Here is a 144,179-nt window from a genome sequence, read left to right as displayed (position 1 = left end):
TCAAAACATGCAGGGCTCTGTCATAATGACACATATATCCCTCTACCAATTAAAGGTGTCAAACACAAACACACATCTAATACATTGTGATTTGTATTTTATTTAATCATACAGGGTGGGTCACCATTGAGACCAAGGTCTCATTTGCAAGGAAGCCTTGTGAGCATGAACATAAAATAAATACAAGATTAATCAAAACTAACTCTCAAAATCCGGTGCCAGGTAGCCAAGCTGTTTAAATGTTGGGCCAATAAGAGAAAAGCTGCTGGTTTGAATCCCAGAGCCGACGAGGTGAAAAATATGTTGATGTGCCCTTGAGCAAGACACTTAACCTTAATTGTTCTTGTAAGTCGCTCTGGATAAGAGCTTCTGCTAAATGACAGATAAAAAAATACGTCTTTCACCTCTGAATGATTCTTAGAGACCATATTACATCAGCAAAAGTCAACCTGTGCTCTGGGACTATATTGTCTCTACTGTGTAACTCTTTAACTTAATGATGTTAGTTCAACATTTTTACGTTTCTGACACCAGAGGGTCCTGTTACCACCTGTATGTAAGGCTCTGGAACAATGAGGTCCAAAACTCTAAGGAATTCTACCAATTAAAGGTGTTGGAGACACACAAATGCTTTACTCCAGGGCCCTAATAAGGCATAAACATTCAAAGTGAACCTAAGTACAGCTCTATTGTCATAAGTTTGAGTACAACTTCCATCAGGCCTTAGCCTCAGCACAACCCTCACCTCTAAACTAGTCTTCCCAGCACAGGTCAAGAATCCAACTTCTTTCACTGAAGGTGACACTGATTTAGAAGTACCAGGCAGGGCTACCTCATCATGAGACCATGATTCTTACTCACCTCTGCTACACATTTTCTATTTTAGTCATTTAGCAGATAGGGGGGTGGCATTAATAAAGATACTCATGAAGAGGTAGGTTTCAGATTAAACCTCCCCCTAAACTCACTCAAGTCTCAATCCTACATCCTCTCTATAGTGTATTTGACAAATAACAAGACATTTTCACAAGTACAGAACTGAAATTAAAAAAAATTAAACGGCCTCTCTGAGTTGGGACATGATCCAGAATCAACATATATACTTAATATGATCCAGGGTCAATATAGACATATCTAACATGCCAAAAGACTCTAATGGGACCCCTGACCTGGCAGCAGTGATGTAGTGAAAGCAGTGGTAGTGAGAGTAGTAGTAGTGAGAGTACTGATAGTGAGAGTAGTGGTAGTGAGAGTGGTGGTAGTGTTCATAACCAGTATGTTGAGGTTGAAGTGTCTGCTGCGGTCTCCTGCTCTGTTGTGTTTCCATCGTTCAGCCAGGTGATAGCAGGAAGAGGGATGTCACAGGTTAGAGACACAGGGTTGTTCACCACCACACTCACATGTTCTGGACCTGGTTCTGACCACAGATAATGGGGGAGACCGGAGGGACAAAACACACATACTGTGTATTAACACACACACACACACACATACTGTACACCTACATTTTGTAGCATTCTGAGGTTGTTGTTTACGTACCATATACCTGCAGGCTGTACTCCTTGGCTGCGTTGCTGATGGCTGTGTAGATGGATGTCTTAACTTATTTAGAGCATGTACGTGAGTTTTGCAGCGATGTGTCAAATTGATTAGAGCCCGGGTTGGCCGTGTGGTACTGCATCACTGACCCAGGGTTGTGGCTAATAGTGTGGAGCGGCCTAGAGGTTAGCGATTATGCCCTTAATTAAAGGCAAACTACACTCAAAAACTTTATTTTGTTATTTTTTTTACTAGTCCACTGTTGATACAGCCCCAAAATTATGTGCATGTCTGATGTCAACTTTTGAAGATATTGACTTTCAAGTATCAATGTGTCACCGGCCACATCATCATACAGTATGATGATGCCTTTTGCATCATACAATATTTTGCCGATTAGGCCTGGCTCGCACTCGGCGTTCCAATTCATTTCAAAGTTCTTCGATGGGGTCGAGGTCAGGGCTCTGTGCAGGCCAGTCAGGTTCCTCCACACAGATCTCGACAAACCCATTTTCATGCTGGAACAGGAAATGGCTTTCTCCAAACTGTTGTCACAAAGTCTAGAATGTCATTGTATGCCGTAGTGTTAAGATTTCCCTTCACTGGAACTAAGTGCTCTAGCTCAAACCATGAAAAACAGCCCCAGACCATTATTCTTCATCCACCAAACTTTACAGTTGCCACTATGCATTGGGACAGGAAGCGTTCTCATGGCATCCGCCAAATCAAGATTTGTCACTCCAGAGAATAAATGTTTCACTGCTCCAGAGTGCAATGGTGGCGTGCTTTACACCACACGAGCCAACACTAGGCATTGTGCATGGTGATTTTAGGCCTGTGTGCAGCTGCACGGCAATGGAAACCCATTTCATGAAGCTCACAGTTCTTGTGCTGACGTTGCTTCCAGAGGCAGTTTGGAACTCGGTAGTGAGTGTTGCAACCGAGGACAGAGGATTCCTGCCTTCCCGTTCTGTGAGCTTGTGTGGCCTAGAACTTTGTGGCGGAGACATTGTTGCTCCTAGATGTTTCCATTGAACAATAACAGCACTTACAGTTGAACGGGGCAGCTCTAGCAGAGCAGATATTTGATGAACTGACTTGTTGGAAAGGTGGCATCCTATGGCGGTGCCACGTTGAAAGTCACTGAGCTCTTCAGTAAGCCCATTCTACTGCCAATGTTTGTCTATGGAGATTGCATGGCTGTGTGACCGAGTTTATAAAACTGCCAGCAACGGGTGTGGCTGAAATAGCCAGATCCACAAATTTGAAGTGGTGTCCCCATACTTTTGTATGTCTTTGACCAACATATATATATTTGTATTCCCAATCATGTGAAATCCATAGGCCTAATTAAATAATTTAAATTGACTGATTTCCATATGACTGTAACTCTGTAACCTTGCGTTTATATTTTTGTTCAGTATAGAATAAGTCAAGTTATCCCTCTGTCACAGATTGTGAATTATACTGACTTCCTCTGGCCACTGTACATACTGAAAGTAATCCCTGTCCTCTGTTTCACTCTGCAGGAAAACATTTAAAAAAATGTAACTCTTTACTCCAGCACTTTGGATATGAGTAAGACATTTATGTGTGTTAACCCTCGCAAGGCTGCCAGCCCAGATGGCATCCCCTAGCCGTGTCCTCAGAGCACGTGCAGACCAGCTGGCTTGAGTGTTTAGGAAATATTCAATCTCTCCCTATCCCAGTCTGCTGTCCCCACTGTCTTCAAGATGTCCACCAAGAAAGTAAAGGTAAGTGAACTAAATGACTATCGCTCTGTAGCACTCACTTCTGTCATCATGAAGTGATTTAAGAGGCTAGTTAAGGATCATATCACCTCCACCTTACCTGACATCCTAGACCCACTTCTATTTGCATTCCACCCGAATAGATCCACAGATGATGCAATCGCCATCACACTGCACACTGCCCTATCCCATCTGGACAAGAGGAATACCGATGTAAGAATGCTGTTCATTGACAATATTTCAGCCTTCAACGCCAAAGTACAATCCAAGTTCATCACTAAGCTTGGGGCCCTGGGTCTGAACCCTGCCCTGTGAAACTGTATCCTGAACTTCTTGGCAGGCCGCCCCCAGGTGGTGAAAGTAGGAAATAACACCTCTTCTACGCTGATCCTCAAAACAGGGGCCCCACAAGGGTGCATGCTCAGCCCCCCTCCTGTGTACTCCCTGTTTACCCATGACTGTGTGGACATGCACACCTCCAACTCAATCATCAAGTTTGCAGACGACATAACAGTAGTAGTCCTCATTACCAACAATGAGGAGACAGCATACATAGAGGAGATGAGGGACCTGGCGGAGTGGTGCCAGAAAAATATCCTCTCCCTCAACGTCAGCAAAACAAAGTTGTTGATTGTGTAGTTCAGGAGACAAAGGAGAGAGCACGCCCCTATTCACATCAATGGGACCACAGTGGAGAAGGTGAAAAGCTTCAAGTTCCTCGGCATACAAATTTGTATTTTTGATTTTATTTAACATAGGCAAGTCAGTAAAAGAACAAATTCTTAATTACAACGACGGGCCAAACAAAAGGCAAATGTCTTCCTGCGGGTACGGAGGCTGAAAAAAAAATACACTACTGTTCAAAGGTTTGGGGTCATTTAGTAATGTCCTTCTTTATAAAAGAAAATCAAATTCAGCAACCATCACTCCTGTGTTCCAACGTCACGTTGTGTTATCTAATCCAAGTTTATCATTCTAAAAGTCTAATTGATCATTAGAAAGCTTTTTTGCAATTATTTTAGCACAGCTGAAAACTGTTGTTCTGAATATAGAAGCAATAAATCTGGCCTTCCTTAGACTAGTTGAGTATCTGGAGCATCAACATTTGTGTGTTCGATTACAGGCTCAAAATGGCCAGAAATAAAATCTTTCTTCTGAAACTCGTCAGTTTCTTCTTGTTCTGAGAAATGAAGGCTATTCCATGCGAGAAATTGCCAAGAAACTGAAGATCTCGTATAACACTTACTTCCTTCACAGAACGGCGCAAACTGGCTCTAACCAGAATCAACAAGGGAGTGGGAGGCCCCGGTGCACAACTGAGCAAGAGGACAAGTGGATTAGAATGTCTAGTTTGAGAAACAGATGCCTCACAAATCCTCAACAGGCATCTTCATTAATAAAATCATATCAAATCAATTAAAATGTATTTATAAAGCCCTTCTTACATCAGCAGATGTCACAAAGTGCTGTACAGTAACCCAGCCTAAAACCCCAAACAGCAAGCACTGCAAGTGTAGAAGCATGGTGGCTAGGAAAAACTCCCTAGAATGGCCAGAACCTAGGAAGAAACCTAGAGAGGAACCAGGCTATGAGGGGTGGCCAGTCCTATTCTGGCAGTGCCGGGTGGAGATTATAACAGAACATGGCCAAGATGTTCAAATGTTCATAGATGACCAGCAGAGTCAAATATTTGTTTGTCGATGGTGGAACCCGTCAGCACCTCAGGAGTCAATGTCAGTTGGCTTTTCATAGCCGATCATTCAGAGTATCTCTACCACTCCTGCTGTCTCTAGAGAGTTGAAAACAGCAGGTCTGGGACAGGTAGCACGTCCGGTGAACAGGTCAGGGTTCCATAGCCGCAGGTAGAACAGTTGAAACTGGAGCAGCAGCATGGCCAGGTGGACTGGGGACAGCAAAGAGTCATCATGCCAGGTAGTCCTGAGGCATGGTCCTAGGGCTCAGGTCCTCCGAGAGACAGAAAGAAAGAAAGAAAGAAAGAGAGAATTAGAGAGAGCATATTTAAATTCACACAGGACACCGGATAAGACAAGAAAAATACTCCAGATGTAACAGACTGACCCTAGCCCCCCGACACATAAACTACTGCAGCATAAATACTGGAGGCTGAGACAGGAGGGGTCAGGAGACACTGTGGCCCCATCCGATGAAACCCCCGGACAGGGCCAAACAGGCAGGATATAACCCCACCCACTTTGCCAAAGCACAGCCCCCACCCCACTGGAGGGATATCTCCAACCATCAATTTATCATCCTGAGACAAGGCCGAGTATAGCCCACAAAGATCTCCGCCACGGCACAACCCAAGGGGCGGGTGCCAACCCAGACACGAAGACCACGTCAGTGACTCAACCAACTCAAGTGACCCCAGGGATGGCATGGAAAAACACCAGTAAGCCATTGACTCAGCACCTGTAATAGGGTTAGAGGGCAGGTGGTTTGGCAGGGAGAACGACTCCGGACCTGACAGGGAGAACGACTCTGGACTTACCAGGGATACTGATGCTGGACTTGGAGAATAGCAGACTAGAGCAACTACTAGAGCAACTGGTAGCCCTACTAGAGCAACTGGTACCTTTTAACCTAGCGGGGCAAGAGCCTGATGACCCACCTGGGCTAGGGACTGAAGGATTACAAACGCTTGAGACAACAGACCTAGTGCAGCTGGATACCAATGACTTAGTGCAGCTGGAGACCAATGACCTAGTGCAGCTGGAGACAACAGACCTAGTGCAGCTGGAGACAACAGACCTAGTGCAGCTGGATACCAATGACTTAGTGCAGCTGGATACCAATGACCTAGTGCAGCTGGAAACCAATGACCTAGTGCAGCTGGATACCAATGACCTAGTGCAGCTGGAAACCAATGACCTAGTGCAGCTGGATACCAATGACTTAGTGCAGCTGGATACCAATGACCTAGTGCAGCTGGACACCAATGACCTAGTGCAGCTGGACACCAATGACCTAGTGCAGCTGGAGACCAATGACCTAGTGCAGCTGGAGACCAATGACCTAGTGCAGCTGGAGACCAATGACTTAGTGCAGCTGGAGACCAATGACCTAGTTTAGCTGGAGACCAATGACTTAGTGCAGCTGGACACCAATGACTTAGTGCAGCTGGAGACCAATGACCTAGTTTAGCTGGAGACCAATGACTTAGTGCAGCTGGAGACCAATGACCTAGTGCTAGGGACTGAGGGCTGATGAGGGTTGAGGACTAAGAACCTAGCACAGGTAACTTGTGGCTTAGCAGGGCAGAAGGCTCTAAGCATAGTGGGATAAGTGGCTGTTGGATGACTATGTCTGGAGACTGCCAGCCTAATACAACAAACTCGGGTCCTATTAAGGCAAGAGGCTCTAACGCTGGTGGGATAGGTAACTGCCTAACAACTAATGTAGAGGTCTGCAATCTGGGCAGGAGACTGCAGACCTGCAGATGGAGAAGCTAACTTATGGCCTAGCATGGCAGAGGAATCAAAGCCTGGTGGGATAGGGATCTGCCTAACAACTAACGTAAGGGGCTGCGATCTGAGCTGGGCAGGAGACTGCAGACCTGCAGACGGGGCAGCTAATTTATGACCTATCATGGCAGGAAGGGAACTCTGACCCTACAGGGAAGGAAGGGAACTGTAAACCTACCCGGAAGGGAGGGAACTCTAAACCTACCATGGATGCAGGATACACTGGACCTACATGAGGGGCAGGACACTCAAAGCCTGGTCACTTTACACCAGCCAGGAAGGCCCGAAACTGTAACTCTAACCCTACCAGGTGTGGCGGTAACTCTTGCCCTACTGGGAAGGAAAGGAACTGGACAACTAGGTCAGGGGAGACATCAGGGGTGACTTGTGGTGGGTCACCCTAAGTGATGTCTGGCAAGTCCCTTGAGGAGAGGTGTGGAGGTAGCAGAACCCTCAGACGCCGGAACTATCACAGTCCTAGCAGGTGGGGCCAGCCAGACTCCAGGCCTGGGACTGGCAGGTCCCACCAGGCTGTGACTGGAGAGATCCCTGTACTTGACCTCTGCTGTAGCTGCAGGCTGTGGCTCCATTCAAGGTGACGACTTCAGTGCGGGCTTGGACTCTGGGCCAGGAGCAGTGAGGGGCTCCTGAGGGAGAGCAGGTGGAGTCTTTGTGGCTGAAGTTACCAGGGTAGCAGACAGTCGAACCTCAGGCACCCGAGTGTCAGCCACACAGGGAGGAAAAGACGACTCTGCAATGGCAACCAGAACAGGCCCTTGACAGAGGCTGGCTGTGGTTCCACAACTGGAGCGGGAGTCTCCTTAACTGTGGCTAGTCAAGAAGCTGGCTGAGGAGGGTGCAGACCTTGGTGTTGTGGACTGTGCACTCTGGATTTCATATACTTGGGAGCTGAGATGCTCTGGGGAACAGAAGTGATCCCGACGCTCCTGTGCCTCTGGCTGGTGGGGGGCCTAGAGGGACGTCAGTCGGGAGAGCGGCTGGATCACCTCCCATAGTCTGTTCTGGACTTGGGGGCTGTGAAGAGACCTCTTGTGGCATGTCTTGTGGGGTATGTATGGGTGTTAGAGCTGTGTGCCAGTAGTTCAAACGGACAGCTCGGTGCATTCAACATGTCAACACCTCTCATAAATACAAGTACTGTAGTGATGAAGTCAATCTCTCCTCCACTTGGAACCAGGAGAGATTGACATGCATATTGTTATTAATATTAGCTCTCGGTGTACATCCAAGGGCTGACCATGCTGCCATGTTCTGAACCAATTGCAAAATGTCATAAGTCCTTTTTTGTGGCACCTGACCACACGACTGAAAAGTAGTGCAGGTGCGACAAAACTAGGTTCTGCTGTTAAGAAGGTAGAACAGCGCTTTATTGTGGACATACAGTTGAAGTCGGAAGTTTACATACACCTTAGCCAAATACATTTAAACTCAGTTTTTCACAATTCCTGACTTTTAATCCGAGTAAAAATTCCCTGTTTTAGGTCAGTTAGGATTACCACTTTATTTTAAGAATGTGAAATGTCAGAATAATAGTAGAGAGAATGATTTATTTAAGATTTTATTTCTTTCATCACATTCCAAGTGGGTCAGAAGTTTACATACACTCAATTTGTATTTGGTAGCATTGCCTTCAAGTCATTTTGCCACAACTTTGAAAGTATGCTTGGGGTCACTATCCATTTGGAAGACCATTTTGCGACCAAGCTTTAACTTCCTGACTGATGTCTTGAGATGCTGCTTCAATATTTCCACATAATTTTCCTCCCTCATGATGCCATCTATTTTGTGAAGTGCACCAGTCCCTCCTGCAGCAAAGCACCCCCACAACATGATGCTGCCACCCCCGTGATTCACGGTTGGGATGGTGTTCTTCGGCTTGCAAGCCTCCCCTTTTTCCTCCAATCATAACAATGGTCATTATGGCCAAACAGTTCTATTTTAGTTTCATCAGACCAGAGGACATTTCTCCAAAAAGTATGATATTTTTCCCCATGTGCAGTTGCAAACTGTAGTCTGTCTTTTTTATGGCTGTTTTGGAGCAGTGGCTTCTTCCCTGCTGAGTGGCCTTTCAGGTTATGTCTCTGGATATAGAAGTACTTTTGTACCTGTTTCATCCAGCATCTTCACAAGGACTTTTGCTCTTGTTCTGAGATGAATTTGCACTTTTTGCAGGAAGGAGACATCATGCGTCTCCTTCCTGAGCTGTATGACGGCTGCGTGGTCCCATGGTGTTTATGCTTGCGTACTATAGTTTGTACAGATGAACATGGTACCTTCAGGCATTTGGAAATTGCTCCCAAGGATGAACCAGACTTGTGGAGGTCTACAATTTTGTTTCTGAGGTCTTGGCTGATTTCTTTTGATTTTCCCATGATGTCAAGCAAAGAGGCACTGAGTTTGAAGGTAGGCTTTGAAATACATGCACAGGTACCCCTCCAATTGACTCAAATGATGTCAATTAGCCTATCAGAAGCTTCTAAAGCCATGACATAATATTCTGGAATTTTCCAAGCTGTTTAAAGGGACAGTCAACTTAGTGTATGCAAACTTCTGACCCCCTGGAATTGTGATAAAGTGAATTATAAGTGGAATAATCTGTCTGTAAACAATTGTTGGAAAAATTATTTGTGAGGCGCGGAGAGGGACGGAAGATATACTGTTACATCATGCACAAAGCAGATGTCCTAAACGACTTGCCAAAACTGTAGTTTGTTAACAAGAAGTTTGTGGAGTGGATGAAAAATGAGTTTTAATGACTCCAACCTAAGTGTATGTAAACTTCAACTGTACTTCTTCCCATTTTAGCTACTGTTGTATCAATATGTTTTGACCATGAGAGTTTACAATCCGAGGTAACTCCAAGCAGTTTAGTCACCTCAACTTTCTCAATTTTCACATTATTTTGCCAGCAGCAGACTATGATTGATAATGTCAAAAGCCACTCTGAAGTCTAACAAGACAGCCCCCACAATCTTTTTATCATCAATTTCTCTCAGCCAATCATGAGTCATTTGAGTAGGTGCTGTTCTTGTTGAATGTCCTTCTCTATAAGAATGCTGAAAGTACCTTGTCAATTTCTTGTCAATTTCTTTACAGTAAAATAGCATTGTATCTGGTCAAACACCATTTTTTCCAAAAGTTTTCTAAGGGTTGGTAACAGGCTGATTGGTCGGCTATTTGAGCCAGTAAAGGTGGCTTTACTATTCTTAGGTAGCGGAATGACTTTTGCTTCCCTCCAAGCCTGGGGGCACACACATTCTAGTAGGCTAAAATTGAAAATATTGCAAATAGGACTGGCAATATCACCCGCTATTATCCTCAGTATTTTTCCATCCAGTAGTGACGCCTCTAGTACTGAGATGCAGTGCCTTAGACCACTGCGCCACTCAGGAGAATAGTTACATTTCTTCTAGTTTCTTCATAGTGCCAACTTTACTGTTTTTCCTTTTGGGTGTTGTGCGCACCCTGTGCCTTTTTGACCACCGATTGTTTTGGTGTGAATAAAACTTCGGCATTACTGGACCTCAGTATCCTGCTCTTGACTCTGCCCCATCCTCCTGCCGTTAACCTCTTACATCTAGACGTTCCGCTAGCGGAACACCTGCTCCAATATCCAATGATAGGCGTGGCGCGAAATACAAATTCCTCAAAAATACAAAAACAGCTTTTTACATTAGCATGTGACTTTCAGAACTAGCATACCCATCGCAAACTTCCGGGGAATTTGCTAACAATTTACTAAATTACTCACGATAAACGTTCACAAAAAGCATAACAATTATTTTAAGAATTATAGATACAGAACTCCTCTATGCACTCGATATGTCCGATTTTAAAATAGCGTTTTGGTGAAAGCACATTTTGCAATATTCTAAGTACATAGCCCAGCCATCACGGGCTAGCTATTTAGACACCCGGCAAGTTTAGCCTTCACCAAAATCAGATTTACTATTATAAAAGTTTGATTACCTTTTGTTGTCTTCGTCAGAATGCACTCCCAGGACTGCTACTTCAATAACAAATGTTGGTTTGGTCCAAAATAATCCATCGTTATATCCGAATAGCGGCGTTTTGATCGTGCGTCCCAGACACTATCCGAAATGGTAAATCAGGGTCGCGCGCATGGCGCAATTCGTGACAAAACATTTTCTAAATATTCCATTACCGTACTTCGAAGCATGTCAACCGCTGTTTAAAATCAATTTTTATGCAATTTATCTCGTAAAAAAGCGATAATATTCCGACCGGGAATCTCCTTTTCGGCAAACAGAGGAAAAATCACAAAGACGGGGGCGGCCAGGGCACGCGCCTAAGCCCACAGTCCCTTGATCGGCCACTTGAGAAAGGCGATAATGTGTTTCAGCCTGGGGCTGGGATGACGACATTCAGGTTTTTCCCGGGCTCTGAGCGCCCATGGAAGACGTAGGAAGTGTCACGTTAGAGCAGAGATCCTTTGTAAAAGATAGAGATGGCAAAGAAGTTCAAGAAATGGTCAGACAGGCCACTTCCTGTAAAGGAATCTCTCAGGTTTTGACCTGCCATTTGAGTTCTGTTATACTCAGACACCATTCAAACAGTTTTAGAAACTTTGGAGTGTTTTCTATCCAAAGCCAATAATTATATGCATATTCTAGTTACTGGGCAGGAGTAGTAACCAGATTAAATCGGGTACGTTTTTTATCCAGCCGTGAAAATACTGCCCCCTAGCCATAACAGGTTAAGGAAACGTGACACCCACAGTTGACAGTTCATGTCAGAGCCTGAAGCAAGACAGGAAGGAATTGTCCGTGAGCTCCTAGACAGGATTGTGTTGAGGCACCGATCTGGGGAAGGGTAACAAAACATTTCTGCAGCATTGGAGGACCCCAAGAACACAGTGGCGTCCATCATTCTTAAATCGAAGAAGTTTGGAACCACAAAGACTCTTCCTAAGAGCTGGCCGCCCGGCCAAACTGAGCAATCGGGTAGAAGGGCCTTGGTCATGGAGGTGGCCAAGAACCCGATGGTCACTCTGAGAGAGCTCCAGAGTTCCTCTGTGGAGATGGGAGAACCTTCCAGAATTTAAATATCTCTGCAGCACTCCAACAATCAGGCCTTTATTGTAGAGTGGCCAGACTGAAGCCACGCCACAGTAGAAGGCACATAACAGCCTTGGAGATTGCCAAAAGGCACCTAATGGACTCAGACCATGAGAAACAAGATTCTCTGGTCTGATGAAACCAACATTGAACTCGTTGGCCTGAATGCCAAGCGTCGCATTTGGAGGAAACCTGGCACCATCCCGATGGTGAAGCATGGTGGTGGCAGCATCATGATGTCAGGATGTTTTTCAGTGGAAGGGACTGAGAGACTAGTCAGGATATAGGGAAAGATGAACAGAGCAAAGTACAGAGAGATCCTTGATCTCAATCACGGACTACAAAAGAAAAACCAGCCCCGTCGCGGACCACGATGTCTTGCTCCCAGACAGACTAAACAACTTCTTTGCTCGCTTTGAGGACAATACAGTGCCACTGACACGGCCCGCTACCAAAACCTGCGGGCTCTCCTTCACTGCAGCCAACGTGAGTAAAACATTTAAACGTGTTAACACTCGCAAGGCTGCAGGCCCAGACGGCATCCCAACCGCATCCTCAAAGCATGCGCAGACCAGCTGGCTGCGCAGACCAGCTGGCTGGTGTGTTTACGGACATATTCAATCAATCCTAATCCCAGTTTGCTGTTCCCACATGCTTTAAGAGGGCCACCATTGTTCCTGTTCCCAAGAAAGCTAAGGTAACTGAGCTAAGTGACTACCGCCCCGTAGCACTCACTTCCGTCATCATGAAGTGCTTTGAGAGACTAGTCAAGGACCATATCACCTCCACCCTACCTGACATCCTAGTCTCACTCCAATTTGCTTACCGCCCCAATAGGTCCACAGACGATGCAATCACAATCACAATGCACACTGCCCTAACCCATCTGGACAAGATGAATACCTATGTAAGAATGCTGTTCATCGACTACAGCTCATTAATAACATAGTACCCTCCAAACTTGTCATTAAGCTCGAGACCCTAGGTCTCAACCCCGCCCTGTGCAACTGGGTCCTGGACTTCCTGACAGGCCGCACACAGGTGGTGAGGGTAGGTAACAACATCTCCACCCCGCTGATCCTCAACACTGGGGCCCCACAGGGGTGCGTTCTTAGCCCTCTCCTGTACTTCCTGTTCACCCACGACTGCGTGGCCATGCATGCCTCCAACTCAATCATCAAGTTTGCAGACGACACTACAGTGGTAGGCTTGATTACCAACAACAACAAGACGGCCTACAGGGAGGAGGTGAGGGCCCACGGAGTGTGGTGTCAGGAAAATAAACTCACACTCAATGTCAACAAATCAAAGGAGATGATCGTGGACTTCAGGAAACAACAGAGCGAGCAGCCCCTTATCCACATTGAAGGGACAGTAGTGGAGAGGGTGGAAAGTTTTAACCTGTTGGGGCTAGGGGGGCAGTATTTGCACGGCCGGATAAAAAACGTACCCGATTTAATATGGTTACTACTCCTGCCCAGTAACTAGAATATGCATGTAATTATTGGCTTTGGATAGAAAACACCCTAAAGTTTCTAAAACTGTTTGAATGGTGTCTGTGAGTATAACAGCACTCATTTGGCAGGCCAAAACCTGAGAAGATTCCTTACAGGAAGTGGCCTGTCTGACCATTTCTTGCACTCCTTGATAATCTCTAACAAAAACAGGGGATCTCTGGCATGACGTGACACTTCCTACGGCTTCCATAGGCTCTCAGAACCCGGGAAAAAGCTGAATGACGTAATTCAAGGCCCAGGCTGAAACACACTAGCGGGTTTGGCAAGTGCTCTATCAGAGGGCCATTAGACTGAGGCTCGTGCATGAGGGGATAGCATGCTTTTACTTTCACTCTCTTTGTAATAAAAAACGATTTCCCGGTCGGAATATTATCGCTTTTTAACGAGAAAAATGGCATAAAAATTGATTTTAAACAGCGGTTGACATGCTTCGAAGTACGGTAATGGAATATTTAGAATTTCTTTGTCACGAAATGCGTCGTGCTCGTAACCCTTATTTACCCTTTCGGATAGTGTCTTGAACTCACGAACAAAACGGCGCTATTTGGATATTACAATGGATTATTTGCGACCAAACCAACATTTGTTATTGAAGTAGAAGTCCTGGGAGTGCATTCTGACGAAGACAGCAAAGGTAATAACATTTTTCTTATAGTAAATCTGACTTTGGTCAGGGCTAAACTTGCTGGGTGTCTAAATAGCTAGCCCTGTGATGCCGGGCTATCTACTTAGAATATTGCAAAATGTGCTTTCACCGAAAAGCTATTTTAAAATCGGACATATCGAGTGCATAGAGAAGTTCTGTATCTATAATTCTTAAAATAATTGTTATGTTTTTTGTGAACGTTTATCGTGAGTAATTTAGTAAATTCACCGGAAGTGTTCGGTGGGAATGCTAGTCACATGCTAGTCACCTGCTAATGTAAAAAGCTGTTTTTTGATATAAATATGAACTTGATTGAACAGACATGCATGTATTGTATAACATAATGTCCTAAGATTGTCATCTGATGAAGATCATCAAAGGTTAGTGCTGCATTAGCTGTGGTTTGGGTTTATGTGACATTATTTGCTAGCTTGAAAAATGGGTGTCTGATTTTTTCTGGCTGGGTACTCTGCTGACATAATCTAATGTTTTTCTTTCGTTGTAAAGCCTTTTTGAAATCGGACAGTGTGGTTAGATTAACGAGAGTCTTGTCTTTAAAATGCTGTAAAATAGTCATATGTTTGAGAAATTGAAGTAATAGCATTTCTAAGGTATTTGAATAACGCGCCACGGGATTCAACTGGCTGTTGAGTAGAGGTTAAGAGAGGTTATGTTCCTCGGCGTACACATCACGGACAAACTGAAATGGTCCACCCACACAGACAGCGTGGTGAAGAAGGCGCAGCAGCGCCTCTTCAATCTCAGCAGGCTGAAGGAATTCGACTTGTCACCAAAAACACTCACAAACTTTTACAGATGCACAATCGAGAGCATCCTGTTGGGCTGTTTCACCGCCTGGTATGGCAACTGCTCCGCCCATAACTGGAAGGCTCTCCATAGGGTAGTGAGGTCTGCACAACGCATCACCGGGGGCAAACTACCTGCCCTCCAGGAAACCTACACCACCCGACGTCACAGGAAGGCCAGAAAGATCATCAAGGACAACAACCACCCGAGCCACCTGCCTGTTCACCCCGCTATCATCCAGAAGGCGAGGTCAGTACAGGGGCATCAAAGCGGGGACCGAGAGACTGAAAAACAGCTTCTATCTCAAGGCCATCAGACTGTTAAACAGCCATCACTAACATTGAGTGGCTGCTGCCAACATACTGACTCAACTCTAACCACTTTAATAATGGAAAAATGTATGTAATAAATGTATCACTAGCCACGTTAAACAATGCCATTTTATATAATGTTTACATACCAGTGTATATCTGTACTCTATACCATCTACTGATCGATATAACCTTTTTTCCTACATTACTCATCTCATGTGTATATACTGTACTCTATACCATCTACTGCATCTTGCCATCTTGATGTAATAAATGTATCACTAGCCACTTTAAGCAATGCCACTTTATATAATGTTTACATACCCTACATTACTCATCTCATATGTAAATACTGTACTCTATACCATCTACTGCATCTTGCCTATGCCGTTCGGCCATCACTCATTAATACATTTTTATGTACATATTCTTACTCATTCCTTTACACTTGTGTGTATAAGGTAGTTGTTGTGAAATTGTTAGGTTAGATTACTTGTTAGATATTACTGCATGGTCGGAAATAGAAGCACAAGCATTTCGCTACACTCGCATTAACATCTGCTAACCATGTGTATGTGGCAAATACATTTGATTTGATTTGATTTGAAATAGACAGAAGCGTGCTATATGGCAGACCAATCCAAACACATCTCTCGGCATGTCCAGCCCACTCATTATCTCAGCCAATCATGGCTAGCAGGAAGGTTGTGGACTTTTCTGTGGCTAAACCAACTAGGCTCCTAATTGAACAATATTATTAGTATTTACAGATGACATACAGGTCTGTTAATAAGCCACATGAAAGTTCACATGTTTGAGAACGCATTTGGTAGAAAAAAAAGTTTACGTTCAAACGGCTCTCCTGTGTAGTACTGACCCGCGACATACGCCTAGTTTCCTGAAACATGTCACATATATTAACTCCAAATGTAGTCTGAACATTGTAATATGGCATAGCTGGTATGACTCTCTTGACATTAGTTAACTGCCTGGTAGAGTTCGGTTATTTCCAAAATATAAAGTGGAATAAAAAAAAAAATACTTTTGGAAATTCATTTTTGAGTTGTAAGTAATAGGAATTTAAGATGAAATCATTTTTTCAACATGTTTTTCAAGAAGAGACAGTTAAAGGTGTAAAGAACCATGATCGTAAGGTTCTAATTGAAACCTTTCATGGTGCCATAAAGAACCCTTTCATAAGGTTCTATAAAGGTTCTGGGAACTGGTGACAGGTTGCCGCTTATCAAACCAATCAACTTTTTTGCATAGGTGGAGCTCCAAACAGAGGTTTTGTTTCTGAAAAATGTTCAGCATCAAGCTAGGTATCACAAGATAAGAAACTAATGGTGAGTCTTATATGCAAGCCCTGCCACTCAAACACAAACTCTCCTACTGAAGTTCTTTAGACTTCCAATAGTCAAGACAACGAAATGACATTTGGAAGGATGGCCTTGTGAAACTACATCACGGCATATGTCCTTTTGCCAGTGCATATGAAAATTGACAGTTGGGCAGTTGATAAGATGGTATATCTTCATGCAGTATGCGCTAATGGCATACCATAGGAACATTCCATAGACTTGTACAAATGTCCATCTGAACTGAATTATGAAATAATTATTCAAGTTGAGGGAGACAGTTACATCATTGGGACACATAATATTTGCCAGACATCACCTTGCATTATTCTGACCCAATCATATTGTTTGTATAGTTTGTTATTGTCTCAGATTCCAGAGAGACCTGTTAGCACTAACATGCAAGGCTCTGTAATAATGACACGTCACTCTAACAATTAAAGGTATCAAACAAGATCACACACACACACACACACACACACGCACACACACACACACGCACACACGCACACACGCACACGCGCACACACACACACACACACACACACACACACACACACACACACACACACACACACACACACACACACACACACACACATCTAGTATACTGTGATTTCATATTACATCAGCAAAACTCAACCTGTGCTCTGTGAATGACGTTCAAAACTCTAAGGAATTCTACCAATTTAAGGTGTTGGAGACACACAAATGCTTTACTCCAGGGACCTAATAAGGCCCTAAAACAGCATAAACATTCAAAGTGAACCTGAGTACAGCTCTATTGTTATTTGTGTGAGTACAACTTCCATTAGGCCTCAGCCACAGTACAACCCTCACCCCTAAACTAGTCTTCCCTGCACAGGTCAAGAATCATGACTCTGTCACAGGTGGGATCTGAACCGTGGTTTCCTGAGTGGAAAACCAACATCTTAACCAATAGTCCTAGAGGAAAGTCCCTCTTGGACTGAGGGTGACACTGATTTAGAAGTACCTCTGCTACACATTTTAGAAGTACCTCTGACTCACCTCTGCTACACATTTTCCATTTAAGTCATTTAGCAGATGGGCGGGTGGCATTAATTATTAAAAGTCTCAGCCTTTGGGGGGTTGGGGGGGGTTGTTTTAAGATAAACAATTTGAAGTCAGTTCCAAAAGATATTTGATTTGGCCTTTACTACTATAGCCCATAGAAACACATTGAATAACACATTCATAAATGGCAAAAAAGACAGTCAAATAAAAATCATAAGGAATAGGTTTTTGAAGTGTCTGTCCTATATAAGAAAGCTCAGGAAATATATATAGATAATTTATTTACACTTTTATTGGGGTAGGCACAAAACCTCCATACTTTCATCCATTTTTTAAACCGGTTACCTTTAGATGAGTCCCGTGACACTTGTGGGGGTTGTAGAGTAAAACGGAGAACGCCATGGTGTTCATGAGAATCCTCCCTTTTCACAACAGTTTGTAGCCAACTGGTTTTCACTGTCATTTTACAGTTTTTTTTATTTTGTATTTCCTTATCTGTTGTTTCCCTAATAACTATTTTTTTTACTTAAAAAGTGCACTGTCGGTGGCCTGTAAGTAAGCATTTCACTGTAAGGTCTACACCTTTTGTATTCGGCGCACGTGACAAATGTGACCCGATTTCAGGAAACTAGGCGTATGTTGCAAGTCACGACTTCACAGGAGAGCCTTATGAACGTACATTTTTGTAGCTTATGAAAATGCAATTTTTTTTTTTTTTTTGCTGAAATTCCTTCTCGAACATGTGAACTTTCATGTGCCTTTATATCAAACTTGTACGTCATCTGTAAATACGAATAAAATTGTTAAATTACAAGCCTAGTTGGTTTAGCCACAAAGAAAGTCAGCAACCTTCCCGCAAGCCATGATTGGCTGAGATAATGAGTGGGCTGGACATGCCGAGAGACGAGTTTGGATTGGTCTGCAGTCTATAAAATGAGCTGCTTGTAATGCAGTCTTTTATATATATAACTTTAGCCATGGAGAACTGCAAATATGTTGCCTCCCCCTCATATATTGCTGCCCTGAATTTATCAGGTGCTATTGACAAAGGTCAGTGGGAAAAAGTTGTGATGGACTACTTTCTCGATGACTATCGTGCCATACAATGCTGACTCTCTCACTCTGAAAATAACACGTTTTGAAATCAGTGAAACACTACCGTACATTCAAGCTATGCAAACTAAACGGAAACAACACAGGAGGTCTTATAAAAGGGGTTGCAGTCTCTCATGAAGCTTCCATGTATACAGGTAAGAATCTAGCTACAGATTCAGATATTAAACATTTCTATTTTTGTCAAAGTTGTTTTCATTGCAAGCTAAAGCTTGCTGTAAGCTAACCAGCTGGAGTTCGATGGCTGGCTTGCTAACTATCAATGAACCTAACATTATTTGGTTGACTTTAGCTTGCTATGACAATTGGTTTGTATTGCTAGTAACATTACTGTCACGACTTCTGCCGAAGTCGGGTCCTCTCCTTGTTCGGGCGGCGCTCGGCGGTCGGCGTCGCCGGTCTTCTAGCCATCGTCGATCCACTTTTCATTTTCCATTTGTTTTGTCTCGTTTTTCCACACACCTGGTTTCAATTCCCTCATTTACTTGTTGTGTATTTAACCCTCTGTTCCCCCCATGTCTTTGTGTGGGATTGTTTGTTGTAAGTGCTTGTGCACATGTTTACTGGTGCGCATGAGGTTTTGTACCCATGTTGATTATTTTCTTGATGCCGTTGGTTTTGATATTAACCTGTTAGTGCTAGGGGGCAGTATTGACACGGCTGGATAAAAAACATACCCGATTTAATCTGATTACTACTCCTGCCCAGTAACTAGAATATGCATATAATTATTGGCTTTGGATAGAAAACACTCCAAAGTTTCTAAAACTGCTTGAATGGTGTCTGTGAGTATAACAGAACTCAAATGGCAGGTCAAAACCTGAGAAGATTCTGTACAGGATGTACCCTGTCTGACCATTTCTTGGCCTTCTTTGCCATCTCTATCCATTACAAAGGATCTCTGCTGTTACGTGACACTTCCTACGGCTGCCATAGGCTCTCAGAAGGTGGCAAAAAGCTGAATCGTGGCTTTGCAGGCTCTGGCTGAAAAAAAGTAGCGCGTTTGGGTAGTTGCTGGTTACAGTACTGTGAGACTCAGGCTCGTGCCCGTGTCGACCGAATGCTTTGTTTTCTTTCTTCTGTTTACCTAAACGGAGATTCCCGGTCGGAATATTATCGCTTTTTTACGAGAAAAATGGCATAAAAATGGATTTTAAACAGCGGTTGAAATGCTTCGAAGTACGGTAATGGAATATTTCGAATTTTTTTGTCACGAATTGCGCCATGCTCATAACCCTGATTTACCATTTCGGATAGTGTCTGGAACGCATCGAACAAAACGCCGCTATTCGGATATAACGATGGATTATTTTGGACCAAACCAACATTTGTTATTGAAGTAGCAGTCCTGGGAGTGCATTCTGACAAAGACAACAAAGGTAATCAAACTTTTGTAATAGTAAATCTGACTTTGGTCAGGGCTAAACTTGGTGGGTGTCTAAATGGCTAGCCGTGATGGCTGGGCTATCTACTGAGAATATTGCAAAATGTGCTTTCACCGAAAAGCTATTTTAAAATCGGACACCTCGATTGCACAAAGGAGTTCTGTATCTATAATTCTTAAAATAATTGTTATGCTTTTTGTGAACGTTTATCGTGAGTAATTTAGTAAATTTTTTGTAAATTCCCCGGAAGTTTGCGGGGGGTATGCTAGTTCTGAACGTCACATGCTAATGTAAAAAGCTGTTTTTTGATATAAATATGAACTTGATTGAACAAAACATGCATGTATTGTATAACATAATGTCCTAGGTGTGTCATCTGATGAAGATCATCAAAGGTTAGTGCTGCATTTAGCTGTCTTCTGGGTTTTTGTGACATTATATGCTAGCTTGAAAAATGGGTGTCTGATTATTTCTGGCTGGGTACTCTGCTGACATAATCTAATGTTTTGCTTTCGTTGTAAAGCCTTTTTGAAATCGGACAGTGTGGTTAGATTAACGAGAGTCTTGTCTTTAAAATCCTGTAAAATAGTCATATGTTTGAGAAATTGAAGTAATAGCATTTCTAAGGTATTTGAAAATCGTGCCACGGGATTCAACTGGCTGTTGCGTAGGTGGGACAAATTCGTCCCGCCTAGCCCAGAGAGGCTAGCTAACATTCACTTATGTGTATGAAGTGTGTGTAATGTTAGTGTAGTTTTCTCAGAATGGCATTTTGCATTGCTAGTTATAGCCTAATGTTAGCTAGCTAACATTGAACCATTGAACCTTCATTTAGTTAGCTATGACAATCGGTTTGTATTGCTAGTTAAAGCTTGCTGTTAGCTAGCCATCTGTTAGATGGCTGGTTAGCTACAGTAGCTAACATTCCCTGTATGAACTGTGTGTAGTGATATCTCAGAACTAATTAATTTGATTATACCTTTATTTAACTTGGCAAGTCAGTTAAGGATAAATTCTTATTTTCAATGACGACCTAGGAACAGTGCCTGTTCAGGGGCAAAACGACAGATTTGTAACTTGTCATCTCGGGATTCGAACTTGCAATCTTTCGGTTACTAGTACAACGCTCTAACCACTAGGCTACCCTGCCTTTTCGCAACTATTGTATAATAATGCTAAAATATTTGTATCTGGAATTTGTCTTGTAAATTATGTCTGAGTGTTGGAGTGTAGTCCTGGCTATCGTCAATAAAAAAATAATTGTGTCGTCTGGTTTAATATAAGGAATTTGAAATTATTTATACTTTTACTCTATGACAATTTAGTACTTTTTCCAACACTGGATGTTATAGCATTTATTTAACATGACCCATCAATTTAAAGAAGTGTGTCTGTGTAAGTGTGTAATATTTATTTAAAAAATATCTGGACACTATGTTTACCTGGAATTGTTCCTTATTGTAGGCTACTACCACTTTTAGTCTTAATCTTTACTATACTACTCACTGTTTAGCACATGACCTCACACGTGAATCCTTGAAGAGATGGGTGGGGCTGGCTTAAGAGGTTGTGAACAATGCTGAATGGGTATAGACAAAGGAGAGCACCCCAGTAGGTACCAAAACTTTCAAAGGCCCTTTTCTCAAAAATGAGTATACAAGTTGATCAACTTTCAAGGCAGAATTACTTTCCTATTCTTCCTCAATTGCGATGTATGATATACCATTTTCTAGAGTCGCTCCTTTTATCCAATGTAAAAAAATATATTTCAAATGTTGCAACTTAAGACCGATTTGAGCTGGTCAGTCACAAATAAACGTTGATTTGATGTCATTTTAGGCGGAAATTTAAGGGTCTGATCCTTAAGAGGTAAATAAATATGTGAATGACCACCTTACTAGTTATAACTTATTAATACATGTGTGAATAACTAGCTTACTAACAGTTACAGATGTGGGAGTAATGATACATTTATGATGAATAAACAACTTACTAATCCATTACAAATGCTTTATTACATGGTGTTATTTTAAAGTGCTACTACTGACTCTCTATATGTGACTCATTTCAGGAAACTAGGCATATGTCGCACGTCATTACTTCCCAGAAGAGGCATTTGACCGTAAACATTTACTTTAATCAATATGCGTTTTTTGGGGTTGGCAGAAATGCGTTCTGGAACATATGTGCAACTTTCATGTGCAACTTTCATGTAACAAAAGTGTATGCTATCTGTAAATACGAAAGACAAAAAATTACGAGCTTAGTTGCTTTAGTCACGGAGAAAGACAGGAACCTTGCCGCTAGCCATGATTGGCTGAGATAATGGATTGGCTGGACATGTCGAGAGATGAGTTTGGATTGGTTTTCCATGTAGCATGCTTCTGACTATAACATGAGCTGCTCAGTATGTGTAGATAATCCTTTCTACCTCTGCTTTTTTGAAAGATATCATGAAGAATTGCAAGTGTTACTACTGCTGCCCAGTTTCTGGAGGACGATCATGCCACGTTGACTCTCTCTGATTCTGAAAATTAATCAGACTATGAGGAAATCCATGATTTATGTAAAAACATTTTCATTGAACCAGACATTGTAGAGTCTTCTGATGACAATGATGGGGAAGAAACGACAATCAACAGTGTTGTTGTCATGGAAGAAATTGACCGAGATGCCCGGTGGAAGCAGAGTATGATAGCTGAGGAGATGGAGAAAAATTATGGCTTTGATTGCAAATATGTAGAGGGATTCAAAAAGAGAGCAGAGAAGGATGTTGTATAAAACACCTATCTCCGGATTACAACCATGGTTTCCATGACAGTGTATGCTATCTGCACTCATCCATGTACTATAAATGGGTAAGAGTCTAGCAAGTAAAATTTACAGATAGTATACATCTCTAATTTTGTCAAAAGGTAGTTTTCATTGCTGGCTTGCTAGATAACATTACATCCATGATCTTTGTAGTTATATTACTCGTATCTCAGAAAGCCATTTGCATTGCTAGTTATAGCCTAATATTAGCTAACTAATATTTTTAGCAACTCGGAAATCTCTGCCTTACAACTTCAGTGCATTGATAGGCCCAGGACTAGATAAAGAAAACTAAAGCACGAAGTACCAGTGACTCGCTCAATAAGGAAGTGGTCAGATGGCGCAGATGCTACGCTACAGGACTGTTTTGCTAACACAGACTGGAATATGTACCGGCATTCATCCAAAGGCATTGAGGAGTATGTCACCTCAGTCATCGGCTTCATCAATAAGTGCATCGAAGACGTCGTCCCCACAATGACCGTACGTACATATCCCAACCAGAAGCCATGGATTACAGGCAATATCCGCATCAAGCTAAAGGCTAGAGCTGCCGCTTTTGTAAGGGGGCTGCGATCTGAGCTGGACAGGAGACTTCAGACATGGCAGCTAACTTATGGCCTAGCATGGCAGGATACACTAGACCTACTTGAGGGTCAGAACATACTTGGCCTTCTGGGAAGGCAGGGGACTATAAACCTGACCCTACCAGGAAGGAAGGAACCTCTCACCCTACAAGAAAGGAAGGGAACTCTGACCTTACCAGGAAGGAGGGGAACTCTGACCCAACAGGGAAGGAGGGGAACTTTCACCCTACAAGGAAGGAAGGGAACTCTGACCTTACCAGGACGGAGGGGAATGACAAAGATCTGTTAAATAGCTGTTGTCCCATTCAGGACAGGAGGTATCTCTAGTGTCTGTCAGGGGAGTAGACTGGCGACTTGGGGAGTCCCGGCTGTGATGACGCTCCAGTGGCGGAGACGATGGCTCCAGCCGGGGAGGCCTGGAGCTGTGGTGGTCATTATCTCTGGTTAGAAGGACAACGTAAAAAGGTTGGCTGGTATGCCCTCACCCATCTGAGCGGTCGGCTGTGAATTCCCTCACACGCTATATACTTATAACTGATTGGTCTGGTTCTGTCCTCTATGGTGCTGTCCTGTTAGAACATGATGTTTAGGCCCATCACTGTACTCTTGGTGGTCACCACCACACAGACAGACACAGATGTTTCCATTTGAGGATGTTTGTATGATTTTGGTCATCCGAATGACTTAGAATCATATTGTTGTGGTTCTGTAAGGCACAAATATACACACATGTAAACAGTATTAGTTCAATCAAATATGCCGAATACTGTCAAACACTTACTTCCAAGCCCTTAACCTGTTGGGTCTAGGGGGCAGCATTTGCACGTCTGGATAAAAAAAATGTACCCGATTTAATCTGGTTACTAATCCTACCCAGTAACTAGAATATGCATATACTTATTATATATGGATAGAAAACACTCTAAAGTTTCTAAAACTGTTTGAATGGTGTCTGTGAGTATAACAGAACTCATTTGGCAGGCAAAACCCTGAGACATTTTCTGACAGGAAGTGGATACCTGATGTGTTGTATTGACTTTAAACCTATCCCATTGAAAAACACAGGGGCTTAGGAATATTTTGGCACTTCCTATTGCTTCCACTAGATGTCACCAGCCTTTACAAAGTGTTTTGAGTCTTCTGGAGGGAGATCTGACCGAACAAGAGCCATGGAACGATGATGTCCCATTAGACACCTGGCGCGCAGTTCATGTTGGGTACCCTCGTTCCAATACGTTATAAAAGAGTATGCATTCGTCCACCTTGAATATTATTCATGTTCTGGTTAAAAAAGGCCCTAATGATTTATGCTGTACAACGTTTGACATGTTTGAACGAACGGAAATATATTTTTTCCTCTCGTTCATGACGAAAGTCCGGCTGGCTTACATCATGTGCTAACGAGACGGAGATTTTTGGACATAAATGATGAGCTTTTTTGAACAAAACTACATTCGTTATGGACCTGTGATACCTGGAAGTGACATCTGATGAAGAGAATCAAAGGTAATGGATTATTTACATAGTATTTTCGATTTTAGATCTCCCCAACATGACGTCTAGTCTGTATCGCAACGCGTATTTTTCTGGGCGCAGTGCTCAGATTATTGCAAAGTGTGATTTCCCAGTAAGGTTATTTTTAAATCTGGCAAGTTGATTGCGTTCAAGAGATGTAAATCTATAATTCTTTAAATGACAATATAATATTTTACCAATGTTTTCTAATTTTAATTATTTAATTTGTGACGCTGACTTGACTGCCGGTTATTGGAGGGAAACGATTTACCCCAACCACAATGCCATAAAAAAACGCTGTTTTTGGATATAAATATGAACTTGATAGAACTAAAAATGCATGCATTGTCTAACATAATGTCCTAGGAGTGTCATCTGATGGAGATTGTAAAAGGTTAGTGCATCATTTTAGCTGGTTTTATGGTTTTGGTGACCCTGTCTTTGACTTGACAAAACATTACACACAACTCTTGTAAATGTACTGTCCTAACATACTCTAAATTTATGCTTTCGCCGTAAAACCTTTTTGAAATCGTAAAACGTGGTTAGATTAAGGAGATGTTTATCTTTCAAATGGTGTAAAATAGTTGTATTTTTGAAAAATTTGAATTTTGACATTTATTTGGATTCAAATTTGCCGCTCTTGAAATGCACCTGCTGTTGATGGAGTGCACCACGGGTGGCACGCTAGCGTCCCACCTAGCCCCAAGAGGTTAACCAACAATGCGGTTCAAGAAATAGATTTAAGCAGTTGCAGTTGCCTTACCAGGTGGTGATGATAAGGGTTATGACTATGCAATATACATATATGTACATGAATAATTGGGAAATAGAATTACACTTACAACATGACTATGAAGGGCTATAAACACAGCATCAATATAAACATAAACTTAAAAATTCACCTCTTAGAGAGAGAAAAACGAATTACTTGGATTGACAAAGGGTCAAGATTCATGGCACCCTCTCTCTCCAGCCTTGTGTCAGAATCTGCCAGGCTGAGTTCTTATCAGATCTGCCCTGGCACCACGGGGTCATAAATTACTCTGCACATGCGCAAGCTCCAAGAACCGTCTGGGGTGACTCTGTGATGACTCTAGAAGCTCGCCCATGGCAGCGAAATAAAACACCTTAATAAAGGCCACTATGGAAAACGCTGTGGTAGTTTGTGCATGCAAAATACTATGTTGACCATTACAACAAGAGTGAAGGAAAAGCAGCCAACAAGTTCTCAGCATATGTGGGAATTAAGAGAACTTTGGCAGTATGTCGGTTGGACGTACTGCCAAATTCTCTAAAATGACATGGGGAGGCAGCTTATGGTAGAGAAATTAACATTACATTCTCCAACAACAGCTCTGGGGTACATGTAACAGTTTTGCTTCCGTCCCTCTCCTCGCCCATACCTGGGCTCAATCCAGGGACCCTCTGCACACATCAACAATTGTCACCCACGAAGCACCGTTACCCATCGCTCCACAAAAGCCGGGTCTCAGAGAGAGTGACATCACCGATTTAAATGCTGTTAGCGCCCACCCCGCTAACTATCTAGGCATTCCTCACCGGTTTAATACATACTTGCGGAAAGCATGCCAGCATTCCAATTCTCATGCTCCCTTAAAACTTGAGACATCTGTTGTGTTGTGTTGTGTGACAACACTGCATATTTTAGAGCGGCCAGATGGAAGCCACACCACAGTAAAAGGCACATAATAGCCTTGGAGTTTGTCAGAAGGCACCTAAAGGACACTCAGACCATGAGAAACAAGATTCTCTGGTCTGATGAAACCAAGATTGAACTCTTTGGCCAGAATGCCAACCGTCATTTCTGGAGGAAACCTGGCACCATCCCTACAGTGAAGTATGGTGGTGGCAGCATCATGCTAAGGGGATGTTTTTCAGTGGCAGGGACTGAGAGACAAGTCACGATTAAGGGAAAGATGAACGGAGCAAAGTACAGAGAGACACTTGATGAAAACCTGTTCCAGAGAGCTCAGGATCTCAAACTGGGTCGAAGGTTCACCACCCAAGAGAACAACGACCCTAAGCACACAGCCAAGACAATGCATGATTGGCTTCAGGACCAGTCTCTGAATGTGCTTGAGTGGCCCAGCCAGAGCCTGGACTAGAACCTAATCGAACATCTGTGGAGAGACCTGAAAATAGCTGCAGCAACACTTCCCATCCAACCTGACAGAGCTTGAGAGGATCTGCAGAGAAGAATGGGAGAAACTCCCCAAATACAGGTCTGCCAAGCTTGTAGCGTCATACCCTGCAATCGCTGGCAAAGATTCTTCAACAAGGTACAGAGTAAAGGGTCAAAATACTTAGGGCTCTCCAGAGGGTGGTGCGGTCTGCCCAACGCATCTCCGGGGGCACATTTCCTGCCTTCCAGGACACCTACAGTACCCAATGTTACAGGAAGGACAAAAACATCATCAAGGACATCAACCACCCGAGCCACGGTCTGTTCACCCCGCTACCATCCATAAGGCGAGGTCAGTACAGGTGCATCAAAGCAGTGACCGAGAGACTGAAAAACAGCTTCTATCTCAAAGCCATCAGACTGTTAAATAGCCATCGCAGGCCGACTACCACCCGGTTACTCAACCCTGCACCTTAGAGGATGCTGCCCTATGTACATATACACGGAATTACTGGTGACTTTAAATTGAACACTAATCACTCTAATAATGTTTACATACTATTTTACCCATTTCATGTGTATATACTGTATTCTACTGAATATTTTGTCAATACCACTCAGACATTGCTTGTCCTAATATTTATATATTTCTTAATTGTGTGTATTATTGTGAATTGTTAGATACTACTGCACTATTGGAGATACTGTAGGAACCAAAGCATCTCGCTTCACCCGCAATAACATCTGACAAATATGTGTATGTGACCAATAACATTTGATTTTAATTTGATTTTGTAGTGTATTAATAAAACAGTTCAGTTGGACATTTTAATGTCTATGGAATGTTCCTATGAAATGTCACAATTTTGATAGCATTTGCTATACGTTTGTACACCATAAACTTATGGCTTATCAACTTCCCTACTGTCAACTTTCCTACACACTGGCCAGCTGACATGTGACGTGTCGTCATGTGTCCTGAGGTTGTGGATTTTGGTCCAAACTGAGCTTTGACATCCCATGTAAAATAGCCTTTGAGTGACAAAAACATCACCCATGTTGTATTTTCCCCATTAAAATGCTCAATTGGGTAAATGTACCTTTTCTCTCAGCTCTATCAGTAAGGCTGAAGGACAGGCTAGGTGGGCACAGCAACATCCAATCCTGTCATACATTACATCATGCTTTCACAAAAAATGTGTTTAACAAACCGTTTGTTCAATTCTGTGCTCACTTGTGTATGTTTTGTTGGTGGTGGTGTGTGTGTGTGTGTGTGTGTGTGTGTGTGTGTGTGTGTGTGTGTGTGTGTGTTGTGTGTGTGTGTGTGTGTGTGTGTGTGTGTGTGCGTGTGTGTGTGTGTGTGTGCATGTGTGCGTGCGTGCGTGCGTGCGTGCGTGCGTGCGTGTGTGTGTGTGTGTGTGTGCAGAGAGATCCTGGGGAGGGGAGTTTCTGTCAGTAACTCAGGGATAAATAGAGAGGCAGAGCTCAGAGTTTGTCAGACGGTGGAACTGACAGGGTCACACACAGGACCAAGCAGGAGAAGGACCTCTCCATTTTTACCTTTTATTACAAATGGAGGAAAACAAAGATGATCAGTACTGTTTTCAAGACGGAAACTCTTCTTGCAGAAAGGCTTTGCTAAAGATATCTACCTACATAACACTGTACATCTTCTTCTCATTGATTTCAGCAGTTACAGTATTTTTGAACCTACTGGTGATCATCTCCATCTCTCACTTCAAGCAGCTCCACACTCCAACCAACCTGCTCATCCTTTCTCTGGCTGCGTCAGATCTCCTGGTGGGACTGATTGTGATGCCAGTAGTGACTGTAGCAGTAATGGAATCATGCTGGGGTTTTGGGGAATATTTCTGTGTGTTTCAGATCTACAGTACTTTCTTATGTACTTCTTTATCTCTGGGTAATTTGGTCTTGATATCTATTGACCGCTATGTTGCTGTGTGTGACCCCTTAATGTACCACTCTAAAATAACAACAACAAGAATGATGTGTTGTATATCCGTTACCTGGTGTTGTTCTATCATATACGATGCTGCAATTATAAAAAACTTAGTAAATGTACAGGTACCAAGTAGGTGTTTGACAGAATGTTTAATTGTTGAAGGGTCAATCTGGGGTAATATCATTGACCTGGTAATTACAATGGTTGTCCCGTGCTCTATTATTATAACACTCTATGTGAAAATCTTTGTGGTGGCCAGATCACAGGCCAGAAAGGTGTTTTCTAAAGAGGCTGCCAGTGTGTCTGGTGTTAAAACTGTACAGGCTAATAAGTCTGAGACAAAAGCAGCAAAAAACTCTTTCTATTGTTGTTTTCAACTATTTAATTTGTTGGATTCCAACTCTATTTATGAACTTTTTATTTTATTTTTTAATTGACCATTTTTTATCATATTTCATCATTTTTCTGCCACTTGTTAATTCCTTAATGAATCCAATAATTTATGCTTTCTTTTATCCATGGTTCAAAGTGACAGCTAAACTTTTATTAACTTTGAAGATAAGACGTTCATAGTTCCTAAAATTTTATTCCCTCGGTTGGAATGGAATGACTTAGAGAAGGCCCTTGTTTTATAAAGGATACTGTAGTCATTATGGATTGTGTACTCCAAATACCTAAGGCTGTGGTTGTTCCGTGTTACTTAATGACAAATAGTAAGCCTTCTAATAGTACATTTTGAGGACGTCATGAGTCATTCTATATGTTGTTTAACATCTCCCTCTAGTGGCTCAATTGTGACACAACGTCTTCATCAAGTTTATTAAAGTTGAAATGTGCAACACTGCATGATATCAGATGACGTCCAGATCTAACTAAATTGTGTATTGTGTAAGTAGTTGATGGTAAAATGTAAGAATATGCAATTATGGGTAACACTTTATAATAACATTCAGTAATAAACCATCTGTAAGGCATTTACAGTTTGCTCACCATTTAATATTAAGGCCACATTTGTGAAATGTTACTCAGCTAGGTATTCTGACATTTATGAGTAACTACTACAGTATATACATTAATTATTCAACACAACAGTGTAGGAGACCACTGTAGACACTTCAACCTCAACATACTGGTTATGAACACTAGCACTACTCTCACTGCATCAATGCTGCCAGGTCAGGGGTCACACCAGAGCAGCTCTCTCAGAAGCTGTTTAGTGTGAATGAATATGGAGATTGGGCAACACACTAAATAGTTTATAATGGATTAGTAAATAGTTAATTCATCATTTATTTATAGTTACTCTCATATTTATTTTTGTAAGCAAGTTATTCACACATTTATACATTTTTTTTGTAGTATGTGATAATGATTCAGAAGATCATTCATCAGATGTTTGAATAAATATCCTTATAAACCATTTACTGATCATTAGTGAAGTAGTTTTGAAGTCCCTAATATAAAGTGAGGACTATTCATACTTTCTTAATACTTTATAAATGTTTTGAACAGTGACCAGTGTAATTCATCACAAAAAGATGGACATGCTATTGGTAGACATTCCAGCAGTACCTGATGCTCCTTAAGGTCTCAAAATGACCTAGAACATATCAATGGTTAAACAATAAGCAACACAACTTGAATATGAAAAAAGATATATTGAACATTTATTTGAAAACAGTCACACTGTTGTAATAGTGTGCTGAAGGAAGTAACGTGTTTGTCTGCAAAATATAGCATTCTTGTTTCTAGGAAGTGACTGATTGCGCTCATTAGTATCAAATCAAATCACATTTTATTGGTCAAAAACATGTGTTTAGGAGATGTTATTGCGGGTGTTGCTAAGTGCTATGCATCTAGTTCTGACAGTGCAGCAAATCTAACAAGTAATATCTAACAATTTCGCAACAAATACCTAATACACACAAATCTAAGTAAAGGAATGGAATTAAGAATATATGAATATATGGATGAGCAATGTCAGAGTGGCATAGACTAAGAGCAGTTCATAGACTGCTTACAGGGAAAAGGAACCAATATATAAATACATACATTAACTGAACATTACCTTTAAAGGGATTCAACCTTTAATGCACAACAAAATCAAATCAAAATCACATTTTATAGTTCACACAAACATATTTAGCAGATGTTATTGCGGGTGTAGTGAAATGCTTTTCTTCCTAGCTCCAACAGTGCAGTAGTGTCTTACAATTCACAAGAATACACACAAATCTAAAAGTAAAATAATGGAATTAGGAAATATATAAATATTAGGACAAGTATTGTCTAAGTGGTATTGACAAAAAAAACAGTAGAATACAGTATATACATATGGGATGAGTAAAGCAGTATGTAAACAATATAAAAGTGACCAGTGGTCCATTATTAAAATGACCAGGGATTCCATGTCTATGTACATACTGCAGTAGCCTTTAAGGTGCAGAGTTGAGTAACTGGGAAGGAGTCGGCTAGTGATGGGTATTTAACAGTCTGATGGCTTTGAGATAGAAGCTGTTTTACAGTCTCTCGGTCCCAGCTTTGATGCATCTGTACTGATCTCTCCTTCCGGATGATAGCGGGGTAAACAGGCCGTGGCTCGGGTTGTTGATGTCCTTGATGATCTTTTTGGCCTTCCTGTGACATCGGGTACTGTAGATGTCCTGGAGGGCAGGCAGAGTGCCCCCGGTGATGTGTTGGTCAGAGCGCACTACCTTCTGGACATCCCTAAGTTTTCTGACTCTTTACTCAGTACCTTGTTGAAGCATCTTTGCCAGCGAATACAGGGTATGACGCTACAAGCTTGGCAGACCTGTATTTGGGGAGTTTCTCCCATTCTTCTCTGCAGATCCTCTCAAGCTCTGTCAGGTTGGATGGGGAGCGTCGCTGCACAGCTATTTTCAGGTCTCTCCACAGACGTTCGGTCAGGTTCTAGTCCAGTCTCTGGCTGATCCATTCAAGCACATTCAGAGACTTTTCCCGAAGCCACTCCTGCATTGCCTTGAATATGTGCTTAGGGTCGTTGTTCTGTTGGAAGGTGAACCTTTGACCCCGTCTGAGATCCTGAGAGCACTGGAGCAGGTTTTCATCAAATCATCAAATCAAATCAAATTTTATTTGCCACATACACATGGTTAGCAGATGTTAATGCGAGTGTAGCGAAATGCTTGTGCTTCTATTTCCGACCGTGCAGTAATATCTAACAAGTAATCTAACCTAACAATTTCACAACAACTACCTTATACACACAAGTGTAAAGGAATGAGTAAGAATATGTACATAAAAATGTATGAATGAGTGATGGCCGAACGGCATAGGCAAGATGCAGTAGATGGTATAGAGTACAGTATTTACACATGAGATGAGTATTGTAGGATATGTAAACATTATATAATGTGGCATTGTTTAAAGTGGCTAGTGATACATTTATACCATCTCCTGCATCTTGCCATCTTGATGTAATAAATGTATCACTAGCCACGTTAAACAATGCCATTTTATATAATGTTTACATACCCTACATTACTCATCTCATGTGTATATACTGTACTCTATACCATCTACTGCATCTTGCCATCTTGATGTAATAGAGTACAGTATATACACATGAGATGAGTAATGTAGGGTATGTAAACATGATATAAAATGGCATTGTTTAAAGTGGCTAGTGAATCATTTATTACATACATTTTTCCATTATTAAAGTGGTTAGAGTTGAGTCAGTATGTTGGCAGCAGCCACTCAATGTTAGTGATGGCTGTTTAACAGTCTGATGGCCTTGAGATAGAAGCTGTTTTTCAGTCTCTCGGTCCCAGCATTGATGCCCCTGTACTGACCTCGCCTTCTGGATGATAGCGGGGTGAACAGGCAGGTGGCTCGGGTGGTTGTTGTCCTTGATGATCTTTCTGGCCTTCCTGTGACGTCGGGTGGTGTAGGTTTCCTGGAGGGCAGGTAGTTTGCCCCCGGTGATGCGTTGTGCAGACCTCACTACCCTATGGAGAGCCTTCCAGTTATGGGCGGAGCAGTTGCCATACCAGGCGGTGAAACAGCTCAACAGGATGCTCTCGATTGTGCATCTGTAAAAGTTTGTGAGTGTTTTTGGTGACAAGTCGAATTCCTTCAGCCTGCTGAGATTGAAGAGGCGCTGCTGCGCCTTCTTCACCACGCTGTCTGTGTGGGTGGACCATTTCAGTTTGTCCGTGATGTGTACGCCGAGGAACTTAACCTCTCTTAACCTCTACTCAACAGCCAGTTGAATCCCGTGGCGCGTTATTCAAATACCTTAGAAATGCTATTACTTCAATTTCTCAAACATATGACTATTTTACAGCATTTTAAAGACAAGACTCTCGTTAATCTAACCACACTGTCCGATTTCAAAAAGGCTTTACAACGAAAGAAAAACATTAGATTATGTCAACAGAGTAACCAGCCAGAAATAATCAGACACCCATTTTTCAAGCTAGCATATAATGTCACATAAACCCAAACCACAGCTAAATGCAGCACTAACCTTTGATGATCTTCATCAGATGACAATCTTAGGACATTATGTTATACAATACATGCATGTCTGTTCAATCAAGTTCATATTTATATCAAAAAACAGCTTTTTACATTAGCAGGTGACTAGCATGTGACTAGCATTCCCACCCGAACACTTCCGGTGAATTTACTAAATTACTCACGATAAACGTTCACAAAAAACATAACAATTATTTTAAGAATTATAGATACAGAACTTCTCTAAGCACTCGATATGTCCGATTTTATAATAGCTTTTCGGTGAAAGCACATTTTGCAATATTCTAAGTAGATAGCGCGGCATCACAGGGCTAGCTATTTAGACACCCAGCAAGTTTAGCCCTGACCAAAGTCAGATTTACTATAAGAAAAATGTTATTACCTTTGCTGTCTTCGTCAGAATGCACTCCCAGGACTTCTACTTCAATAACAAATGTTGGTTTGGTCGCAAATAATCCATTGTAATATCCAAATAGCGCCGTTTTGTTTGTGCGTTCAAGACACTATCCGAAAGGGTAAATAAGGGTTACGAGCACGACGCATTTCGTGACAAAGAAATTCTAAATATTCCATTACCGTACTTCGAAGCATGTCAACCGCTGTTTAAAATAAATTTTTATGCCATTTTTCTCGTTAAAAAGCGATAATATTCCGACCGGGAAATCGTTTTTTTATTACAAAGAGAGTGAAAGTAAAAGCATGCTATCCCCCCATGCACGAGCCTCAGTCTAATGGCCCTCTGATAGAGCACTTGCCAAACGCGCTAGTGTGTTTCAGTCTGGGCCTTGAATTACGTCATTCAGCTTTTTCCCGGGTTCTGAGAGCCTATGGGAGCCGTAGGAAGTGTCACGTCATGCCAGAGATCCCCTGTTTTTGTTAGAGATTATCAAGGAGGGAAAGAAATGGTCAGACAGGCCACTTCCTGTAAGGAATCTTCTCAGCTTTTGGCCTGCCAAATGAGTTCTGTTATACTCACAGACACCATTCAAACAGTTTTAGAAACTTTAGGGTGTTTTCTATCCAAAGCCAATAATTATATGCATATTCTAGTTACTGGGCAGGAGTAGTAACCAGATTAAATCGGGTACGTTTTTTATCCGGCAGTGCCCTCTCCACTACTGTCCCGTCAATGTGGATAGGAGGCTGCTCCCTGTGCTGTTTCCTGAAGTCCACGATCATCTCCTTTGTTTTGTTGACATTGAGTGTGAGGTTATTTTCCTGACACCACACTCCGTGGGCCCTCACCTCCTCCCTGTAGGCCGTCTCGTCATTGTTGGTTATCAAGCCTACCACTGTAGTGTCGTCTGCAAACTTGATGATTCAGTTGGAGGCGTGCATGGCCAAGCAGTCGTGGGTGAACAGGCAGTACAGGAGAGGGTTGAGAACGCACCCTTGTGGGGCCACAGTGTTGAGGATCAGCAGGGTGGAGATGTTGTTACCTACCCTCACCACCTGGGGGCAGCCCGTCAGGAAGTCCAGGACTTAGTTGTACAGGGCGGGGTCGAGACCCAGGGTTTCGAGCTTAATGACGAGTTTGGAGGGTACTATGGTGTTAAGTGCTGAGCTGTAGTCGATGAACAGCATTATTACATAGGTATTCCTCTTGTCCAGATGGGTTAGGGCAGTGTGCAGTGTGATTGAGATTGCGTCGTCTGTGGACCTATTGGGGCGGTAAGCAAATTGGAGTGGGTCTAGGGTGTCAGGTAGGGTGGAGAGTATATGGTCCTTGACTAGTCTCTCAAAGCACTTCATGATGATGGAAGTGAGTGCTACGAGGCGGTAGTCATTTAGCTCAGTTACCTTAGCTTTCTTAGGGAACAGGAACAGTGGTGGCCCTCTTGAAGCATGTGGGAACAGCAGACTGGGATAAGGATTGATTGAATATGTCTGTAAACGCACCAGCCAGCTGGTCTGCGCAAGCTCTGAGGATGCGGCTGGGGATGCCATCTGGGCCTGCAGCCTTGCGATGGTTAACACGTTTAAATATTTTACTCACGTTGGCTGCAGTGAAGGAGAGCCCGCAGGTTTTGGTAGCGGCCGTGTCAGTGGCACTGTATTGTCCTCAAAGCGAGCAAAGAAGTTGTTTAGTCTGTCTGGGAGCAAGACATTGTGGTCCGCGATGGGGATGGTTTTTCTTTTGTAGTCCGTGATTGAGATCAAGGATCTCTCTGTACTTTGCTCCGTTCATCTTTTCCTTTATCCTGACTAGTCTCTCAGTCCCTTCCACTGAAAAACATCCCGACGGCATGATGCTGCCACCACCATGCTTCACCGTAGGGATGGTGCCAGGTTTCCTCCAGATGCGACGCTTGGCATTCAGGCCAAAGAGTTTAATTTTGATTTCATCAGACCAGAGAATCTTGTTTCTCATGGTCTGATAGTCCTTTTCGCAAACTCCAAGGCTGTTATGTGCCTTTTACTGTGGTGTGGCTTCAGTCTGGCCACTCTACAATAAAGGCCTCATTGTTGGAGTGCTGCAGAGATATTTGTTATTCTGAAAGGTTCTCCCTTCTCCACAGAGGAACACTGGAGCTCTCTCAGAGTTACCATCTGGTTCTTGGTCACCTCCCTGACCAAGGCCCTTCTCCCCCGATTGCTCAGTTTGGCTGGGCGGCCAGCTCTAGGAAGATTCTTTGTGGTTCCAAACTTCTTCCATTTAAGAATGATGGACGCCATTGTGTTCTTGGGGTCCTTCAATGCTGCAGAAATGTTTTGTTACCCTTCCCCAGATCGGTGCCTCGACACAATCCTGTCTAGGAGCTCTACAGACAATTCCTTCCTGTCTTGGTTCAGGCTCTGACATGAACTGTCAAATGTGGGACCTTATATAGACAGGTGTGTGACTTTTCAAATCATGATCAATGGAAACAGGATGCTCCTTAGCTCAATTTCGAGTCATAGCAAAGGGTCTGAATACTTATGTAAATGAGGTATTTCTGTTTTTATTTGCAAATACAATTGCAAGAAATTCTAAAAAACAGTTTATGGGGTATTGTGTGTGGACCGATGACAGAAAAAAATATGTTAATCAATTTTAGAATAGTGCTGTAACGTAACAAAATGTGGAAAAAGTCAAGGGGTATAAATACTTTCTGAATGTACTGTATGTATGAAAATACCCTCAAATAAAAGGTGACATTCTATCATGTCGCCTCATATTTAACATTTGATCTCATATCCAATGTGCTTGAGTAAAGACAAAAAAATGTAATTGTTTTCCTGCGGATTGAAACAAGGGCCAGGGATTATTTTCAGTATGTACAGTGACCAGAGGAAGTCACTATCAATCACAATCTGTGACAGAGGGATAACTTGACTTATTCTATACTGAACAAAAATATAAATGCAAGATTTTGCTGAGTTACAGTCATATAAGGGATTCAGTCAAATTTCTGCCCTGTTAGAGCTGTCCCGGTCAACTGTAAGCACTGTGAAGTAGAAACATCTAGGTGCCCGCACAAGCTCACAGAACTGGAAGGCTGAGTTCTGCAGCGCATACCGAGTAAAAATCCTCTGTCCTTGGTTTCACATCTCACTACCGAGATCCAAACTGCCTCTGGAAGCAACATCAGCACAATATCTGTTAGTCGGGAGCTTCATGAAATGTGTTTCCATGGCCAAGCAGCCGAACACAAGCCTAAGATCACCATGCTCAATGCCAAGTGACGGCTCGAGTGGTGTAAAGCACACCGCCATTGGACTCTGGAGCAGTGGAAACACGTTCTCTGGAGTGATGAATCACGCTTCACTATCTGGCAGTCTGACAGACGAATCTGGGTTTGGCGGATGCCATTGGAACTCTACCTGCCCCAATGCATAGTGCCAATTGTAAAGTTTCCAGTAAGTTACTGAACATTTTACAGGAAATGTTTTACGGTGTGGTTCCAGTTGCACCTACTGGGACAGCACCAGTCTGCAGTTTGCCTCGTGGCACTATATACAAGGAAATGCTGAGGGCCTGTGGGACCAGGAGGAATCTTGGTTCCCACTGGATTTTCATTTCCAACTGAAAGAGAAAGCTGCTCCACTGGCTGCAGGACGGACACGTTGAAGAACAGATGTTTCTCTACACAGCCATGGCAGCGGCCGCATCGGATTGACAAAACCAGACATATTAGCTTCACACTCCTGAAGTAGGAACCTAGGTTTCAATTTACAATATTTGGAATGTCAAAGTCAATATAGACCTCGATCTGCATAAACAAACCAAATGTTGTCTGACTTTGTCCCTCTGGCTTTCTATTTTATTGGTCAATTTTGGCCCAAAATCAATGGGAGTGAAGGAACTCAAGATGCAACTGTTTTCAAAATAGTATCTCTTAAATATCAAACATGTTCAAATATGGATTGTGTAGGCCCATGTAGCTCAATAATTACTTTGTCTCAAATTGTAATTCAGAAAACATTAAAAAAAACATATTCCTCTATCATTCACGAATCCTAAAGGGGCAATCTGCAGTTCAAACAACAACAAAGTGGCCACCCCACCACCTTTTTAGGTAAACATTTTAGGGATGGACTGAAGAAATGTAACTATTCTCCTGAGTGGCGCAGTGGTCTAAGGCACTGCATCTCAGTACTAGAGGCGTCACTACTGGATGGAAAAATACTGAGGATAATAGCGGTCGATATTTCCACTCCTATTTGCAATATTTTCCATTTAAGCCTACTCGAATGTGTGTGCCCCCAGGCTTGGAGGGAAGCATAAGTCATTCCGCTACCTAAGAATAGTAAAGCCCCCTTTACTGGCTCAAATAGCCGACCAATCAGCCTGTTACCAACCCTTAGTAAACCTTTGGAAAAAATTGTGTTTGACCAAATACAATGCTATTTTACAGTAAAGAAATTGACAAGAAACTTTCAGCATGCTTATAGAGAAGGACATTCAACAAGCAAAGCACCTACTCAAATGACTGATGATTGGCTGAGAGAAATTGATGATAAAAAGATAGTGGGGTCTGTCTTGTTAGACTTCAGAGTGGCTTTTGACATTATCGGTCATAGTCTGCTGCTGGCAAAACGTATGTGTTACGGCTTCACACCCCCTGCTATATTGTGGATGAAGCGTTATCTGCCTAACAGAACACAGAGGGTGTTCCTTAGTGGAAGCCTCTCCAACATAATTCAGATAGAATCAGGAATTCCCCAAGGCAGCTGTCTAGGCCCATTACTTTTTTTCAATCTTTACTAATGAATTGCCACTGGCTTTGAGAAAAGCCAGAATGTCTATGTATGCGGATGACTCAACACTATACATGTCAGCTACTACAGTGACTGAAATGACTGCAACACTTAACATAGAGTTGTGGTTAGTTTCAGAGTGGGTGGCAAGGAATAAGTTAGTCCTAAATATTTCTAAAGCGAAAAGCATTGTATTTGGGACAAATCATTCACTAAACCCTAAACCTCAACTAAATCTTGTAATAAATAATGTGAAAATTGAGAAAGTTGAGGTGACTAAACTGCTTGGAGTTACCTTGGATTGTAAACTGTCATGGTCAAAACATATTTATACAACAGTAGCTAAGATGGGAAGAAGTACAGTTGAAGTCGGAAGTTTACATACACTTAGGTTGGAGTCATTAAAACTCGTTTTTCAACCAATCCACAAACTTCTTGTTAACAAACTATAGTTTTGGCAAGTCGGTTAGGACATCTATTTTGTGCATGACACAAGTAATTTTTCCAACAATTGTTTACAGACACATTATTTCACTTATAATTCACTGTATCACAATTCCAGTAGGTCAGAAGTTTACATACACTAAGTTGACTGTGCTATTGAACAGCTTGGAAAATTCCAGAAAATTATGTCATGGCTTTAGAAGCTTCTGATAGGCTAATTGACATCATTTTTGTCAATTGGAGGTGTACCTGTGCATGTATTTCAAGGCCCTACTTCAAACTCAGTGCCTCTTTGCTTGACATCATGGGAAAATCAAAAGATATCATCCAAGACCTCAGAAAAGAAAATTGGTGACCTCCACAAGTCTGGTTCATCCTTGAGAGCAATTTCCAAACACCTGAAGGTACCATGTTCATCTGTACAAACTATAGTAGGCAAGCATAAACACCATGGGACCACGCAGCCGTCATATCGCTCAGGAAGGAGACGCGTTCTGTCTCCTTCTTGCAAAAAGTGCAAATCAATCTCAGAACAAGAGCAAAAGACCTTGTGAAGATGCTGGAGGAAACTGTAACGGTTGTCTTCATAAATGGACCAAGGCGCAGCAGGTATGTGAATACTCATGGTTATTTATTACCAAAAAAGAGTAAAGCATCCACTTGAAAAAACAATGAAGGTGACAACAGTAACAGTTTTACAGGCTATAAACGCAGTGTAAAAACAACCACCCACAAACCCCAGTGACAAACATACTCCTACATATATGACTCCCAATCAGCAACAACGATCCCCAGCTGTTCCTGATCAGGAGTCACAAGACACACAGAACATTCAAACACACACACAAGACTGCCACGTCCTGACCCCCAAACTACTACAACAGCTCCATCTGCTGGTCAGGACGTGACAGAAACAGGTACAAAAGTATCTGTATCCACAGACATAACCTGAAAGGCCACTCAGCAGGGAAGAAGCCACTGCTCCAAAACCGCCATGAAAAAGCCAGACTACAGTTTGCAACATGGGGACAAAAATCGTACATTTTGGAGAAATGTCCTCTGGTCTGATGAAACAAAAATAGAACTGTTTGGCCATAATGACCATTGTTATATTTGGAGGAAAAAGGGGGAGACTTGCGAGCCGAAAAACACCATCCCAACCGTGAAGCACAGGGGTGGCAGCTTCATGTTGTGGGGGTGCTTTGCTGCAGGAGGGACTGGTGCACTTCACAAAAAAGATGGCATCATGAGGATGGGAAATTATGTAGATATCTTGAAGCAACATCTCAAGACATCAGTCAGGAAGTTAAAGCTTGGTCGCAAATGGGTCTTCCAAATGGACAATGACCCCAAGCATACTTCCAAAGTTGTGGCAAAATGGCTTAAGGACAACAAGGTCAAGGTATTGGAGTAGCCATCACAAAGCCCTGCCCTCAATCCTATCGAAAATTTGTGGCAGAACTGAAAAATTGTGTGTGAACAAGGAGGCCTACAAACCTGTCTTAGTTACACCAGCTCTGTCAGGAGGAATGGGCCAAAATGCACCCAACTTATTGTGGGAAGCTTTTGGAAGGCTACCCGAAACATTTAACCCAAGTTAAACAATTTAAAGGCAACGCTACCAAATACTTATTGAGTGTATGTAAACTTCTGACCCACTGGGAATGTGATGGAAGAAATTAAAGCTGAAATAAATCATTCTCTCTACTATTATTCTGATATTTCACGTTCTTAAAATAAAGTGGTAATCCAAACTGACCTAAGAAAGGGGATTTTTACTCGGATTAAATGTCAGGAATTGTGAAAAACTGAGTTTAAATGTATTTGGCTAAGGTGTATGTAAACTTCTGATTTCAACTGTACGTTTATAATAAAGCACTGCTCTACCTTCTTAACAGCAAAACCTAGTTTTGTCGCACCTGGACTACTTTTCAGTCGTGTGGTCAGGTGCCACAAAAAAGCACTTAGGAAATGTTGCAATTGGTTCAGAACATGGCAGCACGGCTGGCTCTTGAATGTACACCGAGAGCTAATATTAACAATATTCATGTCAGTCTCTTCTGGCTCCAAGTGGAGGAGAGATTGACGTCATCACTACAGTACTTGTATTTATGAGAGGTATTGACATGTTGAATGCACCCGAGCTGTCTGTTTGAACTACTGGTGCACAGCTCTAACACCCATACATAACCCACAAGACATGCCACAAGAGGTCTCTTCACAGCCCCCAAGTCCTGAACAGACTATGGGAGGTGATCCAGCCTCTCTCCTGACTGACGTCCCTCTAGGCCCCCCGGCCAGAGGCACAGGAGCGTCGGGATCACTTCTGTTCCCCAGAGCATCCTAACTCCCAAGTATATGAAATCAAGAGTGCACATTCCACAACACCATGGTCTGCACCCTCCTCAGCCAGCGTCTTGACTAGCCAGAGTCAAGGAGACTCCCGCTCCAGTCGTGGAACCACAGCTAGCCTCTGTCAAGGGCCTGTTCTGGTTGCCGTCGCAGTTGTCTTTTCCTCCCTGTGTGGCTGACAGTCGGGTGCCCGAGGTTCGACTGTCTGCTACCCTGGAAACTTCAGCCACAAAGACTCCACCTGCTCTCCCTCAGGAGCCCCTCACTGCTCCTGGCCCAGAGTCCAAGCCCGCACTGAAGTCATTACCTGCTCCTTTGTTGGAGCTACAGCCTGCAGCTACAGCAGAGGTCAAGCACAGGGGTCTCTCCAGTCACAGCCTGATGGGACCGGCCAGTCCCAGGCCTGGAGTCCTGCTGGCCCAACCTTCTAGGACTGTGATAGTTCCGGCCTCCGAGGGTTCTAGCCCATGTGGGTCATCAGGCTCTTGCCCAGCTAGGTTCAAAGATACCAGTTGCTCTAGTAGGGCCAGCGCTCTACTATTCTCCAAGTCCAGCGACAGTATCCCTGGTAGGTCCAGAGTCGTTCTCTCTGTCAGGTCCAGAGTCATTCTCCCTGTCAGTTTCAGAGTCATTCTCACTGTCAGGTTCAGAGTTGTTCTCACTGTCAGGTTCAGAGTTGTTCTCCCTGTCAGGTTCAGAGTCGTTCTCCTTGTCAGGTTCAGAGTCGTTCTCCCTGTCAGTTTCAGATTCATACTCCCTGTCAGTTTCAGAGTCGTTCTCCCTGGCAGGTCTAGCGTCGTTCTCCCTGTCAAGTTCATAGCATTTTTCCCTGTCAGATTCAGAGTTGTTCTCACTGTCTCCAGCTCTAGTCGGCCCTCAGTCCGCTGCTCTGCCAGGCTTTAGGTTATCTGCCCCACTAGGTTTGCAGCATCTGCCCTCAGTTGGTCGGCAGCACACAGCCTCAGTCAGCAAGCAGTCAGCTACCTCTGTGTTACATGCCAAACCACCTGCTCTAGTTCTAGGCCCTGGGTCTCCCGTCCCGCTAGACCCAGAGTTATCTGCTCCTCTAGGTGTGCAGTTAGACAGTTCACAGCCCTCAGCCTGCACCCAGTCACCTATACTAGCACTAGGCTATATACGTTCCCAGCTTGGCTAGATTTGCGGCCTCCCACTATACCTGGCTTGCAGTCCTCAGATTTAGTAGTGTGTTCCAAGTCCTCTGCCCTGCTAGGCCCTCAGCTCCCTGACATACATGAAGGGACCTCACGTGCGCAAGCCGTATGGTTAGTGAGAAAGTCCATATTGCAAATGTACGCTCCCTTACTAGACGTCCGACTACGTCCGATAAATCCGCCGGACGGCGTCGGGGCCGGATCTTCCAGGAAGTCATCGAACGGAGTCTCTCGGACCTTCCATTTCCGTTTAACCTCTATGGGCTATGTGGGACGCAAGCGTCCCACCCCTGGTACACCCTATCAACAACAGGTGAAATATCAAGAGCGCCAAATTTGAAAACAATTAAATGTCATAATTCAAATTTCTCAAACATACAACTATCTTACACCCTTTGAAAGATAAACATCACCTTAATCTAACCACGTTGTCCGATTTCAAAAAGGCTTTACGGCGAAAGCATAAAGTTAGATTATGTTAGGACAGTACATTGAAAATAGCTGTGTGTAATGTTTTGTCAATGCAAAGACACGCGTCACCAAAAGCAGAAAACCAGCTAAAATTATGCACTAACCTTTGACAATCTCCATCAGATGACACTCCTAGGACATTATGTTAGACAATACATGCATTTTTTGTTCTATCAAGTTCATATTTATATCCAAAAACAGCGTTTTACTATGGCGTTGATGTTGAGGAAATCTTTTCCCTCCAATAACCGCCAGTCAATCAGCACAACAAATTAAATAATTACTATTCGAAAACATTGGTAAAATATTATATTGTCATTCAAAGAATTATAGATTTACATCTCTTGAACGCAACCGGATTGCCAGATTTAAAAATAACCTTACTGGGAAATCACACTTTGCAATAATCTGAGCACTGCGCCCAGAAAAATACGCTTTGCGATACAGACTAACCGCCATGTTGGAGAGATCTAAAATCGAAAATACTATGTAAATAATCCATTACCTTTGATTCTCTTCATCAGATGTCACTTCCAGGAATCCCAGGTCTATAACAGATGTAGTTTTGTTCGAAAAAGCTCATTATTTATGTCCAAAAAGCTCCGTGTCGTTAGCACAAGAACTAAGCCCGCCGGACTTGTCTTCATGAAAGACGGGAAAAAAAATATTTACGTTCGTTCAAACATGTCAAACGTTGTATAGCATAAATCATTAGTGCCTTTTTCAACCAGAACATGAATAATATTCAAGGCGGACGATTGCATTCTCTTTTAAAACGTATTGGAACGAGTACCCAACATGAACTCGCGCGCCAGAGTCTTATCGGCCACCACCGTTCCAAGGCTCTTGTTCGGTCAGATCTCACAGTAGCAGATTCAAACCACTTTGTAAAGACTGGTGACATCTAGTGGAAGCCATAGGAAGTGCTCAACGATTAATAAGCCCCTGCATGTTTCAACGGCATAGGCTTAAAGGTAATTCAACACATCAGGTATCCACTTCCTGTCAGAATTTGTCTCAGGGTTTTGACTGCCATATGAGTTCTGTTATACTTACATACACCATTCAAACAGTTTTAGAAAATTCAGAGTGTTTTCTATCCAAACCTGATAATATGCATATTCTAGCTTCTGAGTTGGTGTAGGAGGCAGTTAAAAATGGGCACATCTTTTTTCAAAATTCTCAATACTGCCCCCTAGCCCCAACAGGTTAATAAAATGTTCAAATTTTGGTCATTTCTCTGCAGTTCAGGATTATTCCACAAGAGGGCGAATGGAATCATATTGCAAATGTAACATATATCACCAATCACGACACGGCTTTTTCTCCTAAATGGAAAATAATTTGAAGACGAAACTCGGTCTGCGTGGGTTTGGCATAATGGGCAGTTGGCCCCGAACAGGATGGAGTCGAGGCCTCAACGCTTTTCGAGTTAAGGCTATTTTTCTGGGATTGAAAGTCAAACAGGAAAATAGAGTGCTGATTTGACCGCTTCACATCAAAATACATGAGCCTACGGTGTCAGGAGAAAAGGAACCATGCATTTACCAATGTTCATTTCAGAGAAATTGTACAATGACACATTGGTGATATTCAACAACAGGAGGTTTTCTTTCCCAAAAAGTTACATATCCAGTTGCAGCGTGTTCAGATGAGTGCGTTAAGGCAGGTTTCGGAGCTCTGCGAGATTCCTGTGATTTTCTGTGATTTTCTGAAACAACACACACTTGTTCAACCCTCTGTAAATAAGTCAGTTCTTAACAGAAAGACTTAAAACTCAATATTCTATAAGAGCCTAACGTTCAGATTCCTGTGTCAACCAGAAGTGCCTTAAAATGGTGTCATAGGGGCTGTTTTGAAGGGTTAAAAAGGTCAGATCTTTCCACAACTTCATATGTGTGACTAGGCAACCCTCATGAACTGTAAATCAGTCATTTAACCTATCAGATGTCAAAGAAAAGCTCTCTCACACACACAGCAAGGACGGAGTGACACAGTGCGGTGCTTAAAGACACAAAGAGCCTGCAATGGCATTACCATTATCTCTAGGCTGAGACGAGTTCAACGAGATGCCCCGCTTGACCGTAGCTCGCTCGGTCTGAGCGCAGCGACCGTGAGAAAACTAGGCCCAAAATGATGCCTGCACCAATATGTCAAGTGCTTTTGGGTGACAGTGAGAGAACCGTTAGGGTTAGAAGCACAATTCAACCTCAGGAGCGTTCCTGAGGTCCTCCCGATCTGTGCAAGCATAACCTTGACCCTGTGGCATTAACCCTTCACAGTGAAAAGAAGGTGTTTAGATCAAAACGTGTGCAATGACTTCTCTCCCCATAGGAATACATTGACTATTCTGCTAAATTCAACCTGAAGTCTATGTGGGTTATGAATGCCTTATGAACCTGTCTTCTATAACAATCCATCAGGCTAATGTGAGGTCTACCTGTGTCGATTCTAAGGTTCCTGGAGCAACCGGAAGTTGTTAAAATCACCCTAGAGCTATTGTCATATAACCTGCACATAGTGAAAATCACGCAACTCAACCATCTGTCATTCAGTCAATTCTTAAGGTAGAGACTTCATATTCAGGATTCTGTTTATGTGTACCCCAAAGACAACGTGTGTGGAGCAAGAGCTTCCTGTGACAACCGGAAGTGGTTAAAAACAGCCTAGAGCTATTGTCATATAACCTGCACATAGTGAAAATCATGCAACTCAACCCTGTGTCATTCAGTCAATTCTTAAGGTAGAGACTTCATATTCAGGATTCTGTTTATGTGTACCCCAAAGACAACGTGTGTGGAGCAAGAGCTTCCTGTGACAACCGGAAGTGGTTAAAAACAGCCTAGAGCTATTGTCATATAACCTGCACATAGTGAAAATCACGCAACTCAACCATCTGTCATTCAGTCAATTCTTAAGGTAGAGACTTCATATTCAGGATTCTGTTTATGCCTACCCCAAAGACAATGTGTGTTGAGTATGAACTTCCTGTGACAACCGGAAGTGGTTAAAAACACCCTAGAGCTATTGTCATATAACCTGCACATAGTGAAAATCATGCAACTCAACCCTGTGTCATTCAGTCAATTCTTAAGGTAGAGACTTCATATTCAGGATTCTGTTTATCCTTACCCCAAAGACAACGTGTGTCTATTCTTTTTGCAAAAAAAACTAAAACACACACACACAGCTTGGCCATAGGGACATAGTGTGGGGCTTAGAGGCTTATACCGCCTTCAATAGTTACTTTCGTTCAAACGATTCAAGAACCGTCAGACCTAGAGCTCCGAAATTTTAGAAACCTGTTCTAGAGCTCAAGTCGATAGTGCACGGTGATTTATGTGGCTCTAGAAGGTTCTCAGACTGAGAAACCGCCTCGTGCATTTGCAATATGTTCAATTCATTTTGAATATCACGGACATGGCGACATGTAGAAATGTCCCAGAGTCGCAAGACTAGGTGCATTGAAACCGCCTCGGCCCATAGAGACGGACCCCAATGTCTCTGTCCGATAGCTCATTCAGGGACCCCGTAGTAACGCCCTGAAAAAGTGGATTTTCAGCACCAATTAAGGCCATTGCTCGGGCACCGAATGACCTATCGAGCCGAAACTTGGGATTCGGGGTCGCCTCACATAGGCCTACACATATTGTCAGAGCTGGACCCGCAGCTATAACGTAACTATGTGTTTTATGTTTTTTTATGGTTAAAATTGAAAGCACTGTGAATTATGGGCCTTCTCTGACATATGTGATAGTTGGCTTCTATACGAGTTGGAAAAAGTGGATTTGGTGTCAGATGGTATCAGTTTGGTGTCAAAATGACATCTAATTGACTGATGGACGCTGACTGCTGGGTGACGAGCAATGGTGAGGAACCACAGTCACTGCCCGGCCATCCCGAGTTCATCGGGCCAGTCAATTATGCATTTCTGCAGTATTTTTGAGCATGCCTAAATTCGTGATGCTAAATGCCCATTGAATCATATTGCAAACGTAACGTGCAATATTTCAAATGTAACGCGCATTTGCAATATGATTCAACAGCAAAAAATATCACCAAAGTTGACATGATGAAATCAACACAACGAGCGATGGAGAGGAACCACAGTCACTGCACGGTTATCCTGAGATCATCGGGCCAGTCAATTATGCATTCTGAGCATGTCAAATTCGTTAAAAATGTTAAAAGCAACAGAGTCCCACTTCTCCCTCATCATACATGACAAGTAGACCGTCTGCGTTGATTAATAGCTTAACATAGGGCTATATATCATTTGAGCAGTATAAATGCCATTTGGACCATGGTTCACTGACTTTTGGGTTTGGAAACCGACTTCCTATGATCGTACATGGCAAACAGACAAACATCCTGATTTGGCACATCCAATACTTTCATACACGTATAATTGACAAAAAAAGAATTGGACATTTCATTTGCACATTTCTAATGGCATTTGGCAAAAAAAGAAAAAAAAATGTCACTTTTGACTTCCTATGAAATCATATTCCAAATGCACAAATCATATGCCTTATGCACAAGCAAATATGTCACTTTTGACTTCCTATGAAATCATATTCCAAATGCACAAAACATATGCCTTATGCACAAGCAAATATGTCACTTTTAACTTCCTATGAAATCATATTCCAAATGCACAAAACATATGCCTTATGCACAAGCAAAAACAACCCAAACAATTATGTCAATAAAATATGTCAAAAGTATGTCCATACAGCTCTTATACATGTGTAATTGACATAAAAAACGGTCCAGAAACCACTTTTTAAGGGGTTGAAAAGTTTTCCAAAAATATGTCATTTTTTCAAAATTTGACTCTTGGGTCTTGAATTGTGTTACATTTGCAATATGAAAATTCACTGCGGAGAGCTCTAGCTATCTATTGGATATTTGCTGTGATTTGGCACATGCAATACTTTCACAATTGACAAAAAAAAGCATTGGACAATGCATTGGACAATGTCACTTTTTTCCTATGAAATCATTTTCAAAATGCACAAAACATATGCCTTGTGCACAAGCAAAAGCAACCCAAAAAACGATGTCAATAAAAAACGTCATAAGCATGTTCATACAGCTCTTATACATGTGTAATTGACATAACAATCGGAAAAAAATCGAAAAACGGTCCAGAAACCACTTTTTTAAGAGGTGATAAGTTTTCAAAAAAAAATTCATTTTATCAAAATCTGACCCTTGGATGTAGACTTGGGTATCATTTGCTGTATGAAAATCCACGGTGGAGCGCGCTCGCCATCTAAAGGAAATTTGGGGTGTTACAATTGGCAATTGCCATCGCAAAATTGCCATATGATTGGCCCGGAGATGGGCCGCTTTCGGTGGTATTTACAATCGTGTGTATGATTCGTGCTATGCCAATATGTTCCCATGTTATTTTGTCCAAATCAGGGGGGTTTTCCCTTACATAGGCTTCCAGGGCAATACACACTTGTCAATATGCCTGAAAAGAGGCACTCTGATACGGATTCAGAGATTAGTGTACTGCCCTTGAAGGCCCAAACCCATAGGCCCTAATGCCCTTTGACGGCCCAAAGACCAAAGCCAGACAGCCATGCCCTGGTACTTTCATAGGCTTCCAGGGCTATACACACTTGTCAATATGCCTGAAAAGAGGCACTCTGATACGGATTCAGAGATTAGTGTACTGCCCTTGAAGGCATTTGGTTAAGTAACCACCAATCGGGCGCCGAAGGGATATGGACCAAAGGAACCATGGTTCTGAGGGGCAAAACCTCAAAAGTGTCCATAAAGCACTCCTATTCGGCCTGGTAGTCGCCTCACGCCGAAGATATGGACCAAAGGAACCATGGTTCTGAGGGGCAAGCAACCCTCAAAAATGTCCATAAAGCACTCCCTATTCGGCCTGAGTAGCAACCACCTATCGGTCACCGACGGAATGTGGTTCTCCAGTTGTCAAAAACCAGGTTTCTGAAATCGCGCCGGTACTACTGTCACTCACACCGTTTCAAGGCTTTTCCGATGTCACGGTAGGACACTTTAAACTTGAATAAATCGAAAAGTACAACTCCAATGAGGATGGGTTTTTTTTTGCACGAAAGGGCACACACAGACGAACATTTCCATCTAATTTAAACCGTTTTTCCATAACAATTTATAATAGAAAATCGAGTTTTAAGTTTGCGAAAAAAAGTTCAGTTTACCGAAGGTTAGATAATGGGCTAATTGTTGCCCATCACGAGAGAGGGTATGAGCCAACATTTGGGACCTCTAGCCCCCCGGGGAAGTATTTTTAATCATTATTTGAAATTTTGACAAATTGGTCAAAAAAATGACAGTGCCCACTTTTCATTTCGCTACAGAGACAAAGTCCAACTGTGGGCCTGGTATTATTTTGGGTTACCAGGACTCATTTTTTTAAACGGTTTTAAATACATATAGTGTGTATACAGATGTCCAGGCCCGGTATAGGATGGCACCAGTACAGGAAAAAGTCACTTGAGGGCGCCATAGGACAACTTATGGAGCTTTCAAAAACGACTCAGAGAAACGACTATGTTCAAACTGGTCAGAAAATCGGCTATGTTTTTCTTCTCAGAAATTGCACTATGTTTTATTTTTGGGTTACCAGGGGTGACATTTTTAAAAGGGTCTGAAATACTTTTAAAGGGTATAGGGACCTACATACCCACCCTTAGAGCACCATCCTAAGGGCCCAACTCAATGGGATACAGCAAGAGGGAATTATATAGCTTTTCAAAAAATGCTATATATTCCCATATTTACCGCCAGGACCCCTGTTTCAGGACCCCACTTCATAGTGGATAAAAATAGTTTTAAATTTCAGATATGCTTTGTGTTTTTATACCTCTGCGGCATCAGAATTATATGCTTTCAAAAAAGTTATCAGGTGTGACATTTTAAAGGGTATACAGACCTACATGCCCACTCTGAGACCACCATAGGGGGGTTAGGGAGACCCCATAGGGGGGCCCCACACCCCCCACCAAGGTCACCTGGTAACCCAATATAATTCAATGACAGAGTCATACTTCTCTCTCATTGCACTAAGTCCAGCATGTGTACCTGGTGATTGAACTGGTTACCAAGGGCTCCATATCTCCTGGCTTACTCTCTCTACCCTGCCTGCCCACCTGCATGCCCTCTATCTCGGCCTGTCTCTTCAGCTCAGTGCACCTGGTACCCCATAACACCCTGGTATTTCAGACCCTCAGGCCTCCATACATTCTCAACCGTGACCAAATGACACACAAAGACATGGGTGAATTTCAAATAAATGTTCTTTATTTATCAGTGAATCATGGGTTGATTTGTCCCTCAATTAGTGACCGCGCTCGGCTGGCGTTACGAGGCAAATCATGGTACCGGTAGTACCGTGCCTGCGTTTCCAGAAAATGACACATGGTCAGCCACAGTTCCCCGGTCTGTAACCGAGCCTTGATTAAAGTTCAATGTAGCAACGCTTCGTCGAATTGTACCGAAGGTGACTTTACTTCCAATGCCAAACTCTGCAAATATCTGGCCCACATACTCACAGAGATTGCCGTACGGTTGACCGCAGGACGTGAAAAAGAAGAGTGTTGTGTCTGAGGTGATTCCACTCAGATTAGGCCTGATCTGATGGAATCGTTTAAGCCAAGTGTATTCCTGCTCAGATAGAACAACTCTGCACTCACCGAAGCTATAGTTCGTTTTGTGGCTTGAAATGCACATCTGATAACCCCCACTTTCCGGGGTTACTTCAGTAAATTCCCTCTCACTGAAGGTGGTGACTGGGGATCGTCGAGTGCCATTAAAGATGGCCAACCGGCTGGACATGAGAGCCGCAAACCTACGTCTATCAGCGCAGGTGGCTCGGACCTCCAGCCTACTGAGAACCGAAGGAATAGCTTGATTACTTAGCTCAACAAACCGGCTTAACTCCGCAGCGCTGAGCACCTCGTCCCTGCACCGTTTGCGGAATTTTGCCCTGTGTGTTGCCTGGCTCTGCCGCGAATCCCTGTCCATCTTTGCCAAGCAGAGTAACACCTTTCGAATTCCACTGGCTTTAGCCTGCAGACCTTTTGGTCGGAACTGAATAAGATAATTCAGGAAACTTCGAACATCAGCTCGGTACATTTTTAATGTGGATGGTGCCAAACAACGGTCTTCACATTCACCATACCACTCAGACACACGTCTGTAGTTATCCAGAGAACACAGTCCTTCATCGGCCTTGCCCTCTGACATATAGCGGAGGAATTGTCGTACTCTGGATAGACTGGTGCGACTATTGTCAATTCGTTTAACTGAAGGGTTTTTACCCATAGCAAAGTGTTCATATTCAGTCAAAATTCCATTCCTCCAACCTTCAATTCTGGAGGACACACCGCCGCCTTCATCACTCTCGCTCTCCGTGGAAGTCACCATGACGCAGACTTGCTCCCTCGGTTCCGAGCATGGTTCACCACCGATCTGACTGGTTGACTGCACCGGAGCAGTCGCCGCCGCCTGCTCACTCTCGTCCCACAGCTGCTGATCCACCACCGCGGACTGCTCACCCTTGTCTACCAGCTGCTGCTCCACGGACAACTCACTTTCAACACACTGGAAATACCCAGGGTTCTCCCAGGGCTCCAGCTGCGGTGCAACACCGTTGTTAGGCTGCATACACTGCCATGATTCGGGCTGCTGTCTCTCAGTTGAACGCCGGCTAGATTGCATAGCACGCTTCCATTCTGTAGTAGCAGGCTTAAGTGCATGGACAGACTTGAAATGTCGGTCTATCCGCACAATATTCCGCTTGGAACAAAGCCCACAATCACGTTTTAGTCTGCTGTTCATAGCTTCTCCCTCCTGCCTTCCTGCGTGCGTGTATGTCTCTTTGTTTGCTCCACCAAACAACAACCTAACCCTAACCCTAACCTCTAACCCTAACCCTAACCCCAACCCCAACCCCAACCCTAACCCTAACCTCAACCCTAACCCCTAAACCCTAACCCTAACCCTCTAACCCTAACCCTCTAACCCTAACCCTAACCTAACCCTAACCCTCTAACCCTAACCCTAACCTAACCCTAAACCCTAACCCTAACCCCTAACCCTAACCCCTAACCCTAACCCTAACCCCTAACCCTAACCCTACCCCTACCCCTAACCCTACCCTAACCCTAACCCTAACCCCTAACCCCAACCCCAACCCCAACCCCAACCCTAACCCTAACCCTATCCCCAAGAGGTAAAATATATAGTGAAGACAATAGTGGTCCTAAAACGGAACCTTGAGGAACACTGAAATTTACAATTGATTTGTCAGAGGACCAACCATTCACAGAGACAAACTGATATCTTTCCGACAGATAAGATCTAAACCAGGCCAGAACTTGTCCGTGTAGACCAATTTGGGTTTCCAATCTCTCCAAAAGAATGTGGTGATCGATGGTATCAAAAGCGGCACTAAGATCTAGGAGCACGAGGACAGATGCAGGGCCTCGGTCTGACGTCATTAAAGGTCATTTACCACCTTCACAAGTGCAGTCTCAGTGCTATGATGGGGTCTAAAACCAGACTGAAGCGTTTCGTATACATTGTTTGTCTTCAGGAAGAAAGTGAGTTGCTGTGCAACAGCTTTTTCTAAAATTTTTGATAGGAATGGAAGATTTGATATAGGCCGATAGTTTTTTATAATTTCTGGATCAAGATTCGGCTTTTTCAAGAGAGGCTTTATTACTGCCACTTTTAGTGAGCTTGGTACACATCCGGTGGATAGAGAGCCATTTATTATGTTCAACATAGGAGGGCCAAGCACAGGAAGCAGCTCTTTCAGTAGTTTAGTTGGAATAGGGTCCAGTATGCAGCTTGAGGGTTTGGAGGCCATGATTATTTTCATCATTGTGTCAAGAGATATAGTACTAAAACACTTTAGTATCTCCCTTGATCCTAGGTCCTGGCAGAGTTGTGCAGACTCAGGACAATGGAGCTTTGGAGGAATACCCAGATTTAAAGAGGAGTCTGTAATTTGCTTTCTAATGATCATGATCTTTTCCTCAAAGAAGTTCATAAATTTATTACTGCTGAAGTGAAAGCCATCCTCCATTTGCGAAGGCTGCTTTTTAGTTAGCTTTGCGACAGTATCAAAAAGAAATTTCGGATTGTTCTTATTTTCCTCAATTAAGTTGGAAAAATAGGATGATCGAGCAGCAGTGAGGGCTCTTCGATACTGCACGGTACTGTCTTTCCAAGCTAGTCGGAAGACTTCCAGTTTGGTGTGGCGCCATTTCCGTTCCAATTTTCTGGAAGCTTGCTTCAGAGCTCGTGTATTTTCTGTATACCAGGGAGCTAGTTTCTTATGACAGATGTTTTTAATTTTTAGGGGTGCAACTGCATCTAGGGTATTGCGCAAGGTTAAATTGAGTTCCTCGGTTAGGTGGTTAACTGATTTTTGTCCTCTGACGTCCTTGGGTAGGCAGAGGCAGTCTGGAAGGGCATCAAGGAATCTTTGGGTTGTCTGAGAATTTATAGCACGACTTTTAATGCTCCTTGGTTGGGGTCTGAGCAGATTATTTGTTGCAATTGCAAACATAATAAAATGGTGGTCCGATAGTCCAGGATTATGAGGAAAAACATTAAGATCCACAACATTTATTCCATGGGACAAAACTAGGTCCAGAGTATGACTGTGGCAGTGAGTAGGTCCAGAGACATGTTGGACAAAACCCACTGAGTCAATGATGGCTCCGAAAGCCTTTTGGAGTGGGTCTGTGGACTTTTCCATGTAAATGTTAAAGTCACCAAAAATTAGAATATTATCTGCTATGACTACAAGATCCGATAGGAATTCAGGGAACTCAGTGAGGAACACTGCATATGGCCCAGGAGGCCTGTAAACAGTAGCTATAAAAAGTGAGTGAGTAGGCTGCATAGATTTCATGACTAGAAGCTCAAAAGACGAAAAAGTCATTGTTTATTTTTTTTGTAAATTGAAATTTGCTATCGTAAATGTTAGCAACACCTCCGCCTTTGCCGGATGCACGGGGGGTATGGTCACTAGTGTAACCAGGGGGTGAGGCCTCATTTAACACAGGAAACAACGCTCATTGACACATTCAAGAAGTACCATAGTGTTAACAAAGAATTTCATTAATCCCTTATTTTGGAAATTCGGATACGTGCCATGAATATTTTTTAAATTTGGTTTACTCCTTGCAGCCAATTGTAGCAGTAGTTTCTGTGGTGTAGTGGTTATCACCTTCGCTTCACACGCGAAAGGTCCCTGTTTCGAAACCGGGCGGAAACAACGCTCATTGACACATTCTGGAGTACCATAGTGGTAACAGAACATTTCTTGAATTGTTTATTTTGGAAATTCGAATACGTTCCATGAATATTTTTAAAATTCGGTTTACTCCTTGCAGAAAAAACAAGCAGCAGTTTCTGGAGTGTAGTGGTTATCATGTTCGCTTTACACGCGAAAGGTCCTCGGTTCAAAACCGGGCGGAAACAGTGCTCTTTGACACGTGCAGTAGGTACTGTACTTTCAACAAAGAATTGTTATTTTCATAAATTCTGTATTTTGGAAATTCGAATACGTTCCCTGAATATCTGTAAAATTCGGTTTACTTCTTGCAGGAAAATCAAGCAGCAGTTTCTGTAGTGTAGTGGTTATCACGTTCGCTTCACACGCCCCTTTTTGGAGTTTCAGGAAGTGGAAGAGAAGCAGGTGTCTGAGTAAAATTCGGTTTACTCCTTGCAGATAAGTATTACAGCAGTTTCTGTAGTGTAGTGGTTATCACATTTGCATCACACGTGAAAAGGCCCTTGGTTCGAAACCAGAGAGAAACAATGCTCATTGACACATTCAAGAAGTACCATAGTGTTAACAAAGAATTTCACTAATCCCTTTTTTTGGAAATTCGAATACGTGCCATGAATATTTTTAAAATGTTGTTTTCTCCTTGCAGCAAATTTTAGCAGTAGTTTCTGTGGTGTAGTGGTTATCACGTTCGCTTTACACGCGAAAGGTCCTCAGTTTGAAACCGGGAGGAAACAGTGCTCTTTGACATGTGCAGTGGGTACTGTACTATTAACAGAGAATAGTTATTTTCATAAATGCCTAATTTTGGAAATTTGAACACGTGCCATGAATATCTGTAAAATTCGGTTTACTCCTTGCAGATAAGTGTTACAGCAGTTTCTGTACTGTAGTGGTTATCACGTTCGCTTTATACGCGAAAGGTCCCTGGTTCGAAACCAGGCGGAAACAGTGGTCTTTGACACGTGCAGTAGGTACAGTACTTTTAACAGAGAATAGTTATTTTCATAAATGCCTAATTTTGGAAATTTGAACACGTGCGATGAATATCAGTAAAGTTCGGTTTCCTCCTTGCAGATAAGTGTTTACAGCAGTTTCTGTAGTGTAGTGGTTATCACGTTTGCTTCACACGCAAAAGGTCCCTGGTTCGAAACCAGGCGGAAACAACGCTCATTGGCACATTCTGAAGTACCATAGTGGTAACCGGAAATTTCATGAATTCTATATTTTGGAAATTCGAATACGTTCCATGAATATTTTTAAAATTCGGTTTACTCCTCGCAGAAAACTCAAGCAGCAGTTTCTGTAGTGTAGTGGTTATCACGTTCGCTTCACACGCCCCTTTTTGGAGTTTCAGGAAGTGGAAGAGAAGCAGGTGTCTGAGTGCTTGAGAGAGAATATCGGTTTTTTTGGAGGTCTAGTTGACTTATAAGTTTGAAAGTTTGTGAGTGACTGTTATTGAAGTTTCTGTGAAACGTTTTTGCTATTGTCCCCCATCAGCGTGAGCTGTTTGGGGGATATTGCTTAAAATAACCGGACGGACAACATGGCTTCGACATCAAGAATACAAACGACGACGAGAAAGGACAACAGTGAAATCAGAATGTTAAACGAAGAACTGAAAAAAAGAACATATGAGAAGGAACTGACGGTGAACGTGGGAAATAAGTGGAGAAGGGAAAATAACAACGATGGAATTGCTGAGAGGAATAAAGGAAGTTTGCGGAACAATACTGGGATGTCGAATGAAAGACGGGAATAAGTATGAAGTAACAATGTCTCATGTAAATGGAAAAGAAAGACTAATAGACGGGCTAAAGATAAAGAACTGTCAAATCATGGCTAAAGAACTAGGGAACGATGAGCTGGTGGTGTCCTTTTTGAACTTGCCCGCATACATTACGGATGAGGAGATAGAAGAGAAACTAAAAGGCTGGAAGGTGAAGGCGACCACGCCAATCAAGAGGAGGATGTGGCCAGGAACGGACATTGTAGATGGGACAAGATTTTGCAAGGTAAAGTTTACAGACAATGTGCAATCCTTGCCATATTCTACTAAATTTAACACTGTCGAGGGATTTGAATATTTTCGTGTAATCCACGACAATCAAGTGAAGGTATGTAGATTATGTATTCAGCCGGGGCACATACTTAAGGAATGTCCGGAATTCACATGCCACAAATGTAGTGAACAAGGGCATTATGCCAGAGAATGTCGGAACATAGGAAATGTGTGCAAAATGTGTGACAGACCTAAAGTTAGATGTAGCTGTAATAAGGGGAGAAAATCACTTACTTTTTGCAAACAATGGACCTCACGTCTGAGGAAGAGGGGAGTGTGCCTATGGAGAGGGGAGGATGAGAGTGACATGGAGAGTGTGACTCCAGAGACAGTGGCAGATAAGCTTGAAGAGCCTGTAATGTCTCCTGGCAAAGCACGAGACGCCGTTTTAGTCTCTGCTGCTGACAAGGTGGAACAGCAGCACATGATGGGTGAAAGACATACACAGGTAGAGATGGTGCAAGGTGCTTCTCAGGTGCCTGAGCCAGCTTTAAGCCTGTGTAAAAATTACACCAAAGAGTGGGCTGGGTCCACTGAAATCACGGGCACTGTTAAAGCGCACTTTTCAAAAGGCTTCCCCGCCGCTCCCCCCCAAAAATCCAAATAAAGAGACGGATGATGAAATAGATAGTGAGGATCTTCAGTTGTTTGTAAAAAATAAGAGGTCATTGTCGAAAACCAGGGAGATGATGGGTTTTGGAAAAAGAAAAAGTAGGATTTTTAAGGACTTGTTTGGCTCTGATTATACTTCTGCACACATTCATAATGATTACAGTCGCATCCCTAAATGGTAACAGTTTGAGAAACATGAGCAAATTTGAGCAGGTATTAGTGTCTGTTAAGGCAGACATGTTGTGTTTTCAAGAGACCAATTGGACAGACTCCAAAATGCAGGAGATTAAGAGTAAATGGTCAGATTTAATTTTTCACCACCGATCTGACTGGTTGACTGCACCGGCGCAGTCGCCGCCGCCTGCTCACTCTCGTCCCACAGCTGCTGATCCACCACCGCGGACTGCTCACCCTTGTCTACCAGCTGCTGCTCCACGGACAACTCACTTTCAACACACTGGAAATACCCAGGGTTCTCCCAGGGCTCCAGCTGCGGTGCAACACCGTTGTTAGGCTGCATACACTGCCATGATTCGGGCTGCTGTCTCAGTTGAACGCCGGCAGATTGCATAGCACGCTTCCATTCTGTAGTAGCAGGCTTAAGTGCATGGACAGACTTGAAATGTCGGTCTATCCGCACGATATTCCGCTTGGAACAAAGCCCACAATCACGTTTTAGTCTACTGTTCATAGCTTCTCTCTCCTGCGTGCGTGTATGTCTCTTTGTTTGCTCCACCAAACAACAACCTAACCCTAACCCTAACCCCTAACCCTAACCCTAACCCTACCCTAACCCTACCCTAACCCTAACCCTAACCTAACCCTAACCTAACCCTAACCCTAACCCTACCCTAACCCTAACCCTACCCTAACCCTACCCCTAACCCTCTAACCCCTAACCCTAACCCTCTAACCCTAACCTAACCCTAACCTAACCCTAACCCTAAACCTAACCTAACCCTAACCTCTAACCTCTAACCCTAACCTAACCCTAACCTATCCCTACCCTAACCCTAACCCTAACCCTAACCCTAACCTAACCTAACCCTAACCTCCTACCCTAACCTAACCTAACCTCCTAACCCAACCTAACCCTAACCCTAACCCTAACCCCTAACCTAACCTAACCTCTAACCCTAAACCCTAACCTAACCCTAACCTCAACCCCTAACCCTAACCTAACCCTAACCAACCCTAACCTACCCTAACCCTAACCTAACCACCTAACCTACCTCAACCCCTAACCCTAACCCCTAACCCTAACCTAACCCTAACCTCTAACCTCTAACCTAACCTAACCTAACCCAACCCCTAACCCTAACCTCTAACCTAACCTCTAACCCTAACCACCTAACCCCTAACCCTAACCCTAAACCCTAACCCCTAACCTAACCTAACCCCTAACCTAACCCTAACCTAACCTAACCTAACCCTAACCCAACCCTAACCCTACCCTAACCCTAACCCCTAACCCTAACCCTAACCTGCCCTAACCCCTAACCCTAACCCTAACCTAACCCTCTAACCCTAACCCTAACCTAACCCTAACCCTACCTAACCCTAACCTTGGATTAATCCTAACCTAACCCCTACCCCAACCCCTAACCCTAACCCTAACCCTAACACTAACCTAACCCCTAACCCTAACCTCAACCCCAACCCTACCTACTCTGAACCCTAACCTAACCCCAACCCTAACCCTAACCTAGCCCTGCCTAACCCTACCCCTAACCTAACCCTAACCCCAACACTGCTTACCTAATCCCTAACCCTTCCTAACCCCCAGCCATTTAACCCTAACCCTAACCCTAACCCTTACCCTAACCTAACCCTAACCTAACCCTAACCTAACCCCTAACCTCTAACCCACTAACCCTAACCCTAACCTAACCCTAACCCCTACCCCTAACCCTGCCCCTAACCCTAACCTTGATACCCCTTACCTACCCAAACCTTTACATCCCCTTATCTAACCCTCAGTTTACCCTTTATATTTCTTTATTAAACCTTTACATCCCCTTAGTTCTAACCTTAACCCTTATACCCTTTTATCTAACCTTAACCTTTATACCTTCTTATCTAATCCTAACCCTTATACCCCCTTATCTAACTTTCATACCCCCTCATCTAATTCTAACCCTTATACCCTCTTGACCCTTATATCACCCCGTTTGGCCCTAACTCTTGGAGCTGGTGTGCCGAACTTCAACCCCTGTATGTCTATGACCATCCTAATTTCAGGCTGGTGGTCTTGACCTTGGGTTTTGGCTTCTATCCCTTAGGGATTGCATCTTGGGTTGCAAACCTAGGTTTATCTTCCGGGTAATCTGTTTGTAAATATTTTTTATTTTTCCTTCTTTCCCCCCCCCCTCTTTTTTTCTTTTTTCCCTCCCCTGTTCTTAATTAAGGTATTTTATACTAGGTTTTTACCATTTATTTAAAGTTTTGCCTGTGCCAGTGCATATCAGATTCGTCTGTTTTTTTTCAAACCTAACCTAGCCCGCGCCTGGCATTTTATACATTATTTTGGTATTTAAAACTTCTTAGACCTGATTATTTCAGTGTGTTTGTTGTCTTAATTCGTTTGGAGTAGCCCACAACGACTGAACACTTACCCCAATTGGGACTGTTGATTGGAGGAGAATGAGCAGATTGATGGAGGACCAAGTAATTGACATGTTTTGGGAAGGATGGTCCCGCCCCCTTAAAGCTTCCCAGACTAACACAGGTGTCAGTGACTGCTCATTAACTGGTTTGTTGAGCAGGGCACAATGATGGAACATTAACCCTGATTAGGACGGTGGATTGGAGGAGAATGGGAAGATTGACGCAGGACTGGGCAAAACACATGTCTTGGGAGGTATGGATCCGCCCTCTCAGCTCCCTATATCAACACAGATGTAAGCGTTTACTCATTACCTCTGATGAAAGCGATCTAGCTGAAACGTCAGGTCTTTGTTTGTTTCTTGTTTTTAACTTTTTGAGGGTTCCCTTATTGGGTTCTTAAAGCCGTTTTAATTCCTTTTTGGACTGAAGGATTCTTTTAGAATTGTTTTGGAACCCTTTTTTAACCCCCCCTTTTTTTTGGTTGACTGACTCTTTGAATGCAATTTTAACTCCATTGATTTTAGCATACGAAAGCATCTTGGACTAAACTCACTCAAGAGGAAGCTCCAACGAGAACAGGAGGCTTGGAAAGAGACTAAGGTGAAAGAGTTTTTTTTCTTACCTCTAAATATGGCTGCTTTAAATGGAGAGAATCGTTCCGGTCAGTGAACCATTACCAAAGAATTCTTTGGTAGGAAAATATTGAGGGACCTTCATGATTTTAAAATGTTTTTATGTTTTGTCTTTTAAAATGTTGTGATTTGCATTTTTTCCCCCCTTTTTCTTCCTCCCCCCCTTTTTTTTTGTTTTTTTGCTTTTGCTTTGCTTTTAACCTTTAAAAACGATTGTGGTATGGTAGAGACTTATTTGGGGGAATATAGTGTATTATAGGTTTTTTCCCCTCCCCTTCCTTTCTTGGTAGGAGAAAACGATGTTTCCCAGGAGAAATCGGTCTGAGCCCTTGGTAAAGCCGATGGCCCTGGGGGAATATACCTACTTTAGGCTCAGATGGCCCCAAAACCTCCCTGGATCTTAAACTAACGAAACAGTATTTCAAATTGTTGCAGGCCATTCACCATGCAGAGATTCTAGCAGAATTACAGATTAAAAGGTCTTTCCCGCCTGGCATGATGAAGCAGGTGGTGAGACTTACGGCTTTTATCAAACCTTCCTCACCCAATCCCACCGTTTTGGAGCTGGTAAGAGAGAATACGGACCACTGGATGGACACTAATATGTGCATCTTAGTGGACCACTATGATTCAGTTCTGGCAGCAGGGCTACAGGAGGTAGGGAGATTTGATATTAACTGCTTTGATCGAGCTGTTGCTTGGGCAAGGGTAAGATATAGACGTAAGTTTACCGAGTCCTCAGTGGCAACATTACAGGCTATGCTCCCAAAGGCAAATGCTAGCGAGGTAGTAGGCCCAGGCAAATTGACTATGGAGGCCTTTCCGCCCTTGTCGGGTGTCCTGTCTCCAGCCCCCAGTAATGTGGTAGGAGTGGGAAATGGTAGTGGAGCAAGTGGCTTAGTTAAGGGTGGGGTAAAAATAGACTAAAGAGGAGAAACTCTAGGATGCCCCCAAGTATACCAGCCCTTGAGCTGGATTTAGGTCCCCGGGGGGGAAAACCATCTCGGTTATGGCTGAAACATATTCCCCTAAACCCCAAGTATTGGCGGGAGATCAATTGACAATAGGGCTGGCTCCAGGGGGTGGAGATTGGGAAACACACACAGGTGAGGCAGGCTCTTGTTAATGGCCCTGAGAGGGTATTATATAGCAATGTTGTGGTAAAATGTAGTAATACTATTGCCTCTTTGTCTGACTCTGGCCAGGAGGGACCTGGAGTTGGAGGGAGCGGGACCCGTGTGAGGTTGCGATTGGGAACCGAGAGGGGGAGGAACAGATGATGATAAGTGACGACAAAACAGAATTTTTCCTGAATACGTCCTTGTCTGAGCCCCCCAGGGCGGTCCCAGTTTACCGCCGCTCCGGTTTCCCCGCTGCCACTCTCCTCGGGGACTTCTCCTCTTGGCCGAGGTAAGAGTAAAATAGTGGCACTCATATCGGCCGCAGCCTACCCAGGGGTTTCTTCCTCTTCCTCCTCCATCCCAGTGATTAATTTACCTGTTAGGAGGCCGGGATCAATTAGCCTTGAGCCAGTTAGACACCCAAATTCTACCAGGAAAATTTTGGAATGGGAACTTACAATTAGAAAACCAATTGTTATAATTGGAGACTCCAATATTTCACGGATACCTGGGTTTACCGATTCTAGAGTGCAAGCAGATAGCTTCCCTGGCGCTACGTTCCACCATCTAAAAGGAGTAGTAGAAAAACTAGAACAACATCCAACAGTGGAGAAGGTGGTGTTATCAGGAGGGCTAAACAACTGCCTGTCGAAACAGCTGGCGTTGACCTCCTGGAAGCAACTACAACAACTGCTGAAAGTGGCAGAAAGTAAATTTCCTAATGCTACACTCTATGTGCCTATTATTAACTACTCAGATAGATTGGAAAAACAGCAACAGTCACTCTTGGATCAACTTAATCGAAAGATTTTAGAGCAATGTAATTACTTACCTGAGATCAGTAAACTTAGGTTTCACACATTGCCACGGGACCCAGTACATTGGACACCGGAAACAGGAAATACCATCTTAAACTTTTGGTTGGATAATTTAAACATGTAAGGGGAGAACAGTGCTTTGATACAGCTCCATATTCAAATATTACTAATCTCTCACACTCATATATGCTTTCTGAGATAGAAAGAAATGTATTGGAACGGGGATTGTCTTTTATCCCCACTCCCGGAATTTTAGACCGGATGGAGCTTCGTAGGGACCTACACACATATCATAGAAGGCTGAAATTGTTGGATCATTTTAATTATGATACTGACATTCCTTTTGTACCGTTTACAGATCCCTCAGTTTGGGAACCCAGAATACAATCAATATCTCAATCCATCCAAACATTGATTAGGAAGGATCTCGAGGCATTTAGGTGCTTCCGACCTGGGCAGGTAACTGGGGGGAATATGACGGTATTGGAGTCAGAAACCATCAAATTGTTGGGGTCAAACCGGAATATAGTTATTAAGCCGGCAGATAAAGGATCACAGATTGTAATCATGGATAGAGTACAGTACTTATTGGAGGCTAATAGACAACTGAATAACCCCAAAAATTATGTCGCATTAGATCACTCTATTCAATCTGAGACCAAAAACATGATTAAGATGATATTGTTGGAATTGCTTGAAAAAAAGTTTATCATTCCAAAGCAATATACCTATCTTCTGGGCCCAGATGTACCAAGACCGCGACAATTCTATCTCCTCCCAAAAATCCATAAACCTTTGGAAGAGTGGTCGGTGCCATTTCAGATCCCGAGTGGACGCCCAATTGTTAGTGACTGTGGATCGGAATCATACCGAATTGCTGAATATATTGATTATTTCATCAATCCACTATCACAGAAGCATGCTTCCTATGTAAAAGACACATATGATTTTGTTGGTAAACTTAAAGGTCTTGAACTACCATTGGGGGGCGTTCTTATTTTCAATAGACATCAACTCACTATATACAAATATTGATACCCCTTTGGGACTGCGGGCAGTTAAACGGGCCTTTGATAGGTTTCCTGACCCTCAGCGCCCGGATAAAGAAATCTTAGAGTTGCTGGAGTTGAGTTTATTGAGGAATGATTTTAATTTTAATGATAAGTTTTACCTTCAGATCCATGGAACGGCCATGGGGAAGAAGTTTGCTCCAGCCTTTGCCAACCTATATATGTGTTTTTGGGAAGAGACAGTGTTTGTGAAGTGTCAGACCCTTCCCTCTTTGTATCTTAGGTATTTGGATGACATCTTTGGGATTTGGGTGAATTCTATGAGGGAGTTTGAGTGTTTCTTGGAATCCCTAAATACACATCATCCTGCAATTACAATATCCCACAATATACAAAGAGAAAAACTAGAGTTTTTAGACACTCAGGTTTTCTTTGTACCTTCGGAGGGGCAGACTAAATCATTGGCTACTAAAGTCTTCTTTAAGGAGACAGATAGGCATGCTTTGCTACATAAGGCAAGTTATCATCCAAAACATACCTTTAGAGGGATAATTAAATCCCAGTTGATCCGGTTCAACAGAATTTGTACATTGGGTGAGCATGTGGAGGAGGCAACAACCATTCTCTTTGGAGCTTTGGGGCCACGGGGATATTCAAAACGTTTCCTTAGGGAGATAAAAGCAGAGGTAGGAGAATTATTTGGAAGGGAAGAGGGTTACAACAAAACAGCAGAAACACATAATCTGATACCATTTGTTGCTACATACTCTGGGAGTCTGGGTGGACTTAGCAGGACGTTGAGGTCTAACTTCCGGGAAGCGCAACAAGCGGTGGAGGGGCTGTTGAATTGTAGAATAATCTCAGCATATAGGAAAAATAAAAACCTTGGGGATAAATTAGTCCACTCTGCCTTCCGGCAGAAAGAGGTACCTAACAAATTGGAAAAATACCTGGAGAGACCAAAATATATTACTAATGCCTTCTCGGGTTTGGGGTTTCCTATAAGACAGAGAATCGAATTGTCAACGACAAACTTGATTTATGTAATCAAGTGCAAATTGTGCCAAAAAAATGTATATAGGAGAAACCAAGAATGCACTACAGGCTAGACTAAAACAACACCTATACAATATGGCAAAAGGTAATAAGAGCACGGGGTTGTATTTACATTTTAGCCTTCATGCCAGTGATAATTTGAAAATCTTTGGTCTGGAGACAAACGGGGGCTGGTCTAGGAAACAACGACAGGGGATGGAAAGAATTTGGATTGGGCGCCTCCAAACAATAGATCCCAAGGGCCTGAATGAAAAATATTAAATTTATTCTGGCTTACTTACCTGATGAGAGGTGCCATCTCCAGTGGGATTGGATGAGTGGGGTTCGCTTAGGGATAGGATGGTGGGGGGCTGTGGGAGAACCGCCCAAGATAAATGTTCGTTTATCAAATAATTTAATAATTTATTTATTTTTACATATATTTTCTAGCACTTATGATCAATATTATGGCACTTATTTTATTCATAGGATTATATTTATGTTATTATTATTTATTTAGTGTGGTGTGGTTTTATCTTTCTATATATACCCCCATAGCACTTATTTTGAGTTTAAAGCACTTGCATATTTAGCGGGGTATGTTTGTTTATCTTATTTATTTATTTATTTATTTATCAAAGCACTTATTTTTATATGTACGTCTTTTTTTAATTGTCTATTTATGATTTACGTTTATTTTTATATGTTTTTTTAACATTTATGATGATATTTATTTTATGTACATTAATTTTCTGCATCTTTTAGTGTGGTGTGGTTTTATTTGACTTTCTTTGGCATATATTTTTTTGAGCACTTATCTTAATTCAATAGCACTTATTTTTACACTCAGTGTGGGACGTTGATCCGTCTATTGTGGTCTTGCCTTTGTGTAGTAGCACTTATTATTGCCCTGTATCGGTACTTTTTATTTGTGTGTTTGTCGGGCGGTTCCCCACTCCTGAAATTCTACTCCTCGAAATCCTGATCCCCTATCCTAGACCCTTATATTCAACCCTAATTCTAAAATCCTAATTATCTACCCTAATTTATAGATCCTCATGCCTAACCTTATACCCCTTATCTAATCCTAACCCTTATACCTGCTTATCTAACCCTAACCTTGATACCCCCTTACCTACCCAAACCTTTACATCCCCTTATCTAACCCTCAGTTTACCCTTTATATTTCTTTATTAAACCTTTACATCCCCTTAGTTCTAACCTTAACCCTTATACCCTTTTATCTAACCTTAACCTTTATACCTTCTTATCTAACCCTAACCCTTATACCCCCTTATCTAACTTTCATACCCCCTCATCTAATTCTAACCCTTATACCCTCTTGACCCTTATATCACCCCGTTTTGGCCCTAACTCTTGGAGCTGGTGTGCCGAACTTCAACCCCTGTATGTCTATGACCATCCTAATTTCAGGCTGGTGGTCTTGACCTTGGGTTTTGGCTTCTATCCCTTAGGGATTGCATCTTGGGTTGCAAACCTAGGTTTATCTTCCGGGTAATCTGTTTGTAAATATATTTTTTATTTTTCCTTCTTTCCCCCCCCCCCCTCTTTTTTTCTTTTTTCCCTCCCCTGTTCTTAATTGAGGTATTTTATACTAGGTTTTTACCATTTGTTTAAAGTTTTGCCTGTGCCAGTGCATATCAGATTCGTCAGTTTTTTTTCAACCCTAACCCTAACCCATACCCCCCTCTCACACACCCCCCCACCCGGGATGTTCCACAAGAGGGCGCCACTGGACATTTTAAACATCACTGTAAGTTAGTGACAGAGCTTTCTTGAAAAATGACTAAGTCCAAAAATTCGCAGAAATTGCACTATGTCCAGCTGTGGGCCTGGTATTATTTTGGGTTACCAGGTAGTGATAGCCTTCACCCACTCTCCGGGGAACACCCCTCTCTATGGGCATGACCTCCAGTGGGGGATATCCCCCACCACAAGCTCTTACACCATCCGAACCAGGGCACCCACCACCATCCGAACCAGGGCACCCACCACCATCCGAACCAGGGCATTTCATTAATTCTTTATTTTGGAAATTCGAACACGTGCCATGAATATCGGTAAAATTCGGTTTACTCCTTGCAGCTAAATGTAGCAGCAGTTTCTGTAGTGTAGTGGTTATCACGTTCGCTTCACACGCAAAAGGTCCCTGGTTTGAAACCAGGCGGAAACAACGCTCATTGACACATTCAAGAAGTTACATATTTGTAACAGAAAATTTCATTAATTGTTCATTTTGGAAATTCGAATACGTGCCATGAATATCGGTAAAATTCGGTTTACTCTTTGCAGAAAAATCAAGCAGCAGTTTCTGTAGTGTAGTGGTTATCACGTTGGCTTTACACGTGAAAGGTCCTCACTTTGAAACCGGGAGGAAACAGTGCTCTTTGACATGTGCAGTAGGTACAGTACTTTTAAAAGGGAATAGTTATTTTCATAAATGCCTAATTTTGGATATCAGTAAAATTCGGTTTACTCCTTGCAGCTAAATGTAGCAGCAGTTTCTGTAGTGTAGTGGTTATCACGTTCGCTTTACATGCGAAAGGTCTTCGAAACGGGGCGGAACCAGTGCTCTTTGACACATGCAGTAGGTACTGTACTTTCAACAAAGAACAGTTATTTTCATAAATTCTGTATTTTGGAAATTCGAATACGTGCCATGAATATCTGTAAAATTTGGTTTACTCCTTGCAGAAAAATCAAGCAGCTGTTTCTGTAGTGTAGTGGTTATCACGTTCGCTTCACACGCCCCTTTTTGGAGTTTCAGGAAGTGGAAGAGAAGCAGGTGTCTGAGTGCTTGAGAGAGAATATCGTTTTTTTGGAGGTCTAGTTGACTTATAAGTTTGAAAGTTTGTGAGTGACTGTAGTGAAGTTTCTGTGAAACGTTTTTGCTATTGTCCCCCATCAGCGTGAGCTGTTTGGGGATATTGCTTAAAATAACCGGACGGACAACATGGCTTCGACATCAAGAATACAAACGACGACGAGAAAGGACAACAGTGAAATCAGAATGTTAAACGAAGAACTGAAAAAAAGAACATATGAGAAGGAACTGACGGTGAACGTGGAAATAAGTGGAGAAGGGAAAATAACAACGATGGAATTGCTGAGAGGAATAAAGGAAGTTTGCGGAACAATACTGGGATGTATTAGTGTCTGTTAAGGCAGACATGTTGTGTTTTCAAGAGACCAATTGGACAGACTCCAAAATGCAGGAGATTAAGAGTAAATGGTCAGATTTAATTTTTTGTAGTCATGGAGGGGATAAAACATGTGGTGTGGCTATTTTGATAAAAAAATGATGTGGTGCAAAATGTAAAAGAAATATATGCTGACAATGATGGCAGACTTATTGTAATTGAATTTGAAGTTCAAAATGTAGTTTTTCGTTTAATTAATGTTTATGCTTCAAACATTGAATCTGAAAGGAGAGAAATGTTTCACAAATTAAAAACACTGTGCTCAGAAAACTGTATACTGATAGGAGATTTTAATGTGAGGTGTAGTAGAATGGATGCCTCTAGTTGTGCTAAATTCAGATATGACTCTTCTAGAAATGCATTATGGAAACTTATGAATGAGGAGAATCTAGTAGATATATGGAGGGCTGAAAATCCAAACAGAAGAGTATTCTCTAGAAGGCAGGTGGTTCTAAAGGAATTAAAACAAAGCAGAATTGATTTATGTCTAGCAAAACAAGAATTGGTGCAGAATGTTAAGAAGGTGTCATATACCTTTACAGCATATAGTGATCATGCAGTAATGTCATTTCAAATGGGTTTTGGTGTGGAGAGGAGAGGGGGAGGTGTCTGGTGTTTAAATGCCAGTCTGTTAAAGGAGGAAGGATATAGAAATGAAATTGTTGAATGTATTAATGATGAAATGTCTAATGTACTGTTAAAAGAGAATGTGTGTTTATGGTGGGAGGAAGTGAAAGTAAAAGTAAAAAATAGGAGTATTAGGTACGCAAAAAATCATAACCGTTTAGATAAGCAGAAAGAAATAATGCTTAGGAATAGGATGTTGCATGAACTTGAAAAGGCTGATACGGATCCAGACTATGATGTTGTGAATTATTTGAAAATCCATGCAGAGCTGGGTCGTTATGAAAAAAATAAATGTTTGGGTGCTATTGTTAGGAGCAGGGCACAGTACGCTTTGGAGGGAGAGAAATGTACATCCTTTTTTGGGGGGTCTGGAAAAAAGAAAACAAACTAAGAGTTACATTGTAGAGTTGGAAGATGAAAGAGGTGTAAAGGTAAACGATTTTGTTGGGATCTTAGAGACAGTTGAAACCTTTTACAGAAATCTTTACAAAAAGAATGATGTAGATAAAGTGTGTGTTGTAAAAGTGTTGGATACAATTAGTGCCAAAGTATCGCAGGCAGATAGAATGATGTGTGATGAAGAGATTTCGATTATGGAAATCAAGGAAGCAATTGTTAGCACGCAAGGTAATAAAAGTCCGGGTTTGGATGGTTTAACAAATGAGTTCTATAAAGTCTTTGTAGATATTTTGGCACCCATTTTAGTGAGGGTGTTTCATTATATGGAAGAGAATAAGGAAATCCCTGAGTCTATGTCAACTGGAATGTTAACGATCTTATTCAAAAATAGGGGCAGTAGATTAAAGTTAGAAAATTATAGGCCTATTAGCCTTCTAAATTCGGATTATAAGATACTGACTAAAGTGTTAGCGAATAGGATGAAAAAGGTGATTGGGAGTATTATTGAATCAACACAAGCCTACGGCATACCTGGAAGAGATATTGCAGATGTCATTTGTACAATTAGGGATGTTGTTAATCAAATGAAAAATGAAGGTGGTATAGTTTTAAGTTTGGACTTTAACAAAGCTTTCGATAGAGTGGAGCACAGCTTTTTATTACAGACTTTGGAGAGGTTTGGGTTTGGGCCAAAGTTTGTATCTTGGATCAACCTGTTGTATAGTGGGTCTAAAAGTTGTGTTAAATGTAACGGAGTGTTAACAGATACTTTCCCTGTGGAGAGGTCAGTAAGGCAGGGCTGTCCTTTGTCAGCTCTGCTGTACAGTGTTTCTACAGAACCGTTAGCTACATTGATAAATAGTAATAAAGAAGTAAGGGGTGTTGGAATCCCAGGTGGTGGTGTCAGTGTTGTACATCAGTACGCTGATGACACTACTTGTACTGTGAAGGATATAGAAAGTATTGGAAGCATTATGGGGATCATAGATATATATGGCAAGGCATCGGGTGCTAAAGTTAATATAGAGAAGACTGAAATAATGTTTGTTGGGGATATCAATGTAAACGGGTGTGAGATTCCATTCAAGAGCGCAACGGATTTTATTAAAGTGCTGGGAGTAAACATTGGTGTAAAGGAGAAAGAGGCAAAAGATATAACTTGGACTGGGATCCTTAATAAAGTCAAGCTAACGTTGAATTTCTGGAAAAATAGAAAACTAAAGTTACAAGGGAAAGTAATTGTTGCAAATGCTTTGGTATTATCCAAATTTGTGTATGTTTTGGGAGTCCTGGACATGCCGGAGTGGGTCCTAAATGAATTGAATAATGTGGTGTCAAATTTTATATGGGATGGTAAAGGAGTGAGAATATCTCAGAAAACATTGATTGCTGACTATGTGGATGGAGGTTTAAAACTTGTAGATTTAGGTGTCAAAAGAAAAGCTATTAGGATAAAAACAGTAAAGAAATATTTGTATGACAGTGAAGATTATGGCTGGAAACACTTCTTTAGAGTCTACTTAGAGGAGAGTGGTGGTTGTGAGGATAATGGTTTATTGATGGGGCTTAAAAGGGCAATGTTTGAAAAGGTACCAGATTTTTATAAAGAGGTGCTAAATGCATGGGCAGAGTTGTTGCCTAATGTATATTATGAATGTGGACATATTGACCTGATTATGAATCAACCTATATTTCTGAATGAGAAAATCAAGAACAAAGAAAAAGTTTTGTATAATAAAGTATTTATGAGTGCAGGTCTACGGCAAATAAAAGATTATACATTTGAGGTAATTCCAGGGTTTTTACCTGGGGAAGCTATTTTTGACATAATCAATGAATGGGATGAAGAGGTGGGAAGGGGAACAGTGAATAATATGTATGACAAGATAAAGAATAGTATACCAAGAGCATGGGTTGATTTAATAAATAGTGAAGTTGAAAGAGAAGATTTATTTGTATTTCCTAATTTGTTCATTGGTAGCAGTAAGAAGAAAGTACATTTATCTAGTATACCAGTGAAAAGATTGTATAGAATAATGGTAGGAAAAGTGTGTAGAAGGCCGGCTGCTGAGAAATTTTGGAAAGTAGTTTTTCCGGAATTGGATGAAAAAAAGATATGGGGAAATTTAAATGTAAAATATAATAGTAAGGAGTGTGAAAATAATGATTTCAAACTAAGACATAATAGAATATTTACAAAGGTGGTGCTAAAGAAAATTAATTGTGAGATAGAAAGGGAATGCGACGTATGTGGACGTTTCCCGGAAACTCTTATGCATTTGTTTATAGAATGTGAGGATTTAAAATATTTTTTTTTGTAAAGTTAAGGAAATGTTATGTAGAAACTGGGGGGGAGATTTCGTGAAAAAGTATGCGTGGGAGGAACTTTTGTTATTTGGAGTGTCTGGTAAATGTGAGGGTGCTAATGTGTGTTTGTTGAATATGGTTTTGAGTTTTGTGAGGTATGCTATTTTTTGTAGGAGGAATTATGTTTCTTTTGACAGAAAGAGGGTTCAGGTGTGGAGTATCTTTATAGCACTGTTCAGTAAACACATAGATATGTTGTTTAATTATGGGATGGAACATTTTGATGAGTCTTTTGTTGAAGGGAGTGGGTTAATTTCACGAGAGGAGAGTGGAGGTATCACTTATAATTTTTGAAAGCACTGTTTTGATAATTTGATAGGGGGTGAATTGTTCACCTGCCTCTGTTAGTCTAGTGTCTTCTGTATTGTTCTCTGTGGATTGTACTGTAAACAGTAGATTGTACTGTAAATATTGTAAACAAACATTTTTGATAATAAAAAAAAATAAAAAAAAAAAAAAAATCACGTTTGCTTCACACGCGAAAGGTCCTTGGTTCGAAACCGGGCGGAAACAAAACTCATTGACACATTCTGAAGTACCATAGTGGTAACAGAAAATTTCATGAATTCTTTATTTTGGAAATTCGAATACGTGCCCTGAATATCTGTAAAATTCGGTTTACTTCTTGCAGGAAAATCAAGCAGAAGTTTCTGTAGTGTAGTGGTTATCACGTTCGCTTTACACGCGAAAGGTCCTCGGGCGGAAACAGTGCTCTTTGACACCTGCAGTAGGTACAGTACTTTTAAAAGAGAATAGTTATTTTCATAAATGCCTAAATTTGGAAATTTCAACACGTGCCATGAATATCTGTAAAATTCGGTTTACTCCTCGCAGCTAAATGTAGCAGCAGTTTCTGTAGTGTAGTGGTTATCACGTTTGCTTCACACGCGAAAGGTCCCTGGTTCGAAACCGGGCGGAAACAACACTCATTGACACATTGTGATTTACCGTAGTGGTAACAGAAAATTTCATGAATTCTTTATTTTGGAAATTCGAATACGTGCCATGAATATCTGTAAAATTCGGTTTACTTCTTGCAGGAAAATCAAGCAGAAGTTTCTGTAGTGTAGTGGTTATCACGTTCGCTTTACACGCGAAAGGTCCTCGGTTCGAAACCGGGCGGAAACAGTGCTCTTTGACACGTGCAGTAGGTACTGTACTTTTAAAAGAGAATAGTTATTTTCATAAATGCCTAAATTTGGAAATTTCAACACGTGCCATGAATATCTGTAAAATTCGGTTTACTCCTTGCAGCTAAATGTAGCAGCAGTTTCTGTAGTGTAGTGGTTATCACGTTAGCTTTACACGTGAAAGGTCCTCGGTTCGAAACCGGGCGGAAACAGTGCTCTTTGACACGTGCAGTAGGTACTGTACTTTTAACAGAGAATAGTTATTTTCATAAATTCCTTATTTTGGAAATTCGAATACGTGCCATGAATATCTGTAAAATTCTGTTTACTTCTTGCAGGAAAATCAGAGCAGACTTTCTGTAGTGTAGTGGTTATCGCGTTTGCTTTACACGCCGAAAGGTCCTCGGTTCGAAACCGGGCGGAAACAGCGCTCTTTGACAAGTGCAGTAGGTACCGTAGTGTTAACAGAATATTTTCATAAATGCCTAATTTTGGAAATTTGAACACGTGCCATGAATATCTGTAAAATTCGGTTTACTCCTTGCAGATAATTGTTGCAGAAGTTTCTGTAGTGTAGTGGTTATCACGTTCGCTTCACACGCCCCTTTTTGGAGTTTCAGGAAGTGGAAGAGAAGCAGGTGTCTGAGTGCTTGAGAGAGAATATCGTTTTTTTTTGGAGGTCTAGTTGACTTATAAGTTTGAAAGTTTGTGAGTGACTGTAGTGAAGTTTCTGTGAAACGTTTTTGCTATTGTCCCCCATCAGCGTGAGCTGTTTGGGGGATATTGCTTAAAATAACCGGACGGACAACATGGCTTCGACATCAAGAATACAAACGACGACGAGAAAGGACAACAGTGAAATCAGAATGTTAAACGAAGAACTGAAAAAAAGAACATATGAGAAGGAACTGACGGTGAACGTGGAAATAAGTGGAGAAGGGAAAATAACAACGATGGAATTGCTGAGAGGAATAAAGGAAGTTTGCGGAACAATACTGGGATGTCGAATGAAAGACGGGAATAAGTATGAAGTAACAATGTCTCATGTAAATGGAAAAGAAAGACTAATAGACGGGCTAAAGATAAAGAACTGTCAAATCATGGCTAAAGAACTAGGGAACGATGAGCTGGTGGTGTCCTTTTTGAACTTGCCCGCATACATTACGGATGAGGAGATAGAAGAGAAACTAAAAGGCTGGAAGGTGAAGGCGACCACGCCAATCAAGAGGAGGATGTGGCCAGGAACGGACATTGTAGATGGGACAAGATTTTGCAAGGTAAAGTTTACAGACAATGTGCAATCCTTGCCATATTCTACTAAATTTAACACTGTCGAGGGGATTTGAATATTTTCGCGGTGTAATCCACGACAATCAAGTGAAGGTATGTAGATTATGTATTCAGCCGGGGCACATACTTAAGGAATGTCCGAATTCACATGCCACAAATGTAGTGAACAAGGGCATTATGCCAGAGAATGTCGGAACATAGGAAATGTGTGCAAAATGTGTGACAGACCTAAAGTTAGATGTAGCTGTAATAAGGGAGAAAATCACTTACTTTTGCAAACAATGGACCTCACGTCTGAGGAAGAGGGGAGTGTGCCTATGGAGAGGGAGGATGAGAGTGACATGGAGAGTGTGACTCCAGAGACAGTGGCAGATAAGCTTGAAGAGCCTGTAATGTCTCCTGGCAAAGCACGAGACGCCGTTTTAGTCTCTGCTGCTGACAAGGTGGAACAGCAGCACATGATGGGTGAAAGACATACACAGGTAGAGATGGTGCAAGGTGCTTCTCAGGTGCCTGAGCCAGCTTTAAGCCTGTGTAAAAATTACACCAAAGAGTGGGCTGGGTCCACTGAAGTCACGGGCACTGTTAAAGCGCACTTTTTCAAAAAGGCTTCCCCGCCGCTCCCCCCAAAAATCCAAATAAAGAGACGGATGATGAAATAGATAGTGAGGATCTTCAGTTGTTTGTAAAAAATAAGAGGTCATTGTCGAAAACCAGGGAGATGATGGGTTTTGGAAAAAGAAAAAGTAGGATTTTTTAAGGACTTGTTTGGCTCTGATTATACTTCTGCACACATTCATAATGATTACAGTCGCATCCCTAAATGGTAACAGTTTGAGAAACATGAGCAAATTTGAGCAGGTATTAGTGTCTGTTAAGGCAGACATGTTGTGTTTTCAAGAGACCAATTGGACAGACTCCAAAATGCAGGAGATTAAGAGTAAATGGTCAGATTTAATTTTTGTAGTCATGGAGGGATAAAACATGTGGTGTGGCTATTTTGATAAAAAATGATGTGGTGCAAAATGTAAAAGAAATATATGCTGACAATGATGGCAGACTTATTGTAATTGAATTTGAAGTTCAAAATGTAGTTTTTCGTTTAATTAATGTTTATGCTTCAAACATTGAATCTGAAAGGAGAGAAATGTTTCACAAATTAAAAACACTGTGCTCAGAAAACTGTATACTGATAGGAGATTTTAATGTGAGGTGTAGTAGAATGGATGCCTCTAGTTGTGCTAAATTCAGATATGACTCTTCTAGAAATGCATTATGGAAACTTATGAATGAGGAGAATCTAGTAGATATATGGAGGGCTGAAAATCCAAACAGAAGAGTATTCTCTAGAAGGCAGGTGGTTCTAAAGGAATTAAAACAAAGCAGAATTGATTTATGTCTAGCAAAACAAGAATTGGTGCAGAATGTTAAGAAGGTGTCATATACCTTTACAGCATATAGTGATCATGCAGTAATGTCATTTCAAAATGGGTTTTGGTGTGGAGAGGAGAGGGGGAGGTGTCTGGTGTTTAAATGCCAGTCTGTTAAAGGAGGAAGGATATAGAAATGAAATTGTTGAATGTATTAATGATGAAATGTCTAATGTACTGTTAAAAGAGAATGTGTGTTTATGGTGGGAGGAAGTGAAAGTAAAAGTAAAAAATAGGAGTATTAGGTACGCAAAAAATCATAACCGTTTAGATAAGCAGAAAGAAATAATGCTTAGGAATAGGATGTTGCATGAACTTGAAAAGGCTGATACGGATCCAGACTATGATGTTGTGAATTATTTGAAAATCCATGCAGAGCTGGGTCGTTATGAAAAAAATAAATGTTTGGGTGCTATTGTTAGGAGCAGGGCACAGTACGCTTTGGAGGGAGAGAAATGTACATCCTTTTTTTGGGGTCTGGAAAAAGAAAACAAACTAAGAGTTACATTGTAGAGTTGGAAGATGAAAGAGGTGTAAAGGTAAACGATTTTGTTGGGATCTTAGAGACAGTTGAAACCTTTTACAGAAATCTTTACAAAAAGAATGATGTAGATAAAGTGTGTGTTGTAAAAGTGTTGGATACAATTAGTGCCAAAGTATCGCAGGCAGATAGAATGATGTGTGATGAAGAGATTTCGATTATGGAAATCAAGGAAGCAATTGTTAGCACGCAAGGTAATAAAAGTCCGGGTTTGGATGGTTTAACAAATGAGTTCTATAAAGTCTTTGTAGATATTTTGGCACCCATTTTAGTGAGGGTGTTTCATTATATGGAAGAGAATAAGGAAATCCCTGAGTCTATGTCAACTGGAATGTTAACGATCTTATTCAAAAAATAGGGGCAGTAGATTAAAGTTAGAAAATTATAGGCCTATTAGCCTTCTAAATTCGGATTATAAGATACTGACTAAAGTGTTAGCGAATAGGATGAAAAAGGTGATTGGGAGTATTATTGAATCAACACAAGCCTACGGCATACCTGGAAGAGATATTGCAGATGTCATTTGTACAATTAGGGATGTTGTTAATCAAATGAAAAATGAAGGTGGTATAGTTTTAAGTTTGGACTTTAACAAAGCTTTCGATAGAGTGGAGCACAGCTTTTATTACAGACTTTGGAGAGGTTTGGGTTTGGGCCAAAGTTTGTATCTTGGATCAACCTGTTGTATAGTGGGGCTAAAAGTTGTGTTAAATGTAACGGAGTGTTAACAGATACTTTCCCTGTGGAGAGGTCAGTAAGGCAGGGCTGTCCTTTTGTCAGCTCTGCTGTACAGTGTTTCTACAGAACCGTTAGCTACATTGATAAATAGTAATAAAGAAGTAAGGGGTGTTGGAATCCCAGGTGGTGGTGTCAGTGTTGTACATCAGTACGCTGATGACACTACTTGTACTGTGAAGGATATAGAAAGTATTGGAAGCATTATGGGGATCATAGATATATATGGCAAGGCATCGGGTGCTAAAGTTAATATAGAGAAGACTGAAATAATGTTTGTTGGGGATATCAATGTAAACGGGTGTGAGATTCCATTCAAGAGCGCAAAGGATTTTATTAAAGTGCTGGGAGTAAACATTGGTGTAAAGGAGAAAGAGGCAAAAGATATAACTTGGACTGGGATCCTTAATAAAGTCAAGCTAACGTTGAATTTCTGGAAAAATAGAAAACTAAAGTTACAAGGGAAAGTAATTGTTGCAAATGCTTTGGTATTATCCAAATTTGTGTATGTTTTGGGAGTCCTGGACATGCCGGAGTGGGTCCTAAATGAATTGAATAATGTGGTGTCAAATTTTATATGGGATGGTAAAGGAGTGAGAATATCTCAGAAAACATTGATTGCTGACTATGTGGATGGAGGTTTAAAACTTGTAGATTTAGATGTCAAAAGAAAAGCTATTAGGATAAAAACAGTAAAGAAATATTTGTATGACAGTGAAGATTATGGCTGGAAACACTTCTTTAGAGTCTACTTAGAGGAGAGTGGTGGTTGTGAGGATAATGGTTTATTGATGGGGCTTAAAAGGGCAATGTTTGAAAAGGTACCAGATTTTTATAAAGAGGTGCTAAATGCATGGGCAGAGTTGTTGCCTAATGTATATTATGAATGTGGACATATTGACCTGATTATGAATCAACCTATATTTCTGAATGAGAAAATCAAGAACAAAGAAAAAGTTTTGTATAATAAAGTATTTATGAGTGCAGGTCTACGGCAAATAAAAGATTATACATATGAGGTAATTCCAGGGTTTTTACCTGGGGAAGCTATTTTGACATAATCAATGAATGGGATGAAGAGGTGGGAAGGGGAACAGTGAATAATATGTATGACAAGATAAAGAATAGTATACCAAGAGCATGGGTTGATTTAATAAATAGTGAAGTTGAAAGAGAAGATTTATTTGTATTTCCTAATTTGTTCATTGGTAGCAGTAAGAAGAAAGTACATTTATCTAGTATACCAGTGAAAAGATTGTATAGAATAATGGTAGGAAAAGTGTGTAGAAGGCCGGCTGCTGAGAAATTTTGGAAAGTAGTTTTTCCGGAATTGGATGAAAAAAAGATATGGGGAAATTTAAATGTAAAATATAATAGTAAGGGAGTGTGAAAATAATGATTTCAAACTAAGACATAATAGAATATTTACAAAGGTGGTGCTAAAGAAAATTAATTGTGAGATAGAAAGGGTATGCGACGTATGTGGACGTTTCCCGGAAACTCTTATGCATTTGTTTATAGAATGTGAGGATTTAAAATATTTTTTTTGTAAAGTTAAGGAAATGTTATGTAGAAACTGGGGGGAGATTTCGTGAAAAAGTATGCGTGGGAGGAACTTTTGTTATTTGGAGTGTCTGGTAAATGTGAGGGTGCTAATGTGTGTTTGTTGAATATGGTTTTGAGTTTTGTGAGGTATGCTATTTTTTGTAGGAGGAATTATGTTTCTTTTGACAGAAAGAGGGTTCAGGTGTGGAGTATCTTTATAGCACTGTTCAGTAAACACATAGATATGTTGTTTAATTATGGGATGGAACATTTTGATGAGTCTTTTGTTGAAGGGAGTGGGTTAATTTCACGAGAGGAGAGTGGAGGTATCACTTATAATTTTTGAAAGCACTGTTTTGATATTTTCTTTGTTGATAATTTGATAGGGGGTAAGAATTGTTCACCTGCCTCTGTTAGTCTAGTGTCTTCTGTATTGTTCTCTGTGGATTGTACTGTAAACAGTAGATTGTACTGTAAATATTGTAAACAAACATTTTTGATAATAAAAAAAAAAAAAAAAATCACCCGTTCGTCAACACGAAGGTCCTCGGTTCGAAACCGGGCGGAAACAGCGCTCATTGACTCATTCAAGAAGTACCATAGTGTTAACAAAGAATCGTTATTGTCATAACTTATTTTGGAAATTCTAATACGTGCCATGAATATTTTTATATTTCCCTACTAACTTTAAACATTCAGCTAATCTGTAGCAGCTAAGATCGCTGCAGCTGTAGTCCTGTAAATGCACCCAATCTACCTACCTCATCCCCATATTGTTTTTACTTTCTGCTCCTGCACACCAGTATTTTACCTGCACATCATCATCTGCTCATCTATCACTCCAGTGTTAATTTGCTAAATTGTAATTTCGCTACCATGGCTATTTATTACCTTACATCCTCATGCCATTTGCACACTGAATATAGACTCTTTTTTCTATTGTGTAATTGACTTACGCTTGTTTATCCATTTGTAACTCTATTTTGCGCACGCTTTCTTTATCTTGGCCAGGTCGCAGTTCTCAATGAGAACTGTTCTCCACGCTTACCTGGTTAAATAAAGGTGAAATTATATTTTTTCTCTCTCCCAGAACGGCGATGTAGCTCAGTGGTAGAGCGCATGCTTTGCATGTATGAGGTCCTGGGTTCAATCCCCAGCTTTCTCCATATAAAATCATTGCATTGACCCAACTCCTACTTTACAGAATGTTGTAATTCTAAGCAGGAAACAGAGACGTGCTAAATAATTTGGTTTTGTAATCTGAAGAACATTCCTTCAATCCCTGTTCGTCACAATTATAGAACAGAAGTGGCATGATTGCCATCTTTTATGGCGTCATTTTCAAAAACTGAAGTTTATGGGTTCGATCCCAGTCTGTACCTGGTTTAAGAATTGCTGCTATCATTTCCTTGTAGTTTCAATGGAGTGGTGTATATAAAAAGTACATTGTATTGATATTGCATTTTTATCTGCAAATGAAATGGGATGGAAGCTCAGAGGGGGAGTGCATGCAAAATATGGATGAGGTCCTCGGTTCAATCCCAAGATTCTCCACTGAGTTTAATTGCGTGCCAAATTCACATTTACACAACTACTACTTTCCTGAATGTTGATATATAATTCAGAACGTCAGAGTGGCATGGTGGCCAAGTGGTAAGGCGTTGGTCTTGTAAACCGAAGATCATGGGTTCAAATCCCTTCTGTGCCTTTATGAAAGACATCTGATATCATGGACCTGTGCATTAATTGGAGGACTTTGCAGAAAATCAAGTTGTATCAAATACTGCAACACAGCTATTATAGTAAGTGGATGAATCTCTACTGTTAGAGCCAGTATTTTACATGAATGCGGATCCAACGTTAATCCCCAACTTCTCTGTTGAGTGTAATTAGTTGTTAAATTAGCTTTGCACAACTCCCACTTTCCAGAATGTTGACATTCTAAGAAGGAAATAGATATGCTAAATCATCTGTTTCTGTAAACTGAAGCACATGGGTTCATCCTTGTTTGACGTTTATGGAAGATAGCTGATATTATGGAAATGTACTTTCATTAGAACAGTGTAAAGAAAAGGTAAATTGTATTGATATGACCACTGCGACCTGTATGCTCTAGTCGGCTGGCCTCGCTACTCTATTCGCACCAGACCCACTGGCTCCAGGTCATCTATAAGTCTATGCTAGGTAAAGCTCCCGCCTTATCTCAACTCACTGGTCACGATAAAAACACCCACCCGTAGCACTCAGCTCCAGCAGATATATCTCACTGGTCATCCCCAAAGCCAACACCTCCTTTGGCTGCCTTTCCTTCCAGTTCTCTGCTGCCAATGACTGGAAACGAATTGCAAAAATCGCTGAACCTGGACACTTATATTTCCCTCACTAACTTTAAACATCAGCTATCTGAGCAGCTAACCGATCGCTGCAGCTGTACATAGGCCATCTGTAAATAGCCCACCCAATCTACCTACCTCATCCCCATATTGTTTTTATTTACTTTCTGCTCTTTTGCACACCAGTATTTGTACTTGCACATCATCATCTGCTCATCTATCACTCCAGTGTTAATTTGCTAAATTGTAATTACCTCACTACCATGGCCTATTTATTACCTTACCTCCTCATGCCATTTGCACACACTGAATATAGACTTTCTTTTTTTCTATTGTGTTATTGACTGTACGCTTGTTTATTCCATTTGTAACTCTATGTTGTTGTTTGTGTCGCACTGCTTTGCTTTATCTTGGCCAGGTTGCAGTTCTCAATGAGAACTTGTTCTCCACCAGCTTACCTGGTTAAATAAAGGTGAAATAAAATAAAAAAGATACATTTTTTCAATCTCTCCCAGAACGGGGATGTAGCTCAGTGGTAGAGCGCATGCTTTGCATGTATGAGGTCCTGGGTTCAATCCCCAGCTTCTCCATTTAAAATTATTGCATTGACCCAACTCCTACTTTACAGAATGTTGTAATTCTAAGCAGGAAACAGAGATGTGCTAAATAATTTGGTTTTGTAATCTGAAGAACATTCCTTCAATCCCTGTTCGTACAATTATAGAACAGAAGTGGCATGATTGCCAACTTTTATGGCGTCATTTTCAAAAACTGAAGTTTATGGGTTCGATCCCAGTCTGTACCTGGTTTAAGAATTGCTCCTATCATTTCCTTGTAGTTTCAATGGATTGGTGTATATAAAAAGTACATTGTAATGATATTGCATTTTATCTGCAAATGAAATGGGATGGAAGCTCAGAGGGGGAGTGCATGCAAAATATGGATGAGGTCCTCGGTTCAATCCCAAGATTCTCCACTGAGTTTATTTGTGTGCCAAATTCACATTTACACAACTACTACTTTCCTGAATGTTGAGATATAATACAGAACGTAGAGTGGCATGGTGGCCAAGTGGTAAGGCGTTGGTCTTGTTAACCGAAGATCATGGGTTCAAATCCCTTCTGTGCCTTTATGAAAGACATCTGATATCATGGACCTGTGCATTAATTGGAGGACTTTGCAGAAAATCAAGTTGTATCATTACTTGGCAACTCAGCTATTATAGTAAGGGGATGAATCTCTATGGTAGAGCCAGTACTTTACATGAATGCGGTCCAACGTTAATCCCCAACTTCTCTGTTGAGTGTAATTAGTTGTTAAATTAGCTTTTGCACAACTCCCACTTTCCAGAATGTTGACATTCTAAGAAGGAAATAGATATGCTAAATCATCTTTTTCTGTAAACCGAAGCACATGGGTTCAATCCTTGTTTGACGTTTATGGAAGATAGCTGATATTATGGAAATGTACTTTCATTAGAACAGTGTAAAGAAAAGGTAAATTGTATTGATATGACCACTGCGACCTGTATGCTCTAGTCGGCTGGCCCTCGCTACCTATTCGTCACCAGACCCACTGGCTCCAGGTCATCTATAAGTCTATGCTAGGTAAAGCTCCGCCTTATCTCAACTCACTGGTCACGATAAAAACACCCACCCGTAGCACTCGCTCCAGCAGATATATCTCACTGGTCATCCCCAAAGCCAACACCTCCTTTGGCTGCCTTTCCTTCCAGTTCTCTGCTGCCAATGACTGGAACGAATTGCAAAAATCGCTGAACCTGGACACTTATATTTCCCCTCACTAACTTTAAACATCAGCTATCTGAGCAGCTAACCGATCGCTGCAGCTGTACATAGGCCATCTGTAAATAGCCCACCCAATCTACCTACCTCATCCCCATATTGTTTTTTATTTACTTTCTGCTCTTTTGCACACCAGTATTTGTACTTGCACATCATCATCTGCTCATCTATCACTCCAGTGTTAATTTGCTAAATTGTAATTACCTCACTACCATGGCCTATTTATTACCTTACCTCCTCATGCCATTTGCACACACTGAATATAGACTTTCTTTTTTTCTATTGTGTTATTGACTGTACGCTTGTTTATTCCATTTGTAACTCTATGTTGTTGTTTGTGTCGCACTGCTTTGCTTTATCTTGGCCAGGTTGCAGTTCTCAATGAGAACTTTTTTTCCACCATCTTACCTGGTTAAATAAAGGTGAAATAAAATAAAATAGAAAACATTTTTCCTCTCTCCCAGAACGGGGATGTAGCTCAGTGGTAGAGCGCATGCTTTGCATGTATGAGGTCCTGGGTTCAATCCCCAGCTTCTCCATTTAAAATTATTGCATTGACCCAACTCCTACTTTACAGAATGTTGTAATTCTAAGCAGGAAACAGAGATGTGCTAAATAATTTGGTTTTGTAATCTGAAGAACATCCCTTCAATCCCTGTTCGTACAATTATAGAACAGAAGTGGCATGATTGCCATCTTTTATGGCGTCATTTTCAAAAACTGAAGTTTATGGGTTCGATCCCAGTCTGTACCTGGTTTAAGAATTGCTGCTATCATTTCCTTGTAGTTTCAATGGAGTGGTGTATATAAAAAGTACATTGTATTGATATTGCATTTTATCTGCAAATGAAATGGGATGGAAGCTCAGAGGGGGAGTGCATGCAAAATATGGATGAGGTCCTCGGTTCAATCCCAAGATTCTCCACTGAGTTTATTTGTGTGCCAAATTCACATTTACACAACTACTACTTTCCTGAATGTTGATATATAATACAGAACGTAGTGGCATGGTGGCCAAGTGGTAAGGCGTTGGTCTTGTAAACTGAAGATCATGGGTTCAAATCCCTTCTGTGCCTTTATGAAACACATCTGATATCATAGACCTGTGCTTTACTTGGAGGACTTTGCAGAAAATCAAGTTGTATCAATATTGCAACACAGCTATTATAGTAAGTGGATGTATCTCTATGGTAGAGCCAGTACTTTACATGAATGCGGTCCAACGTTCATCCCCAACTTCTCTGTTGAGTGTAATTAGTTGTTAAATTAGCTTTTGCACAACTCCCACTTTCCAGAATGTTGACATTCTAAGAAGGAAATAGATATGCTAAATCATCTGTTTCTGTAAACTGAAGCACATGGGTTCAATCCTTGTTTGACGTTTATGGAAGATAGCTGATATTATAGAAATGTACTTTCATTAGAACAGTGTAAAGAAAAGGTCAATTGTATTGATATGACCACTGCGACCTGTATGCTCTAGTCGGCTGGCCCTCGCTACCTATTCGTCACCAGACCCACTGGCTCCAGGTCATCTATAAGTCTATGCTAGGTAAAGCTCCGCCTTATCTCAACTCACTGGTCACGATAAAAACACCCACCCGTAGCACTCGCTCCAGCAGATATATCTCACTGGTCATCCCCAAAGCCAACACCTCCTTTGGCTGCCTTTCCTTCCAGTTCTCTGCTGCCAATGACTGGAACGAATTGCAAAAATCGCTGAACCTGGACACTTATATTTCCCTCACTAACTTTAAACATCAGCTATCTGAGCAGCTAACCGATCGCTGCAGCTGTACATAGGCCATCTGTAAATAGCCCACCCAATCTACCTACCTCATCCCCATATTGTTTTTATTTACTTTCTGCTCTTTTGCACACCAGTATTTGTACTTGCACATCATCATCTGCTCATCTATCACTCCAGTGTTAATTTGCTAAATTGTAATTACCTCACTACCATGGCCTATTTATTACCTTACCTCCTCATGCCATTTGCACACACTGAATATAGACTTTCTTTTTTCTATTGTGTTATTGACTGTACGCTTGTTTATTCCATTTGTAACTCTATGTTGTTGTTTGTGTCGCACTGCTTTGCTTTATCTTGGCCAGGTCGCAGTTCTCAATGAGAACTTGTTCTCCACTGCTTACCTGGTTAAATAAAGGTGAAATGAAATAAAATAAGAAACATTTTTTTATCTTTCCCAGAACGGGGATGTAGCTCAGTGGTAGAGCGCATGCTTCGCATGTATGAGGTCCTGGGTTCAATCCCCAGCATCTCCATTTAAAATTATTGCATTGACCCAACTCCTACTTTACAGAATGTTGTAATTCTAAGCAGGAAACAGAGATGTGCTAAATAATTTGGTTTTGTAATCTGAAGAACATTCCTTCAATCCCTGTTCGTACAATTATAGAACAGAAGTGGCATGATTGCCATCTTTTATGGCGTCATTTTCAAAAACTGAAGTTTATGGGTTCGATCCCAGTCTGTACCTGGTTTAAGAATTGCTGCTATCATTTCCTTGTAGTTTCAATGGAGTGGTGTATATAAAAAGTACATTGTATTGATATTGCATTTTATCTGCAAATGAAATGGGATGGAAGCTCAGAGGGGGAGTGCATGCAAAATATGGATGAGGTCCTCGGTTCAATCCCAAGATTCTCCACTGAGTTTATTTGCGTGCCAAATTCACATTTACACAACTACTACTTTCCTGAATGTTGATATATAATTCAGAATGTAGAGTGGCATGGTGGCCGAGTGGTAAGGCGTTGGTCTTGTAAACCGAAGATCATGGGTTCAAATCCCTTCTGTGCCTTTATGAAAGACATCTGATATCATGGACCTGTGCATTAATTGGAGGACTTTGCAGAAAATCAAGTTGTATCAATATTGCAACACAGCTATTATAGTAAGTGGATGAATCTCTATGGTAGAGCCAGTACTTTACATGAATGCGGTCCAACGTTCATCCCCAACTTCTCTGTTGAGTGTAATTACTTGTTAAATTAGCTTTTGCACAACTCCCACTTTCCAGAATGTTGACATTCTAAGAAGGAAATAGATATGCTAAATCATCTGTTTCTGTAACCTGAAGCGCATGGGTTCAATCCTTGTTCGACATTTATGGAAGATAGCTGATATTATGTAAATGTACTTTCATTAGAACAGTGTAAAGAAAAGGTAAATTGTATTGATATGACTACTGCGACCTGTATGGTCTAGTCGGCAGGCCCTCGCTACCTATTCGTCACCAGACCCACTGGCTCCAGGTCATCTATAAGTCTATGCTAGGTAAAGCTTCGTCTTATCTCAGCTCACTGGTCACGATAACAACACCCACCCGTAGCACGCGCTCCAGCAGGTATATCTCACTGGTCATCCTCAAAGCCAACACCTCCTTTGGCCACCTTTCCTTCCAGTTCTCTGCCGCCAATGACTGGAACGAATTGCAAAAATCGCTGAAGCTGGACACTTATATTTCCCTTACTAACTTTAAACATCAGCTATCTGAGCAGCTAACCGATCGCTGCAGCTGTATATAGACCATCTGTAAATAGCCCACCCAATCTACCTACCTCATCCCCATATTGTTTTTATTTACTTTCTGCTCTTTTGCACACCAGTATTTCTACTTGCACATCATCATCTGCTCATCTATCACTCCAGTGTTAATTTGCTAAATTGTAATTACCTCACTACCATGGCCTATTTATTACCTTACCTCCTCATGCCATTTGCACACACTGAATATAGACTTTCTTTTTTTTCTATTGTGTTATTGACTGTACGCTTGTTTATTCCATTTGTAACTCTATGTTGTTGTTTGTGTCGCACTGCTTTGCTTTATCTTGGCCAGGTTGCAGTTCTCAATGAGAACTTGTTCTCCACCAGCTTACCTGGTTAAATAAAGGTGAAATAAAATAAAAAAAGATACATTTTCTAATCTCTCCCAGAACGGGGATGTAGCTCAGTGGTAGAGCGCATGCTTCGCATGTATGAGGTCCTGGGTTCAATCCCCAGCTTCTCCATTTAAAATTATTGCATTGACCCAACTCCTACTTTACAGAATGTTGTAATTCTAAGCAGGAAACAGAGATGTGCGAAATAATTTGGGTTTGTAATCTGAAGAACATTCCTTCAATCCCTGTTCGTACAATTATAGAACAGAAGTGGCATGATTGCCAACTTTTATGGCGTCATTTTCAAAAACTGAAGTTTATGGGTTCGATCCCAGTCTGTACCTGGTTTAAGAATTGCTGCTATCATTTCCTTGTAGTTTCAATGGAGTGGTGTATATAAAAAGTACATTGTATTGATATTGCATTTTATCTGCAAATGAAATGGGATGGAAGCTCAGAGGGGGAGTGCATGCAAAATATGTATGAGGTCCTCGGTTCAATCCCAAGATTCTCCACTGAGTTTATTTGTGTGCAAAATTCACATTTACACAACTACTACTTTCCTGAATGTTGATATATAATGCAGAACGTAGAGTGGCATGGTGGCCAAGTGGTAAGGCGTTGGTCTTGTAAACCGAAGATCATGGGTTCAAATCCCTTCTGTCCCTTTATGAAAGACATCTGATATCATGGACCTGTGCATTAATTGGAGGACTTTGCAGAAAATCAAGTTGTATCATTATGGCAACTAAGCTATTATAGTAAGGGGATGAATCTCTATGGTAGAGCCAGTACTTTACATGAATGCGGTCCAACCTTAATCCCCAACTTCTCTGTTGAGTGTAATTAGTTGTTAAATTAGCTTTTGCACAACTCCCACTTTCCAGAATGTTGACATTCTAAGAAGGAAATAGATATGCTAAATCATCTGTTTCTGTAAACTGAAGCACATGGGTTCAATCCTTGTTTGACGTTTATGGAAGATAGCTGATATTATGGAAATGTACTTTCATTAGAACAGTGTAAAGAAAAGGTAAATTGTATTGATATGACCGCTGCGACCTGTATGCTCTAGTCGGCTGGCCCTCGCTACCTATTCGTCACCAGACCCACTGGCTCCAGGTCATCTATAAGTCTATGCTAGGTAAAGCTCCGCCTTATCTCAACTCACTGGTCACGATAAAAACACCCACCCGTAGCACTCGCTCCAGCAGATATATCTCACTGGTCATCCCCAAAAGCCAACACCTCCTTTGGCTGCCTTTCCTTCCAGTTCTCTGCTGCCAATGACTGGAACGAATTGCAAAAATCGCTGAACCTGGACAGTTATATTTCCCTCACTAACTTTAAACATCAGCTATCTGAGCAGCTAACCGATCGCTGCAGCTGTACATAGGCCATCTGTAAATAGCCCACCCAATCTACCTACCTCATCCCCATATTGTTTTTATTTACTTTCTGCTCTTTTGCACACCAGTATTTGTACTTGCACATCATCATCTGCTCATTTATCACTCCAGTGTTAATTTGCTAAATTGTAATTACCTCACTACCATGGCCTATTTATTACCTTACCTCCTCATGCCATTTGCACACACTGAATATAGACTTTCTTTTTTTCTATTGTGTTATTGACTGTACGCTTGTTTATTCCATTTGTAACTCTATGTTGTTGTTTGTGTCGCACTGCTTTGCTTTATCTTGGCCAGGTTGCAGTTCTCAATGAGAACTTGTTCTCCACCAGCTTACCTGGTTAAATAAAGGTGAAATAAAATGAAATAAGATACATTTTTTATTTCTCCCAGAACGGGGATGTAGCTCAGTGGTAGAGCGCATGCTTCGCATGTATGAGGTCCTGGGTTCAATCCCCAGCTTTCCTTTTACAATTATTGCATTGACCCAACTCCTACTTTACAGAATGTTGTAATTCTAAGCAGGAAACAGAGATGTGCTAAATAATTTTGTTTTGTAATCTGAAGAACATTCCTTCAATCCCTGTTCCTACAATTATAGAATAGAAGTGGCATGATTGCCATCTTTTATGGCGTCATTTTCAAAAACTGAAGTTTATGGGTACGATCCCAGTCTGTACCTGGTTTAAGAATTGCTGCTATCATTTCATTGTTGCTTGGCCTGGACACTTATATTTCCCTCACTAACTTTAAACATCAGCTATCTGAGCAGCTAACCGATCGCTGCAGCTGTACATAGGCCATCTGTAAATAGCCCACCCAATCTACCTACCTCATCCCCATATTGTTTTTATTTACTTTCTGGTCTTTTGCACACCAGTATTTGTACTTGCACATCATCATCTGCTCATCTATCACTCCAGTGTTAATTTGCTAAATTGTAATTACCTCACTACCATGGCCTATTTATTACCTTACCTCCTCATGCCATTTGCACACACTGAATATAGACTTTCTTTTTTCTATTGTGTTATTGACTGTACTCTTGTTTATTCCATTTGTAACTCTATGTTGTTGTTTGTGTCGCACTGCTTTGCTTTATCTTGGCCAGGTTGCAGTTCTCAATGAGAACTTGTTCTCCACCAGCTTACCTGGTTAAATAAAGGTGAAATAAAATGAAATAAGATACATTTTTTATTTCTCCCAGAACGGGGATGTAGCTCAGTGGTAGAGCGCATGCTTCGCATGTATGAGGTCCTGGGTTCAATCCCCAGCTTTCCTTTTACAATTATTGCATTGACCCAACTCCTACTTTACAGAATGTTGTAATTCTAAGCAGGAAACAGAGATGTGCTAAATAATTTTGTTTTGTAATCTGAAGAACATTCCTTCAATCCCTGTTCCTACAATTATAGAATAGAAGTGGCATGATTGCCATCTTTTATGGCGTCATTTTCAAAAACTGAAGTTTATGGGTACGATCCCAGTCTGTACCTGGTTTAAGAATTGCTGCTATCATTTCATTGTTGCTTGGCCTGGACACTTATATTTCCCTCACTAACTTTAAACATCAGCTATCTGAGCAGCTAACCGATCGCTGCAGCTGTACATAGGCCATCTGTAAATAGCCCACCCAATCTACCTACCTCATCCCCATATTGTTTTTATTTACTTTCTGGTCTTTTGCACACCAGTATTTGTACTTGCACATCATCATCTGCTCATCTATCACTCCAGTGTTAATTTGCTAAATTGTAATTACCTCACTACCATGGCCTATTTATTACCTTACCTCCTCATGCCATTTGCACACACTGAATATAGACTTTCTTTTTTTCTATTGTGTTATTGACTGTACTCTTGTTTATTCCATTTGTAACTCTATGTTGTTGTTTGTGTCGCACTGCTTTGCTTTATCTTGGCCAGGTTGCAGTTCTCAATGAGAACTTGTTCTCCACTAGCTTACCTGGTTAAATAAAGGTGAAATAAAATGAAATAATAAACATTTTTTATCTTTTCCAGAACGGGGATGTAGCTCAGTGGTAGAGTGGTCCCAGCGCGCACGACCCACGTGGAGTTCCTGGTCTCCGGCAGCCTCTGGAACTGCCGGTCTGCGGCCAACAAGGCTGAGTTCATCTCAGCCTATGCTACCCTCCAGTCCCTAGACTTCCTGGCGCTGACGGAAACATGGATCACCACAGATAACACTGCTACTCCTACTGCTCTCTCCTCGTCTGACCACGTGTTCTCGCATACCCCTAGAGCATCGAGCCAGCGGGGTGGTGGCACTGGAATCCTCATCTCTCCCAAGTGGACATTCTCTCTTTCTCCCCTGACCCATCTGTCTATCTCGTCATTTGAATTCCATGCTCTCACAGTTACCAGCCCTTTCAAGCTTAACATCCTTATCATTTATCGCCCTCCAGGTTCCCTTGGAGAGTTCATCAATGAGCTTGACGCCTTGATAAGTTCCTTTCCTGAGGATGGCTCACCTCTCACAGTTCTGGGTGACTTTAACCTCCCCACGTCTACCTTCGACTCATTCCTCTCTGCCTCCTTCTTTCCACTCCTCTCCTCTTTCGACCTCACCCTCTCACCTTCCCCCCCTACTCACAAGGCAGGCAATACGCTTGACCTCATCTTTACTAGATGCTGTTCTTCCACTAATCTCATTGCAACTCCCCTCCAAGTCTCCGACCACTACCTTGTATCCTTTTCCCTCTCGCTCTCATCCAACACTTCTCACTCTCCCCCTACTCGGATGGTATTGCGCCGTCCCAACCTTCGCTCTCTCTCCCGCTACTCTCTCCTCCTCCATCCTATCATCTCTTCCCTCTGCTCAAACCTTCTCCAACCTATCTCCTGATTCTGCCTCCTCAACCCTCCTCTCCTCCCTCTCTGCATCCTTTGATTTCCTCTGTCCCCTATCCTCCAGGCCGGCTCGGTCCTCCCCTCCTGCTCCGTGGCTCGACGACTCACTGCGAGCTCACAGAACAGGGCTCCGGGCAGCCGAGCGGAAATGGAGGAAAACTCGCCTCCCTGCGGACCTGGCATCCTTTCACTCCCTCCTCTCTACATTCTCCTCTTCTGTCTCTGCTGCTAAAGCCACTTTCTACCACTCTAAACTCCAAGCATCTGCCTCTAACCCTAGGAAGCTCTTTGCTACCTTCTCCTCCCTCCTGAATCCTTCTCCCCCTCCCCCCTCCTCCCTCTCTGCGGATGACTTCGTCAACCATTTTGAAAAGAAGGTTGACGATATCCGATCCTCGTTTGCTAAGTCAAACGACACCGCTGGTCTTGTTCACACTGCCCTACCCTGTGCTTTGACCTCTTTCTCCCCTCTCTCTCCAGATGAAATCTCGCGTCTTGTGACGGCCGGCCGCCCAACAACCTGCCCACTTGACCCTATCCCCTCCTCTCTTCCCCAGATCATTTCCGGAGACCTTCTCCCCTACCTCACCTCGCTCATCAACTCATCCTTGACCGCTGGCTACGTCCCTTCCGTCTTCAAGAGAGCGAGAGTTGCACCCCTTCTGAAAAAACCTACACTCAATCCCTCCCATGTCAACAACTACAGACCAGTATCCCTTCTTTCTTTTCTCTCCAAAACTCTTGAACGTGCCGTCCTTGGCCAGCTCTCCTGCTATCTCTCTCAGAATGACCTTCTTGATCCTAATCAGTCAGGTTTCAAGACTGGGCATTCAACTGAGACTGCTCTTCTCTGTGTCACGGAGGCTCTCCGCACTGCTAAAGCTAACTCTCTCTCCTCTGCTCTCATCCTTCTAGACCTATCTGCTGCCTTTGATACTGTGAACCATCAGATCCTCCTCTCCACCCTCTCCGAGTTGGGCATCTCCGGCGCGGCCCACGCTTGGATTGCGTCCTACCTGACAGGTCGCTCCTACCAGGTGGCGTGGCGAGAATCTGTCTCCGCACCACGCGCTCTCACCACTGGTGTCCCCCAGGGCTCTGTTCTAGGCCCTCTCCTATTCTCGCTATACACCAAGTCACTTGGCTCTGTCATATCCTCACATGGTCTCTCCTATCATTGCTATGCAGACGACACACAATTAATCTTCTCCTTTCCCCCTTCTGATAACCAGGCGGCGAATCGCATCTCTGCATGTCTGGCAGACATATCAGTGTGGATGACGGATCACCACCTCAAGCTGAACCTCGGCAAGACGGAGCTGCTCTTCCTCCCGGGGAAGGACTGCCCGTTCCATGATCTCGCCATCACGGTTGACAACTCCCTTGTGTCCTCCTCCCAGAGTGCTAAGAACCTTGGCGTGATCCTGGACAACACCCTGTCGTTCTCCACTAACATCAAGGAGGTGACCCGATCCTGTAGGTTCATGCTCTACAACATTCGCAGAGTACGACCCTGCCTCACACAGGAAGCGGCGCAGGTCCTAATCCAGGCACTTGTCATCTCCCGTCTGGATTACTGCAACTCGCTGTTGGCTGGGCTCCCTGCCTGTGCCATTAAACCCCTACAACTCATCCAGAACGCCGCAGCCCGTCTGGTGTTCAACCTTCCCAAGTTCTCTCACATCACCCCGCTCCTCCGCTCTCTCCACTGGCTTCCAGTTGAAGCTCGCATCCGCTACAAGACCATGGTGCTTGCCTACGGAGCTGTGAGGGGAACGGCACCTCCATACCTTCAGGCTCTGATCAGGCCCTACACCCAAACAAGGGCACTGCGTTCATCCACCTCTGGCCTGCTGGCCCCCCTACCTCTGAGGAAGCACGGTTCCCGCTCAGCCCAGTCCAAACTGTTCGCTGCTCTGGCACCCCAATGGTGGAACAAGCTCCCTCACGACGACAGGACAGCGGAGTCAATCACCACCTCCCGGAGACACCTGAAACCCCACCTCTTTAAGGAATACCTGGGATAGGATAAAGTAATCCTTCTAACCCCCCCTTCCCCCCTTAAAAGATTTAGATGCACTATTGTAAAGTGTTTGTTCCACTGGATATCATAAGGTGAATGCACCAATTTGTAAGTCGCTCTGGATAAGAGCGTCTGCTAAATGACTTAAATGTGAAATGTAAATGTAGATGTAGAGTGCGTGCTTCGCATGTATGAGGTCCTGGGTTCAATCCCCAGCTTCTCCATTTAAAATTAGTGCATTGACCCAACTCCTACTTTACAGAATGTTGTAATTCTAAGCAGGAAACAGAGATGTGCTAAATAATTTGGTTTTGTTATCTGAAGAACATGCGTTCAATCCCTGTTCGTACATTTATAGAACAGAAGTGGCATGGTTGCCAACTTTTATGGCGTCATATTCAAAAACTGAAGTTTATGGGTTCGATCCCAGTCTGTACCTGGTTTAAGAATTGCTGCTATCATTTCCTTGTAGTTTCAATGGAGTGGTGTATATAAAAAGTACATTGTATTGATATTGCATTTTATCTGCAAATGAAATGGGATTGAATCTCAGAGGGGGAGTGCATGCAAAATATGTATGAGGTCCTCGGTTCAATCCCAAGATTCTCCACTGAGTTTATTTGTGTGCCAAATTCACATTTACACAACTACTACTTTCCAGAATGTTGATAAATAAGTTACACCTTAGAGTGGCATGGTGGCCAAGTGGCAAGGTGTCGGTCTCGTAAACCGACACCGACTTTTATTGGAGGACTTTGCAGAAAAAGCAAGTTGTGTCAATATGGCAACACAGTTATTATAGTAAGGGGATGTATCTCTATGGTACAGCCAGAACTTTACATGTATGCGGTCCAACGTTAATCCCCAACTTCTCTGTTGACTGTATTTACTTGTTAAATTAGCTTTTGTACAACTCCCACTTTCCAGAATGTTGACATTCTAAGAAGGAAATAGATATGCTAAATCATCTGTTTCTGTAAACTGAAGCACATGGGTTCATCCTTGTTCGACGTTTATGGAAGATAGCTGATATTATGTAAATGTACTTTCATTAGAACAGTGTAAAGAAAAGGTACATTGTATTGATATGACCACTGCGACCTGTATGGACTCGTCGGCTGGCCCTCGCTACCTATTCGTCACCAGACCCACTGGCTCCAGGTCATCTATAAGTCTATGCTAGGTAAAGCTCCGCCTTATCTCAGCTCACTGGTCACGATAACAACACCCACCAATAGCACTCGCTCCAGCAGGAATATCTCACTGATCATCCCCAAAGCCAACACCTATTTTGGCCGCCTTTCCTTCCAGTTCTCTGCTGCCAATGACTGGAACGAATTGCAAAAATCGCTGAAGCTGGACACTTATATTTCCCTCACTAACTTTACACATCAGCTATCTGAGCAGCTAACCGATCGCTGCAGCTGTACATAGCACATCTGTAAATAGCCCACCCAATCTACCTACCTCATCCCTATATTGTTTTTATTTACTTTCTGCTCGTTTGCACACCAGTATTTCTACTTGCACATCATCATCTGCTCATCTATCAATCCAATGTTAATTTGCTAAATTGTAATTACTTCGCTACTATGGCCTATTTATTGCCTTACCTCCTCATGCCATTTGCACACATTGTATTTTGACTTTCTTTTTTTTCTATTGTGTTATTGACTGTATGCTTGTTTATTCCATTTGTAACTCTGTGTTGTTGTTTGTGTTGCACTGCTTTGCTTTATCTTGGCCAGGTTGCAGTTCTCAATGTGAACTTGTTCTCCACTTGCTTACCCGGTTAAATAAAGGTGAAATAAAATAAAATAAGATTTTTTTTTTTTCTCTCTCCCAGAACAGGGATGGAGCTCAGTGGTAGAGTGCATGCTTCACATGTATGAGGTCCTTGGTTCAATCCCCAGCATCTCCATTTAATATTTTTGCACTGACCCAACTCCTACTTTACAGAATGTTGTAATTCTAAGCAGGAAACAGAGATGTGCTAAATAATTTGGTCTTGTTATCTGAAGAACATCCCTTCAATCCCTGTTCGTACAATTATAGAACAGAAGTGGCATTGTTGCCAACTTTTATAGCGTCATTTTCAAAAACTGAAGTTCATGGGTTCGATCCCTGTCTGTACCTGGTTTAAGAATTGCTGCTATCATTTCATTGTAGTTTCAATGGAGTGGTGTATCTAAAAAGTACATTGTATTGATATTGCATTTTATCTGCAAATGAAATGGGATGGAAGCTCAGAGGGGGAGTGCATGCAAAATATTGTTAGGGTTTAACCAACTATTTGTTTGCATAACCTATATAATAAAATTAGTTGTGGTGCATAACTTATGAATACTAATGCTAAACATGAGAGGTTTATATTGTATTAACATAGATTGAGCGACATATAATAGACATGACTAACTGGAGGGTTGCTGGCTAGTAGTGTAGGCTGAGTAGACTCGTGACACACACACACAATGCCTGGTTGTGGGGCCGCTCATGGACATGTGAGGAACTGATAGAGGGGAGAATGGCTGTGGCACAAGAACAGGCACTGTCCTTGGGTGTTTGACTCTCGGGTACACACACGAAGATAAGCTAGAAGACAACTATGCTTGGCAACAAAGATGCGTCTAGAGGCTGGGACCAGCCTGCACGCCAACAATAGGCTGGAGTAAGTCTAAACCACACCCAAGCCTCTACTATGACAGGCCCTCAGGGAGAGGGAACTATGTCTGTCAAGAAGTATTTAAGGAAGAACTTATGATGTCATTTCAGTTCTCTGTCTGCCCTGCGAGGTGTTACAGTGAACCCGTATATACGAACATTGCATTTATCACTATTTACTTAGCTTAATAAACAGCTGTGAAACAGTACTAGAGACCAGAGTTTCTCTTTGTCCTGACACCAGATTCGAATTGACGCAACCTAACATGATGACCCCGACGTGATCTGCTGTAGGGACTTCGCTGGAACTTGTCCGGCCAATTGGCCATCGCTGTCGTCGGACGGTGTGTTTCACAAATCCTGACCGGTCAACTAAAAAGGTAAGCAGACACCTATTGTGAATAACTGAAGTTCTGCACATTGGCTATTTCCAAATTCACCTGTTTGATGTAAGTGACCAATTTTTATTTTAACATATACAAATTGGTTGAAGTATGTATTAAACATTTGGAGTTTGATTAAGTGATAAATGCATTGTTGACAACCGGTTAAACAGTAATGCACGTGACCTATTAAGAACTGTGATGAATGATATGTATTAGGTAATATGATGTGTGTGTGTGGTTAACCTCTTACAAGGACCCTTACGAGGACCTGTAGATATTGATCATATTTCAGGCTAGGGTTCGGGTACTAGATACTAGGTATCGGTTTGAATGTGGTTGATAAATCTGACTATCAACGGGACTATGTGAAGTTTGGGAGGCCAACCCAATCGTGTGAATGTAGTACATTGGATATTAGACAGCGATCTGAATATCTGGTTTGAGTGTTTAATATATCGGTTATCCAGTAATGCTTTACAGGGTTGATCATCTTATAGAGAAGGTTCAGGATTAGTTCGATTCCCAGGACGAGGTCCTTTACGAGCTCCTATACAAAGAGGTATAGGCTAGGTTTTAGGCTAGGTTCCAGGTTATATTTGGGGGTTTACCGTGTGAGTGTATTTTGATTCCCTGGACGAGGTCCTTTACGAGGTCCTATACAAAAAGGGTATGGGCTAGGTTCTAGGCTAGGTTCCAGGTTATATTGGGTTTTACCGGGTGGGCATAATACATTGTTAAAACAGGTCTAGAAATTAGCGGGGTAAAATAGATCATAGGAAGGGAGACATAATTCCTCTGTGGAAAAGGTAACGTGAGAATGGGGGATATTGAACCAGAACAGGTGTTGAAAACTTTGAAAGCGACTCTCGAAAGGAATGGTGGTCGCGATGGGAAAGAATGGAAGAGGAGAGGCAAAAAATGATATAAGGGATGGCTAAAATAAGGTAGTATTAATGCACCCAATGGACTCCCAGTCGACGGGGAGCCCGGTAGAATATTGGAAACGCTAAAACGAAAAACATACACAACCTGTTCCGAGTGGAAGCAGGAGGGGGAAGCGCATAAAGGAGGTGCAGGAATTTACGGGAGATGAGCGATACATGGAGTTAATTTTATTTTACACGGACGATGCACATTAAACACAGTTGTGTATAATGGCAGGGTATTCCTAGCAAACAGAATGGGCCTGTTTGCAGACAAACTGAAGGGGTTTTAAGGTTTTAAGCAATCTTGGGTCAAATTAGTCAAATAGTACATTAAAATATGGGGTTTCATAGATTGGAAGTAAAATATTTTATCCAAGGGTAGTGTATGTTCAATTAAAGTACCCAGAACCGTTGAGGAAGTTTAAAACAAATTATTAATGATTTGAGGAAGTACAGTGGAGTTATTATTAGGTTTTGTTTGTGGCTAACGTTTGGGTTTCTGAATCGGTGTAGTATAAGGAATGATGACCAAATGTTCGTGGTTATTTTATGGAAAAAGGAGCGCTTAGCTTTTTGGGAAAAATACCTAGGGACAGGATATCTTAAAGGGGTATACACACATGGCATTTTGGAAGTTTGGTTTTCTGAGTTTTAATAAACACATGAAATTATTTTGATAGGGAATGTTCTGGGAACCTGGGATACAAAATGTAGATACAGTTCTTAGCTTTAATTTGTTTAATGTAGTAAGAAACACGGTTCTGAAAGGGTGGTATGACTTTTGACCCCTCTGGTGACTTTTCCTGTGTGGTCTGATCAGCCACATTGAAAAGCCATTTGGATGGTGAATTAAAGGTCATTGGTGATATTGATTGTAAGGGAATTTGTAGAACTGATAATTATGATGGAGTTAAAGTTCTTAGACACAATTGATAATTTGAACCAATGAGAAGACTAAAAGGGCAAAGCCTTAGACTAAGGGTAGGCTTCCTTAAGTCTATTTCCGTAGAACAATAAGGGTACAATAATGTTTCTTGGTGGAGTAAATCAGATTAGTCATTTTGATCTGATTATGTTATTTGAAAATATTTTGACCAGTAGCAGGGGTATTATTTACATGATCTAGATACGTTTATTTTTCCTTAGGAAGTCAGCTGTGGTTGAAAGCAGTGTAAGAGATTTAACAAAACAAGGCTGTGGAATTGATATAATAGTATTATATTTTGTTGTGAATAAGTTTAATAATGGTAGACTTAGGTCAACAGGACAGGGATATATGACATCTGTAGGTGATCTAGGATCATTGAGGGTATTGTGATACATTTAAGTAGATATGCAATATCTAGACAGGTAGATTTTTCTAAAGTTCAGGAGTGCAACCAAGGAGACAATGAGACATTTAGTCAATATTTGGAAACAACCCAGATTTGATACTTTCTGTTATGAGAAAAAGCTGGAGACAGATAGAAGGGCAGACGGAGAGATCCTCCCCTGCACTGCTGAAACCTTGAGGGTTGGGGAGTAGCAGGAAGAAAGGAGGGGGGCCAGCAGGAGTAGATAGGAAGAGAATTTGGTTCACTTAGCTCTAGGATATTAATTCATGGAGAGACTATCGGCTCCGTTGGCAGGCATGTATTTTAGTTTTGATTTTAAGTTTATGTTTGGTAAATTCGCTAGGAGGAGATATGATCATTTTGTTGAAAGTAATTGTTACCCTAACTAAAAGGACAATGAAAGCTTAGTTGGTTTCAGGTGTTAGACACTGAACCATTGCCCAGACACTATTCTGCACAGTAGGCCGAAATAGTAGCATTGACTCGAACCGGTGAAATAAGAAAGGAGAGAAAAGTTACTATTTACACAGACAAGCACATAGACATTTAAAACCATACAAAACAGCACAGATACATCTTAAAGAAGATAAAACACTTGACAGAGAATTGTTACAGAATAGCCGAGGATGAAGGCCCCAGGGAGAATTGGACATGTGGAAAATAAAAGGGGGCAATCCTACAAGAGAAGGGCTGACATAAGGATAATTTGTTTAGATATGCAGCAATATTGATACATGGCTTGAGCCATGTATAAATAGGGGGAGTATGGTAGAGCAGACGATAGAACATGTTAGGATAATTACTTAAACAAAAACATTTTTTGTAGAATATCCATTCCAATATTTGGAAATGGACTTAGTGAACTATTCCAAATTGAGGGGAAGAAGGGGTGTTTAACAATAATAGATAAGTATAGCAAATGGGTAGAAGCATTCCCAACTTACTTGGTGGACATGATTATGGTAGCTAGAATATTAGGTCAAGATATTATCCCTAGAGTTGGTTTACTAGGATCTATCTCTTTAAAGGATGGATGACATTTTAGCTAATCAGGTAGAGCCTATAGAATGCCAGAGTTAGAGATACCAGAACAGGTAGACATAGACGTTGAAGTAATACTAACAGAACACATGAGAATACTGTTTGTTAACCAAACCCGTATGTCCAAGAATTTGTGTCCAACAGGTGAATTAGAGGAGAAGGTGATTCACTCAATCCAACCAGGAGACTGGGTGTGGATCCAGTCCCGGAGGAGAAAAGACGGGAAGCAGCCCTGTTGGGAAGGCCCATACCAGGTTCTGTTAAACCATTGCCTTTGCCATTAGAAAAGCTGAGAGAGTCACTTGGGTCCACGTTATCCACTGCAAGAAGGTATGTACACATATGAGCACTGCTGATCACACACAGAGTTAGGAGAAGAACCGAGTACCAACAGGGTCCGGGAGTTACTTCCTTAACCTCTTACATCTAGACGTTCCGCTAGCGGAACACCTGCTCCAATATCCAATGATAGGCGTGGCGCGAATTACAAATTCCTCAAAAAACCCAAAACTTCCATTTTTCAAACATATGACTATTTTACACCATTTTAAAGACAAGACTCTCCTTTATCTAACCACACTGTCCGATTTCAACAAGGCTTTACAGCGAAAGCAAAACATTAGATTATGTCAGCAGAGTACCAAGCCAGAAATAATCAGACACCCATTTTTCAAGCTAGCATATAATGTCACATAAAACAAAACCACAGCTAAATGCAGCACTAACCTTTGATGATCTTCATCAGATGACACGCCTACGACATTATGTTATACAATACATGCATGTTTTGTTCAATCAAGTTCATATTTATATCAAAAACCAGCTTTTTACATTAGCATGTGACGTTCAGAACTAGCATTCCCACCGAACACTTCCGGTGAATTTACTAAATGACTCACGATAAACGTCCACAAAAAACATAACAATTATTTTAAGAATTATAGATACAGAACTCCTTTGTGCAATCGAGGTGTCCGATTTTAAAATAGCTTTTCGGTGAAAGCACATTTTGCAATATTCTCAGTAGATGTAAAAAGCTGGTATTTGATATAAATATGAACTTGATTAAACAAAACATGCATGCATTGTATAACATCATGTCCTAGGGTTGTCATCTGATGAAGATCATCAAAGGTTAGTGCTGTTTACTCCCAGCACTTTTGTTTACTCCCAGCACTTTAATAAAATCCTTTGCGCTCTTGAATGGAATCTCACACCCGTTTACATTGATATCCCCAACAAACATTATTTCAGTCTTCTCTATATTAACTTTAGCACCCGATGCCTTGCCATATATATCTATGATCCCCATAATGCTTCCAATACTTTCTATATCCTTCACAGTACAAGTAGTGTCATCAGCGTACTGATGTACAACACTGACACCACCACCTGGGATTCCAACACCCCTTACTTCTTTATTACTATTTATCAATGTAGCTAACGGTTCTGTAGAAACACTGTACAGCAGAGCTGACAAAGGACAGCCCTGCCTTACTGACCTCTCCACAGGGAAAGTATCTGTTAACACTCCGTTACATTTAACACAACTTTTAGCCCCACTATACAACAGGTTGATCCAAGATACAAACTTTGGCCCAAACCCAAACCTCTCCAAAGTCTGTAATAAAAAGCTGTGCTCCACTCTATCGAAAGCTTTGTTAAAGTCCAAACTTAAAACTATACCACCTTCATTTTTCATTTGATTAACAACATCCCTAATTGTACAAATGACATCTGCAATATCTCTTCCAGGTATGCCGTAGGCTTGTGTTGATTCAATAATACTCCCAATCACCTTTTTCATCCTATTCGCTAACACTTTAGTCAGTATCTTATAATCCGAATTTAGAAGGCTAATAGGCCTATAATTTTCTAACTTTAATCTACTGCCCCTATTTTTGAATAAGATCGTTAACATTCCAGTTGACATAGACTCAGGGATTTCCTTATTCTCTTCCATATAATGAAACACCCTCACTAAAATGGGTGCCAAAATATCTACAAAGACTTTATAGAACTCATTTGTTAAACCATCCAAACCCGGACTTTTATTACCTTGCGTGCTAACAATTGCTTCCTTGATTTCCATAATCGAAATCTCTTCATCACACATCATTCTATCTGCCTGCGATACTTTGGCACTAATTGTATCCAACACTTTTACAACACACACTTTATCTACATCATTCTTTTTGTAAAGATTTCTGTAAAAGGTTTCAACTGTCTCTAAGATCCCAACAAAATCGTTTACCTTTACACCTCTTTCATCTTCCAACTCTACAATGTAACTCTTAGTTTGTTTTCTTTTTCCAGACCCCAAAAAAAGGATGTACATTTCTCTCCCTCCAAAGCGTACTGTGCCCTGCTCCTAACAATAGCACCCAAACATTTATTTTTTTCATAACGACCCAGCTCTGCATGGATTTTCAAATAATTCACAACATCATAGTCTGGATCCGTATCAGCCTTTTCAAGTTCATGCAACATCCTATTCCTAAGCATTATTTCTTTCTGCTTATCTAAACGGTTATGATTTTTTGCGTACCTAATACTCCTATTTTTTACTTTTACTTTCACTTCCTCCCACCATAAACACACATTCTCTTTTAACAGTACATTAGACATTTCATCATTAATACATTCAACAATTTCATTTCTATATCCTTCCTCCTTTAACAGACTGGCATTTAAACACCAGACACCTCCCCCTCTCCTCTCCACACCAAAACCCATTTGAAATGACATTACTGCATGATCACTATATGCTGTAAAGGTATATGACACCTTCTTAACATTCTGCACCAATTCTTGTTTTGCTAGACATAAATCAATTCTGCTTTGTTTTAATTCCTTTAGAACCACCTGCCTTCTAGAGAATACTCTTCTGTTTGGATTTTCAGCCCTCCATATATCTACTAGATTCTCCTCATTCATAAGTTTCCATAATGCATTTCTAGAAGAGTCATATCTGAATTTAGCACAACTAGAGGCATCCATTCTACTACACCTCACATTAAAATCTCCTATCAGTATACAGTTTTCTGAGCACAGTGTTTTTAATTTGTGAAACATTTCTCTCCTTTCAGATTCAATGTTTGAAGCATAAACATTAATTAAACGAAAAACTACATTTTGAACTTCAAATTCAATTACAATAAGTCTGCCATCATTGTCAGCATATATTTCTTTTACATTTTGCACCACATCATTTTTTATCAAAATAGCCACACCACATGTTTTATCCCCTCCATGACTACAAAAAATTTAATCTGACCATTTACTCTTAATCTCCTGCATTTTGGAGTCTGTCCAATTGGTCTCTTGAAAACACAACATGTCTGCCTTAACCTGTTGGGTCTAGGGGGCAGCATTTGCACGTCTGGATAAAAAAAATGTACCCGATTTAATCTGGTTACTAATCCTACCCAGTAACTAGAATATGCATATACTTATTATATATGGATAGAAAACACTCTAAAGTTTCCAAAACTGTTTGAATGGTGTCTGTGAGTATAACAGAACTCATTTGGCAGGCAAAACCCTGAGACATTTTCTGACAGGAAGTGGATACCTGATGTGTTGTATTGACTTTAAAGCTATCCCATTGAAAGACACAGGGGTTTAGGAATATTTTGGCACTTCCTATTGCTTCCACTAGATGTCACCAGCCTTTACAAAGTGTTTTGAGTCTTCTGGAGGGAGATCTGACCGAACAAGAGCCATGGAACGGTGATGTCCCATTAGACACCTGGCGCGCTACTTCATGTTGGGTACCCTCGTTCCAATACGTTATAAAAGACTATGCATTCGTCCACCTTGAATATTATTCATGTTCTGGTTAAAAAAGGCCCTAATGATTTATGCTATACAACGTTTGACATGTTTGAACGAACGGAAATATATTTTTTCCCCTCGTTCATGACGAGAAGTCCGGCTGGCTTACATCATGTGCTAACGAGACGGAGATTTTTGGACATAAATGATGAGCTTTTTTGAACAAAACTACATTCGTTATGGACCTGTGATACCTGGAAGTGACATCTGATGAAGAGAATCAAAGGTAATGGATTATTTACATAGTATTTTCGATTTTAGATCTCCCCAACATGACGTCTAGTCTGTATCGCAACGCCGTATTTTTCTGGGCACAGTGCTCAGATTATTGCAAAGTGTGATTTCCCAGTAAGGTTATTTTTAAATCTGGCAAGTTGATTGCGTTCAAAAGATGTAAATCTATAATTCTTTAAATGACAATATAATATTTTACCAATGTTTTCTAATTTTAATTATTTAATTTCTGACGCTGACTTGACTGCCGGTTATTGGAGGGAAACGATTTCCTCAACATCAATGCCATAGTAAAACGCTGTTTTTGTATATAAATATGAACTTGATAGAACTAAAAATGCATGCATTGTCTAACATAATGTCCTAGGAGTGTCATCTGATGGAGATTGTAAAAGGTTAGTGTATCATTTTAGCTGGTTTTATGGTTTTGGTGACCCTGTCTTTGACTTGACAAAACATTACACACAACTCTTGTAAATGTACTGTCCTAACATACTCTAAATTTATGCTTTCGCCGTAAAACCTTTTTGAAATCGTAAAACGTGGTTAGATTAAGGAGATGTTTATCTTTCAAATGGTGTAACATAGTTGTATTTTTGAAAAATTTGAATTTTGACATTTATTTGGATTCAAATTTGCCGCTCTTGAAATGCACCTGCTGTTGATGGAGTGCACCACAGGTGGCACGCTAGCGTCCCACCTAGCCCCAAGAGGTTAACAGACACTAATACCTGCTCAAATTTGCTCATGTTTTAAAACTGTTACCATTTAGGGATGCGACTGTAATCATTATGAATGTGTGCAGAAGTATAATCAGAGCCAAACAAGTCCTTAAAAATCCTACTTTTTCTTTTTTCCAAAACCCATCATCTCCCTGGTTTTCGACAATGACCTCTTATTTTTTACAAACAACTGAAGATCCTCACTATCTATTTCATCATCCGTCTCTTTATTTGGATTTTTGGGGGGATCGGCGGGGAAGCCTTTTGAAAAGTGCGCTTTAACAGTGCCCGTGACTTCAGTGGACCCAGCCCACTCTTTGGTGTAATTTTTACACAGGCTTAAAGCTGGCTCAGGCACCTGAGAAGCACCTTGCACCATCTCTACCTGTGTATGTCTTTCACCCATCATGTGCTGCTGTTCCACCTTGTCAGCAGCAGAGACTAAAACGGCGTCTCGTGCTTTGCCAGGAGACATTACAGGCTCTTCAAGCTTATCTGCCACTGTCTCTGGAGTCACACTCTCCATGTCACTCTCATCCTCCCTCTCCATAGGCACACTCCCCTCTTCCTCAGACGTGAGGTCCATTGTTTGCAAAAGTAAGTGATTTTCTCCCTTATTACAGCTACATCTAACTTTAGGTCTGTCACACATTTTGCACACATTTCCTATGTTCCGACATTCTCTGGCATAATGCCCTTGTTCACTACATTTGTGGCATGTGAATTCCGGACATTCCTTAAGTATGTGCCCCGGCTGAATACATAATCTACATACCTTCACTTGATTGTCGTGGATTACACGAAAATATTCAAATCCCTCGACAGTGTTAAATTTAGTAGAATATGGCAAGGATTGCACATTGTCTGTAAACTTTACCTTGCAAAATCTTGTCCCATCTACAATGTCCGTTCCTGGCCACATCCTCCTCTTGATTGGCGTGGTCGCCTTCACCTTCCAGCCTTTTAGTTTCTCTTCTATCTCCTCATCCGTAATGTATGCGGGCAAGTTCAAAAAGGACACCACCAGCTCATCGTTCCCTAGTTCTTTAGCCATGATTTGACAGTTCTTTATCTTTAGCCCGTCTATTAGTCTTTCTTTTCCATTTACATGAGACATTGTTACTTCATACTTATTCCCGTCTTTCATTCGACATCCCAGTATTGTTCCGCAAACTTCCTTTATTCCTCTCAGCAATTCCATCGTTGTTATTTTCCCTTCTCCACTTATTTCCACGTTCACCGTCAGTTCCTTCTCATATGTTCTTTTTTTCAGTTCTTCGTTTAACATTCTGATTTCACTGTTGTCCTTTCTCGTCGTCGTTTGTATTCTTGATGTCGAAGCCATGTTGTCCGTCCGGTTATTTTAAGCAATATCCCCCAAACAGCTCACGCTGATGGGGGACAATAGCAAAAACGTTTCACAGAAACTTCACTACAGTCACTCACAAACTTTCAAACTTATAAGTCAACTAGACCTCCAAAAAAAACGATATTCTCTCTCAAGCACTCAGACACCTGCTTCTCTTCCACTTCCTGAAACTCCAAAAAGGGGCGTGTGAAGCGAACGTGATAACCACTACACCACAGAACCTACTGCTACAATTAGCTGCAAGGAGTAAACCGAATTTTAAAAATATTCATGTCACGTATTCGAATTTCCAAAATAAGGGATTAATGAAATTCTTTGTTAACACTATGGTACTTCTTGAATGTGTCAATGAGCGTTGTTTCCGACTGGTTTCGAACCAGGGACCTTTCGCGTGTGAAGCGAATGTGATAACCACTACACTACAGAAACTGCTGTAACACTTATCTGCAAGGAGTAAAACGAATTTTACTGATATTCATGGCACGTGTTCAAATTTCCAAAATTAGGCATTTATGAAAATAACTATTCTCTTTTAAAAGTACTGTACGTGTCAAAGAGCACTGTTTCCACCCAGTTTCGAACCGAGGACCTTTCGCATGTTAAGCGAACGTGATAACCACTACACTACAGAAACTGCTTCAACAATTATCTGCAAGGAGCAAATCGAATTTTACAGATATTCATGGCACGTGTTCAAATTTCCAAAATTAGGCATTTATGAAAATAACTATTCTCTTTTAAAAGTACTGTACCTACTGCACGTGTCAAAGAGCACTGTTTCCTCCCCGGTTTCGAACCGAGGACCTTTTGCGTGTTAAGCGAACGTGATAACCACTACACTACAGAAACTGCTGCTTGATTTTCCTGCAAGAAGTAAACCGAATTTTACAGATATTCATGGCACGTATTCGAATTTCCAAAATAAGGCATTTATGAAAATAACTATTCTCTGTTAATAGTACAGTACCTACTGCACATGTCAAAGAGCACTGTTTCCTCCCAGTTTCAAACTGAGGACCTTTAGCGTGTAAAGCGAACGTGATAACCACTACACTCCAGAAACTGCTGCTTGATTTTTCTGCAAGGAGTAAACCGAATTTTACCGATATTCATGGCACGTATTTGAATTTCCAAAATAAAGAATTCATGAAATTTTCTGTTACCACTATGGTACTTCAGAATGTGTCAATAAGCGTTGTTTCCGCCCGGTTTCAAACGAGGGACCTTTCGCGTGTGAAGCGAATGTGATAACCACTACACCACAGAAACTACTGCTACAATTAGCTGCAAGGAGTAAACCGAATTTTAAAAATATTCATGTCACGTATTCGAATTTCCAAAATAAGGGATTAATGAAATTCTTTGTTAACACTATGGTATTTCTTGAATGTGTCAATGAGCGTTGTTTCCGACTGGTTTCGAACAAGGGACCTTTCGCGTGTGAAGCGAACGTGATAACCACTACACTACAGAAACTGCCGTAACACTTATCTGCAAGGAGTAAAACGAATTTTACTGATATTCATGGCACGTGTTCAAATTTCCAAAATTAGGCATTTATGAAAATAACTATTCTCTTTTAAAAGTACTGTACCTACTGCACGTGTCAAAGAGCACTGTTTCAAAGAGCACTGTTTCCGCCCGGTTTCGAACCGAGGACCTTTTGTGTGTTAAGCGAACGTGATAACCACTACACTACAGAAACTGCTTCAACAATTATCTGCAAGGAGTAAATTGAATTTTACAGATATTCATGGCACGTGTTCAAATTTCCAAAATTAGGCATTTATGAAAATAACTATTCTCTGTTAATAGTACAGTACCTACCGCACATGTCAAAGAGCACTGTTTCCTCCCGGTTTCAAACTGAGGACCTTTCACGTGTAAAGCGAACGTGATAACCACTACACTACAGAAACTGCTGCTTGATTTTCCAGGCAAGAAGTAAACCGAATTTTACAGATATTCATGGCACGTATTCGAATTTCCAAAATAAGGCATTCATGAAATTTTCTGTTACCACTATGGTACTTCAGAATGTGTCAATGAGCGTTGTTTCCGCCCGGTTTCGAACCAGGGACCTTTCGCGTGTGAAGCAAACGTGATAACCACTACACATCAGAAACTACTGCTACAATTAGCTGCAAGGAGTAAACCAAATGTTAAAAATATTCATGTCACGTATTCAAATTTCCAAAACAAGGGATTAATGAAATTCTTTGTTAACACTATGGTACTTCTTGAATGTGTCAATGAGCGTTGTTTCCGCCTGGTTTCGAACCAGGGACCTTTCGCGTGTGAAGCGAACTTGATAACCACTACACTAAAGAAACTGCTGTAACACTTAACTGCAAGGAGTAAAACGAATTTTACTGATATTCATGTCACGTGTTCAAATTTCCAAAATTAGGCATTTATGAAAATAACTATTCTCTTTTAAAAGTACTGTACGTGTCAAAGAGCACTGTTTCCGCCCGGTTTCGAACCAAGGACCTTTCGCGTGTTAAGCGTACGTGATAACCACTACACTACAGAAACTGCTTCAACAATTATCTGCAAGGAGTAAATCGAATTTTACAGATATTCATGGCACGTGTTCGAATTTCCAAAATAAGGCATTTATGAAAATAACTATTCTCTGTTAATAGTACAGTACCTACTGCACATGTCAAAGAGCACTGTTTCCTCCCGGTTTCAAACTGAGGACCTTTCACGTGTAAAGCGAACGTGATAACCACTACACTACAGAAACTGCTGCTTGATTTTTCTGCAAGGAGTAAACCGAATTTTACCGATATTCATGGCACGTATTCGAATTTCCAAAATAAAGAATTAATTAAATTTTCTGTTACCACTATGGTACTTCAGAATGTGTCAATGAGCGTTGTTTCCGCCTGGTTTCGAACCAGGGACCTTTCGCGTGTGAAGCGAACTTGATAACCACTACACTACAGAAACTGCTGTAACACTTATCTGCAAGGAGTAAAACGAATTTTACTGATATTCATGGCACGTGTTCAAATTTCCAAAATTAGGCATTTATGAAAATAACTATTCTCTTTTAAAAGTACTGTACCTACTGCACGTGTCAAAGAGCACTGTTTCCGCCCGGTTTCGAACCGAGGACCTTTCGCGTGTTAAGCGAACGTGATAACCACTACACTACAGACACTGCTTCAACAATTATCTGCAAGGAGTAAATCGAATTTTACAGATATTCATGGCACGTGTTCAAATTTCCAAAATTAGGCATTTATGAAAATATCTATTCTCTGTTAATAGTACAGTACCCAACGCACATGTCAAAGCGCACTGTTTCCTCCCGGTTTCAAACTGAGGACCTTTCACGTGTAAAGCGAACGTGATAACCACTACACTACAGAAACTGCTGTAACACTTATCTGCAAGGAGTAAAACGAATTTTACTGATATTCATGGCACGTGTTCAAATTTCCAAAATTAGGCATTTATGAAAATAACTATTCTCTTTTAAAAGTACTGTACGTGTCAAAGAGCACTGTTTCCGCCCGGTTTCGAACCAAGGACCTTTCGCGTGTTAAGCGTACGTGATAACCACTACACTACAGAAACTGCTTCAACAATTATCTGCAAGGAGTAAATCGAATTTTACAGATATTCATGGCACGTGTTCGAATTTCCAAAATAAGGCATTTATGAAAATAACTATTCTCTGTTAATAGTACAGTACCTATTGCACATGTCAAAGAGCACTGTTTCCTCCCGGTTTCAAACTGAGGACCTTTCACGTGTAAAGCGAACGTGATAACCACTACACTACAGAAACTGCTGCTTGATTTTTCTGCAAGGAGTAAACCGAATTTTACCGATATTCATGGCACGTATTCGAATTTCCAAAATAAAGAATTAATTAAATTTTCTGTTACCACTATGGTACTTCAGAATGTGTCAATGAGCGTTGTTTCCGCCTGGTTTCGAACCAGGGACCTTTCGCGTGAGAAGCGAACTTGATAACCACTACACTACAGAAACTGCTGTAACAATTATCTGCAAGGAGTAAAACGAATTTTACTGATATTCATGGCACGTGTTCAAATTTCCAAAATTAGGCATTTATGAAAATAACTATTCTCTTTTAAAAGTACTGTACCTACTGCACGTGTCAAAGAGCACTGTTTCCGCCCGGTTTCGAACCGAGGACCTTTCGCGTGTTAAGCGAACGTGATAACCACTACACTACAGACACTGCTTCAACAATTATCTGCAAGGAGTAAATCGAATTTTACAGATATTCATGGCACGTGTTCAAATTTCCAAAATTAGGCATTTATGAAAATATCTATTCTCTGTTAATAGTACAGTACCCACCGCACATGTCAAAGCGCACTGTTTCCTCCCGGTTTCAAACTGAGGACCTTTCACGTGTAAAGCGAACGTGATAACCACTACACTACAGAAACTGCTGTAACACTTATCTGCAAGGAGTAAAACGAATTTTACTGATATTCATGGGACGTGTTCAAATTTCCAAAATTAGGCATTTATGAAAATAACTATTCTCTTTTAAAAGTACTGTACGTGTCAAAGAGCACTGTTTCCGCCCGTTTTCGAACCAAGGACCTTTCGCGTGTTAAGCGTACGTGATAACCACTACACTACAGAAACTGCTTCAACAATTATCTGCAAGGAATAAATCGAATTTTACAGATATTCATGGCACGTGTTCAAATTTCCAAAATTAGGCATTTATGAAAATAACTATTCTCTGTTATTAGTACACTACCTACTGCACATGTCAAAGAGCACTGTTTCCTCCCGGTTTCAAACTGAGGACCTTTCACGTGTAAAGCGATAACCACTACACTACAGAAACTGCTGCTTGATTTTCTTGCAAGAAGTAAACCGAATTTTACAGATATTCATGGCACATATTCGAATTTCCAAAATAAGGCATTCATGAAATTTTCTGTTACCACTATGGTACTTCAGAATGTGTCAATGAGCGTTGTTTCCGCCCGGTTTCGAACCAGGGACCTTTCGCGTGTGAAGCGAACGTGATAACCACTACACATCAGAAACTACTGCTACAATTAGCTGCAAGGAGTAAACCGAATTTTAAAAATATTCATGTCACGTATTCAAATTTCCAAAACAAGGGATTAATGAAATTCTTTGTTAACACTATGGTACTTCTTGAATGTGTCAATGAGCGTTGTTTCCGCCTGGTTTCGAACCAGGGACCTTTCGCGTGTGAAGCGAACTTGATAACCACTACACTACAGAAACTGCTGTAACACTTAACTGCAAGGAGTAAAACGAATTTTACTGATATTCATGGCACGTGTTCAAATTTCCAAAATTAGGCATTTATGAAAATAACTATTCTCTTTTAAAAGTACTGTACCTACTGCACGTGTCAAAGAGCACTGTTTCCACCCGGTTTCGAAACGAGGACCTTTCGCATGTTAAGCGAACGTGATAACCACTACACTACAGAAACTGCTTCAACAATTATCTGCAAGGAGTAAATCGAATTTTACAGATATTCATGGCACGTGTTCAAATTTCCAAAATTAGGCATTTATGAAAATAACTATTCTCTGTTAACCTGTTGGGGCTAGGGGGCAGTATTTTCACGGCTGGATAAAAAAAACGTACCCGATTTAATCTGGTTACTAATCCTACCCAGTAACTAGAATATGCATATACTTATTATATATGGATCGAAAACACCCTAAAGTTTCTAAAACTGTTTGAATGGTGTCTGTGAGTATAACAGAACTCATTTGGCAGGCAAAACCCTGAGACATTTTCTGACAGGAAGTGGATACCTGATGTGTTGAATTACCTTTAAGCCTATGCCATTGAAACACACAGGGGTTGATTAATGTTTTGGCACTTCCTATTGCTTCCACTAGATGTCACCAGCCTTTACAAAGTGTTTTGAGTCTTTTACTGTGAGATCTGACCGAACAAGAGCCTTGGAACGGTGATGGCCGATTAGACTTTGGCGCGCGAGTTCATGTTGGGTACCCTCGTTCCAATACGTTATAAAAGAGAATGCATTCGTCCACCTTGAATATTATTCATGTTCTGGTTAAAAAAGCCACTAATGATTTATGCTATACAACGTTTGACATGTTTGAATGAACGTAAATATATTTTTTCCCCTCGTTCATGACGAGAAGTCCGGCTGGCTTAGATCATGTGCTAACAACACGGAGCTTTTTGGACATAAATGATGAGCTTTTTTGAACAAAACTACATTCGTTATGGACCTGGGATTCCTGGAAGTGACATCTGATGAAGAGAATCAAAGGTAATGGATTATTTACATAGTATTTTCGATTTTAGATCTCTCCAACATGGCCGTTTGTCTGTATTGCAAAGCGTATTTTTCTGGGCGCAGTGCTTAGATTATTGCAAAGTGTGATTTCCCAGTAAGGTTATTTTTAAATCTGGCAAGTTGATTGCGTTCAAGAGATGTAAATCTATAATTCTTTAAATGACAATATAATATTTTACCAATGTTTTCTAATTTTAATTATTTAATTTGTGGTGCTGACTTGACTGCCGGTTATTGGAGGGAAACAATTTCCTGAACATCAATGCCATAGTAAACCGCTGTTTTTGGATATAAATATGAACTTGATAGAACTAAAAATGCATTTATTGTCTAACATAATGTCCTAGGAGTGTCATCTGATGGAGATTGTTAATGGTTAGTGCATCATTTTAGCTGGTTTTATGGTTTTGGTGACGCCTGTCTTTGAATTGACAAAACATTACACACAGCTATTGTCAATGTACTCTCCTAACATAATCTAACTTTATGCTTTCGCCGTAAAACCTTTTTGAAATCGGACAACGTGGTTAGATTAAGGAGATGTTTATCTTTCAAAGGGTGTAAGATAGTTGTATGTTTGAAAAATTTGAATTTTGACATTTATTTGGTTTCAAATTTGCCGCTCTTGAAATGCACCTGCTGTTGATAGGGTGCACCACGGGTGGCACGCTAGCGTCCCACATAGCCCCAAGAAGTTAAAAGTAGAAAGTTTGCAGCCATCCACTTCTTTATGTCTGAAACACAGGCTTCTAGCGAGGGCAATTTTGGGGCTTCACCATGTTTCATTGAAATGTACAGCTGTGTGTCGTCCGCATAGCAGTGAAATTTAACATTATGTTTTCGAATGACATCCCCAAGAGGTAAAATATATAGTGAAAACAATAGTGGTCCTAAAACGGAACCTTGAGGAACACCGAAATTTACAATTGATTTGTCAGAGGACAAACCATTCACAGAGACAAACTGATATCTTTCCGACAGATAAGATCTAAACCAGGCCAGAACTTGTCCATGTAGACCAATTTGGGTTTCCAATCTCTCCAAAAGAATGTGGTGATCGATGGTATCAAAAGCGGCACTAAGATCTAGGAGCACGAGGACAGATGCAGAGCCTCGGTCTGACGTCATTAACCTCTATGGGCTAGGTGGGACGCTAGCGTGCCACCCGTGGTGCACTCCATCAACAGCAGGTGCATTTCAAGAGCGGCAAATTTGAATCCAAATAAATGTCAAAATTCAAATTTTTCAAAAATACAACTATTTTACACCATTTGAAAGATAAACATCTCCTTAATCTAACCACGTTTTACGATTTCAAAAAGGTTTTACGGCGAAAGCATAAATTTAGAGTATGTTAGGACAGTACATTTACAAGAGTTGTGTGTAATGTTTTGTCAAGTCAAAGACAGGGTCACCAAAACCATAAAACCAGCTAAAATGATGCACTAACCTTTTACAATCTCCATCAGATGACACTCCTAGGACATTATGTTAGACAATGCATGCATTTTTAGTTCTATCAAGTTCATATTTATATCCAAAAACAGCGTTTTACTATGGCATTGATGTTGAGGAAATGGTTTCCCTCCAATAACCGGCAGTCAAGTCAGCGTCACAAATTAAATAATTAAAATTAGAAAACATTGGTAAAATATTATATTGTCATTTAAAGAATTATAGATTTACATCTCTTGAACGCAATCAACTTGCCAGATTTAAAAATAACCTTACTGGGAAATCACACTTTGCAATAATCTGAGCACTGCGCCCAGAAAAATACGCGTTGCGATACAGACTAGACGTCATGTTGGGGAGATCTAAAATCGAAAATACTATGTAAATAATCCATTACCTTTGATTCTCTTCATCAGATGTCACTTCCAGGTATCACAGGTCCATAACGAATGTAGTTTTGTTCAAAAAAGCTCATCATTTATGTCCAAAAATCTCCGTCTTGTTGCACATGATCTAAGCCAGCCGGACTTCTCGTCATGAACGAGGGGAAAAAATATATTTACGTTCGTTCAAACATGTCAAACGTTGTATAGCATAAATCATTAGGGCCTTTTTAACCAGAACATGAATAATATTCAAGGTGGACGAATGCATACTCTTTTATAACGTATTGGAACGAGGGTACCCAACATGAACTCGCGCGCCAGGTGTCTAATGGGACATCATCGTTCCATGGCTCTTGTTCGGTCAGATCTCCCTCCAGAAGACTCAAAACACTTTGTAAAGGCTGGTGACATCTAGTGGAAGCAATAGGAAGTGCCAAAATATTCCTCAGCCCCTGTGTTTTTCAATGGGATAGGTTTAAAGTCAATACAACACATCAGGTATCCACTTCCTGTCAGAAAATGTCTCAGGGTTTTGCCTGCCAAATGAGTTCTGTTATACTCACAGACACCATTCAAACAGTTTTAGAAACTTTAGAGTGTTTTCTATCCATACCGGCCGTGTGTACTTAGACTTGCATGGCTTAATCTTGCAGACAAGCATATGCTACTGGCAGGATCAACCAGGTAGCCACTCACAACATAGAGGTTGTACCCGGGCACACTAAGCGGAGAACAGCCAGGGACCACTCCTATCCCGTGAGGGGAGGAGGCCCTAGGTCAATCCACCGTGCGCCCAGCGGGAGGCCCTGAATTGCCCGTGGCCGGAGCCACAGGTGCCGGGGCACCGCTTAATCAGGTATCTTGTCTTAGCTGGAGGGTTTATTCGGAACGCCATCAACGTGGATAAAAGACAGGGTTTGAGAAATACATGCGTTTCTGGCGCCGGTACGGCATGGTTGAACGTCATCCGCAAGCATCGCTACCTGGGTACTCCACTCCCCGAACCAGGACACCAATGTAGGGCCACTGAGACAGATGGGTCGGCTAGATCTCGCACGAATGGAGCGTGGCTGAAGCTTGTCATCAAGGCGGGGATAACCGTCTCCGACAGGGGCTCCCCCGATAGAGGCAATTCCACGTGGGGCGGGAGGAACCGTCCGTCTGAACACCGACCAAAGGCCGGCCGACAGGGGCCCTCCCAGGTGGAAATAGAATGCAAATTGGTCAGAAGATGTAAAACAGGCTCGACAACAGAGGACAACCATGGATACGCAACGTGTGGCAAGCTGGGACAAGAACCATGGTCATGGAGGACCCAAACCCACAAGGTGATAGCTGGGATAGAGCACCTGCCCAGGACAGAGCTCAATATCCTCCCACCACCAAGCTGGGAAAATTGGAGCAATACTTAGGACCAATTGGGCGCCGGAGGGATTGTAACCCTCAAAAGTGTCCATAAAGCTCTCCCTATTCGGTATGAGTAGTAGCCATCAATCGGTCGCCGAAGGGATATGGACCGAACTACCATGCTACCACACTACTACTCAGAAGTGTCCGTTTCGCATTTATTATATCGGACTAGTAGTTTGCCACTATCCCTGAGCTTCTAGGCCATGGAAGTCTTCTTGTCAAAAACCAGGTTTCTGATTTCGCGCCGGTACCTGTCTGCCCCACACGGGCATGACTGTGTAAAGACGGGAATACAGAAACTACCGATCTCCACTGTGTTACTCACACAGTATATTTTTTCCCCGTATGAAAATCCGGACCACAAAAAAAACTAAAAACTTGAATAAATCGAAAAGTACAACTCCAATCCGGATGGGGTTTTTTTTGCACGAAAGGGCACATAAACGAACATTTCCATATAATTTAAACCGTTTTTCCATCAAAATGTATAATAGAAAAGCGAGTTAAGTTTTTGAAAAAGAGTTCCCGGAACCGAAAAAATTATTTCCTATGCATGCAAAATTTTATAAACAGGGGCTAATTGTTACCCATCACGAGAGAGGGTATGAGCCAAAATTTGGGAACTCTAGCCCCTCAGGAAGTATTTTTAATCATTATTAGAACATTTCAGAAATTGGTCGTAAAAGTTACAAAGTGCCCACTTTTCATTTTGCTCCAGAGACTAAGTCCAAACGTGCACCTGGTTTTATTTTGGGTTACCAGGTCTAAATTTTAAAAACTGTTTTAAATACTTAAAGGGTATACAGACCTACATACCCACCCTGAGAGCACCCTACTACAGGCCCAACTCAATGGGGGCCGGCCTGGCTGATTTATGGAAGTTCAAAAAAATTCTCAGTAAAATGACTAAGTCCAAAAATCTCTGAATATCGGCTATGTTTCACTTCTCAGAAATTGCACTGTTTTATTTTTGGGTTACCAGGGGAGCTCCATATCTCCATTCCTCTGGGCTTACTCTCTCTACCCTGCCTGCCCACCTGCCTGCCCTCTATCATACATTCTCAACCATGACCAAATGACACACAAAGACATGGGTGAGTTTCAAATAAAAATTCTTTATTTATCAGTGAATCATGGGTTGATTTGTCCCTCAATTAGTGTCCGCGCTCGGCTGGCGTTACGAGGCAAATTATGGTACCGGTAGTACCGTGCCTGCGTTTCCAGAGAATGACACATATGGTCAGCCACAGTTCCCCGGTCTGTAACCGAGCCTTGATTAAAGTTCAATGTAGCAACGCTTTGTCGAATTGTACCGAAGGTAACTTTACTTCCAATGTCAAATTCTTCAAATAGCTGGCCCACATACTCACAGAGATTGCCGTACGGTTGACCGCAGGACGTGAAAAAGAAGAGTGTTGTGTCTGAGGTGATTCCACTCAGATTAGGCCTGATCTGATGGAATCGTTTAAGCCAAGTGTATTCCTGCTCAGATAGAACAACTCTGCACTCACCGAAGCTATAGTTCGTTTTGTGGCTTGAAATGCACATCTGATAACCCCCACTTTCCGGGGTTACTTCAGTAAATTCCCTCTCACTGAAGGTGGTGACTGGGGATCGTCGAGTGCCATTAAAGATGGCCAACCGGCTGGACATGAGAGCCGCAAACCTACGTCTATCAGCGCAGGTGGCTCGGACCTCCAGCCTACTGAGAACCGAAGGAATAGCTTGATTACTTAGCTCAACAAACCGGCTTAACTCCGCAGCGCTGAGCACCTCGTCCCTGCACCGTTTGCGGAATTTTGCCCTGTGTGTTGCCTGGCTCTGCCGCGAATCCCTGTCCATCTTTGCCAAGCAGAGTAACACCTTTCGAATTCCACTGGCTTTAGCCTAAAGACCTTTTGGCCGGAAATGAATAAGATAATTCAAGAAACTTCGAACATCGGATCGGTATATTTTTAATGTGGATGGTGCCAAACAACGGTCTTCACATTGACCGTACCACTCAGACACACGTCTGTAGTTATCCAGAGAACACAGTCCTTCATCGGCCTTGCCCTCTGACATATAGCGGAGGAATTGCCGTATTCGGGATAGACTGGTGCGACTATTCTCAATTCGTTTAACTGAAGGGTTTTTACCCATAGCAAAGTGTTCATATTCAGTCAAAATTACATTCCTCCAACCTTCAATTCTGGACTCCACACCGCCGCCTTCATCACTCTCGCTCTCCGTGGAAGTCGCCACCACGCAGCCTTGCTCCCTCGGTTCCGAGTATGGTTCACCACCGATCTGACTGGTTGACTGCACCGGCGCAGTCGCCACCGCCTGCTCACTCTTGTCCAACAGCTGCTGATCCATGGACAACTCACTTTCAACACACTGCAAATACACAGGGTTCTCACAGGGCTCCAGCCGCGGTGCAACACCGCTGTTAGCCTGCATACACTGCCATGATTCGGGCTGATGTCTCTCAGTTGAAAGCCGGCAAGATTGCATGGCACGCTTCCATTTAATAGTAGCAGGCTTAAGTGCATGGACAGACTTGAAATGTCGGTCTATCTGCACGATTTTCAGCTTGGAACATAACCCACAATCACGTCTTAGTCTGCTGCTCATAGCTTCTCTCTCCTGCCTTCCCGAGTGCGTGTGTGTCTCTTTGTGTGCTCCACCAAACTACAACCTAACCCTAACCCATTGTGCAGACCGACAGGCCAACAATCTCAACCCCGCCAAATGAGGGCTCACGTACCGCGCTGGACGACTACCTACCCCAGTTTAGAATTTGATTGGTAGTATGTCCAGTAGCGCGTGTTTACTTCGTGTGGGTAGAGTTCTTTTAAGTTAACCTTTTAGGGCTAGGGGGCAGTATTTACACGGCCGGATAAAAAAACGTACCCGATTTAATCTGGTTATTACTACTGCCCAGAAACTAGAATATGCATATAATTATTGGCTTTGGATAGAAAACACCCTAAAGTTTCTAAAACTGTTTGAATGGTGTCTGAGTATAACAGAACTATTATGGCAGGCAAAAACCTGAGAAGATTCCTTACAGGAAGTGGCCTGTCTGACAAGTTCTTGTTCTTCTTGACTCTCTTTATTGAAAACTGAGGATCCTTGCTGTAACATGACACTTCCTACGGCTCCCATAGGCTCTCAGAACCCGGGAAAAAGCTGAATGATGTAATTCCAGCCCCTGGCTGAAAAACATTAGCGCCTTTGGTAAGTGGTCTATCAGAGGACAATGAGACTGAGGCGCGTGCACGAGGCGACCCCATGTTTTTATTTTCTCTCTCTTTGTACTAAAACACAGATTCCCGGTTGGAATATTATCGCTTTTTTTACGAGAAAAATGGCATAAAAATTGATTTTAAACAGCAGTTGACATGCTTCGAAGTACGGTAATGGAATATTTAGAAATTTCTTGTCACGAAACGCGTCGGGCGCGTCACCCTTCTTTACCCTTTCGGATAGTGTCTTGAACGCACAAACAAAACGCCGCTATTTGGATATAACAATGGATTATTTGGGACCAAACCAACATTTGTTATTGAAGTAGAAGTCCTGGGAGTGCATTCTGACGAAGAACAGCAAAGGTAATAACATTTTTCTTATAGTAAATCTGACTTTGGTGAGTGCTAAACTTGCTGGGTGTCTAAATAGCTAGCCCTGTGATGCCGGGCTATCTACTGAGAATATTGCAAAATGTGCTTTCACCGAAAAGCTATTTTAAAATCGGACATAGCGAGTGCATAGAGGAGTTCTGTATCTATAATTCTTAAAATAATTGTTATGTTTTTTGTGAACGTTTATTGTGAGTAATTTAGTAAATTCACCGGAAGTTTGCGGGGGGTATGCTAGTTCTGAACGTCACATGCTAATGTAAAAGCTGGTTTTTGATATAAATATGAACTTGATTGAACAAAACATGCATGTATTGTATAACATAATGTCCTAAGATTGTCATCTGATGAAGATCATCAAAGGTTACTGCTGCATTTAGCTGTGGTCTGGGTTTATGTGACATTATATGCTAGCTTGAAAAATGGGTGTCTGATTATTTCTGGCTTGGTACTCTGCTGACATAATCTAATGTTTTTCTTTCGTTGTAAAGCCTTTTTGAAATCGGGCAGTGTGGTTAGATTAACGAGAGTCTTGTCCTTAAAATGGTGTAAAATAGTCAAATGTTTGAGAAATGGAAGTAATAGCATTTCTAAGGTATTTGAATAACGCGCCACGGGATTCCACTGGCTGTTACGAAATCGTCCCACTGGCCCTAGAGAAGTTAAGGTAAAATGGTGCTTTGGGAGGTGGGCGGTGCCGCTGGAATTATCCCCGGGCCGGGAGATCCCTGGGGTGCCCAGATGTCTGGCGGAGCGTTTCATCCCACAAAACAATTTTTCACTGGGGAGACCTCGCCCCGCCGTACTCAGCCTGGACAACCGAAACACTTTTTGACCTTTTTGACTCCGATAAAATTCACTGTCTAGGGATGACATACCACTGGCACACTACGATCCTGGAAGGGAGTAGCCCAATTGGTCACTGCCACCCGAACCACCGGATGACCCAGGACTACAATTGGGGCGGATGCACGACAACTGGGAGGTTTCCTCCTTGAGGGTTTCTTTGTCTGCTGAAACTCACAAGTATGACAGACTGACATGGCTGGTATGGAAACATGGCAACCAATCCGAGAAACCGGACCCTCATACAGTACGCGACTATGGGGTTTTGCCTGATCCTTAACCTATCATGTATCTACAAGGACGCTGGACGGAACTCCAAGGGCGGATGCATGACAACCGTAAAGAGGGCTTGCCCTTTGGGTTTTTGTCTGCTCAAACCATTGGAAGTTCAATGACTTACCACTCGACAGGGACACATGGCAACCAACTGAGGGCCGGACCTACATAAGGTACGCAACTCGAGGGCCTTTGCCTGATCCTACACCGAGTATACCCAAAACAGACCAGCTGGATTTGACTAGACATGGGTTGATTGGGAGTGAGGATCCTGGAAGGGAATAACTCTTAATTATACCAATGATTGAAAACATCCAGGACTAAAAGACAGACGGACACGGAAGTAAATACATAGACAACGTGGAGAAAAAAAGAAGGATCAGATGGGGAGTAACTCCTAGGTTGAACTATGCTTTCCACTTCCGTGGACAAACAGACCTTGAAGACTCACCTTAACTAACCCTAACCTTAACCCTTATCCTTACCCTAACCCTAACCCTAACCTTAACCCTAACCTTAACCCTAACCTTAACCACTCTAACCCCTACCCTAACCTTAACCCTAACCTTAACCATCCCTTAACCCGACGGACGGACGGTTCTAAGCCCAACCAACGCAACCCAGGGCACTTCTACAAGTGGGCAACCATGGGGTCTACAACTTTGGCCGGGTGCGCCCAGACCCCTCTGGCCAGCGCGTCAATGCTGTGGAGTGCACCCATTCCCTTTGCCCCCCTTCGGCTTCCACGTGTCAGAGATGGAAGTGGATCAACCGACTCAAAACTAGAAACCTAACCCCAAACCCAACCCAACCCTAATCCCTGAACCTTAACCCAACCCTAATCCCTGAACCTTGAACCCAACCGTAATCCCTGAACCTTGACCCCAACTCAATCCCTGGACCTTGACCCCGATACCAACCCTAAGTTGAACTCAAGCCTCAAATCTAATCTTAACCCTAAGCCTAACCCCCTGGGTCTCAAAAAGTGGATATCAGGAATCCCACAGGCCTGAAACAAAAGTATGAGAGCCTAATTTTAACCTTGACACTGACAATCTTAAATCGGTACTTTAAATTATAACCCTGGCTTCGTAAAGATGTATTCTGAGGAGCCTGGGAATTAGAAAGTATGTATTGTTTGGGTAGTGTCTGGGTGTTTATCCTCTTAGAGGATAATGTTACTCTTATCTGTTCTTTTTCCAGGTACAAACCATAACATCTCCCAATTTCCTGTAGGATTATGATGTATCAATAGGAGAAATAGAATTAGAGAACATGTGCCCGTGTATTTGGTCCTCCTGAAGGGCAATTTTCTCTTAACCCTAACCACAACCCCAACCCCAACCCTAACCACAACCCTAATCCTAACCTCCAGACTTTCCCTAGAAACCCTATTCCCACATTGGGTATGGGGCCGGAACCCAAGAGGCTACCAATCATCAGCACCTATTCCCACATAAACCAACGCATACACTCAAGACTGAAAAGCGCATTTTCTAAACACACAACATACCTTCCCCCCACTACAACCATTCCGACCCATTTCAGCATACAGGAGGAATCCCAATCTGAAGGACCTCCTAGTCAATGCAACATTTTCAAACAGGCCCTCTCCCCAGTACCCACTGAAAGCCACTACTACAGACAACTGACAAACATACACAACCCATACGCACACACCGGTAGCCAAATCACACAACTGATGAACATAAACAGCACTAACAGTTTATGCAATCACCTGTGCATTATGCAAAAAAATCTATGTGGGGGAAACTGGATCGACAATTTTAACACGTCTCAAACAACATCTATATACAATTACCAATAATAAACTGTCCAGACATTTAGTTACACACTTCCAAACACACCATATTATACACCTCAACATCACTGGGCTAGAAACTGTCTCTATGTCACGTCCTGACCAGTATAGGGGTTATTTGATATTGTAGTTTGGTCAGGACGTGACAGGGGGTATTTGGTTTATGTGGTTCGGGGTGTGTGTCTATGTAGAGGGGTGTTTGATTTATGTATTCCAGGGTTTTTGGGCACTGTTCTATGTTAGTGTATTTCTATGTTCTGTCTAGTCTAGTCTATTTCTATGTTTAGTTTACTGGGGTTGGACCTTCAATTGGAAGCAGCTGGTTATCGTTGCTTCTGATTGAAGGTCCTATAAGTAGGAGTTAGTTTTCATGGGTTTTTTGTGGGAGATTGTGCTGTGTATAGCTTTGTGCCTTACCGGCCTGTTATTCGTCGTTGTGTATGTGTTTGTTTTGGTTTACCTTCTTTGTCCATTTAATAAAAGAAGATGAGTGCACATATTCCTGCTGTGTTTTGGTCCACTCTACCCTACGACAACCGTGACACTCTACCTGGACCATAGCCCAGAGAAAGGCCACAGAATCCAAGTGGATAGCCAACCTTAGATCTCTGGCTCCACTTGGATTAAATGGCTAAATATAAGTAGGGAAACTATTCATACATTTCACATATTCACACACACAACCCTCCCAATAAACACCAGACTGGAAACAATAAGAGACCACAATAGGCCAGTGCAATGCAAGGTGAAAAACCACAAACGGAATTTATCATAACCCTAACCCTTATACCCCCGTATCCAACCCCAACCCTCATACCCCCTTATCTAACCCTCATACCCCCTTATCTAACCCTAACACTTGGAGCCAACATACCTCACTCCACCCCTAGACTCTCATACCCAACCCTAATTTCTGGTCTATTATTTTGACCTCCTGGCTTTTATTCCTTTGGATTGTATCCCTGGTTGTTAACCCAGGGTTTATATTTTATATGATGATCCGGGTCCTCTTTTTATTATTCCTTCCCCCCCCCCCTTTTCTTTTTTTAGTAATTAACCTGTTGGGTCTAGGGGGCAGCATTTGCACGTCTGGATAAAAAAAATGTACCCGATTTAATCTGGTTACTAATCCTACCCAGTAACTAGAATATGCATATACTTATTATATATGGATAGAAAACACTCTAAAGTTTCCAAAACTGTTTGAATGGTGTCTGTGAGTATAACAGAACTCATTTGGCAGGCAAAACCCTGAGACATTTTCTGACAGGAAGTGGATACCTGATGTGTTGTATTGATTTTAAACCTATCCCATTGAAAAACACAGGGGTTTAGGAATATTTTGGCACTTCCTATTGCTTCCACTAGATGTCACCAGCCTTTACAAAGTGTTTTGAGTCTTCTGGAGGGAGATCTGACCGAACAAGAGCCATGGAACGGTGATGTCCCATTAGACACCTGGCGCGCTACTTCATGTTGGGTACCCTCGTTCCAATACGTTATAAAAGGCTATGCATTCGTCCACCTTGAATATTATTCATGTTCTGGTTAAAAAAGGCCCTAATGATTTATGCTATACAACGTTTGACATGTTTGAACGAACGGAAATATATTTTTTCCCCTCGTTCATGACGAGAAGTCCGGCTGGCTTACATCATGTGCTAACGAGACGGAGATTTTTGGACATAAATGATGAGCTTTTTTGAACAAAACTACATTCGTTATGGACCTGTGATACCTGGAAGTGACATCTGATGAAGAGAATCAAAGGTAATGGATTATTTACATAGTATTTTCGATTTTAGATCTCCCCAACATGACGTCTAGTCTGTATCGCAACGCGTATTTTTCTGGGCACAGTGCTCAGATTATTGCAAAGTGTGATTTCCCAGTAAGGTTATTTTTAAATCTGGCAAGTTGATTGCGTTCAAAAGATGTAAATCTATAATTCTTTAAATGACAATATAATATTTTACCAATGTTTTCTAATTTTAATTATTTAATTTGTGACGCTGACTTGACTGCCGGTTATTGGAGGGAAACGATTTCCTCAACATCAATGCCATAGTAAAACGCTGTTTTTGTATATAAATATGAACTTGATAGAACTAAAAATGCATGCATTGTCTAACATAATGTCCTAGGAGTGTCATCTGATGGAGATTGTAAAAGGTTAGTGTATCATTTTAGCTGGTTTTATGGTTTTGGTGACCCTGTCTTTGACTTGACAAAACATTACACACAACTCTTGTAAATGTACTGTCCTAACATACTCTAAATTTATGCTTTCGCCGTAAAACCTTTTTGAAATCGTAAAACGTGGTTAGATTAAGGAGATGTTTATCTTTCAAATGGTGTAACATAGTTGTATTTTTGAAAAATTTGAATTTTGACATTTATTTGGATTCAAATTTGCCGCTCTTGAAATGCACCTGCTGTTGATGGAGTGCACCACAGGTGGCACGCTAGCGTCCCACCTAGCCCCAAGAGGTTAAGGTATTTTATACCATGGTTTTACCATTTATTTAAAAAAGTTGCCAGTGCATATCAGATTCATCTGTTATCCCCAAACCTAACCTAGCCCGTGCCTGGCATTTTATACAGTATTTGGGTTTTAAAAGACTTCTTAGACTTGATTGTTTTAGTGTGTTCGTTGTTTTAATTTGTTTGTTGAGTAGTTCACAACAATTGAACACCAAACCCAATTGGGACTGTTGGAGGAGAATGAGCGGACTGATGGAGGACTAAGTAATTGACATGGTTTGGGAAGGATGGTTCCGCCCCTTTAATTATCCAGATTAACACAGGTGTCATTGACTACTCATTAACTGGTTTGTTGAGCAGCACATAATGATTGAACACCAACCCCTATCGGGACTGTGGATTGGAGGAGAATGGGAAGATTGACGGAGGACTGAGCAATAGACATGTTCTGGGAGGTATGGAGCCGCCCTCTCAGCTCCCCATATTAACACAGGTGTTAGTGACTACTCATTACCTCTGAAGAAAGCTATCAGGCTGAAACGTCAGGTCTTTTGTTTGTTCCTTGTTTTAAATTTCTGAAAGTTCCCTTAATGGGTTCTTAAACTGTTTTAATTCCTTTTTTGGATTGAAGGATTTGAAATTGTTTGAAACCCCTTTTTTTGGTTCACTGACTATTTGAATGCAACAACACCATGGAATCTAACATATGAAGGCATCTTGGATTATAAAACTCACTCAAAGAAGCTCCAATGAGAACAAGATGCCTGGAAAAAGACTAAGGTGAAGGATTTTTTTTTCTTACCCCTGAATATTGCTGATGCACTGGACAAACTGTTCTGGTTAGTGAACCATCACCAAATAATTCTTTGGTAGGACAATATTAAGGGACTTTCATGATTTTAATTGTTTATGTTGTCTTTTATGAAAATGTTGTGATTTTCTTTTAAATTTCTTCTTTCTCTCCCCCCTTTCTTTTTTGTTTTTGACTCCAGAACGACTGTGGGGCGGTGGAGATTCAGTTGGTATAATATTGTGGATTAAAACTCTTTTATGGTAGGAGAAAATGACGCTTCCCAGGAGAAAATTGGTTTGAGCCTTTGGTGCAGCCGATAGCCCTGGGGGAATATACTCACTAAGTTTGGATAGCCCTAAAACCTCTTGATCTTAAACTGACTAAGCAGTACTTCAAATTATTACAAGCCATTCACCATGCAGAAATTCTAGCAGAATTGCAAATGAAAAGGTCTTTCCCGCCTGGCATGATGAAACAGGTTGTGAGACTTACGGCTTTTATCAAACCTTCCTCACCCAATCCCACCGTTTTGGAGCTGGTTAAGCAGAAAACGGACCACTGGATGGACACTATGTGCATCTTAGTGGACCACTATGATTCAGTTCTGGCAGCAGGGTTATAGGAGGTGGGGAGATTTGATATTAATTCCTTTGATCGAGCTGTTGCTTGGGCAAGGGCAAGATATAGACGTAAGTTTACCCAATCATCAGTGGCAACGTTACAGGCTATGCTTCCAAAGGCAAGTGCTAGTGAGGTGGTAGGTCCAGGCCAATTGACCATGGAGGCTTTTCCCGCTCTTGTCGGGTGTCCTGTCTCCAGCTCCCAGTAATGTGGTGGGAGTGGGAAACAGCAGTCCGGCCAGTGGGTTAGTTAAGGGTGGGTTTAAAAACAGACCTAAGAGGAGCCCCCCTAGGAGGTCTCCAAATCTATCAGCTCTAGAGCTGGATTTGGTCCCCCGGGGGGGGGAAACTATTTTGGTTACGGCTGAAACACATTCCCCTAGACCCCAAGCTCTTGCTGGAGATCCATTAACCACAGAGTTGGTCTCAGGGGGGGGTGGATATTTGGAAACAAACACAGGTGAGGCCTGCTCTTGTTCATAGTCCTAAGAGGTCCTTATACAGTAATGTTGTCCTACAATGTAGTAATACTATTGCTTCTGATTCTGGCCAGGAGGAACCCGGAGTTGGAGGGGAGCGGGACCCATGTGCGGCTGCCCTTGGGACCCGAGAGGGGGGGGGGGGGAGAAATGATAAGTGACGACAAAACGGAACTTTTCCTGAATACGCCCTTGTGAGCCCCCAGGAGGGCCCCACGTTGCCGCCGCTCCAGTTTCCCCGGCTGCTACTCCCTTCGTGGGACTTCCCCTCTTGGTTCAGGTCAGAGTAAAACAGTGGGATTTATACCAGCTGAGGCCTACACGGGGGTTTCCTTTTCTACCCCGGTGATTAATTTACCTGTCAGGAGGCCTATATCCACCTGCCTTGAAACAGTTAGGCACCCAAATTCTACCAGGAAAATTTTGGATTGGGAACTTACAATTACAAAACCAATTGTTATAATTGGAGACTCCAATATTTCACGGATACCTGGGTTTACCGATTCTAGAGTGCAAGCAGATAGCTTCCCTGGCGCTACGTTCCACCATCTAAAAGGAGTAGTAGAGAAACTAGAACAACATCCAACAGTGGAGAAGGTGGTGTTATCAGGAGGGCTAAACAACTGCCTGTTGAAACAGCTGGCGTTGACCTCCTGGAAGCAACTACAACAACTGCTGAAAGTGGCAGAAAGTACATTTCCTAATGCTACACTCTATGTGCCTATTATTAACTACTCAAATAGATTGGAAAAACAGCAACAGTCACTCTTGGATCAACTTAATCGAAAGATTTTAGAGCAATGTAATTACTTACCTGAGATCAGTAAACTTAGGTTTCACACATTGCCACGGGACCCAGTACATTGGACACCGGAAACAGGAAATACCATCTTAAACTTTTGGTTGGATAATTTAAACATGTAAGGGGAGAACAGTGCTTTGATACAGCTCCACATTCAAATATTACTAATCTCTCACACTCATATATGCTTTCTGAGATAGAAAGAAATGTATTGGAACGGGGATTGTCTTTTATCCCCACTCCCGGAATTTTAGACCGGATGGAGCTTCGTAGGGACCTACACACATATCATAGAAGGCTGAAATTGTTGGATCATTTTAATTATGATACTGACATTCCTTTTGTAGCGTTTACAGATCCCTCAGTTTGGGAACCCAGAATACAATCAATATCTCAATCCATCCAAACATTGATTAGGAAGGATCTCGAGGCATTTAGGTGCTTCTGACCTGGGCAGGTAACTGGGGGGAATATGACGGTATTGGAGTCAGAAACCATCAAATTGTTGGGGTCAAACCGGAATATAGTTATTAAGCCGGCAGATAAAGGATCACAGATTGTAATCATGGATAGAGTACAGTACTTATTGGAGGCTAATAGACAACTGAATAACCCCAAAAATTATGTCGCATTAGATCACTCTATTCAATCTGAGACCAAAAACATGATTAAGATGATATTGTTGGAATTGCTTGAAAAAAAGTTTATTATTCCAAAGCAATATACCTATCTTCTGGGCCCAGATGTACCAAGACCGCGACAATTCTATCTCCTCCCAAAAATCCATAAACCTTTGGAAGAGTGGTCGGTGCCATTTCAGATCCCGAGTGGACGCCCAATTGTTAGTGACTGTGGATCGGAATCATACCGAATTGCTGAATATATTGATTATTTCATCAATCCACTATCACAGAAGCATGCTTCCTATGTAAAAGACACATATGATTTTGTTGGTAAACTTAAAGGTCTTGAACTACCATTGGGGGCGTTCTTATTTTCAATAGACATCAACTCACTATATACAAATATTGATACCCCTTTGGGACTGCGGGCAGTTAAACGGGCCTTTGATAGGTTTCCTGACCCTCAGCGCCCGGATAAAGAAATCTTAGAGTTGCTGGAGTTGAGTTTATTGAGGAATGATTTTAATTTTAATGATAAGTTTTACCTTCAGATCCATGGAACGGCCATGGGGAAGAAGTTTGCTCCAGCCTTTGCCAACCTATATATGTGTTTTTGGGAAGAGACAGTGTTTGTGAAGTGTCAGACCCTTCCCTCTTTGTATCTTAGGTATTTGGATGACATCTTTGGGATTTGGGTGAATTCTATGAGGGAGTTTGAGTGTTTCTTGGAATCCCTAAATACACATCATCCTGCAATTACAATATCCCACAATATACAAAGAGAAAAACTAGAGTTTTTAGACACTCAGGTTTTCTTTGTACCTTCGGAGGGGCAGACTAAATCATTGGCTACTAAAGTCTTCTTTAAGGAGACAGATAGGCATGCTTTGCTACATAAGGCAAGTTATCATCCAAAACATACCTTTAGAGGGATAATTAAATCCCAGTTGATCCGGTTCAACAGAATTTGTACATTGGGTGAGCATGTGGAGGAGGCAACAACCATTCTCTTTGGAGCTTTGGGGCCACGGGGATATTCAAAACGTTTCCTTAGGGAGATAAAAGCAGAGGTAGGAGAATTATTTGGAAGGGAAGAGGGTTACAACAAAACAGCAGAAACACATAATCTGATACCATTTATTGCTACATACTCTGGGAGTCTGGGTGGACTTAGCAGGACGTTGAGGTCTAACTTCCGGGAAGCGCAACAAGCGGTGGAGGGGCTGTTGAATTGTAGAATAATCTCAGCATATAGGAAAAATAAAAACCTTGGGGATAAATTAGTCCACTCTGCCTTCCGGCAGAAAGAGGTACCTAACAAATTGGAAAAATACCTGGAGAGACCAAAATATATTACTAATGCCTTCTCGGGTTTGGGGTTTCCTATAAGACAGAGAATCGAATTGTCAACGACAAACTTGATTTATGTAATCAAGTGCAAATTGTGCCAAAAAATGTATATAGGAGAAACCAAGAATGCACTACAGGCTAGACTAAAACAACACCTATACAATATGGCAAAAGGTAATAAGAGCACGGGGTTGTATTTACATTTTAGCCTTCATGCCAGTGATAATCTGAAAATCTTTGGTCTGGAGACAAACGGGGGCTGGTCTAGGAAACAACGACAGGGGATGGAAAGAATTTGGATTGGGCGCCTCCAAACAATAGATCCCAAGGGCCTGAATGAAAAATATTAAATTTATTCTGGCTTACTTACCTGATGAGAGGTGCCATCTCCAGTGGGATTGGATGAGTGGGGTTTCGCTTAGGGATAGGATGGTGGGGGGCTGTGGGAGAACCGCCCAAGATAAATGTTCGTTTATCAAATAATTTAATAATTTATTTATTTTTACATATATTTTCTAGCACTTATGATCAATATTATGGCACTTATTTTATTCATAGGATTATATTTATGTTATTATTATTTATTTAGTGTGGTGTGGTTTTATCTTTCTATATATACCCCCATAGCACTTATTTTGAGTTTAAAGCACTTGCATATTTAGTGGGGTATGTTTGTTTATCTATTTTTTTATTTTTTTATTTATCAAAGCACTTATTTTTATATGTACGTCTTTTTTTTAATTGTTTATTTATGATTTACGTTTATTTTTATATGTTTTTTTTAACATTTATGATGATATTTATTTTATGTACATTAATTTTCTGCATCTTTTAGTGTGGCGTGGTTTTATTTGGACTTTCTTTGGTATATATTTTTTGAGCACTTATCTTAATTCAATAGCACTTATTTTTACACTCAGTGTGGGACGTTGATCCGTCTATTGTGGTCTTGCCTTTGTGTAGTAGCACTTATTATTGCCCTGTATCGGTACCTTTTATTTGTGTGTTTGTCGGGCGGTTCCCCACTCCTGAAATTCTACTCCTCGAAATCCTGATTCCCTATCCTAGACCCTTATATTCAACCCTAATTCTAAAATCCTAATTATCTACCCTAATTTATAGATCCTCATGCCTAACCTTAACCCCTAGACCCTAGATCTAAACCTGATTCTTGGATTGATCCTAACTTTAACCCCAACCCCTGGTTATTAGGTCCCAACCCTTATTTTTCCATTTTCACCTCAATCTCTGCACCTTTCTTACCTAACCCCTACCCGAACCCTCATATCCCTTTATCTAATCCTCATACCCCTCTGGTTCTAATCTTAACCTTTATATCCCCTTATCTAACCCTAACCTTTACACCTGCTTACCTAATCCTAACCTTGATACCCCGTTATCTAACCCTAACCCTTATACTCCCTTATAATCCTAACCTTAACCTTTTGTATCCCTTTATGTAACCTTTATATCCCCTTAGCTTTAACCTTAACCTTATACCCCTTATCTAACCCTAACCCTTATACCTGCTTATCTAACCCTAACCTTGATACCCCCTTACCTACCCAAACCTTTACATCCCCTTATCTAACCCTCAGTTTACCCTTTATATTTCTTTATTAAACCTTTACATCCCCTTAGTTCTAACCTTAACCCTTATACCCTTTTATCTAACCTTAACCTTTATACCTTCTTATCTAACCCTAACCCTTATACCCCCTTATCTAACTTTCATACCCCCTCATCTAATCCTAACCCTTATACCCTCTTGACCCTTATATCACCCCGTTTGGCCCTAACTCTTGGAGCTGGTGTGCCGAACTTCAACCCCTGTATGTCTATGACCATCCTAATTTCAGACTGGTGGTCTTGACCTTGGGTTTTGGCTTCTATCCCTTAGGGATTGCATCTTGGGTTGCAAACCTAGGTTTTATCTTCCGGGTAATCTGTTTATAAATATTTTTTTCTTTTCCTTCTTCCCCCCCCCCCTCTTTTTTTCTTTTTTCCCTCCCCTGTTCTTAATTAAGGTATTTTATACTAGGTTTTTACCATTTATTTAAAGTTTTGCCAGTGCATATCAGATTCGTCTGTTTTTTTTCAACCCTAACCCTAACCCTAACCCTAACCACTCTAACACCTACTCTTACCTTAAACCTAATCTTAACCATCCCTTAACCTAACCTTAACCCTAACCTTAACCACTCTAAACACCTACTCTAACCTTAACCCTAACCTTAACCATCCCTTACCCGACGGACGGTTCTAAGCCCAACCAACGCAACCCAGGGCACTTCTACCAGTGGGCAACTATGGGGTCTACAACTTTGGCCGGGTGCGCCTCGACCCTCTGGCTGACGCGTCAGAGCAGTGGAGTGCACCCATGACGGTTTCCACGTGTCAGAGATGGAAGTGGATCAACCTGAACAATAAATAGAAACCAAACCATAGCCAGTCACCGTGACGTTGCTGGCCGCTGGGTCTGGACGCATCAAGCCATTGACTTTTTATCCTGGTATTTTATCCGGGACCTTTTTAAACCTTTTTTATCCTTTTAGACAAATTCATCTGACCGTCTTATTAGGGTGTATTTTTATCCACCAATTTTAGGAATGAAGGGTTGGTGAAAAGGTTCATTAGTCATTAGGTTTATCATATAAAAAAGGCAACCTAAAAATAACTACATACGGACTCCTCAGGACATCACCTCTGGAATCTTAAAAACCTCTACTTCTTCAACCTGGAAATCAACTAAAGCGGACGACACTTCTGGATCCACCCACTCTCAAGCCTTCACCACTCCAAAACCTCTTGAAAACAGTATTTCTACATCTTCACTAAAGGCCCTTCAGTCAACCACCACAACGATTTGACCTCAACTCTACTCTTGACCTGAAACTCTACAACAACGGATGATACCTTCAAAATCTACTTACTCCCAAAGACTCCACTACTCCCGAAAACCCTGGAAACAGTATTTCTACATCTTCACTAAAGGCCCTTCAGTCAACCACCACATACCTCCTTTCTACGCTACAGGACATCACACAAAAAAAATATATCTTCTCACCGGGAAATCTACTACAACAGATGAAACTCCAAGCACTGCCTATTCTTCAAGCTCACCAATTCTAAAAACCTCGGACACAAACCTTAAAGCTTCACCACGGATCCCTGATTCAACAACCTAACAAGACAATTCTCAATGTTTCAATACTCTACACTCCATCTGAAAACAAGCTCTTTTCCCTCTACACCTGGGAGATAACCACCAAGCGATCGGGACTTCACCTTAGGACCAAAATTAAATAATTATAAATAATAAAATTAACTCTACCGACACCGCTACACCACACATAACCAAACAAATTACCTAGGAACACTCCAACCCTCACTACACAAACCCAAATTACGAGCCTAACCAGGAGAGCCTGAAAAATGCATATTGGATGAACCTACATGGAATATCAAAGCAAACGGTACCTCAAAATACAAGGGGCTACACCCCATGTAAAATCCCCATAGGAATCAATGGAGAAGGCCTCTACCAACACAAATGGGTAAAAAAAACCTTGCATCTAAAAACAGCAGAGCAATCCCATTGGATGATCACGGCCATACCCCTCACATGCACACTGCATGCACCAATAGGATTCTACCTACCTGGTGACCACACCCCCCTCCTTCCCTATAAAAGAAGAAAAATCTCTCAGTCTCAGCACCATTTGGTCGAAAACCTTCTTGAAGACACTTCCACCTGAACAAACAAGCAACTTCGATCTCTCAACCTCCAACGAATACACTTCACTTCGGACCATCACTTCTTACTAAACCACCAAAGCCTCAGCCTCATGCTACACCTGGAACTTTGATATCTTCAACCCGCTTTAATCATTGCGACCACCAATCTCTTGGGGGGATCCCTACATCACAAAGCCTATATTCCAACGAATCAACGCCCTTCTGCACTCATCATGGAACTTCATCGAACTTCAGACCATAGTGTCTCAACCTCCAAGACACTCATCCACATACACACACACACACACACACACACACACACACACACACACACACACACACACACACACACATACATACCATTTTTCCGGTCGAAAGAACGGCTTTTTTCCGTACTACGACCGAGTGCACATTTTTGGCACATTTTTACTTTTTACCTCCCTGCTACCTGAAGAAGCCGAGTAAGGCAGAAACGCGTTGTGGCTGGGATACCTCTAGATCCGTTGTGTAGCTGTAAGGAAGGCAGGATCCACATGGACGTTGGAGGTATCTCCTTTTGGCTACTTATTTTACTTTGTACTTTTCTCTCCCCTTACTTTGAGTTTTACACAGGGACACACAGCATGGAAAAACATCTCAACAACAAAACGAAACCTCTCCAAGAAAGCGGCAAAGCCCCACCATACCCGGGGACCCAGAGACCCGGCCATACCCCGACCAGGGTGGCACAGGGAGGGCTCCCTTTGGGAAAAACAAACCCTCCTAAACCTACCCCACATCATACCCTGACAAGGGTGATTGAGGGAGAGGAGCAGAGGTTGAATGTTAAGGTGGCCGCTGAACTTTCATCTCCATCACAGACCAGGATGATATGGAGTGAAAATCAGCAGGAGCAGGTTTCAACTCCCCAACCATCTACTTCCACATACTCTTCAAAGCTAACAAAAAACATAACAATCATTATGACCTACAACTCATTAAGCCGCCGGATGAAGTACAGAATTAAGAAGAGGCTACTCTGATAGCAACTACTTCCTCTCCACACACCCATCCTGACCTTCATAAAGAAATACCAACTTAAGGGACTCCTAGGTACGCAGCCGTTTCCAAAGCTCTCACTACGAACCAAAGAATCTCACCGGGTGACAAATATTTCACCAACCTACTGAGACTGATGAGACTGAGCAATCCTATTACAAACATCCCAACATCATCTAAAAAGTGGATGAGAGAAGAAAAGACCTCCCCAGTTGGCAACAGGACTCCACAGCAAATATAGGCAGCCACCTCTAAAGCTCCGACAAGAAACCAAAGAATCTCACCGGGACCTACAGGCCTAGGAGGGTCCTCCTAAAAATTCCCAAACAACATAGCCTCCTGGAAACACACTACACCTACAGAATCCATACTCCACACCTCATAAAAAGAAAGGGGGTCATTAGGACCATAACAACAGATCTGTAAATAGCCAGAGTTACCGTGACCACGGACTCTCAAAAATAATAGTTCTTATTGATCACTTGGATCTTTATAAAAACAATTCATTTATATACACAATTTATTTATTTATATATATATATAATTACTTTTCAGTCTCTCTACCTGGGGTTACCATGACCATGGACCCCTGGATAAATAGGTTAAATATTAACCTAAAAACATCCTCTCACCAACCTACCATCTTCAGAAAACATTTTTACTTCTTTTTGGATATACCCACCTACACCCCCAACGGACGAGAAGTATTTTTTCTCCAACAACTCTGGGGACCCCGACCTTGGGGACTCCCCCGCAGCGATTGCTCTTCTAAGCAAATAGGCCCTTCCACTACCTGTAGGACATCACAGGGTCCAGTGGATAGACTGGACTCCTTCGGGACCTCTCCGAGACCCGTTGTGCAGACCGACAGGCCAACAATCTCAACCCCGCCAAATGAGGGCTCACGTACCGCGCTGGACGACTACCTACCCCAGTTTAGAATTGGATTGGTAGTATGTCCAGTAGCGCGTGTTTACTTTGTGTGGGTGAGTTCTTTTAAGTTAAGGTAAAATGGTGCTTTGGGAGGTGGGCGGTGCCACTGGAATTATCCCCGGGCCGGGAGATCCCTGGGGTGCCCAGATGATGTCTGGCGGAGCAGTTCATCCCACAGAACAATTTTTCACTGAGGGAGACCTCGCCCCGCCGCACTCAGCCTGGACAACCGAAACACTTTTTGACCTCTCGGACTACGACAAAATCCACTGTCTAGGGATGACATACCACTGGCACACTACGATCCTGAAAGGGAGTAGCCCAATTGGTCACTGCCACCCGAACCACCGGATGACCAAGGACTACACTTGAGGCGGATGCACGACAACTGGGAGGTTTCCTCCTTGAGGGTTTCTTTGTATGCTGAAACTCACAAGTATGACAGAGTGACATGACTGGTATGGAAACATGGCAACCAATCCGAGAAACCGGACCCTCATACAGTATACCACTGTGGGGTTTTGCCTAATCCTTAACCTGTTGGGTCTAGGGGGCAGCATTTGCACGTCTGGATAAAAAAATGTACCCGATTTAATCTGGTTACTAATCCTACCCAGTAACTAGAATATGCATATACTTATTATATATGGATAGAAAACACTCTAAAGTTTCCAAAACTGTTTGAATGGTGTCTGTGAGTATAACAGAACTCATTTGGCAGGCAAAACCCTGAGACATTTTCTGACAGGAAGTGGATACCTGATGTGTTGTATTGACTTTAAACCTATCCCATTGAAAAACACAGGGGTTTAGGAATATTTTGGCACTTCCTATTGCTTCCACTAGATGTCACCAGCCTTTACAAAGTGTTTTGAGTCTTCTGGAGGGAGATCTGACCGAACAAGAGCCATGGAACGGTGATGTCCCATTAGACACCTGGCGCGCTACTTCATGTTGGGTACCCTCGTTCCAATACGTTATAAAAGAGTATGCATTCGTCCACCTTGAATATTATTCATGTTCTGGTTAAAAAGGCCCTAATGATTTATGCTATACAACGTTTGACATGTTTGAACGAACGGAAATATATTTTTTCCCCTCGTTCATGACGAGAAGTCCGGCTGGCTTACATCATGTGCTAACGAGACGGAGATTTTTGGACATAAATGATGAGCTTTTTTGAACAAAACTACATTCGTTATGGACCTGTGATACCTGGAAGTGACATCTGATGAAGAGAATCAAAGGTAATGGATTATTTACATAGTATTTTGAAGATCTCCCCAACATGACGTCTAGTCTGTATCGCAACGCGTATTTTTCTGGGCACAGTGCTCAGATTATTGCAAAGTGTGATTTCCCAGTAAGGTTATTTTTAAATCTGGCAAGTTGATTGCGTTCAAAAGATGTAAATCTATAATTCTTTAAATGACAATATAATATTTTACCAATGTTTTCTAATTTTAATTATTTAATTTGTGACGCTGACTTGACTGCCGGTTATTGGAGGGAAACGATTTCCTCAACATCAATGCCATAGTAAAACGCTGTTTTTGTATATAAATATGAACTTGATAGAACTAAAAATGCATGCATTGTCTAACATAATGTCCTAGGAGTGTCATCTGATGGAGATTGTAAAAGGTTAGTGTATCATTTTAGCTGGTTTTATGGTTTTGGTGACCCTGTCTTTGACTTGACAAAACATTACACACAACTCTTGTAAATGTACTGTCCTAACATACTCTAAATTTATGCTTTCGCCGTAAAACCTTTTTGAAATCGTAAAACGTGGTTAGATTAAGGAGATGTTTATCTTTCAAATGGTGTAACATAGTTGTATTTTTGAAAAATTTGAATTTTGACATTTATTTGGATTCAAATTTGCCGCTCTTGAAATGCACCTGCTGTTGATGGAGTGCACCACGGGTGGCACGCTAGCGTCCCACCTAGCCCCAAGAGGTTAACCTGACATGTATCTACAAGGACGCTGGACGGAACTCCAAGGGCGAATGCATGACAACCGTAAAGAGGGCTTGCCCTTTGGGTTTTTGTCTGCTCAAACCATCGGAAGTTCCATGACTTACCACTCGACAGGGACACATGGCATCCAACTGAGGACCGGACCTACTAAGGCACGCTACTCAAGGGCCTTTGCCTGATCCTACGCCGAGTATACCCAAACAGACCAGCTGGATTCTACTAGACATGGGTTGATTGGGAGTTAGGATCCTGGAAGGGAATAACTCTTAATTATACCAATGATTGAAAACATCCAGGACTAAAAGACAGACGGACACGGAAGTAAATACATAGACAACGTGGAGAAAAAAAGAAGGATCAGATGGGGAGTAACTCCTAGGTTGAACTATGCTTTCCACTTCCGTTGACAAACAGACCTTGACAAGACTCACCTAAACTAACCTTAACCCTAAACTAACCCGTAGTTATATTAAAAAAAATATATATAAAAAAAAATATATATATATATATATATATATATATATATATATATACCCTTAACCTAACCCTAACCCTTACCCTAACCCTTAACCTGTTGGGGCTCGGGGGCAGTATTGAGAAATTTTGAAAAAAATATGTGCCCATTTATAACTGCCTCCTACACCAACTCAGAAGCTAGGATATGCATATTATTAACACATTCGGATAGAAAACACTCTGAATTTTCTAAAACAGTTTGAATGGTGTCTGTAAGTATAACAAAACTCATATTGCAGGCAAAAACCTGTGAAAAATAGATTTAAAAAAATGTGAATTTTGTGACTGTACTATTTAGTGTCATTGTTTTATAGATACCATAGTGAGAAAGGATTCATTTCGCAACACCTACGGCTTCCACTAGATGTCAACGATCTTTATAAAGTTGTTTGAAGCGTCTATGATAAACAGAGAGCAAATTAGAATGCAAGGAAGTTGACATGTCGTCACTTAATTTTTTGCGCCTGCGCATAAATCTGAGAAGCGTGAGTTTGTCATTAATTGTTTATCAAGACATAGGATAGGTTGTGTGAAAATATTACTGATGTTTAACGTTAAAAATGGACCAAAAGATTAATGCTAAACAACGTTTGACATGTTTGAACGAACGTAAATAGATTATTTACTAGGTTTTTTTAGCTTTTCGGCGTGATTTTACAACCCCCCCACCACGTTTTGTGGGAGCATAATGAACGCTAACTACTTGGTGTTATTTGGACATAAATTATGAACTTTGTCAAAAGAAACCACATTTGTTCCGGACCTGGAATTCCTGGCAGTGCCTTCTGATGGAGATAATCAAAGGTAAGGGGATATTTACAATGTTATTATCGATATTAGATGATGCTAACTGTATAGCATAGCTTATTGTTCTTAGCATAGCACCCCGTTTATTGCAAAATGTGATTTCCCAGTAAAGTTATTTTGAGATCTGGCCATTCGGTAGCAATTACGAGATGATAATATATTATTCTTTGAATGACAATATTATAATTTACCAATGTTTTCGAATAGTAATTTTGTTATGTTCACCGGAAGCATTTCAGAGAAGAAAAAAATCTGAATTTCACGCTACTGTAAAATGCTGTTTTTGGATATAAATATGAACTTGATGGAACAAAAAATGCATGTATTGTATAACATAATGTCCTAGGAGTGTCATCTGATGGAGATTGACAAAGGTTAGTGCATAATTCTAGCTGGTTTCTGCTTTTGGTGACGCCTGACCTTGAATTGAAAATGGATGTTTGTACTTTTGTGGCTATGTACTGTCCTAACATAATCTAACTTTATGCTTTTGCCGTAAAGCCTCTTTGAAAATCGAACAATGTGGTTAGATTAAGGAGATGTTTATCTTTTAAATTGTGTAAAATAGTTGATTGTTTGAGAAATTGAAATTATTAGATTTTTGATGTTTTGAATTTCCAGCCTTGTTAGCAATCCCGACTCGGGGTTCATTGCTAACCTGTAGCCCCTAACCCTTAACCTAACCTTAACCCTAACCTTAACCACTCTAACACCTACTCTTACCTTAAACCTAACCTTAACCATCCCTTAACCTAACCTTAACCTGAACCTTAACCTTAACCCTAACCCTAACCCTTTCCCGATTCTGGGTCCGTATCCCTATCCCCCCCATCCTATCCCTGTCCTCCACCCTCAGACCTTTCCCAGACCCCCTGCTCCCACTCCCCCAACAGACACAGAACCCCACATTATACCCATTATCAGCACCTTCTCTGACGTAAACAGACTCCTTCACTCTAGACTGAAAGCCGCTTTCACCCAAACACAACGCACATTTCCCCCCACTTCAGGAATTCAGACCCATATCAGCTTTCCGCAGAAACCCCAACTTAAGGGATCTCTTAATTTTTGCAAAATTTTCCAATAAACCCACTCCTAAACTACCCATTGAACAACAGTATTATAGACAACTCTCACACATTCAAAATCCACATGCACAAACCTCCAGTCCTATCTCACAACTCATGACCATTCAAAGCACTAATATTGTCTATGCCATAACATGCACACTATGCCATAACATTTATATAGGAGAAACCGGTCACACAGTCTTGACACGCCTCAAACAGCACCTCTACACATTTGAAAAAAAATTTTACAAACACACCTGGTCCAACATTTTCAAACCCACCCAACCACCTCCCTCCGTATTACCGGTCTGGAGATGAAATCCACCTGGACCACAGGCCAGAGGAAGGCGGCAGAATCCAGGTGGATTTCAAAACGTAATGCTTTGGCTCCACTGGGCATGAACATGAAAGAATAATAGAAAATAGTGGGAGGGGGTGGGGACCTAATTAAGGGGGCTGGAGGGGCCACTGGAACGAGGAGGAGGTTAAAATAATAAAAAATAAGCATTTGATTGCTGAACCTGGTGGTGTCTTTTTTTGTAGTTGGTGCTGAATTTTACTATATTATACATTTTAACACGACAGGTGATTCCTTCATCTTATTTACTTGATTATTTATTCAACTTTTAAAAGAAATCAAATGTTTATTTTTTAGTTATCTAATTGATCTGGTGGGCGTGTTTTAATGTGATTTTATATGAAATTTGGTTTAAGGTTAAACATTTTACTCCCAGGTTGTTTTTGGATGATTGTCCTCCTCCTACTTTTGAATTGTTGTGGATGGCCCCTCAGAGCTCTCAGTCTCCCATGTCCTCCCACTTTCTCCAGACCGGTAGGGGGTGCAATAGGCCCGTGCAACCCAAGGTTTGACACCAACACAAACATAAACCCTCTTAAACCTAACCCTAACCCTAACCCTAATCCAGGCACTTGTCATCTCCCGTCTGGATTACTGCAACTCGCTGTTGGCTGGGCTCCCTGCCTGTGCCATTAAACCCTACAACTCATCCAGAACGCCGCAGCCCGTCTGGTGTTCAACCTTCCCAAGTTCTCTCACGTCACCCCGCTCCTCCGCTCTCTCCACTGGCTTCCAGTTGAAGCTCGCATCCGCTACAAGACCATGGTGCTTGCCTGCACGGAGCTGTGAGGGGAACGGCACCTCCGTACCTTCAGGCTCTGATCAGACCCTACACCCAAACAAGGGCACTGCGTTCATCCACCTCTGGCCTGCTCGCCTCCCTACCTCCGAGGAAGCACAGTTCCCGCTCAGCCCAGTCAAAACTGTTCGCTGCTCTGGCACCCCAATGGTGGAACAAGCTCCCTCACGACGCCAGGACAGCGGAGTCAATCACCACCTTCCGGAGACACCTGAAACCCCACCTCTTTAAGGAATACCTGGGATAGGATAAAGTAATCCTTCTAACCCCCCCACCCCTAAAAGATTTAGATGTACTATTGTAAAGTGGTTGTTCCACTGGATATCATAAGGTGAATGCACCAATCTGTAAGTCGCTCTGGATAAGAGCGTCTGCTAAATGACGTATGTGTAAATGTAAACGTAATATCAGAACATCAGACATGTTAATATGTGTTGTAGTGGTTTAATAATATCAGAACATCGGACATGTTAATATGTGTTGTAGTGGTTTAATAATATCAGAACATCAGACATGTTAATATGTGTTGTAGTGGTTTAATAATATCAGAATATCAGACATGTTAATATGTGGATGGGCATTACTCTGGATCAGAAGGTTGGGTTTTGGTTGGGGAGATGGATGGGCATTACTCTGGATCAGAAGGTTGGGTTTTGGTTGGGGAGGTTGATGGGCATTACTCTGGATCAGAAGGTTGGGTTTTGGTTGGGGAGGTGGATGGGCATTACTCTGGATCAGAAGGTTGGGTTTTGGTTGGGGAGGTGGATGGGCATTACTCTGGATCAGAAGGTTGGGTTTTGGTTGGGGAGGTGGATGGGCATTACTCTGGATCAGAAGGTTGGGTTTTGGTTGGGGAGGTTGATGGGCATTACTCTGGATCAGAAGGTTGGGTTTTGGGTTGGGGAGATGGATGGGCATTACTCTGGATCAGAAGGTTGGGTTTTGGTTGGGGAGGTGGATGGGCATTACTCTGGATCAGAAGGTTGGGTTTTGGTTGGGGAGGTGGATGGGCATTACTCTGGATCAGAAGGTTGGGTTTTGGTTGGGGAGACGGATGGGCATTACTCTGGATCAGAAGGTTGGGTTTTGGTTGGGGAGGCGGATGGGCATTACTCTGGATCAGAAGGTTGGGTTTTAGTTGGGGAGGTGGATGGGCATTACTCTGGATCAGAAGGTTGGGTTTTGGTTGGGGAGGTGGGATGGGCATTACTCTGGATCAGAAGGTTGGGTTTTGGTTGGGGAGGTTGATGGGCATTACTCTGGATCAGAAGGTTGGGTTTTGGTTGGGGAGGTTGATGGGCATTACTCTGGATCAGAAGGTTGGGTTTTGGTTGGGGAGGTGGATGGGCATTACTCTGGATCAGAAGGTTGGGTGTCTGATCCCAGTATTTTTTAATTTATACTGAACAAAAATATAACGCAACATGCAACAATATCAAAGATTTTACTGAGTTACAGTTCATAGAAGGAAATCCATCAGTTGAAATAAATAAATGAGGTCCTAATCTATGGATTTCACATGACTGGGCAGGGGCTCAGCAATGAGTGGCCCCTGGGAGGGCATAGGCCCACCCACTTGGGAGCCGGGTCTACCCACTGGGGAGGCATTCCCAGCCAATCAGAATTATTTTTCCCCCACAAAAGGGTTTTATTACACACAGAAATACTCCTGTGCACCCCTCCCCATCCGCAGATGATGATCCCGCCAGGTGAAGAAGCCAGATGTGGAGATCCTGAGCTGGCGTGGTTACACGTGTAGGTTATGAGGCCGGTGGAATGTACTGCAAAAATCTCAAAAATGATGTTGGTTATGGTATAGAAATTCATTCAACACTCTGACAACAGCTCTGGTGGACATTCCTGCAGTCAGCATGCCAATTACACGCTCCCCTCAAAACTTGAGTTGTGGCATTGCATTGTGGAACAAAACTGCACATTTTAGGTGCCTTTTATTGTCCCCAGCACAAGGTGCACCTGTGTAATGATCATGCTGTGTAATTAACTTCTTGATATGCCACACCTGTCAGGTGGGTGAATTATCTTGGCAAAAGGAGAAATGCTCACTAACAGGGATGTAAAACACAGTTGTGTAATAAATGTGAGAGAAATCCAGCTTTTTGTGCTTATCGAACATTTCTACAATTTTTTATTTCAGCTCATGAAAACTCGGACCAACACTTTACATGTTGCGTTAATATTTTTGTTCAGTATATATCTTTTTTTACCCCCAAACTTTAACCCTTAATCTTATATATTTGACGTTTGGTGAAACTAAACGATACTGAGCAGGAGTCAACCCAGGTGTCAAAAACACTTCGAAATGTAACGTTGGAGAAAGTGGATAAAAGTCTAATTCTACAGTGAGACTGGGAGAGCTTGTTGGTGTGTGTGTGTTCAGTGTGTGAGTTACATGTGTATATCAGTGTGTGTGTGTGTGTATCAGTGTGTGAGTTATGTGTGTATCCGTGTGTTGTGTATCAGTGTGTGTGTAATGTGTGTATCAGTGTGTGTGTTTATCAGTGTGTGTGTGTATCAGTGTGTGTGTGTATGTGTATCAGTGTGTGAGTTATGTGTGTATCAGTGTGTGTGTGTGTGTGTGTGTGTGTGTGTGTGTGTGTGTGTGTGTGTGTGTGAGTATGTGTCAGTGTGTGTGTGTGTATCAGTGTGTGAGTTATGTGTGTGTGTGTGTGTGTGTGTGTGTGAGTTATGTGTGTATCAGTGTGTGAGTGTGTGTCAGTGTGTGAGTTATGTGTGTATCAGTGTGTGTGTGTGTGGGTGTGTGTGTGTGTGTGTGTGTGTGTGTGTGAGTTATGTGTGTATCAGTGTGTGAGTGTGTGAGTCATGTGTGTATCAGTGTGTGAGTGTGTATCAGTGTGTGTGAGTGTGTATCAGTGTGTGAGTGTGTATCAGTGTGTGTGTATCAGTGTGTAGAGTGTGTGAGTTATGTGTGTATTGGTGTGTGTGTGTGTGTCAGTGTGTGTGTGTAGAAGTGTGTGTGTGTATCAGTGTGTGTGTGTGAGTTATGTGTGTGTTGTGTGCATGTAGTGTGTGTGTCAGTGTGTGTGTGTGAGTTATGTGTGTAGTCAGTGTGTGAGCTGGGTGTATCAGTGCGTGTAGAGTGAGTTATGTGTGTGTCAGTGTGTGAGTTGTGTGTGTGGGTGAGTTATGTGTGTGTGAGTGTGTGTCCCTGACAGACGCAGCGTAACCACGAACAGTGATTACTATTCAGTTGTCCGCTGGCGTGGTATCATCGCACAGTCCTCTGTCCGCCAAGCCATGACCTTCCAGTTATCAGGCTGGCCCGGCTTCCACTGGCTAAACACACACACACACACACACACACACACACACACACACACACACACACGGTCAGAAAACACAGGCACCGACCCTGTACAACTCACATTACAGCCAAGAAGGACTCACACATTCAAAGAACACAGATAAATGGACACTTACGGGTCCAAAACATACCATAAAGAGCTAATGATACACACACACACACACCACCAGAACACACACTACCAGAACACACACACACTACCAGAACACACACACACTACCAGAACACACACACACCACCAGAACACACACACACTACCAGAACACACACGCGCCACCAGAACACACACACGCTACCAGAACACACACACTACCAGAACACACACACGTTACCAGAACACAGTGGTGGTGGTACCTGCGGTCCATGATGTAAGGTGATCCATCCACCCACTCCCAGTCTCCTGTTTCTCATCTGACAGTCCAATCCAGAAGAACAGCGGCTTGGTACCGCCTGTCACAAAGTCCTGGCAACACACACACACACACACACACACACACACACACACAAGAGCTAGGACATGTGTCCGCGCGGTGGTGTTTGTGTAGTGTGCCACGTGGTGTCTTACCAGTCCTGTTAGTCTTCAGTACAGCCAGATGGGCGCTGTGGTTAGTGCAGAAATCCCTAGCCTGGTCTCCATGGGCAACCCGTCAGAGGAGAAGAAGTAGTGCAGGAGGAGGAACCAGACAACACCCAGCCTAGTGGGAGACAGCACCCTGACGCTGTGACTACACAAACACAGATTAGCAATAGTAGCAGGATGAGTGGGACCAGACAACACCCAGCCTAGTGGACAGCACCCTGACGCTGTGACTACACAAACACAGATTACAATAGTGGTGCAGGATGAGGGACCAGACAACACCCAGCCTAGTGGACAGCACCCTGACGCTGTGACTACACAAACACAGTTTACAATAGGTAGCAGGATGAGGAACCAGACAACACCCAGCCTAGTGGGACAGCACACCTGACGCTGTGACACACAAACACAGTTTACGACAGTAGCAGGATGAGGGACCAGACAACACCCAGCCTAGTGGACAGCACCCGACGCTGTGACTACACAAACACAGATTACAATAGTAGCAGGATGAGGGACCAACAACACCCAGCCTAGTGGACAGCACCCTGACGCTGTGACTACGCAAACACAGATTACAATAGTAGCAGGATGAGGGACCGACAACACCCAGCCCAGTGGACAGCACTGACGTGTCACAAACACAGATTACAATAGTAGCAGGATGAGGGACCAGACAACACCCAGCCCAGTGGACAGCACCCTGACGCTGTGACTACACAAACACAGATTAAATAGTAGCAGGATGAGGGACCAGACAACACCCAGCCTAGTGGACAGCAACCCTGACGCTGTGACTACACAAACACAGATTACAGCAGTAGCAGGATGAGGGACCAGACAACACCCAGCCTAGTGGACAGCACCCTGACGCTGTGACTACACAAACACAGATTACAATAGGAGCAGGATGAGGGACCAGACAACACCCGAGCCTAGTGGACAGCACCCCTGACGCTGTGACTACACAAACACAGATTACAATAGTAGCAGGAGGAGGAAACCAGACAACACCCAGCCTAGTGGACAGCACCCTGACGCTGTGTGGACTACACAAACACAGATTACAATAGTAGCAGGATGAGGGACCAAGACAAACACCCAGCCTAGTGGACAAAGCACCCTGACGCTGTGACTACACAAACACAGATT

At 41.9% G+C, this 144,179-nt stretch overlaps 1 protein-coding gene, 1 long non-coding RNA gene and 34 other non-coding genes across 36 annotated transcripts in view; 19 read left to right on the top strand and 17 right to left on the bottom strand.

The window, feature by feature from the left end:
• The first annotated feature begins 54,435 nt into the window (after positions 1-54,435).
• Positions 54,436-54,508, top strand: trnav-cac (transfer RNA valine (anticodon CAC)). The gene has a single exon. It is a non-coding gene; the product is annotated as a tRNA-Val (tRNA).
• A 133-nt stretch (positions 54,509-54,641) lies between these two features.
• trnav-uac (transfer RNA valine (anticodon UAC)) lies at positions 54,642-54,714 on the top strand. The gene has a single exon. It is a non-coding gene; the product is annotated as a tRNA-Val (tRNA).
• A 687-nt stretch (positions 54,715-55,401) lies between these two features.
• Positions 55,402-55,474, top strand: trnai-uau (transfer RNA isoleucine (anticodon UAU)). Its single transcript has one exon. It is a non-coding gene; the product is annotated as a tRNA-Ile (tRNA).
• A 142-nt stretch (positions 55,475-55,616) lies between these two features.
• On the top strand, positions 55,617-55,689 carry trnav-cac (transfer RNA valine (anticodon CAC)). The gene has a single exon. It is a non-coding gene; the product is annotated as a tRNA-Val (tRNA).
• A 10,852-nt stretch (positions 55,690-66,541) lies between these two features.
• trnav-cac (transfer RNA valine (anticodon CAC)) lies at positions 66,542-66,614 on the top strand. The gene has a single exon. It is a non-coding gene; the product is annotated as a tRNA-Val (tRNA).
• A 5,269-nt stretch (positions 66,615-71,883) lies between these two features.
• trnav-cac (transfer RNA valine (anticodon CAC)) lies at positions 71,884-71,956 on the top strand. Its single transcript has one exon. It is a non-coding gene; the product is annotated as a tRNA-Val (tRNA).
• Positions 71,957-72,089: 133 nt separating this feature from the next.
• trnav-uac (transfer RNA valine (anticodon UAC)) lies at positions 72,090-72,162 on the top strand. The gene has a single exon. It is a non-coding gene; the product is annotated as a tRNA-Val (tRNA).
• Positions 72,163-72,303: 141 nt separating this feature from the next.
• trnav-uac (transfer RNA valine (anticodon UAC)) lies at positions 72,304-72,376 on the top strand. The gene has a single exon. It is a non-coding gene; the product is annotated as a tRNA-Val (tRNA).
• A 6,965-nt stretch (positions 72,377-79,341) lies between these two features.
• trnat-ugu (transfer RNA threonine (anticodon UGU)) lies at positions 79,342-79,413 on the top strand. Its single transcript has one exon. It is a non-coding gene; the product is annotated as a tRNA-Thr (tRNA).
• A 1,143-nt stretch (positions 79,414-80,556) lies between these two features.
• trnaa-ugc (transfer RNA alanine (anticodon UGC)) lies at positions 80,557-80,628 on the top strand. Its single transcript has one exon. It is a non-coding gene; the product is annotated as a tRNA-Ala (tRNA).
• A 467-nt stretch (positions 80,629-81,095) lies between these two features.
• On the top strand, positions 81,096-81,167 carry trnat-ugu (transfer RNA threonine (anticodon UGU)). Its single transcript has one exon. It is a non-coding gene; the product is annotated as a tRNA-Thr (tRNA).
• Positions 81,168-82,310: 1,143 nt separating this feature from the next.
• trnaa-ugc (transfer RNA alanine (anticodon UGC)) lies at positions 82,311-82,382 on the top strand. Its single transcript has one exon. It is a non-coding gene; the product is annotated as a tRNA-Ala (tRNA).
• A 465-nt stretch (positions 82,383-82,847) lies between these two features.
• On the top strand, positions 82,848-82,919 carry trnat-ugu (transfer RNA threonine (anticodon UGU)). The gene has a single exon. It is a non-coding gene; the product is annotated as a tRNA-Thr (tRNA).
• A 1,138-nt stretch (positions 82,920-84,057) lies between these two features.
• On the top strand, positions 84,058-84,129 carry trnaa-cgc (transfer RNA alanine (anticodon CGC)). The gene has a single exon. It is a non-coding gene; the product is annotated as a tRNA-Ala (tRNA).
• A 467-nt stretch (positions 84,130-84,596) lies between these two features.
• trnat-ugu (transfer RNA threonine (anticodon UGU)) lies at positions 84,597-84,668 on the top strand. The gene has a single exon. It is a non-coding gene; the product is annotated as a tRNA-Thr (tRNA).
• Positions 84,669-85,809: 1,141 nt separating this feature from the next.
• On the top strand, positions 85,810-85,881 carry trnaa-cgc (transfer RNA alanine (anticodon CGC)). The gene has a single exon. It is a non-coding gene; the product is annotated as a tRNA-Ala (tRNA).
• Positions 85,882-87,560: 1,679 nt separating this feature from the next.
• trnaa-cgc (transfer RNA alanine (anticodon CGC)) lies at positions 87,561-87,632 on the top strand. The gene has a single exon. It is a non-coding gene; the product is annotated as a tRNA-Ala (tRNA).
• A 742-nt stretch (positions 87,633-88,374) lies between these two features.
• On the top strand, positions 88,375-88,446 carry trnaa-cgc (transfer RNA alanine (anticodon CGC)). The gene has a single exon. It is a non-coding gene; the product is annotated as a tRNA-Ala (tRNA).
• A 12,533-nt stretch (positions 88,447-100,979) lies between these two features.
• On the bottom strand, positions 100,980-104,788 carry LOC123728682 (uncharacterized). The gene is made up of 2 exons (XM_045700635.1): positions 103,197-104,788; positions 100,980-101,757 (listed from the first exon to the last, which is right to left on the bottom strand). Exon 1 carries the CDS (start codon positions 104,542-104,544, stop codon positions 103,318-103,320), a length of 1,227 nt encoding a protein of 408 aa, XP_045556591.1. The 5' UTR covers positions 104,545-104,788; the 3' UTR covers positions 100,980-101,757; positions 103,197-103,317.
• A 136-nt stretch (positions 104,789-104,924) lies between these two features.
• On the bottom strand, positions 104,925-104,997 carry trnav-cac (transfer RNA valine (anticodon CAC)). The gene has a single exon. It is a non-coding gene; the product is annotated as a tRNA-Val (tRNA).
• Positions 104,998-105,129: 132 nt separating this feature from the next.
• Positions 105,130-105,202, bottom strand: trnav-aac (transfer RNA valine (anticodon AAC)). The gene has a single exon. It is a non-coding gene; the product is annotated as a tRNA-Val (tRNA).
• A 141-nt stretch (positions 105,203-105,343) lies between these two features.
• Positions 105,344-105,417, bottom strand: trnav-aac (transfer RNA valine (anticodon AAC)). The gene has a single exon. It is a non-coding gene; the product is annotated as a tRNA-Val (tRNA).
• A 347-nt stretch (positions 105,418-105,764) lies between these two features.
• Positions 105,765-105,837, bottom strand: trnav-cac (transfer RNA valine (anticodon CAC)). The gene has a single exon. It is a non-coding gene; the product is annotated as a tRNA-Val (tRNA).
• A 134-nt stretch (positions 105,838-105,971) lies between these two features.
• trnav-cac (transfer RNA valine (anticodon CAC)) lies at positions 105,972-106,044 on the bottom strand. The gene has a single exon. It is a non-coding gene; the product is annotated as a tRNA-Val (tRNA).
• Positions 106,045-106,200: 156 nt separating this feature from the next.
• trnav-aac (transfer RNA valine (anticodon AAC)) lies at positions 106,201-106,273 on the bottom strand. Its single transcript has one exon. It is a non-coding gene; the product is annotated as a tRNA-Val (tRNA).
• Positions 106,274-106,828: 555 nt separating this feature from the next.
• trnav-cac (transfer RNA valine (anticodon CAC)) lies at positions 106,829-106,901 on the bottom strand. The gene has a single exon. It is a non-coding gene; the product is annotated as a tRNA-Val (tRNA).
• A 132-nt stretch (positions 106,902-107,033) lies between these two features.
• Positions 107,034-107,106, bottom strand: trnav-aac (transfer RNA valine (anticodon AAC)). Its single transcript has one exon. It is a non-coding gene; the product is annotated as a tRNA-Val (tRNA).
• Positions 107,107-107,453: 347 nt separating this feature from the next.
• trnav-cac (transfer RNA valine (anticodon CAC)) lies at positions 107,454-107,526 on the bottom strand. The gene has a single exon. It is a non-coding gene; the product is annotated as a tRNA-Val (tRNA).
• Positions 107,527-107,667: 141 nt separating this feature from the next.
• trnav-aac (transfer RNA valine (anticodon AAC)) lies at positions 107,668-107,740 on the bottom strand. Its single transcript has one exon. It is a non-coding gene; the product is annotated as a tRNA-Val (tRNA).
• A 346-nt stretch (positions 107,741-108,086) lies between these two features.
• Positions 108,087-108,159, bottom strand: trnav-aac (transfer RNA valine (anticodon AAC)). Its single transcript has one exon. It is a non-coding gene; the product is annotated as a tRNA-Val (tRNA).
• A 347-nt stretch (positions 108,160-108,506) lies between these two features.
• Positions 108,507-108,579, bottom strand: trnae-cuc (transfer RNA glutamic acid (anticodon CUC)). Its single transcript has one exon. It is a non-coding gene; the product is annotated as a tRNA-Glu (tRNA).
• A 141-nt stretch (positions 108,580-108,720) lies between these two features.
• On the bottom strand, positions 108,721-108,793 carry trnav-aac (transfer RNA valine (anticodon AAC)). Its single transcript has one exon. It is a non-coding gene; the product is annotated as a tRNA-Val (tRNA).
• Positions 108,794-109,553: 760 nt separating this feature from the next.
• Positions 109,554-109,626, bottom strand: trnav-cac (transfer RNA valine (anticodon CAC)). The gene has a single exon. It is a non-coding gene; the product is annotated as a tRNA-Val (tRNA).
• Positions 109,627-109,760: 134 nt separating this feature from the next.
• On the bottom strand, positions 109,761-109,833 carry trnav-cac (transfer RNA valine (anticodon CAC)). The gene has a single exon. It is a non-coding gene; the product is annotated as a tRNA-Val (tRNA).
• Positions 109,834-109,974: 141 nt separating this feature from the next.
• Positions 109,975-110,047, bottom strand: trnav-aac (transfer RNA valine (anticodon AAC)). The gene has a single exon. It is a non-coding gene; the product is annotated as a tRNA-Val (tRNA).
• Positions 110,048-139,616: 29,569 nt separating this feature from the next.
• The window catches only part of LOC123728681 (uncharacterized), a 15,735-nt gene continuing 11,172 nt past the window's right edge, over positions 139,617-144,179 (top strand). The window contains exons 1-3 of the long non-coding RNA XR_006760292.1: positions 139,617-140,001; positions 140,243-140,478; positions 141,008-141,009. This is a non-coding gene — a long non-coding RNA (uncharacterized lncRNA). The remainder of the gene's footprint in view (positions 140,002-140,242; positions 140,479-141,007; positions 141,010-144,179) is intronic.

The sequence above is a fragment of the Salmo salar genome, chromosome ssa18, assembly GCF_905237065.1.
Source record: "Salmo salar chromosome ssa18, Ssal_v3.1, whole genome shotgun sequence".
In the NCBI taxonomy this organism is placed as follows: Eukaryota; Metazoa; Chordata; class Actinopteri; order Salmoniformes; family Salmonidae; genus Salmo; species Salmo salar.
This window is presented reverse-complemented; position numbering and strand designations above follow the sequence as displayed.

What these genes read in the sequence shown, in the direction of transcription:
- LOC123728682 (XM_045700635.1), bottom strand. Translation starts at nt 104,544, where the DNA reads ATGGCTTCGACATCAAGAATACAAACGACGACGAGAAAGGACAACAGT.